This window comes from Myotis myotis, unplaced genomic scaffold (genome assembly GCF_014108235.1).
Source record: "Myotis myotis isolate mMyoMyo1 unplaced genomic scaffold, mMyoMyo1.p scaffold_m19_p_7, whole genome shotgun sequence".
NCBI classification, from domain to species: Eukaryota; Metazoa; Chordata; class Mammalia; order Chiroptera; family Vespertilionidae; genus Myotis; species Myotis myotis.
This window is the reverse complement of record NW_023416379.1, coordinates 515,518-637,413: the sequence shown is the minus strand read 5'-3', so window position 1 is coordinate 637,413 and position 121,896 is coordinate 515,518. Positions and strand designations below refer to the sequence as shown.

Here is a 121,896-nt window from a genome sequence, read left to right as displayed (position 1 = left end):
TCCGCCTTTGTCTCAGGGTGGGCCCCGGCTTTGCCGGCACGGCCCCTCCCCCACCCGGGGCTACAGCTTCGGATTAAACATCCGATTAAAGCCCAGATTTGGATGTTCTAGGTTTTGTGCCCCCTCCCCTGCCCCCCCCCCCCCCCCCCCCCCCCGGTCAATCGGTGCATTGTTCTTGCAAATCCTCGCTCCTGGTTGTCGGAGGAGCCAGGACTGGGCTTCTTCCTGTGAAGTCGTAGCCGGGGCTAAACTATTCCAGCAATGCCGTCTGCAATGGATCCCATCCAGCGTCTGCGTGCACACAGTTCTCCCGGATTCCACCGTCTCCACGCAGAGCCTGCGGCCTGTGCAGCCCCGTGGCCCCTGAAACACCCACAGCTTGACAGGGCGGCTCCACCCAGGCACTGCCCAGCCCCACCTGCGGGCCACCCACCGCGGCCTGCGGGGATGAACCTGTGCGAAGGCCATTTCTGGACGCTGTGGTGTCGCTGGCTGCCCCTGCCTGAGAGCCAGCAAGTTTGAGTGGCGACCTCTGGGCTGCACCAGGTGCAGTGAGAGTCCAGAGGTTGAAGAGGCGGGGTGGGGGGAGTAGGGGGCGTGGGGTGGGGGTGGGGAGGGGAAGGGAGGGGAGGGTGGCTGGGCTGACCTGGGTTTCTGGTTAATGCAGGTGGGAGACCCAGGCCGCAGGGGTGGGCCTGCAGGGACCAGGTCCAGGGAAGGGAGGAGGGTGCAGCGCACCTTGTGGTTGGGTCAGGGAGCTCTCCCAGACGTGCACGCGTGGTGTGTGCACGTGTGTGTAATGCGTGTGCGCACACATGTGTGCATCCATGCGTGTGCGTGTGCACCGCGCCGGGAAGGAGGCGCGCACACAGCACCCGGGGGTGGCCCCTGCGCCCCAGCGGCATCTGAGCAGAGCCGCGCGCTGCGGGCGCAGGAGGTGGGGCTCTGGGCTGGAGGGGAGGGCGGGGAGGGGCGGGAGGAGGGAGGAGGCAGGAGGCGCTGCAGTTATTTGACAGGAGCCAGGGCAGCCCTAAAGGACGCAGGACCTCTCCGTGCCGGGAGGGCAGCTGGTCGAGCCGGGCCGCCCAGAGCGGAGGGGAGACCGCCGCAGCCCAGCGCCAGGCTCCGGTCGCCGCCGCCGCGTGTCGCCGCTCCGGCCGCCCGCGCGCACCATGCTGCGGCCCCGGCTCTGCTGGCTGCCGCTGCTGCTCGCGGGGCTGCTGCCGCCGGCGCCCGCGCAGAAGTTCTCGGCGCTCACGGTGAGTCCCGGTCCCCGGAGCAGAGCAGGTGACCCCGGAGGCGGGGGGCCTCCTCCTGCCGGCGGGCTGGGCAGGTGGGACTTGGGCTGGCGGGTGCGCTCAGGGCGGGACTGCCGCCAGCTGCCAAGGGCGCCCTGGGGGCGGAAGGGGCGGGGGAGGGGGCGAGCTCCGGGGGACTGCGGGTCGGAGTGAGCTCCCCCACTTAGGGGTGTGCAGGGTCCCGCACGCCCGGCACAAGGTCTGGGATCGCCAGCGCCGCCCCACGGACTGTTCGAGGCGGACCCACCAGGGACGGGGTGCCCACTGGCCCCTGGAGCGCGCCTGTCCGCGGGCTCTGTGCATGGGTGCTGAGCTGGTTGGAGGGGCTGCGAGCCTTGGGCTCTCCTTGTCGCCCCCAAGGTTGGGGGGGCGCTTTCTGGAGACCCTCCTGTGTGGAGTTAGGAGAGCAGATGGCATGACAAATAGGGATCATTCGTCACTGGTGTAAACGGACAGAAGGGGGAGGGAGGAGTCCCTGCGCCCCTGGGGCCACTTCGCCCCACGGTCCTCCCCCCACTCCAGGCTGTGACCACGGCGTGTTTTTCTTTCTTAGCTGCAACTTCTAGGCCAAGGCCCTGGTCGACCCGCGCGGTGCCAAGTGCGGAGCTGTGTCCAGGGGCTGCGCCAAGCCACGGCCGCTGGCCCTGCTGAGCCTGCAGCCCCCAGCTCCGCAGACCTCGCGGCTGGCAGGGGCTGCGAGCCCATAATTAATGCAATCTGCAGCCGCGAAAACACGCCGCTTACATGTGTTCTGGAACAAGTGCTTGAGAAAACACGAAGGCAGGGAGCGCACCTCTGGTGGAGAGGGTGTACGCGGCCGGGACGTGCCCTCCGGCGTTCCCTGCATCAGAAATAGAGGCTGTGGTCCGTTCTGCTTTTCAGCAAAGGCGAGGCGCTCCTGCGAGCGTTCCCGGCAGCGGGAAGGCGTCAGCCGCTCCTGGTTCATACCTAAGATTCTTCTGGAGCCGCCTGGTCCCTGCCTGGTGTCTCCAGGGACTTGTCGACTGGAGGCTGTTCCGGAGGCTCGAAGGTTTTCACACACCAGCCTTCCCTGCAGATGCGTATCTCCCCGGAGGGGCCCACCCACCACCAGGCACTGCCTGTGTTCATGGGTATACACATGTGTACATACGTGTACACAAGATGCGCGCACACACATGAAAACAGACCCCCCATGGTGCATCCGAGGGTGAGACCAGTGCTCCACGAGACCCACGGTTCCGGCAGGGCCACGGCCGAGGGCGACCCGCCGTGGCCGCGGAGCTGGGAGCGGGCGAGGCAGCCTGTCACGGGCCCGCCGTGCTGGGGGGCCCGGCCGGGTGGTCCCGGAGGAGCAGCAGGACCCGTGCGGTTAGCTATTGGAACAATTTAAATCTCCGCAGATTTGCTTTCCTTCTCTCCCTCCCCTCTCCCGACTTAACCGTTTCCTCGCAGCCTCTGGTGCCTCGCCTGCGTCCGCGGCTCTCAGGGCCTCTGGCTGCAGCCACGCCAGCCACACGTGGGCTCCCGTTGCCAAGCCGACCTGGCGGGGTCCTGGGGCCTCCCTCACGGCACGGCCCAGAGGACGTGTGGCTTTAACACCACAACTTGCCAGTGAAAGCTGTGCTGCTCTTGCTCCAGGAGGGGAGTTTAAAGCCGTAAACTATTTGGCAGACGTTCCCCGCGCCCCCCCGCAGGACACCAGGAAGCCAGCGATGGGCTGGCGGAATGGGAGGTGCTGGTGTCTCTGTAGATGGCTTCCTGGGGTGCGGGGATCTCTTTGTTCCCGAGGAAGGCCCTCGCGCAGCCCTCACGTCTGGTCCTGCATAAATCAGAGGCCCGTCGGCTGCCCGAGGCTCCAGGAGGGGTGGCTGGGGTCCTCTCTCCGCTACCCTTACCTGAAGGGGACGCAGCAGCTCTGTCTGCTCAGCGCGCGTGAGGAGTAGAGATAGGGCTCTGATGTGCGTGGTACATAGTCCTTCTCCAGTTGACACGCATCCGACGCCCCCGGCCCTCGTCCCTCTGAGGTGTCATCCCCTCGCCCGCCGCCGGGTCGCGTGGGCCGGGAAGCAGCCGGGGCCTCCCCGCCGCACGTCCCCTGCGCCCGCGCTCTGCTCTCCTGTGTGGCCCCGTCGGGTGTCCGCTGTGGGGCTGGACGGCCCTCGCGTGCTCTGCCCCCGTTCGCCCGCTTCTTGCCTGGACACAGGCGCCTGCACGCGTGGCGTTTACAAGTTCCTGGGCCTGGCTGCTCAGGACACGCCTTCTCCCTGCTGCCCACTCGTGGGGGCAGGTGTGGCCAGAGGGCCACTGGGCTTTGTGCTCGAGACCAAGAGGATCTGCTTTGCTGGAGAACGGCCTTTTTTTATTCATTCTCCCTTTTGTGTGTTTCCTGATGACGTTCCGTGGCCTGGCCTGCGTCCTGTCCTCACAGACCTTGGCCTTGCCGCCCGCCAGCAGGTGGTGTGACGGAGTCCAGTCCGCCCTGACATGGGCCCCGCCGCCTCCCCTCCCTGAAGGGGGCCCCCGGCCAGGCTTCTCCGCTTCCCAGGGGAGGGCTGACGCTTCTCTTTAAATTTCTGTGCACGGCCGAGACCGGGAACACTTCCCAGTGTAAAGCATTGGCTGGGCAGACAGGCCACAGCTCTACACGGTCCCAGGTGCAGGCCTATGAGTTTGCCTAATGCCCTGCCGCTAGGCTCACACCTGAGTGAGTGTGTGTGTGTCCTGCCACTAGGCTCACACCTGAGTGAGTGTGTGTGTGTCCTGCCGCTAGGCTCACACCTGAGTGAGTGTGTCCTGTCGCTGGGCTCACACCTGAGTGTGCCCCGTGGGGTGGTGCCCAGAGGTGCTGGAGGGACCATGGCCGCGTGTGGAGCTGACCCTGCCTCTGTGCCCCACGTGAAGGCAGCGTTGGGGGAGCCCCCGGCTTTGCTCACAGCCCGTGAAGGCGGGCGCCCGGAGGGTTCCTGTGGGGACTGACGGGGCTCTGTCTGCTCATTGGCCCCCGCCCCCCCCACAGCGAGGCACGCGCTCTGGTGTGTCCACGTTCAAGGGAAGGGGAGCCGAGCCCCAGAGACCCCGCAGGAGCCCCGGCAGCAAGGTGGCCGGGTGCTTCCAGACCCCGGAAGCCGCTCTCCTTCCTGGGGGGGCGGGGGGGCATCCTGGCTCCACTCTCCTGTCACCTTTAGACTAGAACTGGGCACCCCTTTTCCATTCGGGACCCGTTGACCATGGTCGCCTTCCCACGTGGTCCCTCGGACGGGGAGGGCTCAGGACTGGCTGGTCTGGGGCGCGTGTGACAGGGGAGCAGCCCCCCTCCCCCCGTGTATTTGCCCTGAAAGAGCGGGAAGGAGGCGGGAAACAGCCCTGGCTCAGTTACAAGTTTCAGACGCTTCCCTGTCGGCGTGTCCGTGAGAAGACCTCCCGTGGACAAGCCGAGGACCAGCCCCGACCGCTCTCGCTCCGCCATCCTGGTGGGCGCTGCTCCCGCTCAGCGTGGGTCCCTCAGGAGCGACTGCGGCTTCTCCTCTCCCCTGCGCACACTGGGGGGGGGGCGTGGACGCCCCGGGAAGGCGGCTTTGTTCCCCAGCGCGAGATGGCCGGCCAGAGGGGCTACGGAGAAGGAACCCACGCCAATCAGGTTCCCCTTCCTGGCGGCTCGGGACCCCGACGTCTGGGCGGCCACTTTCCTTGTGACTTGAAGTCAAGACCCTCAATAAAACCTGAAGCCACTCCGGCCCGAACGAGGCTGCAGTCACGGCCGGATGGGCCCAAGGGTGCAGGGGCTGGGGCCACGGGGTCGGAGGGATCCTGTGCCCTCGCGAGCTTCCCTGCAGCCAGGGCTTCGGTGGGCCTGCTGTGGAGATGGGGTGTTGCCGTGTGGGCCAGGGCACATCTGTGTATTTTAGGATTGAAAGGTGCCCTGTCCACACGTACAGGACAGACGTGGATGTGGTTTCCAGGAGACGCTTGGAAGTAGGAAGGACTCAAGAGCAGGTTTTCTGCGTTCATGCAGGGGTGGGGCCTTGCCCTGCCAAGGGCCAGTGGATATCGATACCATCATTCGAGGGCCACACGAAAGGGTCAGCTTAATGACCAGCCTGCTCTACCTGGTCACTCACCCCTAATGCCTGGGCAGGGCCAGGCCCCAGGCTTCTGCGGGCCTTCTGCAGCTCACGGGCCGGATGTCCCCCACCCCGGGAATGTAAGAAATTAGACTGTCACCCAGATGCTTCCCCGAGCGACGGTGTGGGTTACGGGACAAGACTTCGTGGTGGACAGGCGTACGTCTTTGGAGGTTGAAGAGCAACCCATTGCACATTTTACCTGAAGCCCCCGGAGGAAAGATGTCAGGAAAGGAAGTTTAGTTTTACCCGGAGAAGGATTATTCTGAAAGTGAAAATAGCAGACATTCTCGTGTGATTTTGTAGCCCCAGGTTGGAGCGCCAAGAGCCAAGGTTTGTAATAAACCACAAACGGATAAAAGCAAAACGTCAGCTCGCATTTATTCTGTCCGGATGAAAAAGGAGGAATTGTACTTGGAAACTCGGATGCTGGAAGATCTGGCCAGATTTAGTTAGAACCCTCCACGCTGAGACCAGGATCACAGTCAGGCTGCGTGGCCTGGGACATCATGCAGCCGCCGCCCATGACGCTGGGAGGGGGGGCGGCCGAGGGAGCAGCCCTTCCTCCCTCCGGGATGGGTCTCCCTTCGTTAGTTTGGTCTTTCCCGGCGTCTCTTTCCGTCCTCTCTCGTTCTCTCTCCCACTTCTCCCGAATCGCATTCCTTCCGCGCTCCCGTGGTCCCCATGTGCTGACGCAGGGGCTCGCGACCTTCTCGCCCTTTAAATACAGCTCCTCATGTTGTGGTGACCCCCAACCATAAAATTATTTTCGTTGCTACTTCATCACTGTCATGTTGCTACTGTGATGAATCATCATGTAAATACCTGATATGCTGGATGGTCTTAGGCGACCCCTGTGAAAGGGTCGTTCGACCGCCAAAGGGGTCGCAACCCACAGGTTGAGAACCGCTGTGCTGACGGGTTCTGCATTGGCACCGGCGGCGGCCGTTCCAGAAGAGGTCTTTCAGTTTCTGTTCCTCCTCTGCTGCTTCCCCCTCTCCCTCCACTCCCACCCCGAGCGCCTTCGCCCGCCCCTCCGCCAGCTGCGCCCTGGTGGCCTGCGTTGCGGTGGGTGGGCCACACCGTCATTCGATCCCAGCGTCAGGTTACCGACCCCGTCCATTAGCCAGCCGTGCCCAGGGCAGATTTTATTCTGGGGGGACGAGTAAGCCAACTCGGAACGTTTGAGGTTGCTGGCAAGGAGTCCGCCAATAGTCATGATGCTTCGGAGAGCGTGAAGGGCTGCGGGTGAACATGAGCCGCGGTGGGTGTGATCGCGGGCCGAGCGCAGCGGTGGGCATCGTCGCGGGGCCCGCTCCTCTCTGGGTACCACAAGTTCGCTGAGTTTAGTGGCTTCTTAAAGAGCAAGCTCATCAGTTCGTTGGGGGGAAAGAAGCAGTAGTCTGTAGGTTGACCTTGTCTGAGTCGGGTGTCTATTTTTTAAGTATATTTTTGTTGATTTCAGAGAGGAGGGGAGAGAGAGAGAGAGAGAGAGAGAGAGAGAGAGAGAGAGAGAGAGAGACATCAATGATGAGAGAAAATCATGGATTGGCTGCCTCCTGCACGCCCCCCACTAGGGATCAAGCCTACAACCCGGGCAAGTGCCCTGACCGGGAATGGCACCGTGACCTCCTGGTTCACAGGTCGACGCTCAGCCCTGAGCCAGGCCAGCCGGGCTGTACCTGCTTCTCTAGCTCGTCCTCAGACGTGAGCGTGCACTCGCCTTTCTTCACCGCACTCGTCCGGTTTTCTGGTCACTAACCTTCGCTGCGGCAGGCTCACTCACCGAGTCCGCTTACTCTGCCCTGTGCTTTTATAACATGGAGGAAAGCGCGCCGATCAGAAGGGATCCACGGAGCCTGGGCGCCGCCCTGGCCGTGGCACAGTCACCCGCCCGCATGGCAGAGGCCGAACTGAAAGAAAGCGGCTTCCTGAGGTGCCGCCGGCCCTGGATGAGAACCACACCAGGTGCACGAGTCACAGGCCGCCGTCCGTGCCACGAGGAAGTGAACAAACCAGCACGTGTAAGATCAATCTCAAAACAGTGGCTTTTCCGGAGAAGCAGCTCTTCTCCTGCGTGCTGAGGGCTGGCAGGGCCCCGGCTGTGGATGGAGGCGATTGGAGGGCCGCCCGCAGCCGGTGCTGGGCTCAGGGTTCCGGCCGCGCTCCCTGCCCCTGGCGCCCTTTCTAGGAAACCCCGTGAACTCCAGGGCAGCCAGGTCACACGCTGAGCTTCCCCATCACACGTTCCTCCCCAAGAGCAGCCCCTTCATGTTAGTCGATCGTGGGAGGGACTGCCCTGCCTTCACGGCGAGGCCCCTGTCCAGCCCCATCTCCTCCTCTCAGGGCTCAGCACTGGGCGTGGCCCCAGCTTCCCTCCAGACACGAGCGTCCTCCATACACGGTCCTGGCTGCGCCCGTTAGAGGCTCATCGCGAGTGGGGGAGGGGTCCCTGGGGAAACACCTGAAGATGGGGTGTCACTCAAGACAGTAACCATCAGGTTTTGAGGATGGACAGAGACCACAGGCCACCGGCTGCCCCCCATTCACTGCCGGCAAAGGGGCGTGAGGAGGCCCCGCGGAGAGGCCATGAGCCGGGCGAGGCGGCTCCCATCAGGCCGAGGCTCCTACTCGGCTGCCCACAAGTCAAGGACTAGCTGTTCCTCGGCGTCTAGTGGGCACCTGAAGAGGAGCACCCTCGTCCGCAGGCAGGCCCTGTCCGGCCCCCTTCCCCACAGGCCGCTGTCCTCCGCCTGAGGGACTCTGGCCAAGAGCCTCCTTCCTCTCGGACACTCCCTGCCAGTGCTGCTGGGTCAGGGCGGCCCTCAGTCCTGGCCTCGGGCACCGGCGTGTGGCTGCCCCACGGCCCTGAGAGCTTCCTAAGCTGAGATCCAGGCGAGCCAGGCCAGATCCAGGCGAGCCAGGCCCCTGGGCAGCTGATCCGGACAAGCCAGGCCCCTGGGCAGCTGCTGCCTGAGGTCTCAGCCCAGCAGGGACGTGCGGTGCTGTTTCCAACCCCTTCACCCTGGGTGGGGCACCCCTTGAGGTGCGAACATCCTCGTCTTCTGCGACTGGGTGGCTGTAACACCCCTGAGGCCAGCCAGCCCCTCTCCCAGGAGAGGACACTCGGGTGAATCCACTCACTGCCCGACTGACCCTCCTGCCCCCACCTCCCCAGTCAGCAGCTTGGAAACCATCAATAAAATGCTGCATTGGGTCCGGCCGGCCTGGCTCAGGGGCTGAGCGTCCACCTGTGAACCAGGAGGTCAGGGTTCCATTCCTGGTCAGGGCACAGGCCCGGGTTGCAGGCTCCATCCCCAGTGTGGGGTGTGCAGGAGGCAGCCGGTTCATGATTCTCTCTCATCATTGATGTTTTTTTCTCTCTCTCTCCCTCTCCCTTCCTCTGAAATCAAAAAAATTATATTTAAAAAATAGACATAAATAAAATAAATGCTGCATTCAACTCCCAAGTACATGTTACTGTGAATCGCGGTTTAAAGGCTTTCCGCCAACCCAGTGATAGACATTTGGTGTTCCAGCCCCCTCCTGCCCTGGGGCGCAGGCCCTGCCGGGACACACACCTCCTCCCAAGGACAGGGCGCTGTGGCTGGGACGGGCTTGCCCTCCTCTCCCAAGCGGCGCGCCTGCGCCCTGTGCTCCCACGATGGTATCTCCCCTGCCCTCGCACCTGCCGGCGGCGGGTGGTGTCGTGGGCGGGTGTGGCTGGGGTTGCGGAGGCACCTGGGGGTAAGGAAGGTGAGCAAGGCTCCAACCTGAACCTACACGCCTGAGCCGTGCCGCTGCCCCCGGTCCTGACGTGCTCGTGCGATCAGCCTTCATTCTTACAAGATTGATCTCATCAGGGGGTTGCCAGGGACAGAGCCTGCCTCCCATTCAGAGATAGAATCTGGGTGGGGCCGCGGGTCCCGCTCTGCTCTCCTGGCGGCTCTCCCACCTGGACGCCCCTGAGCACAGGTGCGGAGGCCTAGCCAGGGGGGCGAGGGGGCGCCCCCTCCTGGGTGGGGACTGTGGGAGACCACCGGAGGGCGCCCGAGAGCGGCCGGCCCCTCCTTGGGGGACAGGGGCTCCAGGGAGGGGTTCAGGGTCAGGGCCCCAAGCCAGGCTCCTGCCACCTCGGAGACAAAAAGGGCCCCGCCTGTGCCACTCAGCGTGGGTTCGGCACCATACGGACTCCCGGCTTTAAAGACGTGACTCTGGCGCCAAGATGCTAAATTGGGAAGGGAAACTGGGGACACTCCACTCCCAGTGCCTCGATGTGGAAGCCCGGGGTGCAAGGGCCATCAGGGCTGGGGCTCAGCCGGGGAGAGAGCTGGGACCTGTGGAGTGACCGCGGCCAGCAGCTCTGCGGGAGGCGTGGCTTCCTGTGTGTCTGCGGAAGGCACCGTATTCCAGCCACTCCAGACGGAGGGCCGCCAACACGGCACGTCACGAGGCGTTTCACGGACGGAACGCGGCAGCCCCTCTTTCTGAGCCGTTCCCACATCCTCACCCCCCAGCACGGGAGGGGCCCGGGGGGGGGGGGTCACGGCCGGCTCCCAGGAAGTAGGTAAACAAAGTCACATCCTTCCCTCGGGCATCTGCACTGCTCACAGGGGCCAGGGGACATCAGGGGAGGGACATGGGATCTCTGGGTGCTGGGGCAGCTGGGGGGGTTCCGCCAGAGAGCATCTGGGGAGGGAGGAGTCTCCTGAGGGTGCTGGCGGGTGTGGGGGTGAAGGGCTAAGGGCAGGTAGGCGGGCATCCAGGGGGGCCTCCCAGGTGTCAGAACAGGGGACAGGCTCCTGGTGCAGCTGTGATGTGGGGGTACAGACAGGCTCCTGGTGCAGCCGTGATGTGGGGGTGCAGACAGGCTCCTGGTGCAGCTGTATGTGGGGGTACAGACAGGCTCCTGGTGCAGCTGTGATGTAGGGGTACAGACAGGCTCCTGGTGCAGCTGTGATGTGGGGGTACAGACAGGCCTGGTGCAACTGTGATGTGGGGGTGCAGACAGGCCTGGTGCAGCCATGATGTGGGGGTGCAGACAGGCTCCTGGTGCAGCTGTATATGGGGGTGCAGACAGGCCTGGTGCAGCCGTGATGTGGGGGTGCAGACAGGCACCGGTGCAGCCGTGATGGGGGCGTGCAGACAGGCCACTAGTGTAGGGACAGAGGGGCTGCTTTCCCTGGACCCGTGTGGGCTGCAGATGTTGGGCCTCGTCTGTGAGTTTCTTTGAAATCAGAGCATTAAATACAAACCTGGTAACAGACTCACGTCCTCCTCGTCTCCTGGTGTTTCTCTGAGAGTCAGGGCGGCGGAGCACAGGGGCGGCCGGACGGTCGCGCGGCAGCTGCGGTGTCGGCTGAGCCGGGGGTTTGCCCTTGTGGGCGGCTGGCCTGGCCCCCGCCTGGTCTCCGCCTGGGAGTGTCTGCGTCCCACTCCAAACACTCACTCCCTGCGACGGCTGCCGCCCGGCATCGCACGGAGCTACCGGGCAGAAGCAGGTGAAATTGTGCCGGTTTCCTGGTCACAGGGGTCGGCCCTCGGACTTGCTGGTGTCCCGGCTGGAGGGTGAGTGGCTAGTTGTGGGGTCAAAGGGTCCCTGGAGACAGCATCTGCAAAACCCCAACCCCCCGGGAAGACGCGGGAACAGGACGCAGCGGGCAGCTGGGAGGAGGCTCCTGTGGTGGCTGTACCGGAAGCGAGGTGGTGCTCGGGGACCCCAGCCAGTGCCTCGCGTCCCCCTCTGCGAGCTGAGCTGCGGGGTGCGGGGCCCTCCCAGCGGGGAGCACAGCCCGCGGGCGTGTCTGCTGGGACCCAGTCCAGCGCGGGGATGCGAATGCGGCCGCGTGGGCCATGCTGGGGGGTGTGGGGCCTGGGGCTGGATTCTGAGCGCTGAGTCACTGGACCCTTGGACAGCTGGTCCCACACGTGTCCCTCCTGCATGCGGTGGCTAGAGCCGCCCAGCTCATCACCGGGTGAAGCTGGCTCGTGCTCCACGTGAGCCCAGGAGGCGCGGGGGCAGCACGGAAGGGCCCCGGCAGTGGCTGTGGCCCGTCCAGGGCCAGTCCTCCCCACCAGCAGCCTGTCTGCGCCCCCACATCACAGCTGCACCAGGAGCCTGTCTGCACCCCCACATCACAGCTGCACCAGGAGCCTGTCTGCACCCCCACATCACAGCTGCACCAGGAGCCTGTCTGTACCCCCACATCACAGCTGCACCAGGAGCCTGTCTGCACCCCCACATCACAGCTGCACCAGGAGCCTGTCTGCACCCCCACATTACAGCTGCACCAGGAGCCTGTCTGCACCCCCACATCATGGCTGTACCAGACCTCTTGGCAGTGGCTGTGGCCGGTCCAGGGCCAGTCCTCCCTGATGCTGGACCTCCTTGGCAGTGGGCCCGTGTGGACAGGGCAGGTTGGGGTCCCTCCCACACCCATGCCCTTGGGCTGCGGCCTGGCTCCCTGCCAGCGCTGCTCCAGTTCACGGGGACTTTGGGAGGCGGGTCCCCTGGGCCCTGCACCGTGGCTTTAGTGCACTGCGCCCTTCACGGGGCGCACCAGGGAGCGCCCGGCTTTCAAAGGCTCCCAGCAGGGGACGTGGGGGAGGGGGACATGGAGGGAGGGACCGGGATGTGGGGGAAGGCTCGCTGGGTTTCAGGAGGGAGCCTTAGGATTTGGGGCGCTGCTACTGTCCACGGGGCGGGGGGGGGGGGAGGGTGTCTTCCGTCCAGGCAGGTGAGCCGCGTGGGGAGGCAGCTGCTCTCGGTGGGTGGGCCAGGGAGGGAGAGGGTGGGGGCTCGCGCCCACGTGGGGGAGGCCCGGCTTGAGCTGTGTGTGAGGCGGGGAGCAGGCCTGACCGTCCTATTTCTGCCGGTGAGATGCACAGGGAAGGAAAAATAAAGCCAGGGCAGCAGGAACCCCGGCAGGGCCAGGGGCAGTGCGCACACGTGGGAAACACTGTTCCCCGGCCTCACGCCGGTCTGCTCATCCCTGCTGGCAGCACGGAGCCCAGCAGGGCCCGGCCCGGGGTCCCGGTCCTCCCGAGACCTCCACGCTGCCGTCCGACCTGGCGGGCCCTGTCTCTGGCTCCCACAGGTGTCCAGATGTGTAAACACGAGCGAAAGCCCAGGGCAGCCTCGGGGTGCAGTCCCCCCTCTTCGCTCAGGAATCCCGGCTGCAGAGCACCCGGCACCCCTGGCCCCTGCGCAGCCACCGTCCGGGGCGGGTCCCGGAGCCGAGGGTGGGCGGCTGACGGTGGTGACAGGTGGCGCTCGCGTGGCGCTCGCTGAGCTGTAATGACTTAATCCGTGTTCTGCCTCTGGGCCGCCTGGTAATTACAGTGACCTGAGCGTCACGGCTAAACACGCGCGTGCCAGCTTCTAACCACACGCACGTGGCGGCGGTCCTTGGGGCCGGCAGAGGGGCGACGACACGCCTCAGCCACCGGCCCCAGCGCTGGGGGGGAGGGGGGGCGAGAGCCTCTCCGCGGGTCCTGCGCCTGCCGGGGCCGGACTGTCAGGGTGAGAGTCTGAGGCCGCCCAGGCCCCGTGCAAAGGGCCCTTTGCTGTTTGGGCAGCAGAGACCTGAGGGTCAGGTGTGCAAGGCAGCTCCTCTGGGCAGCAGCTTGGCTCTGTTAATTTTTTATTTTAAAAAATATATTTTTATTGATTTTTTTAGAGCGAGGAAGGGGGAGAGAGAGAGGTAGAAACATTTGTGATGAGAGAGAATCACTGATCGACCCGCTGCCTCCTGCACGCCCCCCACTGGGGATGGAGCCCACAACTGGGCCTGTGCCCTGACCGACTCGAACCCTGACCTCCTGGTTCATAGGTCGCCGCTCAACCACTGAGCCACGCGGGCTGGGCTCAGCTCCATTTAAAGTCAGCGTGGGTTTGCAAATGAGGAACTCAACCGCGACTCGAGCCTCAGGGACCCCGATGTCGAGCCAGAGGCCCCTGGATTCGTGGGCTGGGATTCCTCAGGGACAGGAAGGGCAGCCCGGGACAGCCTGGACCGGAACCACCGGCTGCATCTGGAGGGAACGTTCTGGAAACAGATACGATCTTCCAGTTAGTCACCCCTGGGAGGCGGCACTGTGAGCTCACCTCCGAGGAAGGAACACGGGACGTGCTGTCGCGGGCGCCCCAGGCGGGTGGAGGGCTGTGTTTCGTGGGGGAGGCCCGGGTGCTGGGCCCGGGTCAGGGCGGGGATGTTGGCTGATGTTTCTCCCTCGTCTCGTCTCTGAATCACATCCGCCCCGGGGCTGGCGTTTCTGTCATCTTGACTCACCCACGCTCCTCTCGCTGAAAACTTGAATGGGTTTAAATACATTTTGATTTATTGTCAATAAGGTGAAGTTCACTTTGATTGACTGATACTCCAGATTTCTCAGACTTACATGCACCCTCGCATGAAGGTTAACGTGTGAGGATGTGTACCCCTGGGAGTCGAGGGGTTTGCAGGGCTGCAGGGCCTCTCAGTCCATGGGAAGCCCGAGCCGGGCAGCAGGCAGCGGGCGCGCCGCCCACGTGGCCACCAGACTCCTGCCACCCTCCTCTGCTCACTCCATGTTTAAAGGGCATTTAAAAAATATTCCTGCCGAAACCGGTTTGGCTCGGTGGATAGAGCGTCGGCCTGCGGACTGAAAGGTCCCAGGTTCAATTCCGGTCAAGGGCATGTACCTGGGTTGCGGGCACATCCCCAGTAGGAGATGTGCAGGAGGCAGCTGATCGATGTTTCTCTCTCATCGATGTTTCTAACTCTCTATCTCTCTCCCTTCCTCTCTGTGAAAAATCAATAAAATATATTTTTTTAAAAAATAAATAAATAAAAAAATATATATATTCCTATATAATAAAGGGCAATATGCAAATCGACCGAACAGCGGAACAACCGATCGCTATGATGCGCACTGACCGCCAGGGGGCAGACGCTCAATGCAGGAGCTGCCCCCTGGTGGTCAGTGCGCTCCCATAGGGAGAGCGTCGCTCAGCCACAAGCCCAGCTGATGGCTGGCAAGCACAGCGGGGTCCTCCACAGCAGTGATAAGGCTGTCAGACTGCGGTTTAGGCCTGCTCCCCAGGCGGGCCTAAGCCATCAGTCGGACATCCCCTGAGGGCTCCCAGACTGCTAAAGGGTGCACTGGGGATCGAGCCCGCAACCCGGGCATGTGCCCTGACCGGGCAGTAAGTTGTGACCTCCTGGTTCACGAGTCGATGCTCAATCAGTGAGCCACACTGGCCGGGATTAAAGGGCATTTAATGCCCGATTTCAACAACACGATTTCCGCATCCAGCCCTCTGTGATGTCTCACATTTATTATTTTGGCTGGACCATGTTAGTAGACACCAGCATCCCTTTTTAAAATTAAAGATGCAAAATATGGCGAGTGTCGCTGTGGGCGTCCGTGGCTCAGACGCTGCTGATTGAGAACCGTGGTGGTGGGAGCCCTGCGGGTGCCGGCAGGAGACCCCGGGGCCCTGGCTGCCGACTCCGCCAGGCGGGGGGCCCGGGGGTCAGGCCTGGGTTGCTCAGGCTGTGTCCCTGGATTTCCCATCTCCTCCTCTGGTAACCGCTCGGGGCCGCCCCGTAGCGTCCCTTCTGCAGTGATGAGCTGTCATTGCCTCGCGGCCCAGATCTGCCGAGGCTGCGGTCCAGCGCCATTTCCGGCGAATTATTTCCGCCGTGGAGGGCGAGACGGGAAGGAGCAGGACCCTGTGGGATCATTAGCAGGTGATGGGCTCGGCAGGAATCCCCGTCATGAGTGTTCCGCTCGTTTCCCGTGTCCCTCACACGCCCTCTGCACGCGGTGCAGGAAGCGGGAGCCACGTGCGTCGGTCGTGATGCTCCCGCTCCTCCGGCCACGCCTTTAGGTGTTTAGTACTGAGCTTGTGGGCCATGACGCCCAGAGTGCCTGAGGGCTGTGCCGGCGACGCCACCCGCCCTCCCAGGAGCAGCGTCTGGGGCAGTCGTGTGCTAAAGAGGAACGAGAGCATCAAACACCAGAGCGGGGAATCCAAGTCAAGCCACGTGTGACCGGACGCCCGAGGGCACCTCGCCAGCCCCAGGTGAAATAAACGGCTGCGTGGGAGAACTAAGATGGCGGCATAGGTAAACACCGGGAAATTATTGCCTCACACAACAATTGAAAATTACCCCAAAGGACTGAGCAAACATCATCCAGAACAACAGGAAGGCTGGCTGAGTGTAAATTCCACAACTAGAAGGAAAGAAAAGCACGCTGAGAGCCAGAGGCGCTGCGGAGGTGAAGTGCAGAGGTACGGCGGCTCAGGCGCGAGGAAAGGGGGTGGCGCCTGAGGACGCGGCTGACTTTTTGAGTCACAAGCTCCTGACTGCTCTGAACTCCGGTTCCGGGAAGTCTCTGGGGACCCAGGACTCATACGGGGAGAGGCTGGTCTGTCCGGCAGCGGGCGAACTTGAAGGCGGCTTTCACTCAGAGGTGCTTGCAGCCGTTACCGGAACACTGAGACGCGCGACTCCGGGCGGAGAATCGGCCATGGCTGCTTTCTCCGCCCTCTGACTCCCTGAGACCCCGCCCCACCCAGGCTGCGGCAGAGGCTTTTGCATGTGAATGTACCTAACTGCAGCCGAACCAGGCAGACCTGGAACTTCCAAGAGAAGGCCCAAGGCCCCGCAGCGGCTTGCATTGCTTCACAGCTGAGCCTCTTCGTAGCTCCTGCTGTGTGGCCTCAGGCAGAGGCTGAATTAGCACCTCCTTAGATCCAGGAGCCACTGTACCCAGTGGTCAGAGGGGGTCCATCCAGACTGCAACTCCTCAGATCCATAAGGGACGCACTCAGGGAGCAGACTCAGTGAGCACCAAAGCCCCACTGAAGCAAGTCTTGCCCCAGAAGGGTGTCTTCAGCACAGAAGTTCTCCCACTTTAGACACAGCTGATTCTCACAGCCAATTGGCCTGGAGGTCAATTCCTCCCAGTGATTCTACAACAACCAAGGCACCAAGAGTGCACCAAGAGTGTCCACCCCAGGTAACTGGGGAGGCTGAGCTACTGGGCCCTACAGGACACCTGGCGCACAGGGCCACTCTATCAACACAGGGAAGCTGCCAAAATGCGGAGACAAAGAAACAGGTCACAAATGGCAGAAATAGAGGAAAGCAAACGATTGGATATAGAGTTTAAGGCCACGGTTATAAGGTTTTTCAAGAATTTTATGGAAACCGCCGATAAATTTAATGAATCCCTCAATAAGTATAGGGAGACCATGGAGGACATGAAAAAGGACCAACTAGAAATTAAGCATACACTGACTGAAATAAAGAATAATTTACAGAGATCCAGCAGCAGACAAGAGGATCCCAAGAATCAAGTCAAAGATTTGAAATACAAAGAAACAAAAAATACCCAACTGAAAAAGAAAAAAGAAAAGAGATTCCAAAAATATGAAGATAGTGTAAGGAACCTCTGGGACAACTTCAAGCGTACCAACATCAGAATTATAGGGGTACCAGAAGAAGAGAGAGGGCAAGATATTGAAAACCTTTTTGAAGAAATAATGACAGAAAACTTCCCCTACCTGGTGAAAGAAATGGACTTACAAGTCCAGGAAGCGCAGAGAACCCCAAACAAAAGGAATCCAAGGAGGACCACACCAAGACACATCATAATTAAAATGCCAAGAGCAAAAGATAAAGAGAGAATCTTAAAAGCAGCAAGAGAAAGACAGTCAGTTACCTACAAGGGAGTACCCATACGACTGTCAGCTGATTTCTCAACAGAAACCATGCAGGCCAGAAGAGACTGGCAAGAAATATTCAAAGTGATGAATAGCAAGAACCTGCAACCAAGATTACTTTATCCAGCAAAGCTATCATTCCAGAATAGAAGGTCAGATAAAGAGCTTCACGGATAAGAAAAAGCTAAAGGAGTTCATCACCACCAAACCAGCATTATATGAAATGCTGAAAGGTATTCTTTAAGAAGAGGAAGAAGAAAAAGGAACTCTTACCATTTGCCACAGCAGGGATGGAACTTGAGAGCGGATAAATACCACAGGATCTCACTCATTTGTGGAATATAATGAACAACATAAGCTGATGAACAAGGACTGATCCAGAGACCGAGAGGCATTGATTGGACTGTTGGGACTTGGAGGGAAGGTAGGGGAGGGTGGGGGTAAGGGGGAAATATCAACCAAAGGACTTATATGCAAGCATATAGGCCTAATCAATGGACATGGACAACGGGGGGGTGAGGGCATGAGCGGGGGTGGGGGGGGGTGGGGGGTAGAGGGTAACGTGGGGACAAGGACACATATGTAATATCTTAATCAATAAAAAAATATATTAAAAAAAAAAAAAAAGAAATAAACGGCTGCGTGTCCCCGGGACGCGTGGGCGTGGCCAGGACGGCGTCCCACCCAGGCCAGGGCAGCGTCGCCGCGGGCCGTGGGCCGGACAGATGACAGCAGACATGGCACATCCCTAAGCTGCATCTGCTCATGGAAAATACCTGATTTTAAATACATTCTGTTCCTCAAAAGTGGCCTTTCTCAGTGACCTGGGTCTGGTCGGTGCTGAATGTCTTGGGGGGAGGCAGCCAGCACCCATCAGAGCTGCCGCCGCGCTGGCCTCCCTCCGAACCCGGTCAGGACCCACAGATGGAGCCCAAATAGGCTCTTTTAAAGCCGGTTCTGCTCGGCCGATGTGGTTCAGTGACTGAGCGTCGACCGACCTACGAAGCAAGAAGTCACGGTTTGATTCCCCCAGGGCACAGGCCCGGGTTGCAGGCTCGATCCCCAGTGGGGGGCGTGCAGGAGGCAGCGATCCATGATTCTCTCTCCCTTTCTCTCTGAAATCAATAAAAACATATTTAAAAAAGGAAGGCTAAGCTGTCGGAGGTGGAGATGTGTTCCGAGGTGACCTCAGTGAAGGATCCTGACCTGAGTGCCGGTCTTTCTTGGTGTAAATCTCTTAGGTGCAGCGGCTCTCAACCTCTGGCCCTTAACACAGCTCCTCACGTGGTGACCCCCAACCATAAAACCATTTTCACTGCTACTTCATCACTGTCATGTTGCTACTGTGATGAATCGTCATGTAAATATCTGATCTGCAGATTGGTCTTAGGCGACCCCTGTGAAAGGGTCGTTCGACCGCCAAAGGGGTCGCGACCCACAGGTTGAGAACCGCTGCTCTAGAGGGAGGGACGATTCCCGGAGCCTCAGGGCAGCTCCTCAGAAATGAGGCTCCGAATGTGAAGACCGCGCCATCGCGGGGGACACGTCCCTGCAGCATCACCACTTACACGCATGTCAGTTTGACGTGTTAATACCAAATGTTTGGGATAGTGGTGATACCAGTCGGTTAAAATGAGCTTAGACGGGAGTTGGTCATGTGGGTATAATCCCCCAGGAAGGTGTGTGAGCCCTGAAGCCCTCCTTCCTGTGGGGTGGCAGGTGGGGTGGCAGGTGGGGTGACGGGTGGGGAACCGATTTCGCTGCCTGTTCCCTGGCTCTTTCCTGGTGTCCCCGTCCCCGTGGCCGCCGTGTCCGTTGGTTCTCGCCATTTGGGAGTTTTGACGTGAACCCCTAGAGTTGCTGCTCACAGCACGTACGTGCATCCTGTGCGTAGCCGTGATTTCTGCGTGTCAGAGCGTGGACTCCGTGAGTTTGGAATACCAGGTGGTGGGGTCGTTCTGACGCCTGGAACCGTCCAAACGGAAGTGCTGCCTGCGTTCCCATCCCCGCCCCCCGGCCTGGGCGGAGTCCTGGCGTGTGTGTGTGTGTGTGTGTGTGTGTGTGTGTGTGTGAAGTGGAGGTGCCGGATGTCATCACGGGTCCTGCCCCCCGATGCTGAGTGAGTTCTTTACGAAACAGCGCGGTCGGGGTGTGGAGCCGGGGGCCGGGTCCGTGGGCGGGGGCGTCGTGGGACCCGCCTCGCACTCCGATGGGGTTCAGGCTGCGGACGGGGTGCTAATCCACTGAGCAGAGGAGGAAAGGTGGGCCAGGTCCCCTCTTCCCGCGGCTGCTCCTCTGGACGCCAGGCCTCGCCGCCGTTTCTCAGCACCTCCTGCGGCTCTCCCGGGCCAGAGCCCACTGCCCTCTGGGTGACAAAGACCTGGACGTGGCCTCTGGTCCCCCATCGCTGTCAGGGACGGGGCACTGTGAGTCCCTGGGAGTGGCAGTGTCTTGTCTGCTTATGACTCACCTGGGTTTCTGGGCCGGGGAGTCCCAGACTGGAGCAGCCCGCTGGGTCCCAGAACCCAGCACCGAGTGGGCAGGGACCCCGGGGACAAACAGGACATTGGCTTGCCCCCCCGCCCCGAGGCTCTCTGGGAATTGAGGGAGAGTCGGCTCAGCCAGGATCTGGCACTGGCCTCAGGCTCCCCGAATCCTGGTGCCACTGGCCAGGTGTTTAGGGCCACACAGGACCCGTGCCCGCCACGCGGACTCACCCAGGCTGGGACTGTTTCTCCGCGTGATGCTTGGACCGGGGGTGTCTTGGGTCAGGGACGGGCTGCGCCCCCTGCTCCCCAAATCCGTTCTGGGCCGGGGCTCCCCGAGGGCTGCGGGTGCCCCTGGGGGGCCGACGGGGCCCGGTGACTCTCAGGGATTCTCGTCCCTGACGCTGACTGGTGGCCCTGGCGGAATGTCCCACTGAGCCGTGGGCGTGGAGGCGGGTCCAGCGCCGGCCTCTCCTCTGGGAAGGTGACCGCTCCCGGCCTCGCTGCAGCATCTCCTCTCGTGGACACGGAGGGCGTGCCCGGCGCCCTGAGCCCCGAGGAGCAGCGAGAACGGGCGCGGCGGGCACGCTGTCCGTGGTTCGCGGGGACACGGGAGTGTTTGGTGACACTGTGGTTTGGAGAAGCCCGTGGCGAGGGCGGGCGGGTCTGTGCCCCCACAGGGGCTGCGTGACTTACTGTGAGGCCCCCCACGCCCCCACCTGCACGCGCCCCTCCCCCTGTGCTGTCTCAGGTGCCCGCTCAGCTCTGCGGGCGGCTCTGCCCGGGGCAGCGGGCTCGGGCGTCTCCTCTCCTGCCCCCCGATCCCTCCGGCCCCTCCCCACCGCTTCTCTCTGGACTGTGGACCCCGCCGCCCGCAGTCCCCTGGGGGTCCCCCCAGTCCTCTTACTCCCTCTGCAGAAGCCGAGTGCCCTTCCCCTGTAATTAAGGGATTTCTCTTTTCTGTGTAATTAAAGGTGTGAGTTCCCAGGCGTTAAGGGGAAAGACGGTCTTTTCTCAGCGTTGTTTTGTCAGTGCTCTAGCCACGGATGGGCTCTCACGGTTCCTATGCAACTGTTCCTTTAAAACTCGGGGTTTAGGAGCTAGTTTAGGAGGTTCCCCCCAAATTCCAGCTCATAGATGGCAGAGCCGGGAGACCGGTGTGCCCCCACCCGCCCAGGCTCCACACAGGCGCCCGAGAGCCGAGATGCAGCCGGGACGCAGCAGCGGAGCGTGGCTCTCCCCGAGCTTCTAGGAATGGAAGCGCGAGCTCCTTGCCTGGCTGTGGTGTCTGCAGGGCGGGAGGGTCTATAGCCCTGTGTGCTCCCGGCCCCAGGGCCGGGTGAAGCTCCAGCACAGGTGCCCCAGCCGGCCTCCGCCTCCGCCCCTGCCTCCGCCTCCGCCTCCGCCTCCGCCTCGGCCTCTGCCTGAGACACCCGCAGGGAGACGCACAGACGGGGCCGCGGGCTCTGCCTGTCGCCTGGGAGGGCACAGACACCGGGGAGGTGTCGGTGACAGGGGCCAGGCGCCGGCAGGGAGTGCACCTCGGAGATTGCGCCTGCGGCTCGGGGTGATGTGACCTCGCGGTTGGGGGGTGGGTGGGCGGGGGGGGGGGGGGTGGTGGTGGGTGGGGAGGTTCTGTGCAGAGAGGCTGCCCCGGGGCCGCAGGCCTTGCTGTCTCGTCTCCTCGCATAACACGCTGTCAGGGAGCGTGAAGCATCTGTGTCCTGCGTCGCCCAAGGTGACAGGGTGGCCTTTGCACTTCAGGCGAAGCCGGAGGAGCCAGCAGGAGTCAAAGCTGGAGTGGAGCTGGGCCGGGAACAGAGGCTCTGAGCCCTGACGCCCAGCCCTCGTCCATGCCACTCCCCAGGCTTCCTACCCTAAGTGCTCCCGTGGGGGTCCTGGAGCAGGAAGACTCCCCGTGCAGGGCGGAGGGGGGAGTGGGACTGGGTCCCAGGTGCTGGTTGGGTGCCAGCTGCATCGCAGACAAGCTGGTGACTTCTGGGAGCCTGGTCTCTCAGTGGTCGCGTGAGGCAGCTGGGCTTGGGGTCCTCCAGGAACCTCTGTCTCCTCCTCGGTGCCTGTGAGCTGCTCCCACCTGACCTTGGGTTCCGACAGGTTCCTTCTGAAGGGCCAGCTCTGCATGGCCCAGGCCGTGATCCCGGGACCGTGGTTGCCTCTGTCACAGGGCGAGGGAGGCTGGCTTCCCTCCACAGGTGTCTCACTTTGGGGGACAATGTCGGTGTTTGGAGGACACGAGGGGGGAGCTGAGCGTCTCCCCTGGGCCCTCTGCGCTCGCCCTAGTCAGTGAGCGTGCACCCCGCAGTGGAGGGGAGAGCAGGGTTCTCGCTGCCTCCAGGATGTTCCATTGTACCTGGGTCCCTGCCCACCTGGGTCTCCTGCACGTGGGTCCCCTGCACCTGGGTCCCCTGCACGTGGGTCCCCTGAACGTGGGTCCCCTGCACCTGGGTTCCCTGAACTTTTGCTGTCCCTCCTGGCAGGGGTGGGGGGTGGTGGTGGGGGTGGGGGAGGGAGGACAAGGCCTGCAGTGGGAGCACGTACAAAGGTCTGGGAGTCGGGTGGGTGGGGAGCACCATCTGTTGGCCAGGAAGTGCCGTGTGGGAGCTGGCAGCCGGGCCCAGGCCTCTGTGGGGACACTTAGATCTGAGGAGTATGTGGGGGATAAGGAGGAGCCGGGCAAGGACAGGGAACCTTGGGTATTCTCAGGACTGGGGAGCATGGGAGGCTCTGGGCAGGGACTGTGGGGGACATAGGCCAGCCCAAGAGCCATCAGGCCTCCACAGTAACCGCTTCCCTGGGCCTGGGCGTTGATTCAGAAACTAGAGGCCTGGTGCACGAAATTTGTGCACTTGGGGAGGGGGGTCCCTCAGCCCAGCCTGCACCCTCTCACAGTCCGGGAGTCCCCAGGGGATGTCCGACTGACAGCTTAGGCCCGCTCTCTGCGGGGAGCGGGCCTAAGCCATCAGTCGGACATCCTTAGAGCTTCTGGGGAGGCGGGAGAGGCTCCTGCCACCGCTGCTGCGCTCGCCAGCTGTGGGCCCCGCTTCTGGCACACTGACCACCAGGGGGCAGCTCCTGCATTGAGCATCTGCCCCCAGGTGGTCAGTGCATGGCATAGCGACCGGCCGTTCTGCCATTCAGTTGATTTGCATATTAGCCTTTTATTATATAGGATAGGAACCTAGTTCAGGCGAGATGCACACAGGGGCCCAGGCCGCGGGCGCCCACCTCCCGATTTCCTCACCGACTCCTCACCTCCCAGATGAGGGCAGGGCGGGTGAGTGGGGAGTGACTGGCAATGAATTCACAGACTCCGAGGCAAGCCCCCCCCCCCCCCCCCCCCCCCCGGTTCAGACGGAAGGTAAAGGGCGCACTGGCCTCTGTGAGATGGGGTGGGTTCACTCGCCGCTCAGCCTCTGCGATTCAGCACCAAACGCGGGCGTAGAGAATGGTCGGTTCCTGAGACCTTAGAAAACAGGCAACGGCCAAGAATGCGCAGGTCTCCCTGGTGTGTCCGGCCGTGGCTCCCAGACATCAGCGGCCTCAGGTCGCCATCTGCTCTCCGCTGCTCTGCCGAAAGTATTTCTTTAAAAAATATGTGCATATTTATTGGTGTCAGAGAGGAAGGGAGGGAGAGGGAGAGAGACATCAGTGATGAGAGAGAATCATGGACCGGCTGCCTCCCGCACACCCCACACTAGGGATCGAGCCCACAACCCGGGCCTGTGCCCTGACCGGGAATCGCACCCTGACCTCCGGTTCACAGGTCGACGAGCAGCCACGGGCCCCGCCAGCCGGGCTGCAAGCGTTTCTTCAGGTCGATCTGCTTCTCTTCTCCTCCTGCAGTTTTTGCGAGTTGATCAAGATAAAGACAAGGACTGCAGCCTGGACTGCGGGGGCTCCCCCCAGAAGCCGGTCTGTGCGTCCGACGGGAGGACCTTCCTGTCCCGTTGCGAGTTCCAGCGCGCCAAGTGCAAGGACCCACAGCTGGAGATCGCGTACCGGGGCAACTGCAAAGGTAAGCCGTCGCGCACACACGCCTCGCAGCGCCGGTCGGTCCCATGGGAGTTGGTCCCATGGGAGTCAGTCCCACGGGAGTCAGTCCCACGGGAGTCAGTACCACGTGACCGCCACGCTGTGAGCTTTAGTCCCACTGCTGCTGCATTGTCGGGAGGGACTCGAGATGTAAGTCTGTGAACACTTCAGATCAGTGGGAAGAAGAGTGATTTCCATGACAGAGACAGAGCCCTTTGACGGGTTCGTGCTCGCTAACCGCTGGCCCATACCGGCTGGGGCGGGAAGTGGGTTTTAAGACCAGGAAGAGATTAGGTGCCGTGCGAGGTGGCCCATCACCAGCGGGGGAAGGAGGGCGGCTGGGACCAGCTGCTGTCACTGGATGGGAGCCTCGGGGAACGGCCACTGAACGGGAAGCCAGTGAGGCCCGGAGCCAACGGGAAGGGCACAGCCGGCGTTGAGAATCCAAAACCATCAGGGCCCAAGGCCACGGACACATGTGCACGGGTGACCCGAGGACTCGCGGGTGGAGGCGTCCAGGCACAGACGCCCACATGGCCCATGAGCCGCTCACAGGCCCTGAGCCCCGCAGGCAGCACAGGGAGGCGGGTGGGGCGGGGTTTCCTTGGAGTAATGACAGCGGTGGTTCCACGGCGTGGCGGACGCCCTGAGGCCACAAGTCCCACGCTCTCAGATGGTCACAACGACGGTTTGAGGTTTCGTGTCGTGGATCCAGGGAAAAAAGGGACGGGGCTTGTGTTGTGAGGATTTAATTTTCAAACCGTTAAAAACAAAGTGTCCAGAAAGAAAAACAAACAAAAATCCCACCAGGTGTCCAGGGTCCAGCCTCAGCCAGACCAGGAGCTGTGAGGGCCGGCTGCGTCCTCCCTCCGACCACAGCCCGGCGTGAGGGAGCTGGTCCGGGCGGCCCCCAGGGGAGGCGGGGAGCCATGAACTCTGTCCTGTTTGCAGAGAGCAGTGGGATGCAGTGGGATGATGCCATGGGAGGCTGTGCTGAATGCTGTGATTTCTGTAGGGAGGGCCGTTGGTTTAGTCTCGCGCAGGAGCAGGTCAGCCAGGCGCCCGTTTAAAGTGAAGGACAGGCCTGGCGGGTGGGGCTCAGTGGGTGAGCGTCGATCTATGAGCCGGGAGGTCACAGTGTGAATCCTGGTCCGGGCACAGGCCCGGCTTGCGGCTCAACCCCTAGTGTGGGGCGTGCAGGAGGCAGCTGATCGGTGATTCTCTCTCAACATTGACGTTTCTATCTCCCTCTCCCTTTCTCTCTGAAATCAATAAAAATATATTAAGGAAATAAAGCTAAGGAGAGGAGGGGGCTCTGCTGTGGGCCCCGCCGTGGGCTGCCCCGTGACCCAAGTGGATGGTGCACGGGCAAACTGGCCGAGCCTCTGGCCTCAGGTCACGTGTCCTGACCACGCCAGAGCGAGTAACACGACACAGCAGCACCGGGCGGCCTGAGGAAACCGCCCCGTGTTTTGCATGTTTCAGCAGAATCGCCGGGAGGGCCGTCCAGGCTCCTGGCCGCAGGCCGTGGCCGGTGCTGAGTCAGCACATCTGGAAGGGGGACCGCGGCAGGGGCGGGGCCGCCAGCTCCACCCGCAGGCCTGGACCTGGGGGCGGCGGACGGGCCGCAGTGCCTCATGGGCCTGGCTCCCCACCTGCATCATCGCCCGCAGCAGCCGGGAACCTGGGACTTCGCGCCCGGCACGTGGGGCTGCAGGTTCAAGAGCTCCCGCCCGCGGCAGAAGTGCCGGTGTCTTTAAAAGGTGGTGCTGTCCACACCCCACGCTGGGAACGGCCAGCCCCGAGCGGTTTGGAAAATGGATGCTTTCTGCTTGTTCCACGAGAGTTCAAACGCTGGGCACAATTTGTAACTCCATCCGCCACACGGGGCCCTGGCCAGTGGGGCCCGTATCACTTCTCTCTTTAGACAGTCAGACCGCAGGCTGCCCTAAAACAGGAGGACGGGGCCCAGCAAAGCAGTGATTTCCGCGGCTAAAACACAGAGCGCAGTAAAACCACACGTGCGAGGCGGCCGCCGGCCCAGCGTGGACCAGGAAGGAGGCCCGAGCCCTGCCTGGCGTTTCTGCAGCAGGAGGCCCCTAGGGACCAGCTTGTCGGGGTGTGGGGGGCGCAGCCGGGCTGCCCACCTCCGGCAGGGTCTGTGCGCAGCTCAGGGATGCCCGGAGCTACCAGAAGCCCCCCGACGGGGCTGCTGCTGGGATGGCACCTCCTCGCGGCCGGCAGCTTGACTGCCAGGCAGTGAGACGGTCACCACTGGAGCCGCTGGGCAGTGGCGCGTTGGAGAAGCAGGCCCAGACAACTGGTTATTTAAGTCTGGAAACACTTAAGACAACTTGGGAAAACCATTATTTTCAAGTTTTAAAATTCAAATGGGCTCCAGGGTCGGGGGGCCCAGGGAAGGAAACCAGTGCTTGTGAGGGTGCCCGCGGGCGCGAGGCGCGCGAGGACCGGGAGGCCGCGTGGGGACGTCTGGCCTCCCACTGGCCGGGCCGGGAAAGGAGGGGCCCTGGTTAGCGGCCGTCTCGCCCCTTGAATCCTCTCCTGGGGTCTGGCACCAGCACCAGGATGGCCCCCCTTCCCGCCTCAGGAGCGTAAGGCAGACACGCAGCCGTGGGCGAGGGGGGCCTCGTGGGGCCGCAGGCCTCCCTTACTGGGCACCCAGGACCCCCACGGTCCGTCCTGCTGACCCCCCCCTAAGCCGTGGGCAGAGCAGGGTTAGGGGGCTCAGATGTTTTCTTCTCTTTCCATGTCATTTTGCATTAGATTCCGGTGCCCGGCATCGCGGTTAGACAACCAGGTACTTTGCAGAGTCGCCGATGTTTCCAGGCTCCGCCAGGCACAGGCGTAGTTATGGCAACATCACGGTCTCTGTTCCGGGTGCTGTGCCCCTGACTAGGGTGTAACCAGTGACCTGTAGGCCTCCGTGGATGACACGGAGCCACCAACATCCGAGAGGAGACGCGGCTGGAGTCGCGGACGTTTCTCAGCAGCGCAGTTTCTGTTGGCACTTTTCGACTTTTCGTTTGCTGAGTCCCAGGGTTTCTTCCTGAGGAGCGCGGGCCCGCGCGGTGCCCCGGATCCTGTCTGAGCAGTATTTGTAAAAAGTATGTTTTCATTGATTTCAGAGAGGAAGGGAGAGGGAGAGTTAGAAGCATCAATGATGAGAGGGAATCACGGATCGGCTGCCTCCTGCACGCCCCACACTGGGATCCAGCCCACAGCCCGGCCTGTGCCTGACCTCCTGGTTCACAGGTCGACGCTCAACCACTGAGCCACCCGGCGTCGCGGCTTTGAGGCGGTGCCTGAGCGGCGGGGCAGGCTGGACGGAGGCGCTCACTGCCGGGCGGTGGGACGAGGCGGAGCTTGGCATCGCTCCGAGGTCCTAGGAAACGCAGACACAGAGCAGAGAGGCCCCTGGTGCCCCCAATGGTGTTTCCAGGGGGTGGCTTGGACCCCGCTGTTGGCCAGCACGTCCCAGCTCCCAGGGTCCCTGTGCCCCCTCCCTCCCGCTGGGCCTGTGGACTGGACCCCGTGGGCTCCGGTGGACACGCTGGGACCTGAAGAGACGCCGACTGGACCCGGGGGACCACAGCTGTGTTCCCTCGTTGGCCGTGAAGCAGGTCCCGACTCACCAGGACGAGCCAGTAACCCTCTCCCAGCCTCTGCCCCGGCTCCTTAGTGTCGAGAGGACCTGACTCGGAGCAGCCAGCCTCTCGCTGGTGACCTGCGGTGGCCACTCGCCCGCCCAGCGGAGGTGGCTGCCCCGCGCCGTCGCGCCCGTGTCTCCACGCGCCTGTCTCGGGTGTTGCCTCTTCCTGGTGTGTAACCGCACTGCTCTGCTCCTGCCTACAGACGTGTCCCGGTGTGTGGCCGAGCGGAAGTACACGCAGGAGCAGGCGAGGAAGGAGTTCCAGCAGGTGTTCATCCCGGAGTGCAGCGAGGACGGCACCTACAGCCAGGTACGCGCTCTACAGACGGTACACGCTCTACAGCAGGTACGCGCTCTACAGCAGGTACGCGCTCTACAGCCAGGTACACGCTCTACAGCCAGGTACACGCTCTACAGCCAGGTACACGCTCTACAGCCGGTACACGCTCTACAGCAGGTACACACTCTACAGGAGGTACCGGGGGGAGCGAGGATGGCACCTGCAGCCAGCCATGTGCTCTGCCCATGGTGGGGCAGCGCGGGCCGAGTGGGGACCCTCTCCATGTGGGCGCCTGTGACCGGGCTCACCTGCAGGAGTGGGTGGTGAGTGGGTCCCACTCCTTCCGGCCAGGTGCCCCGTGCCATTGCTCTGAGTCGCCATTCTGGTGTGAATGGGGCTGGGCCAGCCGTGGGCAAACTATGGCCTACGGGCCGGATCCACCCCGTTTGAAATGAATAAAACTATTGAAAAAAAAAGACCGTACCCTTTTATGTAATGATGTTTACTTTGAATTTATATTAGTTCACACAAACACTCCATCCATGCTTTTGTTCCGGCCCTCCGGTCCAGTTTAAGAACCCATTGTGGCCCTCGAGTCAGAAAGTTTGCCCGCCCCTGGGCTGGGCAGTTGGTGGCGAGGCTGGGGCACCCTCACCTGCCCGTTGCTCGAGGCTGCTCCGCGGGTCCTGACTCGCCGTGGCCGTCGTCACCCAGAGGCAGTGCCCGGAGCCCCGGTGCCTGCCCCGCAGTGCGGCCACGCCTATCGTCAGTGCTGCCGTCCTCCCCGAGGAGAGAGTCCGAGACAGAGGCAGCTCTCACGGGGTGACAGGAGCCCAGGGGCTGCTGGGCATTGGTACTCAGAGAACTCTGGGCAGTTTTATAGCCAGCATTTGACCTTTGAGAGGAGAGAGAGAGGAGAGAGAGGAGAGAGAGAGAGAGAGAGAGAGAGAGAGAGAGAAAGAGAGAGAACTAGAGAGGGCGGAGCTATGGGGAGGGACCCCTGGCTGGCTGGCCGGGAGGAAGACCGGGGCAGGATGGACGCCAGAGGGTCCCGGGCGGGGGTGGGGTTGATGGAAAGAGCCTCCTCTCCCTGCCTCTGCCCTGGGCACACGGAGTGAGCAGGTCTCTCGACACCTCGGTGCCTCAGTCTCCCCATGTGTAAGGTGAGGGCTTGGGCCTCCCTCCAGGCGGCAGGGATCGGATGCCCGCAGAGGGGCCGGCGCACACTGGCCTGCGGTCAGCGCCTCTGGTGGCGTGTGTACGCGGGATCCGGGTCGGGCCTCCCTCTCGCACTGGGGGTCAGGGGAGCGGCCTGTGTGGTGAGGCCCCGCCCTGACGCCGTGTTTGTCGCCTCCAGGTGCAGTGCCACAGCTACACGGGATACTGCTGGTGCGTCACGCCCAACGGGAGGCCCATCAGCGGCACCGCCGTGGCCCACAAGACGCCTCGGTGCCCGGGTAGGTCTGAGGTGCTGACAGGAGCCTTCTGACCCCGTTGGCTGCTTTCTGAGCCTTCGCCTGTGTTTGCTTATAATCCCAGGAAACTCAGTGCCGGGGCCTCGGGCGGAGCCCCGGAAGGGAGGTGTCACTGGGCAACCCCAAGGTATTCTGAGCCCCCTCTTCTTAAGACAGCTCCCGACGGAAGGCCGGCCCGCACCGCGCAGGCCCGGGGCCTGGGCTGCGGAGTGTTTAGGAATAACTGCGAGGACTGCAGTCCACGGTGGGAAGGACCAAATAGTTTCTTTGGCAAAAAAACAGACAAACAAGGCGTCCCTGGTTTGTGTATATTTTTGCAAAGGAAGTGCGGTCGCTGTCAGCCCCTGTCAGTGGCTCTTGGTTATGTCTGTTACTCACCGCAGGGCTCGCCTCTGAGCGTAGCAACACTGCCAGGGAGCGACCTATGCCGTCGTCTCTTTTCCGTTAATTTTGCCAAAAACCTTATCTGTGATGCGACCGCTTTCATGTGACAATGGCCTGCAGCCTCCCATGTCGATGAATGTTTGAGGACACTAGTCAGATCATCTGTTAAGTTTCATGGTGGCCCCCACTGGTGTGGCTCAGTGGATAGAGCATCAGCCTGCAGACCGAAGGGTCCCGGGTTCGATTCCGGTCACGGGCACAGACCTCGGTTGCAGGCTCCTCCCCGGCCTGGGCATGTGCAGGAGGCAACCAATTGATGTGTTTCTCTCACGTTGATGTTTCTCTCTGTCTCTCCCTCTCTCCCTAAAACCAATGGAAACATATCCCCGGGTGAGGATGAACAAAAGAGGGAAGTTTCATGGTCTGTGCCTCCAATCCAAGGTTAGGTTTCCTAAAACAGGCAAACACATCCCTATCCAGTCGTGGGCAAACTACGGCCCGCGGGCCGGATCCGGCCCGTTTGAAATGAATAAAACTAAAAAAAAAAAAAAAGACCGTACCCTGTTATGTAATGACGTTTACTTTGAATTTATATTAGTTCACACAAACACTCCATCCATGCTTTTGTTCCGGCCCTCCGGTCCAGTTTAAGAACCCATTGTGGCCCTCGAGTCAAAAAGTTTGCCCGCCCCTGTGTATAGACCAACAACATCTTCCTGCTGTTTCTCGTGAATTGTGGGAACATTTGTACGTGGAGTTTCCTTTTAGACGGATTTTCTATTTGGAGGGCGGGCGGTTACAGTTAGAAAGTCTGTCCGGTGCCGACATCCACAGGCGGAGGGGCCAGGGCCGGGCTGCCGGCTGCCGGGACGATGGCACCGTCATTAGCGGGAACTCGCAGCCTGACACCCGGCGGCTGTGGCCACTCGCAAGCCCCAGGGGTGCACCACGTGGAGGGAAAACAGAGCTATTTTTAAAAACTGTTTTGTCACCCAAGACCTAAAATTGGCTGAAAAAATATTTTTAGTGAGCGAACCCTGCACCGAATAACTCTTTTACGAACTCGGGAAGTAAGTGAGACAGAAAAAATGACACGCTAAGCCGGCCCGTGTGTTCCCCAGCCTGGAGACACCGTCACACGCGGGCCGCACGCCATCCGAGGGCCGGCCTCCTCACTCCCCTCGCGGAGGGGCCGTGGTGAGTCGGCTTCTGCGGTTTCAGTGACAGCGTTTGAGAGACTAGAGCAGTGACGGCGAACCTTCTGAGCTCGGCGTGTCAGCGTTTTGAAAAACCCTAACTTAACTCTGGTGCCGTGTCACATATAGGAATTTTTTGATATTTGCAACCATAGTAAAACAAAGATTCATATTTTTGATATTTATTTTATATATTTAAATGCCATTTAACAAAGAAAAATCAACCAAAAAAATGAGTTCGCGTGTCACCTCTGACACGCGTGTCACAGGTTCGCCATCGCTGGGCTAGAGTGTCCCAGAGACTCTCCCAGAGAACTGCGTGCGGGCTCGGCCGAGGTTCACGTTCCCCAGCCCCGGCTTTGCTCTGGAACCGGCCCTCGCCCTGTCCACTCGCCGTTTTTCTGGCGCCAGCAGCATCTTGCTGGATGGAAACGCCCCGTTTTCCACGGCCCGGGATGGTTTGGGTCCGGGTGACGGTGTTGGGAGAAAGAGTTCTGCCCCCTGGCTGCACAGTCTGGTCCGTCGAGTGGGAAAGGCTATTCCGAGGAGCCAGGGACCCAGGGGCCTCAGGTTCAAGGTTGGGTGCGGACCGGGCGCTCCCCTGACCCTGCCCTCCGTGTGTGTCCGTGTGCGTGTGTGTGCATGCGTGTGTGTGTGCGTGGCCGCGCTTCCATGGCACGGGTCCGTGGCTGTGACCCACTTATTGGCGTGGCAGGGTCAGCCCACACCTGCTGGTACTAACACACTCCGCGCCTCTCCCTCAGGATTGTGGGAAATTCCATACATCGGTGCCTTCACTCTGCGAGAACCTGCGCGTGGAGGGCAGGCGCGGCGTCAGGAGCCCCCGTGAGCCTGTGGCGTGGGGCGGTTGTGGAGGAAGCGCTGACGTTTCGGGGCGAGTGGGGAGGGTTAAGCACACACCTGCACAAGGAGTTTATGACAAACTGTCGTGTGCTTCACGGTTTCCCAGCCGTAGACACAGCCTCACACACAGCGTAGAGAAGCTGGCGATGGGACACCCTTTGGGGTGGTGGGCGTGGCAGGTGCCATCAGTCACAGCTGTGCAGGCTTTCATCTGCTGACCCTAGGGCTGCAGTGTCCGGGCCCCTCTGCACCCCCTCTGTGCACCCCTCCCTGCACCCTCCACACCCCTCCCTACACCCCACTCTGCAGCCCCTCCCTGCACCCCTCCCTGCACCCTCTGCACCCCCTCCCTGCACTCCCTCCCTGCACCCTCTCTCTGCACCCCCTCCTTGCACCCTCCACACCCCTCCCTACACCCCACTCTGCAGCCCCTCCCTGCACCCCTCCCTGCACCCTCTCTCGGCACCCCGTCCGTGCACTCCCTCCCTGCACCCCCTCCCTTCCCCGGTGAGTTAGCTGGTGCTTAGTATGGCTCAGTGGCACCACCCCCCTCTGCCCAGGATGGGGGTGGGTCCCAGGTCATTCACACGGAAACGTCGCTGCTCAATGGCTGCCTTTTGTCCTGGAGTTTATACCGAGCCGGCCTTGGAGGCCGGGGAAGGATGTGCTATAACAATTGAAAAATCAGGAAAAGAGATTTCAAATTTAGCCACAAGTCGTACCTGCCACTCAGGATGTGCACCTGTGTGTGTGTGAGCTCACAGGGACGCCGGAGGCAGGCCCCGCGGGAGGGCACAGAGGCCCCTTCTTGGCGGCCTGGGGGGATGGCCTGGGGGGATCCCTCTGCCTCCTCGCTTCTCCAGGAAGATCTTCCAGGGGGAGGGTCCGAGTGCACAGTTCAAACACCCCAGCTCCCACTCAGCACTAAGAACAACCAGCCGTGAGGTGGGGCTCAGTCCAGGGCGACCACGTCGAGGCTGGACCGTGTGGTTCTTGTGATGGTGAGACGCCCTCAGCGGAAACGTGGGGGGCACAGGCCTACGACCCAAGGCCTGGGAATTCCGTGGGCACCTGGGCCACACGTGAGGGGGTGGGCGAGAGCAGGGGCTGGGGCCGTTTCATTAGGGCCCAGGGTGGGGCCGCGCCCTGCAGCTCCCTCGTGACGGAGAGTGAGAGCGCTAACGGCGGGACCTTACAGCGCAGGAAGGAAACACGCCAGGGGCCTGGTGGCCAGTGACCGGTCAGCAGGGTCTCCAGGCACAGGAGGGCCGGCCCTCGGGGTGAGGCCGGGAACGTGTTCACCCAGACGCCGCGCGCAGAGGCTGCGGGAATGGGTCTGCTCGTCCCGTGGGCCTCGAGTTCCGTCCGGGCGCCTGGGTCAGAACGGACAAGTCCCGCCCCAGATCCATGAGCACGTGGCGGTTCTGTCTGGGCCTGGGGGGAGGGGGGCCTCCAGGACAAGGAGCTGTGAGCTCCCTGAGCGCGGCCTCCCTGCTTTAATAAGCTCTCACCGACTACATCCTGACGACCGTTGTGGGAAATGGGGAACCGTGAGCGCAGACGTTCACACCGGCCAGTGGGCTGCCGCCTGTCTGCGGCCACTGTGACCGGTGACCAGGGGGCCAGCCGTGGGGAGCAGAGAATGTCGGGGTGTCATCGGTCCCTGCGCCCCGTGTCACCTGTGTGCTAGCGCTGAGTTGTGCACAGGCAGTGGCTGCCCTAAGAATGTGACTGGAGCCCAGCCTGCAGGGTTCGATTCCCAGCGGCTGAGCGTTGACCTATGAACCAGGGGTTCAGGGTTCGATTCCCGGTCAGGGCACAGGCCCAGGTTGTGGGCTCCATCGCCAGTGTGGGGTGTGCAGGAGGCAGCTGATCCATGATTCTCTCTCTTCATTGATGCTTTTATCTCTCTCTCCCTCTCCCTTCCTCTCTCTAAAATCAATAACAATATTTTTTGAAACTATGAGTGATGCTCTGACTTTAACGACTGAAGGCTCCGCATCCCAGCGGCAGGAATGGGGAGGCCGTGGCCTGGCCTGGCTCTCGCTGCTCGTTCTCGTTCCCTTCCCGTTACCAACTCTGAGCTCGTCCATCTGTGAGCCTTGCATTTTCCTGCAGTGCCTCGCGCTCTAGCTCCCACCTGGAATTCTGGAACTCCGTGTCTCCATGAATCTCCAAGTGGTTTCTGAAAACGCTAACTTTGTGGAGAGCAGCTGTTTTTTATTTTATTTTTCACGGACAAATATTCCTGGCACCGAGTTAAGAGCCCGTGAAGCAGAGCAGCCAGAACAGTGGTCGGCAAACTCATCAGTCCACAGAGCCAGATATCAACAGGACAACGATTGAAATTTCTTTTGAGAGCCAAATTTTTTAAACGTAAACTATACAGGTAGGCACATTGTTATTAACTTCATTAGGGTGCTCCTAAGGCTCAGGAAGAGCCACACTCAAGGGGCCAAAGAGCCGCATGTGGCTCGAGAGCCGCAGTTGGCCGACCACGGAACTAGAACAACAGAGCTCCCAGATAGGAAACCAGCAACGCAGCGGCGGGTCTCTGATGAGATCGTTAAAATGCAAGTGGAGCCTTGTTTTGCTCAAGCTGGGCAGGTGGCCGATCAGAGGAGCTCCATTTCCACTCAGAACAGCCTTTGCTTTAGGCTTACCCGCCTCCTCCGAGCGGGAGCCGTGGAAATGGGCATCGGAGTGAATATTGTCAAGGAAAGTCAAAGGGGGAGAGAAAGGAGCCCCCTTGTCACAGGAACGGGAACCCGGGGGAGCGGTCAGCCGATCCGGGACCCAGGCCGCCTCATTCTTGGTCCCACTTGCTGCTGGCGGGTCCCTGCGGCCCAGCCCCAGCCCCAGCGACCACACGGGAAGCCAGGCCTTGTGACCGGAGGAGGCCACATCCACATAACGTTTATTCCCATCTGTTGCTGTAACTGTGCTGCTTTCTTATTACTTACTGTTAATCTCTTACTGCGCCTGGTTTATAAGTTGAACTGTGTCGTAGGCTTGTGTGTGTAGGAAAACAATATATACATTTGTATAGACGTACTGAGGTCTGGTGCTGAGGGAGGGGCTCTGGCATCTGGGACCGAGGCCACTGGCGTCGTGTGGGAAAGCGTTCCGACGTGAGCAGCACCGAGTTTGCAGCGAGAGAGAGTTTATCATGAGGCAGCGAGGCGGGGAGCGGCCCCTCCCCAGGAGAGCGGCCCCTTCAGCGGGATTGGCTTCCCTTATTGAGGCTCATTTAAAGGGAGGTCCGGTCGGGGGGGTACTCGGGGTCCCCCGGGAAAGGGGGAGGTTCCGCAGAGGAGCTCGCTGCACTGTGCTCACCTGGGCCTCCTGCTCCTGATCATAGCCGTGCGGCTGGTGTGTGTGTGCGGCTGGTGTGCGTGTGTGCATGTGTGTATGCACGTGTGTGAGTGTGTGTACGTGTATGTGGCTGGTCTGAGTGTGTGTGTATGTGAGTGTGTGTGGCTGGTGTGTGTGCATGTGTGTGAGTGAGTGTGTGTGCATGTGTAGCTGGTGTGCATGTGTGTATGCACGTGTGTGAGTGTATGTACGTGTATGTGGCTGGTCTGAGTGTGTGTGTATGTGAGTGTGTGTGTGGCCGGTGTGTGTACATGTGTGTGAGTGAGTGAGTGTGTGTGTATGTGTGGCTGGTGTGTATGTGTGTGTGTGTGTGTGTGTGTGTGGCTGTTGTGTGTCTTGTTTCAGATGCAAATGACTACTATCCTATATAATAAAAGGCTAATATGTAAGTTGTTCCCTTGGCTGGGAGTTCGACCAGGGGGTGGGGCTGGCCGGCCAACCACCCATGTCCATGAATTCGTGCATCGGGCCTCTAGGGAACATATAATGAGGCTGAAATCAGTGGCCATGTTGGGTGGAGCTGGACTCAGCTGGTTTTAAGCATAAATCCGGGTGGGGCGGGTCTCATCATCTCCCCTACGGCCCCTGCAGCTTCGTCCATCGCGCTGTCTCGCCAAGTCCCCTGTCTCAGCACTTCCTGCGATTCCGATGCCCATGAGGGTCTGACTGCGCACCCTCCTCGGGTAAGGGGAGGACTGTATGGACCAAACTAAGTACTTGATTTTTTTTAAAAAAATATTTTTTTATTGGTTTCAGAGAGGAAGGGAGAGGGAGAGAGAGAAAAATCCATGATGAGAGAGAATCATGGATCAGCTGCCTCCTGCACGCCCCACACTGGGGATCGAGCATACAACCCAGGCCTGTGCCCCGACCAGGAATCGAACCATCACCTCCTGGCTCATAGGTCGATGCTCAACCACTGAGCCACGTCGGCCGGGCAAGAAGTGATTTTTTAAAGGAAACTGTGCACCGTGTTACCCTCTAACACGGACTCTCATGGCCATTTCTGAGGCAGCGAAGAAATCCATTTGACACCCACGAGGAGATAAAATAGTAATTTGATTCAGCACAGGATGCGTGACGTTTCCAGGGAAAGTTCCAGCTTCTGGGAGTCTCCGCCGGCGCCGAATTCACTCTGCAAGTGAAGAAACCAGCCGACTCGTCCATGAGGAGACCACAGGGCGTGGTGACCACACGCAGCACGGCCCAGAGCCCGTGGGATCGAGCGAGGAGCCGTGAGTGACGAGCTCTGACAGGGAGGCAGGAGCCAGACCTGGTCACGTGGACGTGGCTCGGCTGGCGGGGCCGGGGGCGGGGGTGGCGCTGGGCGCATCTGTGTGGAGTCCACCCGGGGCCCGCCTTCTCTCTTTTTAATTTGGACTCGTTCTTGAACTACTCAGCAGCGTGGTGTTATATACAACATTCTGGTGTTATTGTTTTTCCTTTAGGAAAAACGCTTATTGCTTTTATTGCCACTTTTCAGGGAAAAAGCCCTTCCAGGTGTCCAGTTCTCGCCTTTTCATTACATCGCTCGGTCGCCGTGCTTCATGGGACATTTAATTTGGTGGCTAATTTGTAATTGAATTTTTCATCACTTCAGAAGTGTATGAAGCGTTCTTTTCCGTACCTCGCCGACAATGGCTTTTCCCTCCCGTTTTCTAATATTTAATAAAACCATAGAAGAAACCAAGAAGCCTTTCAGAAGCAGATGGTTCCAATTCACAGGGCCCGTCGGAGCGGCCTGCCTCCCGGGACGGCCTGTGCTCATGCGTTTTCCTCCCGGTCCGTCCCACCAGCAGCCTGTTCTCACAGCACTTTTTTATGTGCAACCGCGTCGGCCAGCGGGGGAGGCTTAGGACCGCGAGCGAGGCGATGCCGGTTCCCAAGGACAGTCGCGCACAGATGAATGCTCCCGCCTCGGAGTTTGCAGAAGCCAACATCCAAGGGGGGACTGGGAGCCCAGACGACAAAGACAGGGAGGTGGACGCTGTGGGAGGTGCCGGGAGCGCGCTCGTCCCCAAAGGAGACTCAGGAGCCAGCTCCTTCTGTGCCTTCCAGGAGGAGGACGGGCTCCGAGGGGGCAGAGGGTGGGCGACTGGCAGCGGTGCCCGAGCGCCCTCTGCGCGATGCTCCGCCCACCAGACCGGACCAGCTGCTCTGAGCTGCCCCTGGATGGGAACAGGCGAAAAGGGAGCCCAGCCACCGAGCCCGGGGACAGACCCGTCCCGCTCCAGCCCGAGCACTGGACGCTAATGGAGTGGAAAGGAGTCCACCTGCTGGGTTCTGTGCCCAGAAATAAACGCTAGCAAAGCACGGCCCGCGTGGCTGGGGCTCACGGGGGCTCGTCCTCCCAGAGCGGTCGCTGTGGTCGCCTGGCTGCTGTTCCCACCGTGTCCAGGCCCTGGAGAGGGTGCCCCTGCCTTGCTGCCTGCGGGTGGGGGTGGGCATAGAGCTGATGGGGTGTCACACAGCCCCAAGGGGCGTGCTGGTCCACCCGCATGGCTTCCCGTCCCCGTTGGGCTGGCTACTGGCTGAAGACTGGCACAGGGTCGGCTGGTTTTTCAGAACTCGGACTCCAGCCTCACCTACACCCGGGCCCTCAGCACCTGGCCCTCCCACCCACACTGCGCCCTGTCTCGGCCCCGAGCCTGTGCACAACCAGGCGTGTGTGCGTCGGAAATCAGACGGTGCCCCTGGAACTAGCGGAGTCTCTGACCTTCAGGAACGGTGCCCAGGCTCCCATCCGACTCGCACGCAGCGTCTGCCCCCTGCGCCCACCCCCCGTGCCCACCCTCTGCGCCCACCACGCCAGGGAGGCCGCGACGCCACAGTGAGGCAGGTCCTGCCCTGAGGCTGAGCCCAGAAAGGCCTGGCGGGGGCTTGCGGAGGACACACTGGCGCCCGGAGGGCCGAGTCCCCTCTGTTCTCCTGGCACGCAGTGTGAGGCTCACCCCTGCCATGGGCTCTGCCCAGTCGCCTGGTGTATGGGAGGGAAGTGGAGTGGTGACCGCACACAGTAGGAGCGCGTGTGCACAGCTGTGACCTCAGGCATCTCTGTAGTTTCTGTGTAACGCCCACCCCCAAAGCAGACAGGACTGTCCCGCGTGAAAGCCTTGTGTTGCTGGTCTATAGACACCGGAGACGCCTGGGTCAAATGAACAAATGAATGAGTGAATGAGTGAATGAGTGAGTGAATGAGTGAGTGAATGAATGAGTGAGTGAATGAATGGGTGAATGAATGAGTGAGTGAATGAATGGGTGAATGAATGAGTGAATGATTGAGTGAGTAAATGAGTGAGTGAATGAGTGAGTGAGCGAATGAATGAGTGAATGAATGAATGAATGAAGTCGTCCCAGAGAGAGGCTGAGGCCCTCTGTCCCACCGTGTCCCTCGTGGCTGCACGTGGCTGACCGGCTGCTCTGCCGGAGACAGTGTTGCTCTCTGTGGCGAGCGGGCTGCCACCCCCTGACATGTAAAATCCACGTGTGTGAAGAGAGGCTACACATGTACATGTGACCCACACTGAGTGTCCTGAGCATTTAGGGGCACATGTGTCGTGTGCCTTGTGCGCGTGCTGTCTGCTCCACGCCTCCCACAGCCCCGGCACGTGCTGCCTGCGACCCGTGCGCAGACGGGAGCTGAGCCTGCGGGCGAGGCTGCTCCGTCTACAGTCCGCCTTCCTCCGTGGTGCCACACCTCCCGGGACTCCGTCCCTCGTCACCTGCTCACCCTCCTGATCAGGGGCGAGTCAGAATCGGCCAGAAGGACATCCGTGCACAGAGGAATGGCCAGGAGGCGTGGAGGGACGATGACCACGGTCAGGGCTCGCTGGGCCGTGTGCCCCGAGAGGCCCCGTCCGGTGCCAGCAGTGCTCAGGGCGGCAGCTCCGGACGCTGGTCCCCAACAGGCAAGGGGACGGCCGACTGTCAAAATGGCGTTAAGATGGGAGGACGCTCCGTCAGGAAAGGAGTCAGGCCCTTAAATCCGGTGCGTCCTCGGGTCCCAGCACAGCCCACGCTTGCGTGGCGTCCACACCTGGCACATCTCTCCCTTTCTGCACCGACACCCGAACTTGCTGCTCCAAACGCTTCTGCAAAAACCTCAGGAAGCAGCCGCGAAGCCAGAGGCGAGCTTCTGGCTCAGGACCCGCTGGTTCCAGTTCCCATCTCCACTTTGCCGCGGGGACAGCGGTGTGGCACCGCGTCCGTGTCCTTGGGCTGGGGCGGGAGCGGTGCAGGAGGCCGGCAGGCAGCTTGGGGAGCCTGCTTGCCTAGCGGCCGGTGGAGCAGCTCCTCGGGACCCTTGGGCCTGGAGGGAGGTGACGCCTCGCCTGCGAGGACAGGATGGGTGATTGTGTAGATTTATCCCAGGAAATGCCAGTTGGGTTTAGGGCCATGGTTCGCAAACTGCAGCTCGCGAGCCACATGCGGCTCTTTGGCCCCTTGAGTGTGGCTCTTCCACAAAATACCACGTGCGGGCGCACACGTACAGTGCGATAGAAACTTCGTGGCCCATGCGCAGAAGTCGGTATTTTGTGGAAGAGCCACACTCAAGGGGCCAAAGAGCTGCATGTGGCTCGCGAGCCGCGGTTTGCCGACCGCTGGTTTAGGGGCTGGCGCACGCGCTGAAGTGTCGGCTGATGCAAAGAGGAGAGAACTTTTAAAAGTTGTCTTCGGGTCTGGGCCTCAGATCACATGGTGGACCAGCGGTTGGACTTTTCTGTCCTTAGATTATAAAATATTATCTTAATTCGACCGGGAAGCTCGGGGGGGGGGGGGGGAAGAATTATTATTTAGGGAGTTTGCATTTAGCTCAGAATAGCAAAGCCTGCATAGTCATATTCAGAAATATCACCAAACCATTATAATTTCCAGCCAAAAGTAGAAAACGTTATTTTTGACTCACGGCCGACACAGGATAAAAATAAACGGCGACTAGAAACCCCAGCGCGAGAGCTCTGGGTGGTACAGACGGCACAGAAGGATGAGCCGGCGGCGTGGGTCTGAGGGCTCCGTGGGGGCCACACAGGGGGGCCCGTTGCGGGCGCGGGGCGGGGACCTGGAGACCACGTACGTGGCACCGGTGGTAACAGTAACCCCGGGAAGGAGCTGGCGCGGCAGGCCCCTCGCGCCCGCCGTGCAGACCGAGCAGGAATCTGAGCTCAGAGGCACCCGCACCAGGAGGAGGGTGTCCGTCTCCTGCTGCGGTTTGGGGAGGAGGGGAGGCGTGTCTCAGGGCCGTGTGCTGTGTTCCTTTAAGGAAACCCGCCGCCTCGAGTTTGGGTGGGGATGGGGACCCCCTGGACGGGAGCCCCAGGTTCTGCGTCTTCTCTGTCCTTCGAGGCCCTGATGTCTCCTGTGAGGTGCAGCTGTGTGTCCCAGACACAGCGTAAGCCTCCTCCTCCTCAGGGTCCATGGCCTGTAGGAGTCGGTCTGTGTTTAATGCCAAACTCACGATTGGAAAAACAAGCAATGGCCCAGCCGGCTGGCTCCGCGGTTGGGCATCGACCTATGAACCAGGAGGTCCCGGTTCGATTCCCGGTCAGGGCCCAGGCCCGGGTTGCGGCTCCATCCCCAGTGAGGGGCACGCAGGAGGCAGCCGACGCGTGATTCTCTCTCGTCGTCGATGTTTCTCTCTCTCCCCCTCTCTCCCTTCCCCTCTGAAGTCAATACAAATATATTTTAAAATAAAATAAACAAGGAATTTCAAGTTCTAGTTCATGGGGTGCTGTTGCTGGCAAGGAGGACCTGGCATGTGACCGTGGGCACTCTCACCGAACCCGGGGCGGAATATTCCGGACCGAATCGGCAGATGCGCCCAAGTCCTTTGAGCAGATCAAAGCGAATCCGGGGAGGGTGCCTGTCCTGAGGGTGAGGAGGGGCGTTGGTGCCTGTCGAGTCTCAGCCTTTCGGGGGAAGAGCAGCCCCGTGGGGATGCCCGGGTCCCCGTGTCGTGTAAACACTGCGCCGGTCGCCGTCGGCCGCCGTGCAGTTCCGGTTCCGAGCCACGGGAGGCGGCTCCTTGGCTGGTTTGTTTTTCTGTAAATGGGAATCCAGCAGAGACCGAGGTCTAATGTATCTGTAGTTGCATCACTTCTCATTTAAAAACTTTGAAGTGTTAGCTCCCGTTCCTGCCCCAACGTGGTGGTGCAGGGCGAGGGGCGCTGACGCTCCCAGAGAAGGAGGTGCCGTGTGGGGCACCAGAGGCTCTCAGGGGCGCGGTGGGCGGGCAGCGGCGGGGGTAGGGCTCCTCTCACGCTTCCTGGTGTCGGCCTCGCGGTTTCGGGGGTGGGGGGCGGTGCGGGGGGCTCAGGGCCCAGAGAGCGTGTGCGATGTAACCGGAAAGCCACAAGCACTGTGACCGTGTCAGCGTGGGAGAACATACGTTTGTAACAATTACTGATGGTGGTTTTGGAGCCCAAATAATCTCATTCCTTGTTTCCCCTCGTAGGTTCCATAAACGAAAAGTTACCTCAACGGGAAGGCGCGGGGAAAACAGGTAACTGCTTTAAATTTAAAGTGAATTCCCATGACGATGTCTATTGTATCGGATCCAGCCTGTGCCTTAAACTAGCTTCTCAAGTTAACATGCAAATGTGAGCTCCTAACGAGAGCCAAGGCAGTCTGTTCAATATCCATCCACAGACGTGGAGGCTGGGCGTGTGATCTGCCCCCTGTGCCCACCCGTGCCCCCGGTGCCCACCTGTGCCCTCATGCCCACCTCGGGGCTTTCAGCCTGGCTGGTGCCGGGACCCCCGTCGATGGGGAGGCACCCCTCCCGCGGCCGTGCCGGGGAGAGGAGTCACGTTCGGTGTCTGGGCTGTGGCACATGCGATCCCAGTGCCTCCCTGGCAGGACGGGGGTCTGTTATGAAGGGAGATGTGCAGGTTGGCACAGGAGCAAGTGCCAACCTTGCGAGGGGCCCCTCTTCCTCTCGGTGACGCCCCTCGCTGTGCTGGGCTAGCTCACACCCACGGCCAGTCACTGGCCCAGGCGGGGACCTGCCCAGGCCTCAGCCACACCCGCGACCCTGATCGTCCATCGATTGTCCTCCTCCAAAGCCCTTGGATGAGCGAAGGCTGTTCTCAGTGGGTCCTTTTAAGGGTTTCATATAAAACCGAGATTATTGTACAGCAAAGCCACGTGGTGCACGCAGGGACACGCCGGCTGGCCCTCGGAGCACACACGTGCATGTGAGGTCCCTGGGCCTAGGGGCGCACTGCCCCCGGCTGTGTCTCAGAACCCAAACCTTACACCTGACCAGGAAGCCCAGAGTCTTTTCAACGAGTTAAATCAAGATGATTCATTTGGAATATGAGTCGTCAGTGAGATGACCCAGTTCATTCGTATTCCTGGTCCCTTTCCTCCAGTCTCTGCTCTGCCACTCTTGGCCCCGCCCCTATCCCCTCCCCCACACCGAAGGGGCCCCCCAGTGTCGTTCTGCTGCCTAGTGGGGGGGACAGCAGTTCAACCAGGAGATCTTCATCCCCGCCCGACCCCTCGGGGAAACGGGCACAGCCAGGGTGTCCACCTGCCCAGCCCCTGCCAGACCCCGCCCACAGCCCTGCCAGGCCCCGCCCACAGCCCTGCCAGGCCCCGCCCACAGCCCTGCCAGGCCTCCTCGGGACCTGTGGCCACCTGACCACCTGACCTTTCAGGCTGAGTTTTCCTGGCACTGGGTTCCTGGCTCACCCCCCCGCCCTGTCACCCCACGGGCAGCTCAGGGTGCAGAACCCCATCCGGCCTCGCGGGCCTGTGGCGGAGCCTTGCACACGCGTGTCGAGCGAGCCGCTCCCCAGCACGCGTGTCTCCCACTCGCCCCCTCGCGTGGCCCCTGCATGTCCCGGGTGGGGGTTCGCGTTCACCTGTGGGCGGTGTGCAGACCGTAGCCTCACCCGCACGCACACTCACTCGGCTTACTCTCATGCTTGTAGTCTCCTTGCAAATGTTTTCCGTTCTGAATTCAGATGATGCCTCAGCCCCCGCGCTGGACACCCAGCCTCAAGGCGACGAAGAAGGTGAGGGGGGAGGGGGGAGGGGGGAGGGGGGCAGGCCTAGGGGGGTCCGATGCGGGGGAGGGCGCTGCTGCGGGTGTCCACGCTGAGCGGCATTGGGGCCACCCCACGCCGTGAGCACCCACTGACCCCGTGGACCTGAGGGCTCCACGCGCTGTCCTACAGCAGAGCACGAGGTGTCGTCCTACTGAAAACCCGTGCGCCGAAGTTCTGAAACGTGGATGATATAAAACAGGTGTTTCGGAAGAGCAATGGCGTATGGCGGGGCCCCTGTTCACGTGTCACACCTCCCGCGTCGTGGTCACGCCCCGGGGGGCCCGGACACGCTCCGTGACGTCCCAGGAGGCGTCTCGGGGACACTGCACCTGTCGTCACGTGGAGCTGTGCTTCCCACTCTCGGCCGCTCCTGCGCTGTCTAGGGTGTTTGCCGTGCGCCCCAGATCTTCAGGTCAAAGGGTCAGGGTGTGAAGACAAAGGGTGTCCCAAAATTCATGCAAGAAGTAATTTTGATAGAAAACACAGGTTTATAATTTAAAATTGTAAATTTTTTATTGATTCATAAAGTATACAGTATAGGGTTATGTGTGGAATAGCATATCGGGTAAAAGGCCTCCACGGCTTTGCTGGCACATACGCACTCTTTTGTTGAAATTTTCCATGACCGTTTTGCATAAATGTGGCTGAATTTCGTTGATACATTTGTTTCTCAACAATCACTCGTGGATTTTCTGAACCCCAAATGTGACAATTTTGTCGATTAACCAAGCCATCAAGATGAAAATGAGCCTCATCGCTGAAGATGATTTTGTTCGAAAAATCAGCATCCCCTTGTTGTTCCATAATCCATTCAACGAACTCTATTTGCTGTGCGTGGTCAGTAGGCTTCAGTTCTTGAGTCAATTGAACTTTGTAAGCATAAAGATGCAAATCTTTCATGAGAATATACTGATATGCTATTCCATACATAACCCTATACTGTATACTTTGTGAATAAATAAAAAATTTACAATTTTTAATTATAAACCTGTGTTTTCTATCAAAATTACTTCTTGCGTGAATTTTGGGACACCCTTTCTAAGGGAACAGCATAAATGAATCTGAGCGTGAAGGTGGAATTACACTGTGCTTTGCAAACAATAGCTTAAATAAGTAATAATAACAACCAATGTGGGCATAGCCTATGGGCTCCCCGTGTGCCCTGCAGCATGGCCCCCTGGACCCCCAGAATCCCATGTCACAGGCAAGAACACAGGGGACTTGTCCGAGGTCATGAGGCCGGTGCCTGGCAAAGCGGGGCTGGACCTGGCCGGTCTGCTTCCGCGAGGTTCTCAGGCGGTGACGTGACTGACCAGCCTTTAAATACTCCTTTATGCTTGTTAACCAAGTGCCCACAACACGGGCTCCCAAAACGCTTGGCGCAGAAATCACGCCTCACTTGTGTTGGACCTTTCCGCTGAGTGCGACCCGCACGCCGTGCGCACGTCCGTCTGGGCCTCCCAGGACGGTTCGGGTAAGCCCACGTCGGCCACGTGAGGCCTGTCTGGATCCTTCCGACGTTTGTTTATACTTTTGGATGAAGAGAGAAGAAAATATTCTGAAAATATAAATGCACACGATTGTTTCTTGCTGTCGTGTGCACAGAGTTATCTCGTAACTCTTTTTAAAAACGTGCAACATGTACTCATTATATTGATGTTTTTGGCTCTTAGGCTACCTGCCGAGGTCTTTGAGGGACTGTATTTTCAAGATGAACTAAAAATGACGGCCCCTTCGTTTGCTTTGTTAGATATCGCCTCGCGTTACCCGACGCTGTGGACGGAGCAGGTCAAAAGCCGACAGAACAAAACCAACAAGCACTCAGGTACCAGGGCCGGGGCCCCAGGCGTTGTCTCCTCGGGGTGGAGTGTGGACGGCACGTGTGTCCTTGGTTACGGCGTGAGCACCGGACCCCATAGTTCAGATTTCGGTGTTTTTATTACGTGTTCTACAGTCTCTGCAGGGTTTCTCCGTAGGTGCCCAGCAAACAGCAGCTTCAGATAAAGATGGAATGTTTGCTAAGTGTGTGTTTTTGACTTAGTGCCAGGGATGTCGAAACACGTGACTAATTTAATTCATAATCCTCAAAACTGCGTGATGGCTTTGCTACAAATCGACAGACTTTACCTTTTTTAAAAATACATATTTTATTATTGATTTCAGAGAGGAAGGGAGAGGGAGAGGGAGAGGGAGAGAGAGATAGAAACATCAGTGATGAGAGAGAATCATGGATCAGCTGCCTCCTGCAACGCCCCCCACTGGGGATCAAGCCCACAACCCAGGCCTGTGCCCTGACCGGGAATCGAACCCTGACCTCCTGATTCATAAGTCGATGCTCAACCGCTGAGCCACGCCGGTCGGGCCAGACTTCACCTTTGAACCTGACATTGGACATTGCAGACAGGCGCGGGCTGCCGCGTGTCTGGTCCGTGACCCGCTGTCCGTGAGAACCAGCCGTGTCTGCGTGTCCCCGGGCTGCCCGAGCCTGCATGCACTCCCTCGCCTTCCCGACGAGCCTCCCCCGATGCGCCCTGAGAGAACGCCGCGTCCAGGGCTCAGTGTCCGCAGCCTGAACTCCCGTGGTCGATTTCGAGGGGCGTATCGCAGACCTGCACACGCAGCCTTCGCGTCCGGACCTCGTCACCTGGGGCCCAAAGCGTGTTTTAACGCCCTTGTACGTAAGACGTTCACAAGTCTATCGACGTTTGGGACACTGAGTAGTTCAATCGCCATGTGGACCCGGACACACTGTGGTTGCTCAGTGACTGTGAGGAGGGCAGGTCGCCTCCGTGCTGGGGGCTCCTCCACAGGCCCGGGGCGTGGGGGGAGGGGTGTGGGGGCAGGAGACAGCATGGCGTTGGCGGGGTGGAGAGGGAGCGTGGCGAGCTCTGCACAGATGGCGCCCGCCTGTCCATCTTCTGAGTCAGGCAATACCTGAGGGGAGTCTGCCGCCCATTAGCTTGGCCCCCACTCCTCAGGTGAGTCCTGCACCCCGACACGCAGACGCTGATGTATTCCCAGGCGTGCGCTGCTGCCACGGAGGGAGGTGGGCAGCGTGGGGTCCTCACCAGGCGTCCTCTGTCCTGCTCTGGGTAAACTGAGGCACTGGCTTTTCTGTGTGGAGGACAACATGTTGGTGCTCCCCCTGCTGCCTCCGTCACTTCAATTCTGATCTCTGGGGGATGGGGGGGGGGTGTCTGACGGTCTGGGGGTCGGTCTGAGGGTCGCTGTGTGACGTCCCCCCTGGAGTCCTGGCGGCTGACAGCTATGCACAGAGCAGCCTCCCCTGCCAGCTCCCGGTCGCCCAGGCTGCCGTGCCCGGGCCAGCCGAGAGGGCGCTGACAGGGGCGGCGCCCAGCCCTGGGGGCCGGCGTGTGTGGCCATAGGCGCTGCCCGCCCCCCCTGCCCCCCCTACCCCCCCCCCCCCCCCCCCGGCTTATCCAGGGCTCCGGGGGAGGCACAGCTCGCAGACACGCTGAGTCTGGGCCACTGGCCATTGGTCTCGCTATTTATTTCAAATCGGAGGTTGGTGATCCTAGCGCGTCTGCTTTCTGTCTCGGCCCGTGGCTCTCCCACATCCTGCGCGGGAGACCCACGGGCGTGGGGCTGGGCCACGGACGCTGGGCTCACAAGGCCCCACCCCAGGCAGAGCCGCCTCCAGCTCGCCAGCCTTTTCATTTACGGGCTCTGCGGGCTCTGCATGAGCGGAGACCAGGCCCGAGTGCTCACCCCTGTGATGCACCTCCCTTCCTTGGGATAAAAGGATTCCACCCCCCCACCCCCACACCCCCCCACCCCCACCCCCCCACCCCCCCACCCCCCCACCCCCCCACCCCCCGACCCAGAGAGCAGCCCGCCGCCCGCCTCCTCCTGCTCGCGATGTTCCCGGCGAGGAGGGCTGTGGTTTTATTGCACATTAAGCTCAGTGCCAAGAGATAGTCATCTTCTGATTCTGCTCTAAGTCCTGGCAAATCGCATTCCCTGGGGAAGAGTCAGGCCCATTCTGTGTTCTTTGTTGGTTTCTCAGTTTTAAAATATTCTTCCCCCCATTCTCTCATTTCATCGTTTAAACGCAAGCTTGCAAAAACATCAAGTACCAACGAGACCTTAAGTGAGGAAGTTTTTGGTCATTTGAAGAGATTAAAATATGGAAAAAAGAACGCAAATAGCTCCTCTTTTATTGTTTAAAGTATTACAAAGAGTAATAATCTCCGTTTTTCCTAACTGTAAAAGGGGGTTGTCCTCAGATCAGATGGAATCCTTAGATTTCAGTGTCCAAACTGTGGTTCTATAACTGGGCTGCCGCCTACTTCCCTCTATTTTTTTAAATGTTTTTATTGATCTCAGAGAGGAAGGGAGAGATAGAAACATCAATGATGGAGAGAATCAGATCCGCTGCCTCCTGCACATGCACCCCCCCCCCCCCACACACACACACACTGGGGATCCAGCCCACGACCCGGGCATGTGCCCTGACCAGGAACCCAACCTGGGCCTGCAGTCTGCAGGCTGATGCTCTACCCACTAAGCCACACCAGCCAGGCCTCTTCCTGGTCTTTCATGACACGTTGGCCCGTTTCTTTCCATTGCCGAGTCCTTTTCCATGGCCTGACGGACTTCTGTCCATTTGTCCGTCCCCTGAGGGGCCTCCTGGTTGCTTCCAAGTCCGGCGGTTGTGGCTAGCGCTGCTGTAAACGTCCGTGTGCAGGTTTCGCTTGGACCTCGGCTTTCACCGTTTCGGGGACACCACGGAGGCCACTGCAGGACCTGAGCCTGTGCAGCTTCGTCAGGACGGCCACACTGCCGTCCAAGTGGCCGCCCCATCTGCTCGCCCACCAGCCAGGGGATGACTCCGTCCGTGGGGCCGGGGAAGTGGGCAGGGGTGCGGGGCGGGGGAAGTGGGCAGGGGGCGCGGGGCCGGGGAAGTGGGCAGGGGCGCGGGGCCGGGGAAGTGGGCAGGGGTGCGGGGCCCGGACACTCAGGAAGGAGCGAGGTTTCAGGGCAGCTCCTGCCCAGCTCCGCTGGGGAGGGTGGGGGGCTCTCGCTCAGGGTCGCCCCTGAGCCCTGCGTTTCAGGGGGTGATCTGCGTGTGGGGCCACGTGACAGGAGGCAGGGGACCCTCCTCACCCATCCCGGATCTGCCCTGACCTCCGTGCGGTCACACAGCCCCCGTCCCTGGCTCCGGCGGCCGGGGTGGGGGGTGGCGGCTCCTGCTCCCCGTCACATGGCCCCAGCTCCTCAGGGTGTCTGGGCGCACAGGACGGGCCGCCGCACAGACTGGACCCGGCGCTGCCTTATTAGGCGACGCGCTTGGTGCCAGACTCGCCGTGTCCTGAGCCCTGGGAGCTGCACAAGTTAAATATTTAGAATCTGTCTATTTGCCCATTTCTGCCAGACACGTCTGCAGCTTCCTCCCGACAGGAGGAGGGGCTTGGCCGCTCAGGTCGGCAGGAGGTGACCGGCCTGGGCAGCGGGCTGAGCGGGCTGTGGCACGCTGGCCTCCTGGGGGCCCGCTGACCGCAGGGCCGACCGCAGGGCTCGGTCTGCAGCTCCCTGTTTAAACCCAGTTATTCTGTGATTTAACTTTTACAGCAGATTGTACCATGGGCATTAGACATGTGTTTTTGATGTGGGACGGGGTCCCCTCAGCAGGACGGGGTCCCCCCAGCAGCCACCAAGGCCCGCAGGATGCAGGCCACCACCTTCTCCCCGAGGAGGAGGACGAGGACTGTGTCCCAGGTTTGGGTGTCTTTGCAACGGAAGGCAGGCCAAGCAGGGGGTCGGGCCTAACTGAGGAAGCAAACCAGCTGTAAACATGGGGGTCACCAGCTCGGAGAGCAGCAGGCTGGCGGGGGCTGGTCGCTGGGATGGCCCCAGCTGGGGCTCCATCAGACACACATGGCTGGCCAGTGGGCGGCTCCCCTGGAACCCTGGAGGCCTCCCTGCCTCTGTGATTAGGGCACTGCTGCTCTCGGGGTCACTCGGTCACGGTCAGGGCTCCCCCCTCTGTGATTAGGGCACCACTGTCCTCGGGGTCACTCGGTCACGGTCAGGGCTCCCCCCTCTGTGATTAGGATGCCACTGTCCTCGGGGCCACTTGGTCACGGTCAGGGCTCCCCCCTCGGGCTTGGAGGGGCGGCTGTCATTCCCCGATGGTGACACCCTCGCAACAGCTGAGCAAACCCAGCGTCCGTCCGCCTGTTGGCAGCACACGGCCGCCGACCAGCCGTCAGCAGGTCAGCACGCGGCGGTGCATGGCCTCGACCTCGGGCCTGGGTCCCGACACGGCCCCCGCGGCTCTGAGTCCAGCCCAGGCCGGGGCTCCCAGACTTGGCTCCTCAGGGACCAGCGTCTCGGAGCCGAGGGAGGGAGGGAGGCCGAGGTTAGTGTGGAGCGGCCTGGCCGCCCGGGAGGGTGGACGCGTATCAGCTCTGGGTGACACCGGCCGTGCGACTCTGGAAAGGACCTCACCTCCCACCCCGCGCCCTCAGGCGGCCAGCGTGGCCACACCCCGCATGGGTCAGGGGTGAGGGTCGCTGGAGCCGGGCAGCTCAGGAGCGAGGGCAGGCAGTGGGGTGAGCGCAGCCACCTGTGGGCGGGAGTCTGAGCTCCCGGGAGTGGTCGGCCCCATGCCCGGCTGGACAGGACCCTCGGAGGCTGTGGCGACTCTGCAAGTGAGAGCACGTGTGCTGAGATGCTGGAAGGTGCGCAGAAACGTTTTCTGTAAAGTCTGTCCCGTCAGAGGCCAGCCTGGCCCCTGAGCCCTTCCTGCTGCTTTAGTTGGTCCGTCCGTCCGTCCGTCCGTCTCCAAACACCTACTTGCAGACCCGGCACCGCCTTCCCTTCACGTTCGCAGCAAGTGGCACGTGCGTCTCAGCGACCACAGGCGGCTGCACGCGGCCCCCAGGGGAGCAGGTGCGGGCGCTCAGCATGGACTAGGCTTCGGGGGTCGTGAGCCGTGCCAGGAGGGCCCGGGAGGGGGCTTGCTGGGTGCGAGCTGCCCAGATATGGTGAAGGGACTGGGGTCGCCGGGGCGGGTGGGGGGGCTCGTGGCGCCCAGGCCCTGGTTGGGGACCGTGACTGCGGAGGGGGGAGCGGAAGGGGTTTTGGAGGCGCCGTGGAGAACTGGGCTCCGTGTGGAGGCTGAAAACGGAATCACTTTTCCCATTAGACGTCATGGAAGCGGAATTAACCGCCCCAGACCCCGAAGGACCCCGTGTTACCCTTCCTCATGCACAGCGCTTGTCTATTGCACCGTCTCGTCTATGAATAAAAACTCTAAAGACAAAGGAGCATGACGTTTAACAAGAGGAACGGAGACGCCCAGCAGAACATGAGGATGGGATGGTATCAGCAGCAACAAAAGCAAGAAACACGGACGCACCCCCCGCGGTCTCCGGGGTCATCGACGCGAGTTAGCGGGGGACTGGCTCACCTGCGCTCTGCTCTCCCTGTTGCCGGGGGGGGGGGGGGGGGGGGGGGCGGGACGGGCTGATCGCCAGGCTCAGCGGGGAGGGGCTGTTGGGTGAAGGGAACCGTTCGGATGGGAGACGGCCGAGCCGTGAGCGCGACTGGATCGCAGGGCCCTGAGAAGCCGGAGTTCCCACGGGAGCGGGTTTACCGGACCCAGCGGCAGAGGTCACCGCCCCTCTGCCAGATGTTTACAGGAACAACACGGCTCCTCCCGTGCGCAGCACCACCTCGCGAGCTCACCCCCGGCAGAGTCTGAGAGCCGGGGGGCCAGTCGGTGGTGGGCCTTCCTACGTGGAGCTTTCACGTGCGACCGACCGTCCTCAGGGATGGGCCACGGCTGTCCCAGGGGATGTCTGTGGCCGCAGCGTGTCCTTGGATACGCGGGGCAGCGCCTGTGCCCAGAGGGTCACCCCACAAGTCCTGCCACTGGCAAAGCTTCGCGAAAGGGCCAGGTGAGCGGTGAGGTCAGCGATGCGTTTCCCAGGCAGCCGAAGGGAGCGTGTCGCCGCCATCGCCGCGGGCACAGCTGCATCTGCAAACACTCAGCTCAGCCCCTGGGCTTCCTCACAGGGTCCAACATCCTTGGTGGCCGTTTGGAGAGAAATGTGGCCATCGTCGCTGGCGGGCCACGCCGTTCCCAGTCACCGTGGGAGCGAGAGCCTCTCCTTTACGACACCGAGTGACACAGGGCCAGGCTGTGTGTGTGTCTGCTTTTAAAATTTTGTTTTTATTGAGTTTTGAGGGAGAGAGGAAGGGAGAAGGATAGAGGGATAGAAACATCGATGAGAGAATCACTGATCAGCTGCCTCCTGCATGTTCCCCGCTGGGGTCAAGCCCACAACCGGCAGGTGCCCTGACCGGGAATTGAACCAGCAACCTTTTGGTTCATGGGCTGATGCTCAACCTCTGAGCCATGCGGCCGGGCTGCTCATGGATCTGTTTGCTGAACAAGATCGTGAGCTGCTGAGGGACTTGGGGGAGGCAGTTGGTGTGAGCTCAGCGCACACCGGGGCGGTGGTGTTCCCAGGAGTGAGCGGGGAGCCGCGTGCAGGAACCCGGCACCGCCAGCCCTTCCTCCCGTGTCTGTCCAGAGCACGCGTCAGCTGAGTATCAGTGTCATGAAGACCAAGTGCCCAGGCCTGTGTCAGACTCTGCTAGAGCCAGAACTCTGTTACTTAAAGTTCTTAACTTACAGACAAAAAAGGAAATCCGCTTCTGGGTAGCGAAAGCCACAGGGGCTGTGGGGGAGCCACAGGCCTCAGACCGCGGCTCCCAGGGTCCCGGAGCGGCCCCCGGTCCGGACACTCTCAGAGGTCAGCGCCTGCGCGCCCCGGGGCGAGAGCGTGCACGTGGCTGTGCCCACGGGCCCTCTGCAGCCTGAGCTGGGCTCCCCCGCAGCCTGAGCGCCCCTGGAGGAGCGGACGCCTGCCCACCGGGTCCTCCCGCACCTGTCGTTCAGGCAGCGCTGTGAGGACCTGCTGTGAGACGTTGCTGCCCGACATGTCGGCCTGGAGGACGGGATCTCGCTCCCCGGTGCTGGTGCCCCTCCGGGGGCTGCGGTCAGCTGGGGAGCCGCCGCCAGGCCGTCTGAGAACCCGAGGGGTCCCACGGATTCCTGTTTCTTCCAGGACGCCCACAGTAAACACGCTTGGACAGGCGCTAGCAGCCACGGTGACGGGCAGAGCTGGCCCCGCGCACACACGTGCAGGGAGCGGAGGGTGACCCATGGCAGGTGTGACTAGGCAACGCCCACCTGTCCTGAGAGCCAGGCTTTCGCTGTGCCCTCCGGCCCGTGGTCCGTCTGTGCGATCCCACACGCAGCCCCACTCGGCGCCCTGTGCCCTGCTGCCTCCCAGTGCCGGCCGGGGCTGAGCATTGAGTCCAAAGGCAAACGCAGACCCAAGAGCGAAACCTTTCCCACCGACTTCAACAGTATTTTTAAAGACTTTTACTTCATTTGTCTTTGATTTTTCAGATTTTGAGCTTAGAGTTTCTTTTTTTATTTGTGTGTTTTCAGCAGTAAACAACTATGCCCTCAGCTCATGTGCAGAGGAACCTGCAGTGTGTGTATAAGTGTGTGCATGTGTGTAGGTGTGTGACTGTGTGTGCATGTGCGTAGGTGTGTGGCTGTGTGTGTGTGTGTTGGTGTGCGACTGTGTGTGTGTGTATGTGACTGTGTGTGCATGTGTGTAGGTGTGCGACTGTGTGTGTGTGTGAGTGAGTGTGTGTGCACATGTGCACAGTGCAGGGCCTTTTATACAAGCTGTGCTCACCAGCAGAAGGTAACATGTTACCTTCTGTGTATTAAGCATGTTACACTATGTGACCATGTAGAGGGGAGTCTGTGTGAGGGCCCTGCTCCAGGAGGGTCTCTGTGGACTTGAGTTTCCTGACTCAGAGTTTTCACAGGTGCCCCAGCTGTCCACATCTGTGTGCGGGCCTGTGTGGGGCATGTGCAGAGCTGTGTGTGGGGCGTGTGTAGGCCTGTGTGGGGTGTGTGTGGGGCGTGTGCACACATGTGTGCGGGGCCGTGTGCTGTGTGTACGGGGCGTGCGCGGGCTGTGTGCCTGTCCTGGGGCACTCACCCCGCCGCCCCTCGCCCTAGCGTCCTCGTGCGACCAGGAGCAGCAGTCGGCACTGGAGGAGGCCCGGCAGCCGCGCAACGACAACGTGGTGATCCCCGAGTGCGCGCACGGCGGCCTCTACAAGCCGGTGCAGTGCCACCCGAGCACGGGCTACTGCTGGTGCGTGCTGGTGGACACGGGGCGCCCCATCCCCGGCACCTCCACCAGGTGAGCCCTAGGGCGGGGCGGGGGGCAGGGGACCCCCACAGTTCCCCCGTACCTGCCCTGCCCAATGCTCTGTGCTTCGCATCCATGGAAACAGTGGCCTTGGCCATGGGGACGAGGAAACTGTCCCCTGAAGGTGACCAGGAGCTGACGGAGTGACCACAGCTGGTGGGCAGCGTGGCCTTGTGCGGGCGAGTGTGGAAAGCCCTCTGCCATCTGGGGTGGCGGGGGAACCTGAGTGTGTGGGAGTGTGGGGGAGAGTGGGAGAGAGTGGAGGAGGGTGGGGGAGGGTAGTGTGTGGGATGGTAGTGTGGGGGAGGGTGGGGGAGAGTGGGGGAAGGTGGGGGAGGAGGGGGGAGGGGGGAGGGGGGGAGGGGGGGAAGGTAGTGTGGGGGAGGGGGGAGGGGGAGGGGGGAGTGTCCCAGTGTCGGCCAAGGAGCCAGCATTTCACACGCTGAGGGCGCCGCTCCCCGAGGGCTTTCTGTGCCATGAAACACGTGCCCCCGCGGTTCCCACTCGGAAGAACGGCTCAGGGCCAGGTGAGCGGCGGCCTTTCCCAGGCCCAGACACAGGCCCTGTGAGCTGGGGTGTCAGCCAGCACTTCCTGCCGCCCGGGGTCACGGCCCATGGGACATGGCCTCAGGGGACACGGCCTGGGGGACACGGCCTGGGGGCCAGCCTGGGGGCCACAGCCTGGGGGCCACGGCCTGGGGGACACAGCCTCGGGGACATGGCCTGGGGGACAGCCTGGGGGACAGCCTGGGGGACGTGGCCTGGGGGCCACGGTCTGGGGGACACAGCCTCGGGGACATGGCCTGGGGGACATGGTCTGGGGGAGTGGCCTGGGGCCCACGGTCTGGGGGACAGCTTGGGGGACACAGCCTGGGAGACACTGCCTGGGGGCCACGGCCTTGCTCACGGAAGCTCATTGTGGGTAAAGCTTTCTGTGCCTTGAGCTCCAGTTCCCCACGTTTGTGCACACGAAGCTGACGAACGTGTCGGACGGCACCAGGTGTTGCCCCTCAGCCACGCGCCCTCGGGGCTGGCGAGCACACCCACCTTCCCGCGGGACGTCCCGACTGTCCCCGCGTCGCCTGGGCACCACGAGGAGGACACACAGGGCCCTCCCGCAGCCAGGGCTGGGGGACCGCTGACGAGATGCCGTCTGCCTGGCCTGCTGTCCGTGTCTGTCCGTCCCTCTGTGGAACTATCTCCCGGGCGCTCAGCTTTGGGACTCAGAGGAGCTGCGACTCGTTCAGGCCAGGCCGTGGTGGCCAGTGCGTCCCCACCCACCCCCCAGCCACGCGGACAATGGAGACCCCCCTCGCCGCCTCCCCACCACACACACACACACACTGGCTCACGGCGCCCAGCACAGCAGCGCCCGCCAGAGCTCGGCCGGCCAGGGCCCCGGCCAGATCAGCACAGGGGCCTTTTCGAGGGTTTGCTGTGAGATGTTTTGTTCCTGTCACATGCTGTCCCCTAAGGATCCTGGGAAGCAGCGTTTCTGCACAGTTAACAGCGGCCTGTGCCTGTGTTTAAGTCGGGCGTTGGTTCCCGGCCCGGCTGCCCTCGCAGAGGGAGTGTGGCTGGCAGGCGTGGTCCAGGCACCAGCCAAGAGACAGCCTCTCGCCCCGGCCCGCCAGCCCGGTCTCTAGGGAGGGAGGGCAGCGTCCACAGCGGCGCGCCTCAGCCCGCTCGGCCTGCAGGCGCCCCCTCCCCCCGAGTTCCAGGGGACACATCAAGTCAGGGAGCCCCTGCCGCCTGCCGTTCTGCAGCGCCCGGTCACCTGTCCACTCGCTGTCACGACGCTGATGGTCAGCGCCATCCCACACCCTCCCAGGCTCCGAGGAAACCGCCCTGAGCTCGCAGAGGTGCCTCCTCTCTGGGGCTGGACCTCCTGCTGGGAAGGTCGGGGAGGGGGGGACGGCCCGGGGGCTGCCTTCCGGGCGCAGTCAGACACCAAGCTGCCTCCAGGCTGACCAGCTGACACGGAGGTTCAGGTTGATTCAGCATCCAGTCCAAGGACATGATTTTTTATTGATTTCAGAGAGAAAGGGAGATGGAGAGAGAAACACCAATGATGAGAGAGAACCATGGATCGCTGCCTCCTGCACCCTCCTCCCCAGGGGATCGAGCCTGCAACCCAGGCTTGTGCCCTGAATGGGAATCGAACCCTGACCCCCTGGTTCACAGGTCGATGAGCCATGCCGGCCGCGCAGGACGTGATTTAATAAGCCGATTGCTCTCTGCTCTGCCGGCTTCCGCTTCCCAGCTGCTCCGTGGCTTGTGCGTCACCGGCAGCCATGACGACGCTGTGAGCCCTCCCACAGCAAGCAGAGCCTCCTCAGCCCCTCCCCCAACCCGGACTCCCTCACCCTAACTGGCCGGCAAGGGTCCTGCTTTGGGACCAGCGCGAAAGGGAAGAACCCCGTCAGAGCCCTGACCCCACTGACCTCCCTTCCCCCCTCGTAGGTACGAGCAGCCGAAATGCGACAACACGGCCAGGGCGCACCCCACCAAAGCGCGGGACCTCTACAAGGGCCGCCAGCTGCAGGGTAAGTGGGCGCAGGGCCGGGGGCGGGGGGGCGGGGGGCAGGGAAGGACCGACACTCAGAGCTTCTTGGAGGCTGGGAAGAGAAAGAATGTCAGGGCGGGGTCTCCATCATCCCCATGGAGGGGCCTGCGGGGGCAGGGTGAGCGGAGACGCTGCAAGGAGACGCCCGATGCAGGACCCGGCACCGCGGGGCAGCCGCGTCCGACTCGCCATGCGCCGCGGCGAGACCCACACCCGAGCTTCAGGGCGCTTTTCCCTGAGAGAGAGCGGGACTTCAATGCCGTTTTCTGAGATTCCTTTAAAAAATCTCTGCTGTTGAGCTGTCCCCCTCCTCCCCCCGTGGCCCCCTCCACCGGTGCCCGCCCGCCCAGGCCTTCACCACCCTGTTGTCCGGGTCCGTAGGCCACGCACACGCACGCGAGGTCTGTGGCTAGTCTCCTCCCGCCCCCGGCCTCTGAGAGCCGTCCGGCCGTCCCATGTGTCCAGGCCTCTGGCTCTAGTTCAGTTTATTTTGCTCTTTCGATTCTTTGTTCATTTATTTTGATTTTTAGATTCAATTGTGGATGGATACGCATTTATTGCCATTTCATTGTCCATTTTTAAAAATCTTTTCTTTCCTTCTCCTTCTCCTTCTCCTTCATCTTCAAAAAGACCCTTCAACATTTCGCGTGATTCTGGTTTGGTGGCGATGAACTCCTTGAGCTTTTCTTGTCTGTGAAGCTCTTTGTCTCGCCTTCTGTTCTGAATGAGCTTTGCTGGGCAGGGAAGGGCGAGGCAAGAAATATTCAGGGTGACGAAGAGCGAGGACGGCAGCCAGGGTGACCTTCCCTTTGAAAGGACGCGGCTGCCCGGGCCGAGGGCTCGGCCTCCGTGAAACCGGGTCGGTCTTTGCATCGGGCGCGCGGGATCGCGGAGGCCTGCGGGAGCGTCGCTGAGGCTGGGAGCGTGACCTCAGAACAGTTAAAGGCACGTTCGCGAAGGGGTGCGTGGGCTCTCTCTCTTAAAAAGCCCCGCGTGCCTGGGCTACGCCAGCAGGGTTCTTTAACACCGAGCCTCCGCCCGCAAGCCCACCGCCTCCAGGAGCTGGCGGGAGGTTGGACGTGGCCACGCAGGTGAGGCCGGCGCCTGGCGACCCTCAGGTGTCAGCGGCTCGGCCGTCCGGGCCCTGGGAGTGGGACACAGGCTCTGACGTCACCACCGCACGGAGGACTTGAGGGCACCGGCAGAGCTTGTTGCTGTTCTGTTTTATTTTCATCTCCTTTTCCCTTTAAACCTCTCCAGGCTGCATGTGCTCCAGAGCGGAGCAGCCTCCGCAGCCTCCTGGGCGGAGAGCGCGCCTGCGATCTGGGCTCACACGCAGCCGGATGGAGGCCTGTCTAGAAACACGTGTGGGTCTTGCACGGGTTGTGCTGTGACCGATACAGAGGGTTTTAGATTCTGCACGTAAATGTGTTTCCTGCTTATCCACGAGGGCAGGAGGCCGAGCGCAGCCACGGGCACAGCCACGGGCACAGCCACGGGCACAGCCACGGGCCTCCACTCACTCACAGGCTCCGTCCACGGCCGTGATGCAGGTGCTTTGCACACGGAGGGGGCCGGGGACCAGGGTCAGGCGGCAAACGCGGGACCGTGGCCGTCCCAGGCCCGGCTTTCCCAGCCCTCCTGTCTCAGTCGGATCTTCCCGCTCCGTGTCTGTAGCGTCTTCCTCTTGGGGCGGATCAGGCGTCTGTGGGACGTGATGTCTGTCACCCGCTGCTCCTCCGTGTGGGTGGTCAGCGCGGGCTTCGTGACCAGGCTTCCTCGGGGGAGGGGGCAGCATGAAGGTGCAAACACCACCGCGCAGACGCCTCGCTGAGCACCTTCTGTGCACCTGGCAGGCGTCTCCCCCTCCCCCGGGGGCTCCCCGTGTCCGCGACCAGCAGCCGGGGGGGCTCTCTGCCGCCATCGCCGGGGAAATCCCTCCTCCGCCAGGTGTCGGATTTGGTGGAGGACAGTTTTCTCTACAGGAAACAGCGGCTCCGGCCTGTGCTCGGTGCCCGGGGAGCCCGCGGCGAGCGCTTGCTGGCCTCACTCGCGTCTCAGGGCCTGTGGTCTGTCCCTACGGGGCCGAGAGTCTTCATGTTTCTGATCAAACAAGACCGCACTGTTCCTGCATCGACCTGCCTACTCGTGAGTGTCCCCTGCACGTCACCAGCATCGGTGCGGCCGCGGTGCTGGTGTCTGCGGCAGGCGGTGGGGAGCTGTCCCCACGGAACCCAGCACTGACACGACGCCGATCCTGACTAAAGGCCGGGGTGGGGTTCATCTTGTGGAACAGCTGGTCGTAGGAGGGGGTCCTGCCAGTGTCGCTTGTCTGGGTGTCAGATGTGCCTTTGGAGAGAGATCGTCTAGGGAGAGTGCTGGGAAGAGGTCTTGTCCCAGCCGTGGGAACCCCACCCCTCCCCTGCCCTGGAACCCCACCCCACCGCTCCCCCTAGGAGGAGACGGGGCGCTGTCACCCGGACGCCGCCTCCCGCCTCCCAGGCCTCAGACACTAACCAGAGGCCGGGCACAGACTCAGATGGCTCAGCCTGCCCGCTGCCGCGGAGGTTTGGGAGTGGGAGCGCCTTCGTCCTGTGACTCTTTGGAGACAGGATCCTTATTAGGGAAAAGCAAGTGGCCTTCAAACAACTCCGTGGAGGCTGCTCTTGGGGCAGAGCAGGCTGTTCCCAGAACAGCAGGCCCGCGGCGTGGGCAGCTCCTTCCAGCTGCGGCCGGTCCTTCCTCCTGAAGGCACCGCTTTCGTTTCCGGCTGGGACAGTGGGTGGGATGCGGGTCTGGCTGAAGCAGACACCCTCAGAGCACCCCAGGGTTTCACATCCTATTTTAGCACTTCCGGGGGGCGTGGCACGATCCCCCCTCCCCACGGGTAGCTGAGGCCGCTCACCAGCAGGCGGTGCCAGCTGACCCCGTGCCTGTGCCGTGGGCCGCCCGGCCCTGCAGATGCCCGTTCCCTTTCCTCCACTGGACTCGACCTTCGAGGCTGTCACAGGCAGAAGGAGGAGCCGATGTCTCACCCATGAAACATGTCAACTTCGGTGATTTCCCGTCAGATCAAATACGTTTCATAGACGCGAGGCTGCGGAATGGTGGCTGAGCCGGGAGGGGAGTCTTAGGTTCAGGCAGGTAGCCCCCTAGTCCTGTGGATGCAGAGAGTGGGTGCCATGCTGTGCCCAGGGCTTCCAGCCACACCTGGAGGGCTTCCTGGTGCCTGCCTCCCTGGTGCCTGACTCCCTGGTACCTGCCTCCCTGGTACCGGCCTCCCTGGTACTGTTCAGGGAGGACAGGTGTGCAGGTGAGGTGAGGTGTGCAGGTGAGGACAGGTGTGCAGGTGAGGACAGGTGTGCAGGTGAAGTGAGGTGTGCAGGTGAGGTGAGGTGTGCAGGTGAGGTGAGGTGTGCGGGTGAGGACAGGTGTGCAGGTGAGGACAGGTGTGCAGGTGAGGTGAGGTGTGCAGGTGAGGAGAGGTGTGCAGGTGAGGACAGGTGTGCAGGTGAGGACAGGTGTGCAGGTGAGGTCAGGTGTGCAGGTGAGGCCAGGTGTGCAGGTGAGGTGAGGTGTGCAGGTGAGGCCAGGTGTGCAGGTGAGGTGAGGTGTGCAGGTGAGGCCAGGTGTGCAGGTGAGGTGAGGTGTGCAGGTGAGGACAGGTGTGCAGGTGAGGACAGGTGTGCAGGTGAAGTGAGGTGTGCAGGTGAGGACAGGTGTGCAGGTGAGGTGAGGTGTGCAGGTGAGGACAGGTGTGCAGGTGAGGACAGGTGTGCAGGTGAGGTCAGGTGTGCAGGTGAGGACAGGTGTGCAGGTGAGGTGAGGTGTGCAGGTGAGGCCAGGTGTGCAGGTGAGGCCAGGTGTGCAGGTGAGGTGAGGTGTGCAGGTGAGGCCAGGTGTGCAGGTGAGGACAGGTGTGCAGGTGAGGTGAGGTGTGCAGGTGAGGACAGGTGTGCAGGTGAGGACAGGTGTGCAGGTGAGGTGAGGTGTGCAGGTGAGGACAGGTGTGCAGGTGAAGACAGGTGTGCAGGTGAGGTGAGGTGTGCAGGTGAGGACAGGTGTGCAGGTGAGGACAGGTGTGCAGGTGAGGACAGGTGTGCAGGTGAGGACAGGTGCGCCATGGGTGAGAGCGGATGTGAAATGCCTGTTTGCTGTTGCTTGTGTCCAAGTCTGCGCCCGGCCCTGCGGGGAGGGGCCAATTCTCGAGAGCAAAGCTTGGGGAGAAAGAGTGACATTGTTCACGTCTTAGGCCTGCGTGGGCGATTAAATATTCGGTTAGGTTTGTAGAATGACTAGCCCTTCAGAAGAAAATTGCCTTTTATGGGAAAAATGGTGAATAAATAGACCATTACAACCAGTGTTACCGAGGAAAGGATGCTGCGGATAAAACGCAAACCCACACAGACGCTCTGGCTAAAGACCTCGTGACGGAACCGGGGCACCCTGAGGGGGTCCCAGCTGGGGGGTGTAGAACCGGGGCTCCCTGGGGGGGTCCCAGCTGGCGGGGGTGGAACCGGGGCTCCCTGGGGGGGGGTCCCAGCTGGCGGGTGTGGAACCGGGGCTCCCTGGCGGGGGGTCCCAGCTCACGGGTGTGGAACCGGGGCTCCCTGGCGGGGGTTCCCAGCTGGGGGGTGTGGAACTGGGGCTCCCTGAGGGGGTCCCAGCTTGGGGGTGTAGAACCGGGGCTCCCTGGGGGGGTCCCAGCTGGCGGGTGTGGAACCGGGGCTCCCTGGGGGGGGTCCCAGCTGGCGGGTGTGGAACCGGGGCTCCCTGGGGGGTCCCAGCTGGCGGGGGTGGAACCGGGGCTCCCTGGGGGGCCCCAGCTGGCGGGGTGCGTCAGGGGCTCCTCTGGGCGGGAAAAGCCCTGCAGCTCCCAGGAGACAGTCCTTCCTGTGGGACGTCCTGCTTCTTCAAAGCAAAGTCGCCGGGAGGCTGAGCGGCCGCAGGAGGCACAGGAAAGGCGAGAACTGGGCTCGGAGCTGCCCTGCACGGGGCAGAGGCTAGTGAGGCTTCTATTAGAGTATTTAGTTCAGGTAATTATTTCCTGATTTTTAAGAAAATGAGAAGTTGGGGAAAGCTTGGGCGGAAATGGTGGAAATTGCTCGTTCACAGTCAAATAGGAACAAAGGACCACGAGTTGCGGAGGCAGGAAAGGCAACAGGTGCCCGCTGAAGACGCCGTTACAGAGGCGCCGGCCCGTCCCGCTTCCTGCGCGGCCGCGGAGAGCGCGCGTGTCGGCCGCTGCTGGCGGGGGGCCGGATGGCGGCGCTTCCTCCGAGGCCAGGGCCGCCCTGGACCGGCGGCGAGTCCCATTCACGCCGAGCTCGGACCTGGGGAAGGCGGCTTACCAGCGGCAGGAGCGGGAGGGCCACCGCGTCCTTTTCAGTGGCCGCCTGACGCTCCTCCGTGAGCGGCCCCTTCCTCGTGCACGCGGGCTCTCGGGGGCTCTCGGGGGCTCTCGGGGGGCTCTCGGGGGCTCTCGGGGGCTCTCGGGGGGCTCTCGGGGGCTCTCGGGGGCTCTCGGGGGGCTCTCGGGGGCTCTCGGGGGGCTCTCGGGGGCTCTCGGGGGCTCTCGGGGGCTCTCGGGGGGCTCTCGGGGGCTCTCGGGGGGCTCTCGGGGGGCTCTCGGGGGCTCTCGGGGGGCTCTCGGGGGCTCTCGGGGGCCTCTCGGGGGGCTCTCGGGGGCTCTCGGGGGCTCTCGGGGGCTCTCGGGGGGCTCTCGGGGGCTCTCGGGGGCCTCTCGGGGGGCTCTCGGGGGCTCTCGGGGGCTCTCGGGGGGCTCTCGGGGGCCTCTCGGGGGGCTCTCGGGGGCTCTCGGGGGCTCTCGGGGGGCTCTCGGGGGCCTCTCGGGGGCCTCTCGGGGGGCTCTCGGGGGGCTCTCGGGGGGCTCTCGGGGCTCTCGGGGGCTCTCGGGGGGCTCTCGGGGGCTCTCGGGGGCTCTCGCGGCCCCCGCTGTGCTGCGCCCTCCCGAGGCCGTGGGCGGTCCGGCTCGCTGTCTGTCTGTCCGTGCTGACACCGTCCTGTGCGCGGAAGTCGGGGAAGCCGGGCTGGTTCCTAACCCCAGCCGTCCTGGGGGATCGCAGGGGGCGTCCGCTCTTCTGAGGGGCTGAGGGAGCGGCCTCGGGCAGGTCCCTCCCTGCACAGCGGCCCAGCCCCCCTCGAGGGTGGTCACCCCTACCTCTCATCCCTGTCATCAGACCGCACTGTTCTCCGTGGGTGCCTGGTGGGTCCCCGGAAACTTGAGGGGGGCCCTAAGCTCACGAGATCGGTTTTTTAAATTTTATTTTTGTTAATCTTCACCTGAGGATATGTTTCCATTGATTTGTAGAGAGGGGGGGAGAAGCATCGATGTGAGAGAAACACACCGATTGGCTGCCTCCTGCTCACATCCCACCCAGGGCCCCGGCCGGTGGGGAGCCCGCAACCGAGGTCCGTGCCCTTGACCGGAATCGAACCCGGGACCCTTCAGTCCACAGGACGGCACTCTATCCACTGAGCCACATGGCTAGGGTATGGGATGGCTTTTCTTTTCTTTTTTTTAATAAGGTAATGAGTTTATTATTTTTTTGTTTTTTGTTTTGTTAATCCTCACCCGAGGATATGTTTCCATTGGTTTTTAGGGCGAGTGGGAGAGAGAGGGAGAGACAGAGAGAAGCATCGATGTGAGAGAAACACACCGATTGGTTGCCTCCTCACGTGCCTGGGCTGGGGGAGAGCGGGGGAGCCTGAAACCGAGGTCCGTGCCCTTGACCGGAATCGAACCCGGGACCCTTGGGTCTGGAGGCTGACGCTCTATCCACTGAGCCACCCGGCCAGGGCGGGATGGCTTTTCTTAGAGAGAGACTTGCTCTCTCCTTGTCACCACCTGAGGCCGCGTTAGTTTCTCGCTCTTATTGTGGGCTGCTGTTCTGTGATGTTGGTGTGTCGGGTCCTTGAGACCCGGATCTCTGACTCACGTTGGTGAGATTGGGGTCACCGGTCACCCTGGTGCGACCCCACCTCTGTGACTCGAATTCATTGCCAGTGGGGCCCCCTCTCTGGGGAGGATCTTGGCGCCTTCTCCATGCGGGTTTCCTAGTGAGGGGAGGTCTGACCAGCCGTGGGCGGAGGGGTGCGAGCGGGGGTCCCCGGGGCAGCCTGGTGGCTCCCGGCCCCCCGTGTCTCGTGGGAACTGCAGTGGCTTGGAGGCGAGAGAAGCCTGCTCGTCTCAGAGGTGAGGAGCGTAGTGAACGGTGAGTTGACACGAAAGAACCGGGGTCGCTGCGCTGCAGAGCGTGGTTGCCGAGCCCGCGGAGGCTGGCGGCTGGCCCTGCGCGATGGCGGGCTTACAGGTTTGCGGTGTTCAGCCCTGGGTGGCTGCCTCCGTCCCCGCACAGGGCAAGACGGGGGCCGCGCGCACCGCCGACGCCCGGGCGGACGTGGGGAACGGCCAGGAGTTTGGAAAGAAAGGTGTCTCCATTTGAATGGAGAGCGTCCCTTAAAGTACAAGTTACTTTTGAAAAAGTAAAAGCAGCAGGGTGGCACCTGGGCACCGGGGAGAGCCTGCCTCTCTGGGCTGTTTGTGGGGCGCGTGGGGGGCTGGGGCTGGCTGTGAGGCGTGGGGGCTGCGTGGTGGGGGTTCATGCCGAGCCCTGCTTTGGGGTTTCCCTGAGGCAGCAGCAGCCTGAGCGTGTTTCCCTTTGTATTGAAAGAAAATGGGAAAAGAAGAAACTGTATGAGTAGATTTTCTGAGACCAGTACTTTCTGTACAAAAAGCCTCTGTTTTTTTAAACCTTCTGCTTCACAGGAAGTGCGGAGCACACTCATTGTATACCAAGCGCAACACCTCCTGCTGGAGGCATCACGGCGCCAGGTCCAGGCCCTGGTGCAGGCGGGCGAGGCATCACGGCGCCAGGTCCAGGCCCTGGTGCAGGCGGGCGAGGCAGGCGTCAGGCAGCATGAGCCTCCTCACTGGGAGGGACAGGGGCCGGGGCCGGGGCCGGGCAGCGCGCCTCCTGTGGGGGCAACCAGGACTGGAGCCCAGGTGTTTGCAGGGAATCAGAGACGATGCCAGTGTTCCTGGGGGTCCCGCAGAGAAGGGGGTTGAGCGAGCGTCTCCAGGCTGAGCCGGGAGCTTTATTTTGCGCGGGTTTGAAAACAAACTGCTGTGGTGGCTGCTCTGCTTTAGCGAGGGCAGCGGTGTCCTCTCTCTACAAGTGGCACTTCCATCGGCTGCGAGATCCCCATCGACAGGCCAGGCGCCCACCCGCCCTGGGCCCCTGGGGCGGGGCTGTCCCCTGCGGTCCCTTCTCTGAGCTGAGACTTCTGGGCTGTGCTCTGTACTCTGCTGAAGAAAAGATCATGCCTACAACTGGTCCCTGGGCGGCCTGGCTGGGGACACACCTGCCCCGGGACACACCTGCCCTGAGACACACCTGCCCCGGGACACACCTGCCCTGGGACACACCTGCCCCGGGACACACCTGCCCTGAGACACACCTGCCCCAGGACACACCTGCCCTGGAACACACCTGCCCCGGGACACACCTGCCCCAGGACACACCTGCCCCGGGACACACCTGCGCCGGAACACACCTGCCCCGAGACACACCTGCCCTCGGCCTGGAGAAGTTATCCTGGGGTCAGCCGGCCACTTGGTGCTTCCTGCCACAGGGACTGGACTTGGAGCTTGGCCTGTCCTGTCCCCCGGGTCAGGGTGCTGCTCGGGACAGGAGCTGTCCTGACAAAGGCCCGTCCTCGCTGAGAGGGGAGCTGGGGCAGCCGCAGGAGGTCCCCAAGGCCCAGTCATGGAGATACACCTCCGCCTCCCGTCTCCTACCTCCCGCCGGGGGAGAGTTAACGAAAACCGTTTTCCTGCAAAAGTCACACTGCCCGGGGCTGTGGGCTCCCTGACGATGACCTCCGTCCTTCTCCGGCACCGGAGATGCTCTCTCCACGGCCCCCCGCCCCCCCCCCCCCCCCCCCCCGTGCCCGTCTGTTTCCCGAGGGGCATTTAGTGACATGGAAGCCGGTGGGACACGGTCCGGCATCCGCAGCCCCGGGTGCTCGAGTGATGATAACAGGAAACCCAGTGCCCGCGGGTGCCTGAGCGTCAGTGTGGGCCCCTCCCGAGTGAGCCCATGAGCCCAGCTCGCTCTCCGCCGATTAACGCGACGCCTCTCTCCTCACAGGAAAGGCCCGGTGCTCTGAGTTCTGTGAATGAAAAAACGTGCATCCTCCTTGTTTCAGGTTGTCCTGGTGCCAAAAAGAATGAGTTTCTAACGAGCGTTCTGGACGCACTGTCCACCGACATGGTCCACGCCGTCTCCGACCCGTCCTCCCCCGGCAGGTACGTCGCCGTGACACGGAGCCGGGTGTGGGAGGGAGCCCGTAACCGGAGGAAACTGACCCGCTAGCCAAGTCCAGCCCCGGCTCTGAGAGCCGGCCGCTCACCTGGGAGCCGCAGGGCGGGCAAGAGAGGGGGCCTCCTGCCCCCCGAATGGGAAGGGGCTTTGAGGGGTTGGAGGTGACTCCTTTAGTGTCTTTGTCATGTGATTAAGCCACTGAGGAGGTTGTCCTGTTGGGGAGCGGCCAGACCTGCGGGATTTTCCGTGATCCCCTCGGGCGGTGGGCGGGAGGGGAGGAGGGAGAGGGAGGGGCAGGTCCAGTTTAGCGGCTTTATGCTTTGGAGTTGCATCTCACAGCAGTGGACTGGATGTCAAACACTGTGTGTGAAAACGTGCACTTTAAAGGTCTCAAAATATTATGGATTTATTGTGGGAACCACATACATCATGTACAATGTACCATCTGAGCTGTTTTCAAGCGCACGATTCCGTGGTTCGCTCCCTGACACAGTGTGAACCCTGACTGTGGAGCTGTATGCATCCTCTCCGTGCCCGGGAGGCACCCCGGCTTCTCGCGTCCTGAAGGTCCTGCTTCCTCCCCCTCCTTCTCATCCTCCTCCTCTTCCTCCTCCTCTGGCCCCAACAGCCAGTGTGAGGGTGGCTCCCAGTGCCTCCTGGGTGTGGCCTTTCAAGCCTCAGACCCCCTAGGAATCTGCAGTAACCTCTTCATTTTAAGGGACATTCTTTTTAAATATATTTTTATTTTTATTGATTTCAGAGAGGAAGGGAGAGGGAGAAGGAGGGAGAGAAACATCAATGAGCAGAGAGGATGAAACCAGGACCCTTCAGTCCAATGCTCTATCCACTGGGCCACACCAGGCAGGGCCACACCGGACAGGGCCACACCAGGCAGGGCCACACCGGACAGGGCCACACCGGGCAGGGCCACACCAGGCAGGGCCACACCGGGCAGGGCCGCACCAGACAGGGCCGCACCTGGCAGGGCCGCACCGGGCAGGGCCGCACCGGGCAAGGCCACACCGGGCAGGGCCGCACCGGGCAGGGCCGCACCAGACAGGGCCGCACCGGGCAGGGCCACACCAGACACGGCCACAAGGCATCTTTCACATCTGGTACCATGTCCAGCCCTGACTCAAATCCAGGCCTCCCAGAGGAGCTGCGTGTAGCCACATCTTCAAATACAGAATCTTTAATTCAAGGGAGAACATCCAGTTACCACTTTAAGTTACGTTTTGGTTTGCACCTTTCATTGTCCCTGTGACGTAGCTGATATGACAATGAGCCACATCGAACGGCGGAGGGACCTCGGGTCCCAGGGTTTGCAGCGGGTCCTTCACGTGTGGCCTGACCTGCCACGTCCACGGAGCACAGAACCGGGGACAGGGCGCTCTGTCCTCCAGGACTTGGCCAACGCCGGGTGCATAGTTGGCACGCACACATTCAGTGTCATTTGCAATTTCGAAACCAACTTGAAAAATTTTTGCTAAGTCCCTTTCTCTAAATTATTATTATTATTTTTGAGAGAGAGAGGAAGGGAGAGGGAGAGAGAGAGAGAGAGAAACATAGATCAGAGAGAAACATCCATGGGCTGCCTCCTGCATGCCCCCTACTCGTGATCGAACCTGCAACCTGGGCATGTGCTGTGACCGGGAATCGAACTGGCGACCTTTTGGTGCACGGAATGATGCCCACCCAACTGAGCCACACGGTCCAGGGCTCCCTAAATTATTTTTAAATCCAAGTCCCATCGAGTGGCACTTCCAGGCGGGCTTGGCATCAGGGCCTGGATGGTACAGGGAGGGGGGCGAGGGCGGAGGGGGGCGCGGCGGGCGCCCCGACCTCCCTCCCTCCCGTGTGCTCCTCCAGGCTCTCCGAGCCCGACCCCAGCCACACGCTAGAGGAGCGAGTGGTCCACTGGTATTTCAAGCTGCTGGACAAGAACTCCAGCGGGGACGTCGGCAAGAAGGAGCTGAAGCCCTTCAAGAGGTTCCTTCGGAAGAAGTCCAAGCCCAAGAAGTGTGTGAAGAAGTTCGTGGAGTACTGTGACGGGAACAACGACAAGGCCCTCTCCCTGCTCGAGCTGATGGGCTGCCTGGGCGTGACCAAGGAGGAGCGCAAGGCCGGCAGCAGGAAGCGGCACAGTAAGCCCACCCGCCCCCACCCGCCCGCCGGGCCAGGCAGAGCAGGGACACACCCTCGGGAACGGCAGGGCCCAGGGGAGGAGGGGTCTGAGGGCAAGTTCTTCATCCTCCCTCTGTGGCGGCCGACGGTCCCAAGGTGTGGGCCGCGATGTGTGGGGTCAGATCTCAGAACCATTCGCCAGAACCGGGGAGCCCGGCAGGGGTGCAGGCATGTCCTCTCGCTTCAGGGGTGCATCCTGACACCCCGAGGGGCCCTCAGGGTGGGAGTGCCAACCCTGATTGGGAAGAGGGGTGCAAGCGGAGGACAGCAGGGTCACTCACGAGAAACGTCAGTCCCTGCGGGGTCCCCAGGGCCCGGGGCTGAGCTGCTGTGTCCGAGTTTTACTCTCTTGTTGGGAACGGAGAGGACCCGCTAGGACCCTCTGCGCCCAAACAAGCTGAAGTGGGTATTTTGTCGAAAAGGAGCACCGGGCCCTGGGATGCATCGTTCGTTGCTTCTGGAACCCGTGTATGTTCCCTGTAGCATTTTTCTGTCTTTTTCCTACTTTATTTTTTTTCAGTTTGATGATCAGGTATTTTTCCCACCCTGTGCTACTTGAATCTGAGAAAAGTCAGAAAAACCTAAATGTTCAGGGGAGGAGTACTTGGGATTTCCTAAATATCCAAACTGTTAGCGATCTCTTTCGTTCCCTTTACTACGTAAGAATGCAGTTTTTATTCTAAAATATGAGGCATCAAATGAAGAACATCAACAACATGTGAACTATTTCTTCTCAGACATTATCAGCCCTGGATCCGTACTCATCACCAAACACTCCTATGCTGGCTCGTCACTGCAAAAGGGCTCCGCACATACACTTTCTAATCACATGTATTTTTTGTTCGTTTCTTTAATTCTCACCCAAGGATATATTTTCCCCAGTGATTTTCAGAGAGAGGGGAAAGAAGGAGGCGGGGGGGCGGGAGAGAGAAACATTGATGTGAGAGAGACACATTGATTGGTTGCCTCCCGCACGATGGGATCAAACCTACAACCCAGGTCCGGGCCTTGACTGGGAAGCGAACCTGGACTCTTCGGGGTGTGGGCAGACGCTCCAGCCCCTGAGCCAGGCCGGCGAGGGCTCTCTAATCAGAGCCCTCTAATCACACGCGTTTTAAGCAACGACACAAGATTTTGCATTTCAATTATTGCAACAGAGATAAATTATTGGAAAGTTTGATTTAATCTTTCACTATGACAAAAAATGCAAAAGCGAAAAAAATTATAAACTATTAGGAAATGAGACCGCCAAAAAAGAACATATTTCTGAGGAATTCAGGGAAAAAGTCACAAAAGATTACATCATGCCCTTGTGATTCCCCAAAGTGACCATTACAGAGAAACACAGCACTTAGGAATTATCCAGTTTAGACCAAATTGTCTTTTTCCACCAAATTGCCATGCTCGCTGCATCGCTTCCAGGCAAGCTGCCTCGCGGGGTGTCGCCGCCAGGTCACCTGGAAGCGATCAGGGTCATTCGATCCCGATGACATCAGCTCTCCCGACTGGGCTGTTCCAGGCTGGGGGGCAGGGGGCGGGGGGCGGAGGGTTGAGGATGGGGGAGCGGGGGGCAGGGGGCTGGGAACAGCCTTCTCTCTCAGGGGAAGTGCCTTGCTTCAGGCCGACTGTGATCATGTACATTTTGTTTCATTGAAAGACCTCACGGACAGCTTTATTTCCCTGCTCTTTGTACGTTTTATTTTATTTTAATTTTTTTAAAAATAATATTTTTATTGATTTCGGAGAGAGGGAGATGAGAGAGAATTATTGATCACCTGCCTCCTGCACGCCCCCGACAGGAATAGAATCTAGGACCCTTTAGTCCGCAAGCCGACGCTCTATCCACTGAGCCAAACCGGCTAGGGCTGTACATTTTAAATGGTGATTTTCACTGCTCTGCCTTGAATGAGATATTGCACCAGGTGTCTTTTTTTTTTTTTTAAATCATGAACCATTAAACTTTACCTAAGACTCTTTTTAAATATATTGTTACTTATTTCAGAGAGGAAGGGAGAGGAAGAAAGGGGTAGAAACACCAATGATGAGAGACAATCATGGATCAGCTGCCTCCTGCACGCCCCACACTGGGGAGCCAGCCTGCAACCGGGCCTGTGCCCCGACCAGGAATCAAACTGTGACCCAACCCCTGAGCCACACCGGCCTGGCTGCACCAGGTGTCTTGAATGAAATTTACCTTTTTCATCTACACGGCAAGGTGTTCTTTTTCTTCTCAACACTTAAGGAGATTAACTTTGACTGTTGTTACTTACCTTTAACGCAGAGCTACCTCCAGTCACCAGGGACACGGGTACTTGTCATAAAAGAAACCAAGAGAAGGGCGGCAACTGTTGAACAGCCAAACTGGCTTGAACCGGACCCCAAGATCACTAACGTTCTTTAAATTGGAACCCGTGGGCCCGCGTGTTTCAGTAAAGCAGTCATCCCAGAGGAAGCCACGTGGTGACAATTACCCTCGGACTTGAATCATTCAAACCTACAATTGAAAAAAATAGTCCATTTACCGACTAAGTGTGTAGTCGACATTTTTGCAATGGACTCCGTACCTCTGTGCTCCGACCCTGCATGTGGCGGTGCCTCTTCGAGTCGCGGGAGGCTTGCAGATGGAACGGCTTTGCTTCTTTCTCGGTGCTTTTTTTATCTCGCAGCCAGAAGGCAACCGTCAATCAAGGCCTTTGGGGTGAAAACGCTGCCCTCTGTCTACTGAGTGGCTGAGTGCTCCCTGCTCTAAAAATTGGCAAAACGACAGGAAATAGGCAAAACCCAGGCAGGGGAGGGAAGGCCTGGGAAACGGGAGGAAGGCCCGGCCTTCGCGGACTGGGCGTGGGGAAGGTTCGGCGAAATGAACGGCCCTGAGGTTGGGGACCGCTCGCGTCCTGTGAGGAGACGTTCACAGCAGGGTCCGCTGGGCTCAGCGTTGCCATGGAAACACGTTCGCTGTTGCTGGCGTCATCCTAAGGCGACGTGGTCCCTCCCTGAAGCGGGCCTTGAACCCTTCCCGAAGGGAGGGTATGCAGCAGTTAATACCGTCTTTGTGTTTTCTCCCCAACAGCCCCCAAAGGTACTGCGGAGAGCACTTCTAATAGACAGGTGAGTGTGTCTCGACTTTAACCTTCATAACCTGCTGGTTCACTTATAGGCAATAAACATTAGGGTTCTGCAGATTTGGGAAGTAAAGCACCTTCCAAGAAAAAAACCCCAAAACGCACAATCCAGACGAGGCACATGCCTGTCTGCCATGATCAGATTCTGTCAGAAATCAGCAAGCTCGCCCTCGCTGGTGTGGCTCAGTGGATAGAGCGTTGGCCTGCAGACTGTAGGGTCCTGGATTTGATTCCGATCAAGGGCACAGGCCCGGGTTGCAGGCTCCATCCCCGGTGTGGCACGTGCAGGAGGCAGTTGATCCATGATTCTCTCTCATCATTGATGTTTCTCTCTCTCCCTCTTCGTTCCTCTGAAATCAATAAAAATATATTAAAACAGAACAACAACAAAAAGAAATCAGCAGGTTAAGTCAATGGGAAGATTCTGCCTTAATTTTCCTTTTTACTATTTGAAATTTCAATTACTTCATTATTATTATTTGTGAGTCGAGTCCTCTTGTTTTGTGGACATAAATGCTTGCTTTGAAACAATCCTCCGAGGTTCGGTCTGTATTGCTGACATGTTAGGAAGGAGATGAGGGACAGGGCACGCCCTGGGGGCCAGGGGCACCTCCCTTTCCATCGAGGGGCCCTGCGGGGTGTCAGCTTTCTGCTCGGTGTTGTGAACACTCTGTGTCTGTGAGTCTGTCTCCGCGCTCAGTTGGAGGCCATCGCGGTGTCCCTGCCACAACCACCCCGGGCCCAGGACACCGTCCAGACAAACAGGAGCGGCCCGTGTCCCCCGAAGCCAGGCCGAGCCTCCGTTCCCAGGACCACGCGCCGGAGCGTCCTGTCTCCCCCGTTTGGTGCGGCCGCATTCCCTCGGTGAGCCCCGCATCGGTTGTGGGTTCTGAGCGGAGGCCTCCAGCGCACACCTTGGGTGTAACGTAAAACCGGTTCATCAGACAGATGTGTGATACGGTTTTCGTTGTTTAGCAAATGTGTACGGCTTTAACTTTTAAAAATCCCACCGCAGATCACTTGCACGTGGGAGCAGGGCCGGCTGAAAGCCATTATGCCGGCGCACGCCCAGCTGTGCGGGGGTTATGCCGTCAGAGAGGGCGGGGTGGGCCCGCGCCAGCCCCCTCGACCCGAGGAGCCCCATTCGGAACAGGAGCCTCGCCCCCAGCCTTTCCCGGAGAAAGAGACTGGAGCAGGGAACTCTCCAGCTGGCATGCTGCCCAAGGGGCCGCAGGGCTCCGTGCCGTCGTCCAGGGCTGTTCGCCTGAGAGCTCGAGGCGGCTTGGCTGGCATCGGCCCAGTGATCCAAGCCCACCGATATTTCCCCAAAGAACACAGTAGCTCCAGGCGCCTCCGTCCCTCCTCATCTGAATAACGGGGACGAGAGGATTGCACGGGGAGAGCAAGTACTCCATCAGAAAGTGAGCGTCTCTCTTGGTCCCGTCTCCAGTTTCCATGGGGATTCAGAAGTGGGCGGCACCCTCAGGCGGTGGGTGGGGTGATGCTGGAGCCACTGCCTGCAGCACGTGGGCCCGGCCCAGGGACTGGGAAGCACCTAGAGAAAGGGCTCCTCCCTCACGGCGGGACATTCCCTCCACATCCCACTCGAATCTCCATCCCGAGCGTCGCCCACCTGAAACCCCCTCAATACCCAAGACCATTCTGAACGATGAGGCAGACGCGGATTGCTTTCAATTGGCAGTCAGGATGCAGAGCTTGAGTAGCTTAAACTTTTAACATATATTTTTTATTGATTTTTAGAGAGGGAGGAAGGGAGAGGGAGAGAGAGAGAGAAACGTTGATGAGAGAGAATCATGGATCGGCTGCCTCCTGCACGCCCCACGCTGGGGATGGAGCCACAACCCAGGCATGTGCCCTGACGGGCAATCGAACCCTGACCTCCTGGTTCACAGGTCGATGCTCAACCACTGAGCCACGCTGGCCGGGCAGAACTTGAGTAATTTAAACAAACTTTGCTCAATGTATTTCTTCTGAGAGGTAGTGACTAAAAAGAGCAAAAAGAAAAGAAACCAAGGATGTCTTCATCGAATTGGAAGCACAATTAGATTATTGAAATGATTTGTATATTGATCCAAGGGAACTTCTGCAGGGTGTTTGATATGTGGAGCCCACTTACAACATTAGGAGCAAAGGCTCATTTTCTCACCCAGCATGTTCCCCCAACATTTCTGATCCTTGAGGGGAGGACGGTGGTAGAAGGTGAGTTGTGTTTTATGTATTAACTAGAGGCCCAGTGCATGAAATTCGTGCACCAGAGGGCAGGGTCCCTTAGCCTGGCTGGCACCCTCTCACAGTCCGGGATTCCTCAGGGGATGTCTGCCTGCCAGCTTAGGCCCGATCCCTGAGGCCTAAGCCGACAGTCAGATATCCCTCTTGTAGTCCGGGACCCCTCGCTCCTTACCACCCGCCTGCTCGCTGCTCCTCAGCACTTCCCTGGAGACGGGAGAGGCTCCCACCACTGCTGCTGCGCTTGCCAGCTGTGAGCCTGGCTTCTGGCTGAGTGGCGCTCCCCCGTGGGAGCATACTGCCACCAGGGGACAGCTCCTGTGTTGAGCATCTGCCCCCTGGTGGTCAGTGCACATCATAGCGACCGGTCATTCTGCTGTTTGGTCAATTTGCATATTAGGGTTTTATTATATAGGGTCATCGCAGCCAAAATCACCCTGTTTAAAAGAGCACTTTCCCCTGGTTGTCAGCAGACAGGATTATTTCCTTCCCGGAAGGCAGGCCTTCGTCACGGACGGGGATGAGAAGGTCTCACACTATCTTTCTCGTCTCCTTTCCAGCCCAGGAACCGAGGATAAGAGATGGCGGCCAAGGCGCCTGAGACGTGTGGGAGGCTCCCTCACCAAACGCAATTAAAAAACAGAAACAAAACCCATAGTATTTGCACTTTGTACTTTAAATGTAAATCCACTTTGTAGAAAGGAGATATTTAAACGGACTGCTTTAATCTGTGAAAAGGGAGGGGCTGGCTTCGGCAGGTTAATCACATACAATGTATGTGTCCCTGTGACCGTGGACATCTCTGCTGTTTGGGGTGGGCTTCCACTTGCTCTCTGGGTCCCATGGGTGTCCGCGTGGAGGACAGCGGCTCGGGCACAGCGGCTGCAGCTGTGGCTCCTCCCTGGCGCAGGATGGGGCCCCACAGGCATTCAGCTTCCTCCGGCCGCTGCTCTGAGACCCACCGTGTTGGCAGCTTCGGGTCGCTGTGGGAGCTCACACTTTGGTCTGTAAGGTTTGCCGTCAGCCGCCGGCCTGGCATGCAGGTGGCGCGTGCCGGGCTGCGTCTCTCTGGGACCTGGTCCCTTTGCTCTGCTTTCTCGGGGTCTCGCTCCCGTCACGTTGGCAAGCACACAGTGGCAATGATGGGGTCTGGGGGACAGTTCCCAACACCTTCGTGCGCCTGCTCTGCCACCTCAAGGTTGGCCGCAGGCAGTGAAATCAACGCTGGGGGACTCCCTCCCCCCTGCGCTGGCTCCAGGCAGCGGGCAGGGTTCAAGGTCAGAGAGGAGTTGGCATCAGGCCACAACTGCCATCTGCCCACCTCTTCCCTTCCACCTGGCCTTGCCCTCCCGGGGCCCTGGAAGGTGAACTGTGCCCTGACAGTCTCCTTAAAGGAGGCGCTGGGACAGCTGGGCGCTGGGTGGCGTGCCCTCGGCAGGCAGGGGGCTGGGCCTGGGTTCTGTCTCCTCCTCATTCTTTCCTGAAGGCCCTGAGGGCACAAGAACTTGTCACTGGGCCAGTCCTCTGGGGGGCACTGGGGAGGGACGGGCCAGGACCAGATGCTCACACCGAGAGCCACAGAACCGGCCCCTGTACAGCCAGGGGCCACTGTCCGGCTGGACCCCGCACTGAGCGGCCACGGCTCTGCGGCCCCCGGGAGGTCGGCGGGGGCCGCGTGTGAGCAGCCGTGAGGCTGGCTTGGCTCCGACGTGTGGTCGGAAAATCACCTCCGTGCGCCTCACTCCCCAGCACGTTTTGGACACCGGTCCCTGCGAATAGGCGTGAAGACGGCGTCTTCTCCTTGTTTAATGTGCAGAGTGAAAGCTGAACCTGGAGCCGCTAAACCCTCACCGTTGCTAAGGACACAATTACGCTCCTAAACTTATTGGATAACCTTTTCTATTTCTGAACTTTGGACTTAATCGTTTTTCTTAGATTGAAATAAAAGACGCTATCAAGACCGTCCCTCTTCTTTTCCTTCCGGCTGAATGCACAGGGTTGCACTTGCTTGACTTTGGGGGTGCCCCCTGGGGGAGGCACGGAGGAGGCTGGGCCCGATGCTTTGGAGCCTGGCTCCGCCCCATGGGGGTGTGACAAAGGGCGGTTGCTGAACCTTTTCCTGCTTCGGTTCCCTGTGGACGGTGGGACGCACCTGGGCGAAGGCGTTCTGGGTCCGTGTGTGACGCGCCCTGACTGTGTGGAACAGCCCTGCGCTTGCTTGGTGAGTCCCAGCCCGCGAGACTCTCCCCTGCTGCCTGCTGCTGCAGGGACCATCGAGGAAGCAGAAGAGGCTCTGATTTTGATGGAAGCGGGTGCTGTTCCCTGCGTCACACGCTCCAAGCCTAGGCCTGCCCCTTCTCTTCTCCGGCCCGGGCCCTGTCCTGGCCAGACCCCCTCATGTTCCACTGGCCGTGGCTGTGGCTCTTGCCTTCTTCCCGTCCCAGTGGTGCTGAGACATGACTGACGCCCTGCACGGCCTGAGTGTACGGTGCACAGCGTGGCGCCTGCCTCATGTTGTGAAACGACTCCCGGAAGTCTAGATCCGTCCATCCTCACAGGGACAGACAGCAGTTGCTTCCTGGTGCAGAGAACGTTCGGGTTTCCTTTCTGTGGTGCCACGTGCGGTGTCAGCGACGGCCGCCACGCTGTGCCTCATGCTGATGCTCCTGGTGCCAGGCTCTGCAGGCCCTCACGCTGTGCTGCTCCCGGAAGAGGGGTCCCTGTGAAACCATCTCAGCATGTCGTGTGCAATAAGGATGATCCCCGAAGCGGGTTAGGAGAAAGGCAGCTGTCAGGACACCTCGGGGAGGTGGGGCTGGGACTGGTCGGAGCGGGTGGAGGGGATAACGTGTCCGTGTCCGGGAGGCTGCGAGCCTGCGGGAGGGGTGGGCGGCGGGGTCTGGGGCGGGCGGGGAGCCAGTGCGCCGGGCTGCGCAGATGGTTCTCATTGCCCAGCATTAAGATTCAAATCTAAAGCAGAATGCTGGTTCCCCCAGGTACCGGCGCAGCTGGCTTCAGTGACAGAGGCCTCCCTCCCGGGTCCTCCCTCTCCCTCCTCCTCCTGCTTAAAAGGCAGCCTGCATCCTTGTCAGAAATCCCAACATCAGACATTATTTACAAGTGCCCGACCAGCTCATAAATCATGCCAGGATCCCACACCGGCCTTTGTGAAGTCATCCAGGTGACAGGAGTCAGCATGTTTGTAATCATGTGTAGGAAGGGCTGACATAGTCATAGACTGCCAAGTGGGCACGCAGATTGTGCAGCACAAAGCTGCTCCAGAGAGGAAGTAAGGATGTGTGCGGCGCTACATGCGGCTGAGATGGCAGTGGTAGTGATGACGGAAATGGTGATGATGATGATGAAGGGGATGGTGATGGTGACAGGGATGGTGATGATCATGGTGATGATGATGTGATGATGGTGGTGATGATGATGATGGTGACGATGGTGGTGATGGTGACTATGGTGGTGATGGCGATGATGGTGATGGTGATGATGGTGATGATGGTGATGGTGATGATGGTGATGATGGCGGTGATGATGATGGTGATGATGATGGTGATGGTGATGATGGTGATGATGATGGTGATGGTGATGATGATGGTGATGATGGTGATGATGGTGGTGATGGTGGTGATGGTGGTGATGGTGATGATGGTGATGGTGATAATGGTGGTGATGGTGATGATGATGGTGATGGTGATGATGATGTGATGATGGTGATATCTATATTTTTTTTCTCTAACAACACACACTCTACATAGATCAAAATTTATAAAACATTTTGATTGATTAGATATTTAGCTATTTTTGGTATTTCTTCATTCTAAAAAGTGGGATTAGCTATCTTTTACTATAGTGCTGTGAACAAGCCTCCCCACACTCCATGGCTTAAAATCATGCTTATTCCTGTCCGTGCCTGTGTGCTGATGTGGTTGGTCGGTCTGGTCTGGGCTTGGCTGGGCACAGGTCTGCTTCTGTCCCCGTCCTCTAAGGTGAATGGGTCATCTGGGCGTGGTCTCTGCACTGGCTGTGCCTGAAGCACGGGTGACACGCCCAACAGCACAGGCACATCTCAAGCCTCAGCGTGTGACCGGTGTGGTCAGAGCTCGCCACCTGGTTCAGAGCCAGTTGTGGGCAGGAAGTGCGTGCCCACAGGAGGCCCTGGCGGCTGTGGGTTCAGAGTGCTGCTCACTGACTCCTCACTCAGATGCAGCTCAGCACATGCATGTGTCCCGAGTGTCTTGGTCACAGAGCCATGTGCAGAGTGTGGCTGAAAGGCAGACAAGGGGATGCGTGTGCGGGAGCCGTCTCAGACATAGAGAAAGCAGGGCACGCTCCCTGCATGTGCACATATATTCCACCAGGTGCTTGAAGCAGCGCCTGTGGCTTAAACAACATCTCTTACCCAAAGCCCGTGATAAAGCCTGGGCGAGGCATGGACACTGTGTTTGGTGGTGGCTGGAGATCCCGTGACTCGAGGAGCAGCTAAGTGATAATGGGGTTCAGCGTAAGAACATATTACATAGATGGTATATGTATGTATATATACACACACATATATGTAAACATGTGTGTGTGTGTGTGTGTGTGTGTGTGTGTGTTTGATTGATTTCAGAGAGGGAGGGAGAAGGAGAGAGAGATGGAAATATCAATGATGAGACAGAATCACTGGTCGGCTGCCTCCTGCACGCCCCACGCTGGGGATCAAGCCCACAACTCGGGCATGTGCCCTGACTGGGAATTGAACCCTGACCTCCTGGTTCATAGGTCGATGCTCAACCAACCATGTAGCCCCGCCGGCTGGACTAGATTATATTTTTAATAAACAACAGTTATGTCATTAAGTTAAGTCATGTTGGCTACCTTTCCAACAGCTCAGATCCCCAGAGAATGGTCTGTATTTCACAGTTCCCATCAAGTTAAGACCTTTCTGTGGTTAAATTTACATATTTTCCTCTCACAGGTTTTTCCCTTTAGTTGTGTCTTAGTTAACAGAAGTCCTTTCCTTTTGACTTTTCCGTTTTTCATACTCTCACTGTGACACAGATATGCCACTTCATGCCTTTGAAGCGGACACGCTCTGTTTCGTGTCCTTCGGTCTTTCATGCCCGAACGAGACGCAGGAGAATGTGTCTTTCCGCTCAGCGCCGAGCACACGTGTTTTGCAGAGCCGCGTTTGTGGAGCGTGGGGTGTGGCGGCCGCGCCCCGTCTTGTGATGAAACGCACGTTGACGATGAAAGGGAAGTTCATGTAAATAAACTTGGAAGGGAAGACGCTTGAACAAACCCAGCTGGTTACCCCGAGGGCGCTGGCAGTCCCCGCGCACTCACAAGCCCTGGCCCAGGGCCACCGGGCTCTGACTCGATTCGAGACGGGATGCACTTTCAGTGATGGCGTGTTCGGTCGGGGGTGGTCTCCCCTGCGGCAGGCTCAGCTGCCGAGAGCAGTCGCGTTGCTCCCGGGGCCACGCGTGGACTCTGTGGTCGGACACGGGAAGACCCCAGGCTGCTGTGTTTGTACATCGGTTTCAGGGCCGACCCACGCGTCCTTGGCGCTGCACCCGCGGGTGAGAGGGTTAAGCGCCGATTTTACAGTCGCTCAGCGGGACCTCAGAAAGCGAGAGCTCCGCTCCGACCGGCCCTGCAGACGCTGACTCGGTGTATCTGAGAGGCCCTCTCAAAGCCCCATTGATGCCGGGGCCCTGGGGAGCTGAAAGAGAGCCGTGTAAGTGCTTTGTAAACACGGCCGCGCGCCAGCTGCGCAGTCTCCTGTTTCACCGGGACAGCCCCGGGCTGCTCCGGGACCGCCAGGCCTCGCCCGCCAGGTGTGCCCGGCCCCTGCCGCTCGTTCCTGCAGAAGAACTTTAATTGTCACTTGGAAATGAAACTGTATCTGCAACGTCAGACGTCGGTACTGCATTGAAGTCGCTACTTCTTCGAGAAGGCGGCCGGGCTGGGAGACTGTCTTGATGGAAACTTCTGGTCGACCTTGCGATGCACCGTCTCCTGCGAGCTCCTCCCATCCCACGGCTGCTGTCGGAAAGTTCCGGCAGGCATGTCCCGCGTGGCGTTGCCTCGTGACTCCGCTGGGGAAGGACACCCAGGTGTCTCCGGGAGGTACTGGCTGTGTGGCTGGGAACACTAATTTCCTGCTCCGAAGCCCAGGTAACCCTGAGAAGTCTAGTTTAAGGGCAACTGCAGAGCAAGGCTTTCACGTGGCTCCTGCTCCTGAGCTGGCTTCTCGTTCTTGCATTTGGGCGGAGAACACACCCTGCTTGGCATTTCAGCGCCTTTGTCCAGCCCAAGCTCCCACTTCCAGGAAAACAGCATTTCTGCTTCAAACACAGTGCGAAGAGCATCTGACACAGCCCACGTCTGGAGCTGCGGCAGGGAGGGGCCGGGCACGTCTGGCCTCGTTGCTGCTCATGCAAACTCTGTCCGAGGCTTTTTTTTTTTTTTAATGTTTTTATTGATTTTTAGAGGGGGGGATAGAAACATCAATGAGAAACATCATCTATCGGCTGCCCCCTGCACGCCCCCTACTGGGGATCGAGTCTGCAACCCAGGCATGTGCCCTGACCGGGAATGGAACCGTGACCTCCTGGTTCCTGGGTGCCATCCCAGTCTTAACACAAAAGTTGGGACACCTCCCCCTTCCTCCAGCCTCCTGCTTCTTACCCACCCCCCACACCCCCCGGGAAACACGAGCCCAAGGACTTAATCCCCAGCCGTTTGCAGACAATAACATTTGGGCGTGTATAAAAGTCATTTCAAACCTCATGAGTTCAGACTTGAAATATGGAGGGTTTTGAGCTAATTGTTTTTCCAAACATAAGGTCCTGACTTTGAGAAAACAGTTAACAGTTCAAAAAACGTTTGGACATCAGATAAGAATTACAAAGCGACGTTCAGATACGTTTCAGTAAGAACAGAGGAATTAGAAACATATGAGCCATGGTTTCCTTTAAAACCCGCTTGCACTTAAAGATTAAGGGGCCGAGAGATTCTGATTAACCAAATGTGTTCAAGGACTTACTAAATCCAAAACATTTAAATCACAGTGAAGACATTTAGGGAGAAAAATGGCTGCGACGTGTACTCAGTCCACCCCGGCCGGGCGGGCAGCGGTGTCGGGAGCTCGCAGCGTGATTCATGGTCAGCGATGCTGAACTCGGGCCACGCGAGCCATGAGGGTTTCATTTGCGGACACACGTGCCACCTTCGCACCGCTTTCTGCGTCCCCGAGAGAAGCCTTATGGGGTCCGCAGCGGGAGCAGTGATGGGCGCTGGGAGGCGAAGATTGAAACGCCCCTGGCCGGCTCTCCATCATTTCCCGACACACGAGTTGGCGGGTTCAGATTTAATAAATATTTATGAGCTACGTTCCCTTCTATCCAAGGCACAGTTTTTCCCCTCGGTCAATGGCAGCCCCACATACAACAGCTCCAGAGCTCACAAACCTGTCTCATACGGGAGGATAGTCAGTGAAGGGGACCATGCATCATAAAGAGAGAAAATAAAAGCTAAGGTGACGTTGGTGACCAGAGCCCACACAGGCGGGCCCGCGCCAGGGAGAGTGGGGGATGAACACATGGGCTTCCCGGTGGCTGAGGCAAAGGGACAGACATGATGAAGTCGGGGGACAGACATGATGAAGTTGGGGTGTCTGGAGGGACCTGCCGGGAGCCGAGGCCTGGGGATCGCAGGGGCTCCGTGAGTGCATCCCCAGCAGAGGGACGAGGTGACATGCTCAGCCCCTCCTGTCCTCTCGGGATGCCTGTGAGAAGTCAACCAGTCCATCCACGGACGGGGTCTGTCCCCCCTAGTGAGACAGACACTCAGCTCCTTCGTGGCCCATCTCCCGAAGGCCACGGTGTCCTGGCCTCTCGTGGGTCTGGAGCCCACAGGGACAATGTCTAGCTCTCTGCATCACTTCTCCCTTCACCAACGATGAACTCAGAAGTGTGCCCGGTGTTCAGTGTCCGGACACTGGATGCTGTCGTGTAGCATCCCTTTCTGCAAACGCGCGCACAGCCGCGGGAGGCGGTGGGCGCTCCTCGCCTGCGGACCCGCCTTTGTTGACAGAATGTAAAGTCACATTAACTGCTTTTGTCCCCTGGTTATAGAAACGGTCTTTTCTGACTTTTCATAAATCAAGGAAAACAGAGGGAGATGTCCACCATCTTCTCCAGGAGATGATACCCGTCGTATTACCTATCTTCATGGATTAAAGACACAGCCTGCTGCGGGGGCGGGGCAGGCAGGCTGTCCTCACGGAGGGTGAGGGAGCGCGCCCCTCGCCGGCCACCATCGTGACATGATGCTGCTTCCTTTCTCATTGGTAAAAAGGTTACTGAAAAGGAGTGATTCGATAGACACCTTGTTCATACTGGTTACGCATCTCCCAAGAGGTTTCTATGCAGGCATTTTCTTTCTGACTTTGCTTTCCTTCATTTCTCAAGACTTCTGTACTCTCGCAGATTTATAGAGCAGGCTTGTAAAACACGTCGAAAGTACCGAAAAATGGGAGCCATTGATGGGTTGAGGGTTGACAATACAGTGTTAGCTAAGCACCTGGCAGATTTCACAATGTTTGTCTTCACGCCAAGTGTCTGAATGTCAGAAAGAGGCACAAATCCCCAAGCTCCCTCTTCCTGGGGGTGCGTCTGTGTCCAGGTGGCTGGTGTATGGAATGGGAATTGGGTGGCGTGTGCCCTCGGGTGACACACTGCGTCTGCACATCTTGTAGGAACTGACCCGTCCGTGACAGGGCCTTCTCAATGGCCCCACTGTCCTGGGACGGGCCTGTGGCAGGTGTAACCGTGAGCCAGGCCTAACCGATGGCCACCTGGGCTGACAGGAATCTGCCTTCTCTCCAGATAGTGTTTCTCGGAGCCCTGGAATGTGCCCGCCTGGCTCGGGGGCCACAGGCGGCCGAGTTCTTATCTCAGAGCCGCTGGCTCCGCTCCGCATTCCATCCCTCCCTTAGCTTTTTCCCTCCCACGTCTCTCCTGCACTGCCCCCCCCCCCACCATATATCCATGAAAAGGGTAAAGAAATAGGGTTTAAACATAGAATTAAAATGAACTTCATGACAGGGGCTTTAAAAGCGACTGTAGGGACTCCATTGGTTAATATGACATTTCATAAAAAACTGCATATTTTTTGGTCAAATTCTTTATCGTTCTCAAGATGTTTTCATTTCATGGGCCGGCAAAAAAAAATTTCTTAAAATATGTTTCTTCTCTGTGTTTTCATTTAAGCTCCGTAGTTACCCCCAGGCCGTATGCAGGGAGCAGTCTGCGGCGGCCGGCCCGTGAGGCTGCCTCGCGGGAGGCTCCGGGGGGACAGCCCCTGCGATCAGGAGCTGGTTCCCGTGCCCACCAGGGGCTGGCAGCTCGGGATCCGCACTCCAGAACCACAGCCACATCCGCCCTCGGCCTTTTGTTTTGGAGGAGCCGCCACACTCCTCAGCCTGTGAGGGATAAAGTGCCGTCTGATGCCCACCAGGTGGCCCTTCTCTGCCAGGGAACATGGGGTCAGACCCAGGAGATGACTCCATGGGCTGGTGACCGGGGCTGTGGGGCCGGCAGGGAGGAGAGTTTAATCCTTGGTGCGTCCCCCGCGCTCACTCACAGGTAACCAGGCAGGCTCCCCTCCTCGTCTGAGCCCCCCCCCCCCGCCCCCACTGACACGAGGAGCCAGAGGGGGTGAATGCCGCTTACCCCGGGCATCCCGACATCCACGGGGCAGACCAACTGACACTAAGAAACAAGCAAATCTCATAGACGTCTCTGTTTCTGTTCTATTCAGAGACAGGAGACTTGACTTTGGGTGGTGAACACGCAACACAATACACGGACGATACATCATAGAACGGGACACTTGAAACCTGTGTAATGTTTTTAGCCAATGTCACCCCCAATAAATTCAGTTAGAAATCAGAACGCTAGCAGAGTATTCCCAAATGCCGTCATCTCAGGAAAATGGCAAAGGACAAAAAAGACTCAGCCGAGAGCCAGTGCAGGCTCAGTGTTGGTCACCTCCCCACTTTTTCTTTTTAATTTTAAAAATATCTTTATTGAGTTTTAGAGCGAGAGGAATAGAGGGAGAGGTGGAGAAATTTCCGTGTAAGTGGCACATGGATCGGCTGCCTGCTGCACACGCCCTGCTGGAGACCCAGCCTTTGGTGCACAGAAGGATGCCCGAGGTCAGGGCATCGCCTCCCACTTGTAACACCGGACAGTGGTTCCGACGGCCGCCTTAGGTCATCCCCTGCGGCCATCGGTGTGGATGCACGGGGCAGGCACCGGTTTAGGCAGCTACTGGGATACTTGGCTTGATTAACACGTCGCGACTCCCCCAGAATTTGGGTGCCCTGACCCGGGAGGCCTCGTGGGACGGAGGTGGCCGAGCGGTTCTGAGCAGAGCGGGGCCGCGTCGGCCGAGCTGCGCTGAATGAAAGCATCGTTTTGTTCGCCGGGAGCCCAGGGCTCCTGAGGACACGGCCTCGCGCTGAGCCCCTCGGTTTCCAGGGCGGGGCCTCCCCGGGGCCGCGGCGAGAACACTGTGGCCTCTCAGCCTTGGCCAATGAGAACCACATGCTGGACCGGACCGGCCGGACCGCGGCTGTCCCTGCGCCCTCACCCGCTGCCCGCTCGGCCGGACGCAGCAGGCGCTGGGGGAGAGGCCGCTGACCCTCCCTGAGCAAGCGGGACACTGGGCTTCTTCTTCATGGCTATTTTGGAAATTTTCTGAAAGTATTTTTAAAATTCATATGAAGTATGAAATGAAAATTCCATCCTTTGCAGTTTTTCGCGGTAACCAGTTCTAACCTCTGATGAGGTAAAGCAAACAGTTCATAAAACGGCGACTGGACGAGGTTGCCATCTAACTTGGTCCCTCGCTACTTGGTTCTGCGCGGACGAGACCTGCGATGTCGGGGCCCTGGGGGACTGACGTGTACGTGCTGCACCGAGGGCTGCTGTGGCCAGGGGTCAGGGAGGGGACAGGAGGCAGGAGGTCAGGGGGCAGGAGGTCAGAAGGTCAGGGGGCAGGAAAGGGCCATCCTCCATGTGCAGAAATGCAACCCGAGGCCCAAGTGGCTGAGGGGGGGACGAGGGCAGGAAGGAAAGAGGAACACATTTCCTTGTTTTTTTGTGGATTGTGGAGGCTAAAGTACAGCCGGTAGTGATTCTTATTTTTAAACAAATATGTATTTTTATTTCGGAGAGGGAGCTAGAACGTCAACGAGAGAATTGACTGGCTGCCTCCTGCACGCCCTGAGCCGCTACCTCCGGGCTCACAGGTCAAGGGCAACCTCTGGGGCGTCCGCTTCGGCTTTCCGATGATGATTCTGGGAAAGCCGGTCCCACGGACAGACCGGTACCGCCCCAGCTGCTCCCGGGCACGCGGTGCTCAAGCTCTCGCGGGACCTCAAGCTCTCGCGGGACCTCAAGCCCTCGCGGGACAGCCAGGCGCACAGTGAGTGGCAAACTCCTGACCCGCACGGTCCTGAGCGCGCGGCGGGGTTGGAGGCCACCTCGCGGCAGGACCAGGGCCTCGGGGCGCTCGCCCCCCGCGCCCCCCCGCCCCCCGCCTGCCGCGTGGCCGGGTCACCCCGCCCTTCGCGGAGCTGCTGGGCCCTTTCCTCCGGGAGAGTTGTCTCCTGCGGCCCTGCCCCTGCACCCGCGACCTTCCGCCGGAACCGGAAGTGGCGGCCGCCGGCCAAGGTGAGTCCTGGAGCGGTTTGTGGGCCTTGGGGCGGCGGGGGCGGGCATCGTGGGCGGGACCGGGCGGCGCTGTGAACCGGGTCGTGGTCGCAGCCGCTCCCTGGCCGCCGGGTGACGACCTGGGTCATGAAGGGCCTTTACTAGCGCCGGTGACCTGCTCGTTTGCTGCCGCTGCACGTGCGCGCGGGGTGTCCTCCGCGATGGAGGGACCGTGTCCGTCAGTGCGGAAACCCGGCCGCCGACCGGAGGGGGTGAGAGTCGGGGCGCGGGCGCTGTCGGTGCCGCCACCGGGGGCTCACGTGTTCTCTGGAGGAGTCGGGGTTCTCCGCCACCGAGGCTTCCAGAACCTTCGGGCTCCCGCAGAGCCGCAGCGCCGTGCAGGGCAGGCAGGGGCGACGGGGGCTCCGTCGCGGGAACCACGGGCTCGGGGAGCCCGGGCTCTGCAGCGGCCCAGCCGGACCGGACGGGCACCTCCCGCAGCGGGAGTCCCGGAGCCGGCGCAGCCTTCACCCTCCCTCCCCTCGAGGCCCCGCGTTTGGAAACCAGAGGAGGCGGTTGGCTCTGCCTGCGGGGGACAGGCCCCATGGAGGCCCCAGGAGACAAGGTCGCGGGAGAGAGGCAGGTGCGGGAGGCGCTCAGACGCCGCCCTTCTTCGTGCAAAGGCGCATTGTGTCCCCCAAGCGAGTCCTCCGCGGGGCGGCGGGAGGTGGGCGGGTTTCCCAGGCCCCGCAGTCCGGCCCCGCTGCCTGGGCCGAGCAGCTGGAAGGCGCTGTGTCTCGGCTTCTCTCCCCGGTCGGGTCGGGAGGGCCGGTTCCGTCCTGTTCATAGCGATGGCGGCGGCGTCGTGATGGTTTTACAAAACCAAGGGAGTGACTTAAGGAGAAGCCTGCTGTGCCCTGCGCTGTTCTGGAACTTTCTGTTTGGCTGCCGACCCTGCGGCCCAGTGACAAGACGCTGGAAGGCCTGGGTGTCGCGGGGACCCGCCCCTCTGTGCTGAGTGTCCTGCTAGGGACGCTGCAGTGACGGGGCCCAAGAACACACACAAGCAGGTTTCCAGGGAAAACGGGTTCGCGTGTTAGAACGGGGCCCGCCTCGGAGGCTGCTGGGAAGGTTCAGTGGTCAGCGAGGGAAGTTAAAACTTCAGTAAGATGGAATCGTTTACACCCAGAGCGCCCTGGCACAGTCAGCACGTGTTCATCGCTGTAGTGACTATGGTGGTGGTTCCTGAAGAACTGACTCATGGAAGTTGGACTACAGCTCGGTACGCTCTCTGACTTTTCCTGTTTTGATGTCCACGGTGTTAACACGCTCCGGGGGACACTTTTAGCGAGAACACGGGCCCCGCCCGTCGTCTGCGCTCAGTCACCGAGAGCCCCTCTGGGCTCCCGTTGGGGCCTTTCTGTTTCCTGTCGCAGGCGGCTCGAAAGTTACACCTACGACCTGATGTTTTCGTTTCGGGAAGAAGCCAGATGGTCAGTGCAGGGCAGGCAGGAGGCTCTGAAAACGGCAGGAGGGGCACCTAGTTTTGGACCAGCGCTTTTGCAGTCCTGCTGTGACTTTACCACGTGTCTTGTTCTTTGCTCTTTCTTTTTGACATTTATTAGGACAGGGGATATGTGCCTGACATTTTTTTTGAAAGCCTTAGGCTATAAATACATATAATGGCTATTTCAAGAAAAAAAAAAATGCAGTCCAGAATGAGAAAGTAAATGAAGGCTCCCCAGAGCACAGGTGAAATCTTGTGATCATGTGAAGTTTGGGAAGAAAGGGTAGAATGACAGGGAGAGATGCGTGTGAGGAGCAGGCAGATGGATCGCTGTCATCGCAGACAGCGCGGCTGCAGTTCTGGCGGGGACGTGCAGGTGTCAGGATGCTTGTGTCCCACACATTTCTCTGTTCAACCCTACCCTCCAGTGATGGTGAGGAGGTGAGGTATTGGGAGGTGATTAGGGCAGGAGGGTGGAGCCCAGAGAGCTGTCCCTTCTGCCAGGTGAGCACACAGTGAAGAGACGGCCACTAGAAGCAGGAAGTGGGGTCTCAGCACACCTGAGTCTGTTGGACCAGCAGCCTCTGGGCTGGGAGAGCCCCCAGACTGTGGCGTCCGGTGCAGTAGCCTCACCTAAAACCGAAGGCTCAGCGAGGGGCTGGGCAGGTGAGTGGTCAACTATTGGGACCACGTTTTCATGGAAAACAGCGAAGTAGAGACATTTGAGGAGGAGACATGTGACCCAGGGGACAGATGCAGGATTGGGGACCGTCTGGGGCTGAGCAGTGGCTGTGCATGCCTGTGCGTGGCCTGCGACCTGTGACGATTTTCCCATCTGTGAACACGGACCCGTCATCTCGCCATGTTATTGGAAGGATAGCAGGTGCTCACGAGGTCTGGTCTGTTGCACATTCTCAATAAACAGTAGGCACTATTCCAGAAAGACCGCCAGTGTTGGATGCCTCACAGATGCTCGAGGTGACAGCTGAGAAATACGGTGAGAGTATTTCTTAATTGGAGGCCGACCACTGATAACCCTTAAAGAGAAGAGCGTTACCAGGTGGTGATGGGGCGGCCGAGGCTGCCTTCCAGCACTGCTCCAGGTGTGGATGCTGAGAAAGAGGCCTCCCAGGAAGGGCTCCTCCCAGCAAGGGCTCCTCCCAGGAAGGGCTCCTCCCAGCGAGGGCTCCTCCCAGCGAGGGCTCCTCCCAGGAAGGGCTCCTCCCAGCGAGGGCTCCTCCCAGGAAGGGCTCCTCCCAGCGAGGGCTCCTCCCAGGAAGGGCTCCTCCCAGCGAGGGCTCCTCCCAGGGAGGGCTCCTCCCAGGGAGGGCTCCTCCCAGGGAGGGCTCCTCCCAGGGAGGGCTCCTCCCAGGAAGGGCTCCTGGTGGCTTAACTGGGCTGATATTAAACACAAAACCAAGCCAGGGTCCGCAGAGAAGCTCCTGGGTCAGGCCCTCCCTGCATCAGCAGAGAATCTTGTCCTCATCACGCACTAGGTGAGCATTTGCTAACTAACGGAAATCGCCAGGATGCGTCTGAACCCGCCCTCCTCGCTGGCAGTCCCAGTGAAGGCTGAGCCAAGCTTTCTCGGAGTCGGCGGGCTCGCACACGGTTGTCCGCCCTGTTCTTAGCAGCCTTGCGCTGGGCTCTGAGGCCATGTGCACAGATACCCGCTGGCTGACGTTGGCAGATTTCCACCCAAGTCCATTTCCTCGCGGGGATGGGCACAGGTTTTCCTAAGGAAAGGCGACCTTTTAATGAAGCTGCTGCAGCGGACAGTCCCCGAGGATGTGGGGCACAGGGCTGGGTGTTGTGTCTTGCTGGCTCCGTGGCAGCGGGTCAGGCCAGTGCCCATCCCCTTCCGAGGGAGCCGGGCTAGCAGAGTGTCCTCTGGTCAGGGGTCCAGGGGACGGCTGTGCAGAGGCCACCCCAGCCACTCCACGGGGGCTGTGGGGATACTGCTTGCTGGCTTCTCAGGACGTTTATGAAACCATTGTTTTCTGTAGTCTCTGTGCACAGCAGGGTCCTCGTGGTCCCGGTGGTGCCGCTGGGTGACCCCACGCTTCACATGGTGTGGTCTCCAAACCCTTCATTTGTTCTCCACTTCAGCATTTGTCTCAATTTGCATGGTTTTGACTGAAATCATATGGCAATATTGAAGCCTCGGACAAAATCAGCAAATTTCATCTGACATTATTGCATATAGGTTCATGAGGTTTTGTGGTTTCTTCATCAAACGTGTAGCTAAACATTACAAAATGAAACCATAAAAACCTCGTCTAGGAAAAATCCACGTTTCTCCCGAGGCGCCGAATGGGCTTGTGCACCACAGCGTTGGGGCTGGAAGAGGTTAGTCTGAAACTTGGTAAACTCGCTTGGATGAGACATGAAATCCAGCAATTAAATTGGTTTTAATAATGTTCAATTTTGAAGTAAAAATAAACTAAAAAGAGGGCTAGTCCAAGAAAAGCATTGTCCTGAGTATTCTGGCCACTGTGAAGATCAGACGTTGAATTGACACTTTGACCAGTGTCCATAGGTCAACTCGGCGTTGGAGAAATGTCACCCTTTCCTCCCAGGTGGGGCGGTGGGGACACATGTCGGCCTGGCCCGGCCCAGCTTCTGAGCTCGGCCACTGTGGCTGCTGTCCCTGCAGAAGGTGTCCTATCACTCACATCCCCGCAGCCTCGCTCTGCTCGTGGAACGTTTAAAACGGAAACATCCGTGGTTTGAGGCGGCCGAGTCCAGTTTCCTTTGACTCCCCTGCGCTCTGCCCCGGCTCCCCTGCCCGGAGTTGCACCCTGTCCCTGCGGAGCCTCCGAGCCTCACCGTGTGCTGAGTGGGCCCGATTTTTGTGGCTGTCAGAAATAACCTGTATTTATTCTGAAATAATGCTTCCCGCCATTGGTTCTATATAAATATAATTTCTATTTACTGTAGAGGATTAAGAAAATACAGGAGAGTATACGGAAGAAATTTAAATAACTTACATTTCCGCCACCCAGAGAGAACTATTGCTCATGCTTCCTCGCAGGCTTTTATGCATAAATTTATATAATTGAGATTATTCTATATCTAGTTTTTTACTCAGTATCACATTGGGCGTAATTTGGTTCGACCTTTGGGGACCCCACAGTAGAGCGGCCCTGTTTGCTTGCCGAGTTTGAGAATAATTCCTCTTTGCTAATGCTGTAAATACTGCGACAGTTAGCTACGCCTTTGCTTGAATTGATGATTATGTTTTGAGCCCTGGAAGTTTTATGGGGTAAAAGGTCACACATGTTAGGTTTTGCATAAAAGTTTGGGCTCATGATGACACCCCGCACAGAATGCTGCTGGATTAACATTTTAGCTACTTTGCATAATTCTTCAGATTTTTTGGGTAAAATGATACAGAGAAGTATACTTCCTCCTGTGGTACTTTCCTCTGTTGAACGTTGGGTTGCGGGACAGAGGGAGCGGGACAGAGGGAGCTGTGGGATGACAGGTGCTCCCAGGACTGTCCCGGGAGGACTGTCTGTGTGGGTTACAGGTGTCTCCCAGGAAGTGATGTCGTAGTCCTCACCCCCAGAAATTGGAGATGTGGCCTGTTTGGAAATAGGCTCTTTGCCAAAGCGTCAAGTGCAGGTGGGGCGACACTGGGGGTGTGGCCCCGGCCCAATACAGCTGGTGTCCATGTGAATGGGGCATGGGACATGCCACCCACCATGTGGGCAAGCTGGAAACAGAATGGTCCCGCCACGGACACGATGAGCCACAAAGCAGAGGCCCCAAGGATGCACCCTGAGGAGCTGGTGCTCCCACAGAGGACGGGAGCGGGTGTGTTGGGGCCACAGGAGGTCGCAGTTGGAAGGACGACAGCCTCCTGCTGGACCTGCCCCAACGTGTCCCAACCACTGAGCCGACCAAAAGGAGAGGAAGCTCCCCTGGGACGTGTGCCCTGGTGGGGTCCTAACATCGAAAGCAGGAGTGTCCCAGGTCGTACCTGCCTCCGGCCTGAGAACCAGCAGTCGCCACCGTGGACTGAGCAAAGAGCGTGTCTCAAACGTAGTTGTTCTGTTACAAATTCTTTTCTTAACCAAACCAGGGCAGAGTTCTGGTATCTTCTCCTGAAGAGTCTCCTGCTTTGAGAGGCTGAGCAGCAGAGATACACCTCCCCCCACCCCCCACCCCCCGTTGTGAGCGGTGGGGTGGCCAGCTGCTGACATGGCTCAGGAAGAGCAAGCACCCCTCCAAGGACACAGCTGAGGGACCAGCCCCGCTCCCCCCCCCCCCCCCCCCCGCAGGTGCCAACGTTGCATTTGGATAACTTGGGGCCCCAGCTCCGAGGCCATTTTCTGATATTGTATTGTCATCATTGTCATGACTGGGCAGAGGTAGGTCACTGCCTCTGTTCTGCCCATCCAAAGGCTCTGTAGAAAGAATCTCCTTCCTAAGAGTTACACACAAGAGTCACCTTCCAGAGTTGTTGGCAGCCTTCCCTCCAGAGGCAGGAGGCCAGCGCCCATCTGACAGCATCACCTGTGGCAAAAGCAAGGGAAGTGTCCCCTTCGCCAGTCAGCGGGGACGTCGGGACCAGGCTGGTGGGCTCCCCACTCAGGTGTGTTTGGGAACTGACACGATAGGACCCCCTGCTCCCGCAGACGGGGTCTCCCTAGAGTTTAGACATAACTCTCACCTTTACCTGTGAGGACAGCATCTCCAGCTCCTTTCGTGGGTCATCAGTGGAGTTCAGATGGGCTCGGGCTCCAGGCGGGTTATCGGCCACAGCGTGCTGCCCGGGGCAGATGGGGACAAAGCGCCCGCTGGCATCCAGGCACCACCTGGAGCCCCATGTGAGGAGGACTGGCTGCCCTGCCTGCGGGGCCTGTGTGTGAACAGGTGGGGGACCCACATAGGTGTGGGTTCCTACAGGAGCCTGTGCCCACCCCAGGTCACTAGCGTCCCCCACGGCAGGGACCACGGTGGCCACAGGGCAATCCCTGCCCAGCAGAGAGGCTGCTTGCCAGTCGGGGCCCTGGGAAGGGACCCCAGCCCCCATCTGACTCGGCCAGCTCATCATCAGAGCAGCTCCTTGCTCACACAGGACAGCATTCCCGCTGCCTGATTAAAGGCATTTTCTTTTGTGAATTAAACCACACTGCACAAACCCCAAATTGTCCTGGGACCAGCCACACAGGCAGCCGCTTTCTGAATGCTGGGGGCCCCGGCTGGGCCCAGACCACCCGGGACTTTAGCAGCTTTGGTGCCCGTGGGGCCGCCGGTTCCTATGTGTGGGGTGGGAGCCGGTCAGCGAGTCATAAGAACAGTTACAAGAAAAGCTCGCTTCCCCGCTGTTTCCCATAATTGCCCTTTCTCAACCCAATATGATTTCAGCGGAAAAAAGCAAACATTCATTGGCTCACCCTTTTCTCCCTCTTTCTCAATATTCCTTCTTTTGTTTATAGTCAGTACAGGCTGACTGTGGGTGCTGACTGGGAAGTGGACGTCCTGCACCTGGGGTCCCAGCGTGAGGCCGGGTGGGCGTGGGGTGGCCAGGCAGAGAGACTCTCAGAAATGAAGCGTGGCTGCCACCAAGTGTGGGCTCCAGACTTCTGTCTCCTCTGTGGACACCACACTGCACCATCGCCCTTGAAACAAACCGCCCGTCGAGGAGCATTGCTCGGACTATGAAAAACACCATGCAAAGCCAAGTTTCTTTGCAGATGGTGTTTGTAGAACTGTACACTTCAAACCTGTATAATTGTATTAACCAGTGTCACCCCAACAAATCCAATAAAATGAAAATAAACAGCAGAAGGAGACAAAGTGCTGGCCTTTCAGCCTACACCATGCTCTGCCCTCCTCCCTGAGGCCCTGGCCTAAGTGGCTCAAGGTGACCTTGTGAAGGTCGTGAGGACTTGCTCCCCTGTTCCAGGGAAACGGAAGCCTGGGAGGAGAATAGCCATCAGGTGTCGGGAGAGGAGACCAGCCCCAGGAGAGGGAATATTAGGTAACTGCAGGCTGTGCTGAGAAACTGCCTTCTCATTGCACCCGAAGTGGCTGCAGGGCATGGAGCCACCGCTGGTCACGCTGTTAGCCGGGCTGAGATACCCCCGGAGTGAAAGCTGTGGGATGTTGGAAACAACCTCGGGAACGGCTCAGTACTAAAGACAGTTTACAGTGATCTGCAAAATGATTGAAGAAAAGTCATACCAACAATCTCTGTCCCCTAAGGAAGTAAGGGCCTCCCAGCAGAGACGATGAGAGGGAAATGATGAGAGGTCAGAGGTGACGGGAGCAGGCAGAGCGGCCTCTCTGGAGGAGCCGAAACAACTTTTTTTCAGAAGACACGCAGACACTCCTAGCAAGAAGCCCAGAAGAGGCTGCTCTGGGGAGACAGGACCCACGTGTCCTCAGGGATCCCAGTAGTTCCCTTGGAAGGTGAGGGTGCGCCTGGCAATCTCCTCCTGGCACCATGTCCGGGGAGGCTTGCAGGGGGGCAGAGAAAGGAACGCCGCCCCCCTCTGCCCCCCAGCTCTGGCAGGAGGAGCTCTCCGTTGCTGTCAACCTCCAAGAAGTGCTCTCACCACGTCCCCTCGAGGACCATCCCCACTGGTCCTGCAGGTTCTCCAGAGCCGCTCCAGGCCATCGGCTGGGACCACGCAGCACTTTCTGTGACATGGGTCTCGGGGCGCCTAAGCCAGCGCCTGGGTCCATCCAGCGACCACCGCTGAGCCTCTGCTCTGTCCTTGCTGTGGGCATGGCGCTCACGGCGATCCCAGAGGGGCTTAGATTAATGGGAGTGTGAACTCACATCCGTGTTTACAGATTCCTGAGGTGAGGAGGGAGAGGCCTTGTGGTTACTGTCTGATAGACTGAAAGCAGGTCGGGAGCATCTGCCTGCCCATCGCTGTCCGATAGGAAATCGGGTCTCCAGCCACCCCTGCCGACAGGACGTTCCCACTCCCTCCAGCAAAACACCCCAGCGCTGAGATCTGCATCGTGCAACTGGACACAAATACTGAGGAACGAGAAACATGTGCCCGGACTCCACTCCTGTCCCTTAGGGGGGAACAGGCCCCAGTAACCAGGCTCAAGTGTGCAGGCGGGTCTGAGGGCACTGAAACCTCAGCACCATCTACCCTCCGGGCCAGGCAGTGTGAAGGGCTGAACCTGTGACGAGAACTTCCACGTGCGAGAGACTCCGCTGCTCAGTAACCTTTCCTGGTGGTTTGTGAAAACGATCCTTTAGCTCAGGGGCCCTCAGACTACGGCCCGCGGGCCACATGCAAATACAAATATTGTGTTTGTTCCCGTTTTGTTTTTTTACTTCACAATAAGATATGTGCAGTGTGCATAGGAATTTGCTCATAGTTTTTTTTTTAAACTATAGTCCGGCCCTCCAACGGTCTGAGGGACAGTGAACTGGCCCCCTGTTTAAAAAGTTTGAGGACCCCTGCTTTAGCTGACCATGCCCAACCCTCAGAAATGGAGGTGTTAGAAGAGCCGTTTCCAGCCATCTGGACTGCTCCCTGGGAGAACATATCTCACTCCATCGGGTGAGGAGAAACCCACATGCTTTTTACGCAACTAAAAGTAACGATGAATGGATGTACAGCAAACTCCGCGTGACTTCTGAATTTACTCCCCGACGTGCCCCAAACAGCCCTGGGGTTCAGACCTGCCACCCAAGCATGTGCCCCTGACGGGGAACCGGACCCTTCCGTGCTCAGGCTGACGCTCAAACCCAGTGATCGCGAACCTATGACACGCGTGTCAGAGGTGACACGTGAACTCATTTTTTTGATTTTTCTTTGTTAAGTGGCCTTTAAATATATAAAATAAATATCAAAAATATAAGCCCTTGTTTTACTATGGTTGCAGATATCAAAAAATTTCTATATGTGACGGCACCAGAGTTAAGTTAGGGTTTTTCAAAATGCTGACACGCCAAGCTCAAAAGGTTCGCCATCACTGCTCTAACCATTGAGCACATCGGCCAGGGCTAAACCAGTGACGATTCTTGTCACGCTGTACACAGGCGTGAGAGACCCCCATATGGAGAAAAACAACTCAGCCAGCGTGTTCCTCAGGGTCATCTGTGGATCTCACAGTCTAATAACGAGCAAGTTTCTAGCTAGCAGTGGTTCTCAACCTGTGGGTCTCGAACAATGAAAATACATCCTGCATATCAGATATTTACATTACGATTTATAACAGTAGCAACATTACAGTTATGAAGTAGCAACGAAAATAATTCTATGGTTGGGGGTCACCACAGTATGAGGAACTGTATTAAAAGGGTCGCGGCCTTAGGAAGGTTGAGAACCACTGGTAGAGGAAGAGAGAAACTGTGAGGTTTGAGGCGCACTCCTCATTCCGGGATGACGTGGGCGAGCAGGGCGGAGGAGGAAAGGGTACAGCTCAGGCAGGTAAGCCCCGGGTCCAGACAGTTACAGTTTAGAGCATTCCCGACGAACTGTTTGTTTATTATCCCAATAAAGTCACATTTGTCGTAACCACAAATATTTTCCAGTTCAACCTACATTCCATAGAAGACCAAAGGCAAAAGGGATGTGGCTGAATGAAAATGAGTAAGTTTTGGAAAAACATAAAAATTTAAATTCATTTTTCCATTTTTAAACCGAAGAGCTGTGTGAGTGTATCCTTTAAAAACGCAAAGGCCTTGGGATAGGTGAAATTCAGTCCTTGACGAGTTTCAAAGACGCAAGTCAAGGCCTCGGTGATGAGAGCAAGCCAGCTGCCAGGGCCTCAAGAGCCCAGGCCGTGAAAGGGGTGCTTCATGCAGCACATGCTCCCCAGAATGGCCCGAAGTCAGCACTCCCCACCCTGTTCTGACATGAAACCAGGCTTGCATAACCATTCTAGAAACTGGCTTCACTGCAGATTGCCAACTTTCCTTGGTGACAAGATTAGTTTTTTTCCTGGGTTTAAAAAGTAGCAACACAGGCCCTGGACAGTTTGGCTCATTGGGTAGAGGTTGGCCTATAGACTGAAGGGTCTCAGGTTCAACTCCTGGTCAAGGACATATACCTGGGTTGCAGACTTAATACCTGCTCTGGGTCGGGGCCCATGCAGGAGGCAATTAATCATGTGTCTCTCTCACATTGATATTTTCTCTCTCTCTCCCCTACCCTTCTCCCTTCAACTCTCTCTCTCAAAAAAAAAAAAAAAAAAATTAAATGGGAAAACTATCCTTGAGTGAAATTCAAAAAAATAGCAACACGGTTCATGCAAAGTCTGGTGGAGCCCGTGACCCTGCGCTGGGCTGAGCACACGCTTGGGGATGACCCAGCAGGGCCACCGCACAGCCACAGAGCCAGGCAGCCTCTCCTGCTGCTGTGAAGAAAGACTGTCCAGTGTTTTCTTAGTTTCGAGAAATAGGGGAATGTCAAGAGTAAGAAGCCAGTAATGTTCTGTTTCAAGGACTTTTCAAAATTGTTTTTAAGAAACAGATCTAGGTCATTGGAAAAAAACATTGTAATGAATCACTAATCTTGTCAGAAATCAGGAAATGTATTTAATGTTTGATCTTTTGATCGGCATCGTCAGTGGTGGTTTGGCATTTTGGCGAAGGTGGTTCTAGCAAGGAGGGAGTTGTTCTCTTTTCCAGCTAAAAATATTTTTCTGGAAAATACAACCGTGGCTCTAAGCCAGGAAAGTGTTATTCTCTTTCTCTAGAGAGTTCTGGGAATTATTTCGTGAACCAGGATGGTAAGGAGGGTGCACTCTTAAAGCCCTGACCACAGTGCAGAGTAGGTACGATGGTCTCCCTTTCTTCTTACTCACAGACTCCAGAGGGAATAATAATATTTGCACCCTGATAACTAAAACGACAGATTGTCCATTGAGATAGATCTTCATTTGAAATAGGTGATAGCATGAGAGTCCAAGAGATATAGATAGTAAGGTCCCTTCAAGTTGCGATTTCATGGCTTCAGAATTGTCTGATCGATTGAAAGACCAACATATGGTTGCTAATTGCATGTTTTTACTTACTTGCCAAGTAAATGTTACAAATTGAATCTACAGTCATTATTTTATTTGAGAAAAAAGAAGGAAGACTACATTCTAAATATTCTTTCTGAAATGATAATGTAACTCAGTGCCAAAACCAGTAGTGATGATCACTTGCTACTCTGGGGTAGGATGTTTGGCAAAGATTTGTCTTCCTTGTTGTCTTTGGTATTTGTTTGTTTATTTGTTTCAGTAGGTCCAGTGACAGGCATTTCTGGCCCCTTTCAGGGTGGAATTGGGAGGCTATAAGCCACAGACAGGAAAGTAAACCCTGAGATTATAAATTTAAAAAATATCAAAAGTCTAATATTGACATCGTTGGAGTGCTGGAATGGGAGGAGAAAGAATATGATGCTTGAAGAAAATTACTTGAAGAAAATTACTAAAAGCTTCCCAAATATGGTTAAAGACAAAAATTCACAGATTCAAAAATTTGGTGAACCGCAAACAGGATAAACTCAAAGAAAACCATGCTTAGGTGCATATTAACTTGGAATACTGAAAACTAAGCATAAAGACAAATATTTGAAGAGGTGAGGAAAATAAAGCTTTTTCAGTAGGCACAAATGAGTGACACTGTTCTCATTTTTTAAAAAAATTTATCTGTTCTTGTTTCTTAAGACATTTAAATCAACAAATAAAGCAGAGGAAAGGGCATTTTGGCTCTGCTAAAGGATGTGCAAAACATGAAGTAAAATAAAAATTAGTGGGCAGATTATCTAAATATTTGGAACCTTGAACAAATATTTGGTTTCACTTCGAGGCAAATAAACAACTTGTTGCTTTTTTTTTTTTAATCCCCTGTGGCTCCTCTGTGGCAGTGGCCATCAAATGAAAACACTGTAAGGTGAGGGATGAAAGGCAGGCGGGGGGGGGGGGGGGGGAGAGGCTGAAGACAGTGCTCGCTACCTCTGCAAACCAACTGCTTTGTTCTCTCTTTTTTTAAAAGATATATTTTATTGATTTTTTACAGAGAGGAAGGGAGAGGGATAGAGAGAAACATCAATGAGAGAGAGATATCGATCAGCTGCCTCCTGCACACCCCCTGCTGGGGATGTGCCCGCAACCAAGGTACATGCCCTTGACCGGAATCGAACATGGGACCCTTGAGTCCGCAGGCCGACGCTCTATCCACTGAGCCAAACCAGTTAGGGCAACTGCTTCATTCTCTAACTTATTCCATAATCATGGTGTTTCCCTGTGAGAGATGCCGTGGCCTCCTGGGAGGGATTGTGGCTCCCGCTTTTCCAACCTGGAAAGTTTGTGACCTGGGATCTGAGGGGTCCCCAAGCCAATCTCCTTCTGTTACACAGGTGGTTCTAGACCAGGGGTGGGGAACTTTTTTCTGGCAAGGTCCATTGGGGTATTTATAACATCAATCACAGGACATATAAAACTATCAACTTAAAAATTAGCTGCTACATTTGGTCAAACATTTAATTAGCTCGCCCCTCTGGCTTGGCAGGGCCAGATTTTGCAGATCTTATATGGTCCTTGGCTGGACATACCCCACCCCTTCCAGACAGAGACCTTTGTCTCCTCACGTCACAAACAGTGCTTGTGGTTTCCCACATGACTTAGAAGTGTGGCCCAAATGTACCTGAAATCCACAAACCCTCCAGTGGGCAAAATAGAACTATTAACTATATGAAGTGAGGTTCCCCCTCTCACGGAAGACGTTTTATTAGCATATATTCTTCATGTTTTTGTGAAACTCCAGCTGCCAATCTCCTAAAAAGTTACTAGAAAAGAGGCAAACATTATAGAGATGAAGTGAGCATAGAAACTTAAAGAAAAATTAGATGAAAGCCTTTGATTATTGACACGCAGGTGAAATAGAGTTTGTGTCTTCTCCCCAGTGGAGTCCACTGAGAATCTGCATGACTCAGTGTCCCTGCCTGCCCCCGGCCCTCGGCGAGGGGGGGAGGGCAGAGAGGTAGCTGGATTCTGAGATGCTTCCTCATGGCCGGTGGGGCCCGAGGCCGTGCTTACAGGGACCCATGGGCATTTTGCAGGCTGGTGACTGGAGGCCAGACTGAGTGAATTTCCCTCCGCAGCTGGGGGCTGCCGGGCGGCAGCAGACCAGACATTTCCTCCCACTGCAGACTCAGAGGCTCTGCCAGCCCCTGGGAACCCAGACCCCCCGCCCGGGAGGAAACGGGAGCAGCTCTGAGTCAGTTCAAGTCCAAGCTGGAAACTACTCGGGGTCCAGTGACTCGGCAGTTTCACTTGGAAGCAAGTGGGTTGGATTTTCTGCCACAGCTTTTGTGACTGAACTGAAAATTAAACTCAGGTTTAAAAGAAAATAAAGTTATTACAAAAACAACCTGGGGTTGTGGCCCCTGGAATCCTGTTCTGTGGCCTCCCGCACCCACATTCAGAGGGACGGGTCCTCAAGGCCTCTCCTGAATGGGAGCTCGGAAACCCCAGTGACCCGCCGAAACCCAGTGGCCATTCTGTTTATGACTTTTTTAAAACTATGCCATATTTTTATTAATTTCAGAGAGGAATGAAGAGGGATAGAGAGATAGAAACATCAATGATGAGAGAATCATTGATTGGCTGCCTCCTGCACGCCCTCTACTGGGGACTGAGCCCACAACCCGTACATGTGACCTGTTGGGATTCGAATCCTGACCCCCTGGTGCCTGGGACGAAGCCCAACCACTGAGCACATGGGCCAGGGCTAAGCTTTTTCTTGTGGGAAGAGGGTTGTTACCCAGTTACTTTCCTACTCCATGTCTAACAAAACCCCCAGTTTGTTTGGGGAACAGTGTGTCCTGATAAAATATTCCTTGCAGCTTATGGTGGGCATGTAGTCCCGTTTGTTACATGCGACCTGATGCCTCTCAGAACGCTCTGTAAGCAGGAAGACGCGGCTGGCCAGTGACATGCATAGGCTGGAGCGGAAGCAGCCATCTTGTGTGCAGGAGGCAAGTGTTCCATCCTAGTTAGTGTAGGTAATGACAGCTGCACTAGTGAAACTTTGGCGCGAAAAGAGGGTGGTAATGACGTATGAACGTTCAGTGAAAGTGTTCCCAATCCACTGGTAGCTTTTCTTGATGTGGTGATTGATTACTCCAGCCCTCGGGCTGCCGAGTGCCTGCACCTGGCCAGCAGAGAGTGGGGAAGACTCACCTGCTTCTTAAGGTGTTGCTCTACCAAATAAAGCTTAAACTCCAAAATGCAGAATTCACGGTTTTCCGAGCTGAAGGTACTTCCCATCTGGACACATTTATTTCTCTTTCTGCTTTACTGCCGGAAGGGATTCTCCTGGGTCTGCCTTCTTCCACACAATGTGTTTTAGATATTCAGACACGATCCTACGTGAATCGGTTCATCCTTCCGGCTGCTGACTCATGCTCCAGTGTGTAATCCCCCACAGCTGGCTTACCCATGCCGCTGAGGTTTCAGTTGTTTCTAGTTTGGGGTTAGAATGAAAAACATTTTGTGTAAGTCCTTTTATGGATGGATATTTTTATTTCACTTGGGTAAAAACATAAGTGTGATATTTCTGCCAGTTTTCCAAAGCAGTTCAACCATTTTATACTTCCACCAGCAACACATAAAAATTCCAGTTGCTCCACAATCTTGCCAGCTTTTGGTATTAACAGCCTTTTCAACTTTAGCCATTTTGAAGTTAGTGAAATAGTACCTCGTGGTTTTATTTGGTGTTTCTCTGATGATTAATGATGGTGAATACTTTTCAGATGTTTATTGGCAATTTCTGTATCTTTGTGAAATGTTCAAGATTTTTGTTCATTTTAAACAGGGTGGTTTGTCTCATTTATTTTTGGAAGCTCATTATATTCTGAATATGAGACTTCTGTCAGATAGATGCCTTGCAAATATTTTCTACCGGTTTGTGGCTTGCTTTTATATTATGTCATTTAATTCACAGAAGTTTTTCATTTTGATGAGGTCCAATCTCTCAAATTTCCTGTTATAGTTAGTGCTTTCTGTGTCTACTCTAAGAAACCTTTGCCAGTTTAGACAATAAAAAAGATATTTCTCTGTTTTCTTCTGGAAACTTTATATTTTAGCTTTTATGACATATCTTGAATTTATGTTGGTAGGGTGCTAAGGAAAGGGTTGTGGTTAAACTTTTCCTGTATTTATCAAGGTGGTCAAATACAAGTGGTTGAAAAGGTCCCTTTCTCCTTTGAGCTACTTTAGTCTTTGTCTCAAATATAGCAGCTTTGTAGTGAGTCAGGAAATCACATAGTATGATTCTTCCAACTTTGTTCTTTTTGAAGTTTGCTTTGCCTGTTTTGTGTCTTTTGAATTTCAAAATAAATTTGAAAATCAACTCATCGATTTCTGTAAAAAGCTGAATAGGAATTAACTGGGATTGTGTTAAATCTATGAACAGTTGCAGACAATTGAGATCTTAACAATACTGAGTCTTCAAATCTATGAACATGGTATACCTGTCTATTTATTTAGTTCTCTTCTAATTTCTTTTAGCAGTATTTTAAAATTCCCAATATAAAGGATTTGCATGTACTTTACATACTTGATACTCAATTATTTATTTTTACTGATATTGTACATGGAATTAATTTTATTTCATATTATATAGTTTCACCAAGTTAATACATAAAAACAATTGTATCTAGCCACCTAGAAGTTGTTTTATTCTAGTAGCTTGTTGATTTTTTTATATTTTCTACATAAACGGTATTGTCTTCTTTAAATAAACAAATTTTTTCTTCTTTGTTTTGAATAGTTTTGCTTTAATTTCTTCACTGCCCTATTTTAATAGAAAGGGCTTTCAGAACAATGTTGAATAAACACAATGAGAAAGGAGATCTTTGTCTTCCTGATCTTAGAACACTTACTATTTCACCATTGTTTGTGATGGTGCATGTAATGAACCCATCATAGAAAATAATAGTGAGAGCTGTAGGCTTTCTGTTTATTCTCTATGTCACATTGAGGGTGTGTTCTTGTATTTCAAGTTTGTATTTTCTGAGATTCTTTTTTTTTTATATATGAATGTTGAAATTTGTTAAGTGGCCTAGCCGGCTTGGCTCAGTGGTTGGGCGTCGACCTATGAACCAGGAGGTCATGGTTCAATTCCCGGTCAGGTCATATGCCCGGGTTGCGGGCTCAATCCCCCGTGTGGGGTGTGCAGGAGGCAGCCAGTCAATGATTTTCTCTCATTATTGATGTTTCTTTCCTCTCTGAAATCAATAAAAATATATTTTAAAAAAAGAAAAATTCGTTAAGAGTTTTTCTTGGCACATGATAATATATATTTTGCTTCGCTAATCAGTTATTATAGTACACTATGCTGATTAAATGATAATCTATACTAATAAAAGGGTAATATGCTAATTAGACCAGACATCCATCTGGACATCCTTCCGGAGAAAGCCACGGTGGTGGGGGCCGAGGCAGAGGTGGTTAGGAGCGACCAGGCTGGCACGGGAGGGCAGTTAGGGGCAACCTGGCCAGGAGGGGAGGGCATTAGGGGCAACCCGGCCAGCAGGGGAGAGCAGTTAGGGGCGATCAGGCCAGCAGGCAGAGGTGGTTAGGGGCAATCAGGCAGGCAGGCAGATTGGTTAGGGGTGATCAGGCAGGCAGGCAGGTGAGCGATTAGGAACTAGCAGTCCCAGATTGTGAGAGGGTGCAGGCCAGGCATCTAGTGTTATATAAAGCATAACAATCATTACTTATAAATAATAAATTGATTTTACTTAACTTATAATCATGAATTTCTGGTGCTGAACGGGGGTGCTAGAACTGTTAAAGGTCTTGATTGTGCTGGTGGTGAAACAGCCACAAACATTTACCAAAACACAGAATGATATACCAAAGGATTCATATTACTGCATATAAATTACTTGATGATGATGATGATGATGTTAGCTTATAGGATTTTCATAGATGCCTTTTATCTCATGAATGGATTGAATTTTCTCAATTGCTTCCTCTGAATCTATTGAGATGATCATATATTTGATCAAAAGACTCCACACACAAAAGAGTATATTCTGAACCCATAGGAAGCTCAAGAACAGACCTAACTAATGTATGACACGGAAATCATAATACTTGTTGCCACTGGAGATGGAATTGACTGGAACTGGCACAAGGAAACTTGTCGTCTAACAGAAATGTTCATACACGGATGTTGGTGATGATCACACAGGTGTGCGCACCTGCACACATTTCACTGGAATGAATGCTACTTGGTCATGATGTGTTGGACATTACACATTTTTTATTTATTTTTGTTAATTCTCATCCAAGAATATTTTCCCATTGATTTTTAGAGAGAGTGGAAGGGAGGGGGAGAGACACAGAGAGAGAGAAACATCGATGTGAGAGAGACACATCGATTGGTTGCCTCCTGCTCGAGGCCCAGGTCAGGACTTGGGGATTGAGCCTGCAACCGAGTTATGTGCCCTTGACCGGAATCGAACCCAGGACCATTCTGTCCAATGGCCAACACTCTATCTACTGAGTCAAACCAGTTAGGGCTACACATTTTAATTGTGTGATATTAAAAGTTCCTCATTTATATTTCTGAATAAAATTGATCAGCAATTTTTTTTTTGTAATAACTTCAACTAGTTTTGATATCAGGTAATGCTAACCTCATAAAAAAAAAGTTGAGAAGTGTTCTCGCCCACTCCGTTTCCTGAAATAGTTTTTGTTTTAAGATTAGTAGTATTACTAGGCGAATCTCAGCCAAGGTTGAGTAACAGGGTATTTATATTTTTGCCTAAAATAGCCATAAAATTCCAACAAAAATATATAAAACATGATTTTCAAAACACTGGGCCTCAGACAGAGACAGATAGTGATGAATGAGAAAGGGGAAACACTGAGCTGCCTCAGTTCCCAGCCGGTGTTTTTAAGCTGTGTCCCAGGGAGGAAGAACTAGGCAACCTGCATTGATCCGATCTCCCGAGTCGAGAGAGGAGAGAGTTTGGTGAAGCCGAGGCGACTGAAGTTCTCCAGATACAGTGCTGGAGAGGAGGTCAACACACTTAGGGGCCCCGAGGTCAGAGAGGGTCTCTCTACAGAGAGCCAGTTAGTGCTGAGCAAGGGGCTGGGATGACCCATTTCCACGGATCGGAGGGTGGCTGGCACTCACACATGACAAGAAATTCTGCCTTTTCCCACCAGCCACCCTGGAAAAACTCATAATTCACAGGGCATTGGTTAGAGCAGTCACAGAAGTCTTGCTTCAATAGTGGCAAATAATTATTCTTAGAATAAACACTGCTCCACACTCACTTAATGAATCATAGAAGCGAGACTAGAAAGGATCAAGTTGCCTGCAAGTAAATTAACCTCAACCCGAGCAAAGCCCAAGAATATTTATAAGAATTCAAAAATATCCAGCTCCCAATAAGGTCAAATACACAATTCCGGGTTTTCAATCAAAGACTACTAAGCTTATTAAGAATCAGAAAGACATGATTCATGATGAATAAAATTGTCAAACAACTATGACTAACCCAGAATGGACACAGATGGTAGAATTATCAGAGAAGGGCATTGAAGCAGTTATTGCAATGGAATCCAAATGTTCAAGAATTTAATAAGAGACATGAAAGATGAAAAAGACAAAAGTCCAGAGAAACCAAGATGGCGGCATAGGCTAACACCGGAGATTGCTGCCTCGAACAACCACTTCAAAAAACAACTAAAAGACGGAATGGACATCATCCAGAACCACAGGAAGGCTGGCTGAGTGGAAATTCTACAATTAGGAGAAGAGAATATCATACCCAGACTCAGAGGAGGCGCAGTGCTGAAGTGAAATACTCAGGTGCGGAGTGTGCGCAGAGCGGGCTGGCGGCAGAGGGCGTGGTTGTTGTTTTCAATCGGGAGGGAGTTTCAGACTCTGAGCTCCAGATCCGGGCGAGTCTCTAGGGACCCAGACTCAAACAGGAGAAGCGGGACTGTCTGGCTTTGGTCGGAACTCGAAGGCAGCTTTCTCTCCGAGGTTTGCAGTGGTTGCTGGGACTCTGTGAGGCAGAGCCCCTAGGGACGGAACTGAGAGCAGCCATAACTGCTCGCTCCGGCCCGCCCTGTAGATCCCCGGGGACCTGCCCCGCCCAAGCCCTGTGCAGAGCCATTTGCCGGATAGCCTCAGGCAAATGCTAGATTAGCACCGCCCTAGAGATCCAGCACAGAAGCTCTCCCACTGCAGACACAGCGGACTCTCATAGCCAGTTAGCCTGGAGGTCAAATCACCCCCGGTATTGCCGACAACAATCAAGGCTTAACTACAACAAGACTGCGCACAAAGACCACTAGGGTGTGCATCAAGAAAGCATAAAAAATACGGAGACAAAGAAACAGGACAAAACTGTCAATGGAGGATATTGAGTTCAGAACCACACTTTTAAGGTCTCTTAAGAACTGTCTAGAAGCTGCCGATAAATGTAGTGAGATCCTTAAGAAATCTAATGAGACCCTCGATGTTATGATAAAGAACCAACTAGAAGTTAAGCATACACGGACTGAAATAACGAATACTATACAGACTCCCAACAGCAGACCAGAGGAGCGCAAGAATCAAGGCAAAGATTTGAAATGCGAAGAAGCAAAAAACACCCAACCAGAAAAGCAAAATGAAAAAAGAATCCGAAAATACGAAGATAGTGTAAGGAGCCTCTGGGACAGCTTCAAGCGTACCAACATCAGAATTATAGGGGTGCCAGAAGATGAGAGAGAGCAAGATATTGAAAACCTATTTGAAGAAATAATGACAGAAAACTTCCCCCACCTGGTGAAAGAAATAGACTTACAGGTCCAGGAAGCGCAGAGAACCCCAAACAAAAGGAATCCAAAGAGGACCACACCAAGACACATCATAATTAAAATGCCAAGAGCAAAAGACAAAGAGAGAATCTTAAAAGCAGCAAGAGAAAGAAACTCAGTTACCTACAAGGGAATACCCATACGACTGTCAGCTGATTTCTCAACAGAAACTTTGCAGGCCAGAAGGGAATGGCAAGAAATATTCAAAGTGATGAATACCAAGAACCTACAACCAAGATTACTTTATACAGCAAAGCTATCATTCAGAACTGAAGGTCAGATAAAGAGCTTCACAGATAAGGAAAAGCTAAAGGAGTTCATCACCACCAAGCCAGTATTATATGAAATGCTGAAAGGTATCCTTTAAGAAGAGGAAGAAGAAGAAAAAGGTAAAGATACAAATTATGAACAACAAACATGCATCTATCAACAAGTGAATTACAAAACAACAAACGACAAGTGCTGGAGAGGATGTGGAGAAAAAGGAACACTTGTGCACTGCTGGTGGGAATGCAGACTGGTGCAGCCACTATGGAAGACAGTATGGAGTTTCCTTAAAAAACTGAAAATGGAACTCCCATTTGACCCTGTGATCCCACTTCTAGGAATATATCCCAAGAAACCAGAAACACCAATCAGAAAGGATATATGCACCCCTATGTTCATAGCAGCACAATTCACCATAGCTAAGATCTGGAAACAGCCTAAGTGCCCATCAGTAGATGAATGGATTAGAAAACTGTGGTACATCTACACGATGGAATACTATGCTGCTCTAAAAAGGAAGGAACTCTTACCATTTGCAACGTCATGGATGGAACTGGAGAGCATTATGCTAAGTGAAATAAGCCAGTCAATGAAGGAAAAATACCACATGATCTCACTCATTCATGGATAATAGAGACCATTATAAACTTTTGAACAATAATAGATACAGAGGCAGAGCTGCCTCAAACAGATTGTCAAACTGCAGCAGGAAGGCCGGGGAGGGTTGCGGGGCAGGAGGTAGGGGGGTAAGAGATCAACTAAAGGACTTGTATGCATGCATATAAGCATAACCAATGGACATAAGACACTGGGGGATAGGGGAGGCTAGGGGACTGTCTAGGGCGGGGGGATAAAATGGACACATATGTAATACCCTTTGTAATACTTTAAGTAATTAAAAACAAAAACAAAAACAAAAAACCAACAACAAGTGAATCTAAGAATCAAGTGAATGAATAATCTGGTGATCATAATAGAATCAGGGACATAGAAAGGGAATGGACTGACTATTCTTGGGGGGGAAAGGGGCGTGGGAGATGCGGGAAGAGACTGGACAAAAATCGTGCACCTATGGATGAGGACAGTGGGTGGGGAGTGAGGGGGGAGGGTGGGGCGGGAACTGGGAGGAGGGGAGTTATGGGGGGAAAAAGAGGAACAAATGTAATAATCTGAACAATAAAGATTTAATTTAAAAAAAAAAGACAAAAGTCAAACTTTAGGCATTGGTAAATACAGTGTCTGAAGTAAAAATACAATAGATCAGATCAGTGACAAACTTTACATTGAAACTATACAAAATTATATTAGTGAACTTGAAAGCTTGGAAATAGAAACTACCCAAAGGAAACCTAGAGAGAGAAAAAAAATGGGAAGAGATGGGAGCTGTGGGGCGGTTTTAAGCACCAACACAAATGTGATGGGAATCATCAAAAGACGAGATGGTGGGGGACAAGAAAAAGCATTTCAGAAAATACTAACTGAAAAAAATTCAAATTTAATGGGAACTATATACACCCACAGATCCCAAAGATTGACAAATCCCCAAGCATGAATAAAATGACACCAAGGCATAGCACAGTCACATTGTGAAAGGACAGAGCCTCCACTGCAGCCAGGGAGTGGCTGCAGAGGACGGAGGTGATGCTGGCGGCCAGAGGTCTGGGGCAGGTGATGGGGACAGACTGGGGGCCACTAGGGCCTCTGGTGAAGGTGTGTCTGGCCAGTCCTCATGGAAGGAGGCCCTTTGCATCTTAAAGAACCTGGTCCTGATCTAATATCCCTGATTTAACTGGACAGATAATTTACACATGTGACGTGTTTGGCAAACGTTACAAAAGTTATAACAAGTGATGCTTTAATTAAACCTGGAGTTCAGACTGAATGACAGTGTCCCTTTTGAAAGTCCCCCTGTTCCCGGGGTGCCCACAGGCAGGACCCCTGCTCTGGTTCCCTTTATAGAGCTGCCGAGTATGGCGCCTGACTCGGATACCCATCAGCTGAGAGACGTTTTCAAGACCAAGGTCTTGCTCCCTAAGAAGCGGAGATGCACTTCGGAGAGATAATTAGCAGGGAAGAGAGAAAAGTCTATCTTTCTTGCCTCCACAGTTCTGAGTCTGTAGGGCTTGTGAGGAGTTAAATCCCCCAGGATACGGCTGCCTGAGAAAGGCCTGGCTCTCGGGGGGAAAAGGGGATGTGGTTTTCGTTGACCTAACTGCCTTTTCCTAAGACACTGAGGAGTTAAACCCAGGGGACAGCCTTTGGCAGGAGCCTTCCCTGCCCTGGGCCCCTGGGGACAGAGCCAGCCACATCGGGGAACCCGAACCTGAGCCACAGCACGAGGCCAGCAGCCAAAGCCTCCTTCATCTGGAAACATCCTTCTGTCGGTGCCAGGTGTCACGCAGGGTTTCTCGGTGTGGCACGGGGAAGCAGGACCCGTCTCTGCCCGGGATGCTCACAGCAGGGACTAGAACCGCTGTGTCCCTGTGCTGGCTACTTTGCCAGATGGCCAAGCGCGGGGTGGCTGGCCTCCTGGGCGCTCTGCAGGGTCCCGTGGTCTATTTGGGCAGTTTTCCAGAAGGCATTGAAAACTGTGTGAAAACACGGTGGAGGCGACCGCCAGGCCCCTCAACCCCCGTGCAGAGCAAGTTGACTTTGTGCTGAATTTGCTCACATGTTGGCCTTAGAAAAATGTAAGTGTTTTTGTTGTAATGTTTTAAAGAATTGAATGTGTTGGGGTGACATCGGTTCTCTATGCATCATCTGTCCACTGCACTGTGTGTCCCCACCCCAGGTCCAGTCCTCGTCCATCACCATTGATCCCCTTTTATGCTCTTCCACCTTCCCCCTCCCGCTTTCCCTTCTGGTAATCACCGTGCTGTTGCCTGTGTCGATGAGGTGTGTGTTTTTCGATGTAACTTTTGGAAAATTTTACACCTAAATCCTGGTAGACAAAAACTCAGGTTAGTGCTGAGCCGGAGATGGACAGACTGGAGCGTTTCCGTGACTCGGTGCAGCTGCTTTCTTCTGCGTATGTTTTTACAATTTCATCTCTTAATATCCACCAAGATATTTCTCATGTTTTTTTGATTTCTGAAAACTTTGATATTTTGTGTGTTTACACTTTAAAACATTCTTTAATACAGTTTGCGATTTAGTTTGAATAAACTACCCAATGTGAGGGTGCGCTTGATTAAACAAAATGCTTCTCACACATGGTTTCCTCACCCTTTCTTAAAACTGGACACACAGATTTCCAATATCCAGAGGAAAGATTTTTTCCTTTTGGATTTGCATCTACTCAATGCCATGTGGTTTCCAACAGGAGGATCAGGAGTGGGGTCCTTTGTTACTGCTGTGTCGGGGAGAGGGGCTGAGAAAAGGCTGAAAGGCCTTCTCTGATGCTTAGCAGTCCTAATAAAATAATGTTGATGCTAGATGCATGTCTGGGACACGTGGGTTGCATTTGTCGTCCGGCCCACGAGGTTGGCTCTGGGCACGCCGGGCAGGGCCTGCGCTCAGTGCTGGAGGGAGGTGCTGAAAGGTTAGTGAGAGGCGCTTGGGCCCAGGTCCCCTCGCTGAGTTCCTGAGGCCTCGTTGGAAGGACTCGTCCAACACTCTTGCAGGGGAATGAGCTGCTCCAGAAAGGAAGGTTAGCTGGTATGAGACGTGTGAGAGCAGCCGGGCCTCCACAGAGAGGAGCAGGGTACCTGGCACCAGGTGAGGCGGGGAAGGGCTTCCTGTCCTTCGTGGGCTCAGCCTGGGCCGGCCCTTTCCTGCCAGCTGCCTGATAAGGTAGCAAATGGATGGTATTTCAGGTATCCATGAGTTACTGGAATAAACACAGAATTATTAACTGTACAGTTCACTTGCCCATTGATTTGTGCCAGTGGATCGCCTGCTTGAGCTACCCTTGGGTGGTTTCTGAGAAGTAGCTTACTGGTTGCTCGGCAATGCCTTCTACAGATGGATTAAAGGTACTGACCAGGTGATGCTCCAGCATCCTCTGCCCTGGTCCCCTCGTCAAGGTGAATGACACCAGCCCAGCCAGTGTGGCTCAGTGGTTGAGCATTGGCCTATAAACCAGAAGCTCACGGTTCGATTCCTGGTCAGGGCACATGCCCGAGTTGCAGGCTCAATCCCCAGTAGGGGGGTGCAGGAGGCAGCCAATTAATGATTCTCAGTAATCATTGATATCTCTCTCTCCCCCTCTCCCTTCCTCTCTGAAATCAATAAAAATATCTATTATTTTTTAAAAAGGTGAAGGACCCCATTCAGATTGATTGGGAGCCTGGCAAAGTTACAGATTCTATCAAGTTTGACTCTGGTAACCAGTGCGTGTGGCTTGATGATAGAGTATAGCTGGGCCCGTAAGTACCTTCTGAGGTTGCAAGTGGGATAGGCAACCCAAGACTCCCCGGAACAGCCACACCTGCCTTCCGAAGGCCAGGCGGTCCGGAGTAACTGAGAGCTCTGAGAAGCTGGGAGGTCAGCAAATACAAGCCCCACGAGGCGAATAGCAACTGCTCTTCCCACACAATGTTTCTGTGGAGCTGAGAGCAAAGGCAGAGGCAGTGCGGCCCCCAGGGTCCCGCTCAGATGGAGAGGCCAGACCTGCAGGGACGGAATGCCCAGGGACCTGCCTCTGTGCTCTCACTTCCTCCTCTCACGTTTCTGTCTGCGGACGCGGTGCCAACCTGTGCAGGCGGTGCTGGTCCTGCCTGGGCCTGCGAGCCCGGACACAGTGCCCTCACCGGGCCTTCCAGCCCCACCTGGGTGAGCTGTTTCCCAGGGCCCACCCTGCTGCCCAGGTCAGACCCAACACCCTAACTGGAGAACCCTGGGCACCATGTCTATGCCAACTTCCCCTGTGCCCACGTTTCCAACCCTCAACTCACATGCGTGCTCTTTCAGGGCCCACAGACAAGAAGTGAGAATGATTATTCTATGGGCGGGAGGGTTTCAGCTCGGGCCAAGCCTGTGGAAATGCTGTGGTGGAAACAGAGGCCTCACAGTTACGCCTCTGCTCACATCCGGGTCTCAGAATCCATGCTTGCTCGCTCACACACGAGAGGGATGAGGTGCGCAATGCCAGCCTCTGCCCAGCCTCAGCCCTGCTTCGTCTCCTTCCGTCCGTGGGCGTTCCTTTGTCTCAGCCTCACTCAGAGGAGCACAGGGCTTTTCTCTGGACCAAACTCAGAAATATTTTCTGGATTTATGGTACAATAAGAAAGCCATCATGGTATGCATTAACTTAGATTTAGTATCCACCATTTCATAGTTTATTGGAAATCTTCCCTATCTTTAAAATGTAGGTCCCACTAAATCACTTTAGACCAGAAAATGTTTCTTCGGAACTTAATGCTGAGATGACGTGGTCTCAATTATTACAACCTGCGTCCATTCCGTATGTCCTGCTTTCCTGTTTCACCTGAACCTGGTGCACGCATTTTACATGTCGCTTTAATAACAACCACGTGTCACAGCTGCGCGCGGCTGTCACAGCTGAGTGCGTCTGGGAGCAAGCAACTCTTCTCGGGGCGTGCGCTTTGTGTCGCTATTGTAGTGGTGGGTCCATGAATCTCCGCATGTGTTGAAGGTTAGAGCCCCACACTGAAGGGAAAAAATGTGGTGTTTGAACAAATGTCTATTAACTAATATTAATGAGTCTGCAAATAAAACTAGATCTTTTATATGATTGTGTAAACTCTAAAAATGCAGAGTTAATAAACAGTTATGAAACGATGAAGAGTTTATGGAGTGCTAAATAAATATCGACTCTATTTAATGTGTCTTGGGTTACAGTGTCAGAGCAGGTGTTTTTAGGAGTAATGAAGTGATGTGTCAAAACACAGTCTCTAAAACAAACAGAAAAAGACCCAGGATTGCAGGGGGAAAGGTTCTCCTGATGTCTGGCCTCAGAGTCAAGACGTTCCCAACCATGGCTCCTGTTCCAGACCTGTGTCCCCAAAACTGTCATCAGCATGGTGCTGCCGTTAGGGTGCCAGAGCTCACCTGTCTGCTTCCTCCCGGGCCTGGATGCTCACCTACCACCGGCCTCCTGGGCTCTTCAGGCCGTGGGTGTCATGGAGTTGCAGCTCTGCAGTGACCCTGCCCGGTCTTCTGCCCTGGGGGTGGATTGAACCTGGTGCCTCCCTCCCATGAACAGAATATGGGGAACGAGATGGAATGCCACTTCGTGGTGAGGTGACTTCCCCCTGAGACTTGTCTTGCTTTCGTAGCTCTTCTCACCTGCCCCCTCGATCAAACCAGCAGCTTTGCTGGGACATATCCCAGGGACAGGCTCAAGCATGAGATGGATGGCAGCTCTGGCCAGTGGTCCTGCAAGAGCAAGAGCGAATCCTGAGAACAGACCCTGCCCAAGTCATAGCCTCGGGCCAAGAACAGACCCAGCTTAGTTTGATTGGAGCCTAGGAGCCCGCGCCTGGGTCCCTGGCCCATAGGAGCTGTGAGGACACAGCTGTTGTTTTTCTGATGCAGAAATTTAGATGCATCTTAACCCTCAGGTGTCAGTGTAGGTGAGGCCCCGAGGCCCCATGAGGACTCACCGATGGCTTCCCTCCTTCCCACAGGCCTGTATTCATTCACTCATTTATTTATTTTTAATTTTTTTTATTGATTTCAGAGAGGAAGGGAGAGGAAGAGAGAGAGAGAAACATCAAAATGAAAGAGAACCATGGATTGGCTGCCTCCTGCACACCCCCTACTGGAGATCGAGCCTGCAACCTGGGCATGTGCCCTTGGAATCGAATCAGGGATCCTTCAGTCTGCAGGCCATTGCTCTATCCGCTGAGCCAAACCAGCTAGGGCTATATTCATTTTTAATTACACATCTCCGTGTGCTATCATTTTATTGATGCATTTGTTTACTTGTCTGTTGTTTGTATTTAATCTTCACTGTCAATATCAGTGACTAGCAGGCCTCTGCATTCAATAAATACTAATCCTGTGAGTGAATGCATGGAAGACCCACAGACTTACAGTCTCTTACAAACGTAACTGTTTTGAGAAGGTAGATCCTTAACTAAAATGATCACCCAGAGAAATGTATATTAATACTGGGTTTGGAAATTTGGCAGAATTTTTGGTACCAAACTAGCAACAGCCAAGTCTTTGCTTTTGATTCAATAAGATCTTTTCCCCACTTTTGTTTCCCTCAACATTTACATTTTAAAAATAAAATATTGTATCAAGAAAAGTTTCTACTTGCTGGTGACTGCAGACTGCTGACCCCCAAAGGCCATCGAGAAGTTTCTGCCTTTTGTGACTTAGGTTTCAGCCGGGAAGGCTCCTGTGTCTCCGGGCGTCACCCAGCAAGGCCCATCCTGCTCAGCCCTGCCAAGTCAGAACAAAGGGAGAGAAACGAAAGGTGATCCAGAAAGTAAAATGAAGGAATTAACGTTTCTGTGTGGATTAGTTATAATCTTAGTTTATGAGCCTTTCCCAGAAAATTGAATGTGGTGAAAGAGCGAGAAAAATACCACCACACATAGAGTTCCAGGGTCTTAAATTACCCAGGGAAGGGGCTTCACTGGAGCCAAGAGAGCGGGCAGTGAGCTGCAGCTGAATTGAAGGATTGAGGCCGCAGGGCAGCGGCCAAGCCCAAGTCTGTGCAAACAAGCAGCCTGCCAGCCGCCAGGGTCGGGACAGTGGACAGCGGGCCTGTGTTCCCTGCTGGCAGCCACCTGCTGCAGAGCCGGCCGTGGGGCTCTGACCCCAGGTACCCTGCGCTGCAGCGGTCACTGCCATCCGAGGATGGTGTCCCATCTGAATTGCTCTCTCTCCCAGGGACGTATTTGTGGCAGAGCCAGGGAGGCCCAGATGGAAAGCTGAGCACCCGGGACTGTCAGTCCTGCACTCATCGGCACAAACAGCCTCCTGTGAGAGGCTTGAGAGTGCCAGCCTGGGTCCCAGCGCCCTTCTCCTCCATTTTCTTGGAAGAAGTTGGGAGATTTGGAAGCAGTGGCTGGGCTCCCATGGAGCTGCCCGAGGCAGAATAAATGCTGCTCCAAAAGAATCTATTAAGGGTAATTAATTTATCTGAGGGGGGCTTTGGAAGAGCCACAGGAGGCATTTCTAAACACCTAGTGGAGGCACCATAGTTTTTTTTTTTAAAAAAAGGCAATTTAACAAGGACTGTTTCTGCAGAAGTCGTTTTCTATCTAAATGCACTCATGGCGGGGCCTCGAGAAATGATTAAGTGTTTTTCTGGAAAACAAGGCAGGTATTCTGCGGTGACTGCTCCAGCGAGAACACTGCCCTCTCTGTGCGTCTGTCCTGATGCTTGCAGAGATTTTAAAAGAAAATATTTGGGCTGCGGCTTAGGAATCAAACAGCCCTAAGTATGTAAATAACAGGCGGGCTGGTAGTCTTTCTAAAAAACATATACTAACCGTAAACACGTGGCCACGTTCTGGCAGCCAGAAGGCGCTGTGAGGGGCGCCCGGATCCCACTTCTGTGCCGATGGCTGCAGGACCACATGGGCTGCTCGCAGGGGCGCCTGCCTCGGCCACCTCCGTGGGGTCCCCGGAAGCCCTTTTGCTGTTTGAGAGTCCTCTCAAGTTTATTGGGTTAGGACACTTCATTACTCGAGAGGGGGGTGTGTTCCTGCTCCGAGGGCGGTGCCCACAGTGGCCCTTCTTGCTGGGAGCAGCAGCACTTGTCCCCAGGGGGCACTTGTGGGGGCAGAGACACACCCATGCGGGATGCACCCAGGCCGCTGCCCTGCTCCCAGTGCTGATCTGCGCACCAACCGCAGGGCTCCACCCACTTTCTCCCCGCACTCGTTTTGTGTGTGTGTGTGTGTGTGTGTGTGTGTGTGTGTGTGTATATATATATATATATATATATATATATATATATATGTGTGTTTTTTGTTTTTTCGTGTGTGTGGTTTTTTTTTGTTTTTGTTTTTGTTTTTGCAGATTCATTTACACACCCATCCATCCTAGCTCTTACCTTCTGGGTTTGGGGAAGGCAGGCCCTAGGATTTTTAAATCTGAAATCTCTTCTATTTAATAAGCACATTGTGATTTGGAGGTACCTACACAGACTTAAAATAAAGATTGTGTCACCAATGGGAATAGGAGTCTTGCTGTGGCCCTCCCAGGTGTGGTCCAGGGAGGAAACTGTTTATTGCATGTCTCTGAGCTCAGGCACCCAGAAACCTGTGCTGGGCTGTGTCCCCAAGGTCACACTCTCAGGCAGCATCTGGAACCCCATATTTAAATCCAAAATGCCAGGCGTGGCTCAGTGGTTGAGCATTGACCTGTGAACCAGGAGGTCACGGCTCGATTCCAGGTCAGGGTACATGCCCGGGTTTCGGGCTCCATCCCCAGGCGGGTGCAGGAGGCAACCAATTCATGCGTCTGTCTCACGTCCATTTTCTTTCTCTTTCTCTCCCCCTACCTTCCACTCTCTCAAAAAATCAATGGAAAAAATATCCTTGGTGAGGATTAACAAACAATAACAACAAAAGCTGGTCCACAAACGCAGGCACTCCATTAGTATCTGCTAAACCTGTGGAGCTGGGAGGCCTGTGGTCTGCCTGCCACTGGCAGTGACTTCATCCACTTTGTTTCCAGAAATGTCTGCTTTAGTCATGTGACTAATGAAAATAACCACCTACACTGTGAAGAGTACATCCGGTTTATCATGAAAACAGATACACAAAATAACTAAACAAGAAATGACAGAGTCTTAGTGACGATTATAGAAATAGATCGAAATCTGGCTTCAAGTCTCTCCAAATTCCAAAACTGTGATAATAGTTATGATAATAACTTTGAGATGTATATGGTTCAGAGCATAAATAAATAGAAAAAGGAATAGCTAGCTCTCCATGTACAAAGATGCTTTTCCTACGTAACAGTGCAATTATATTTCACTCGGAAGAACCAGGGAAGGATTACAAGAAATCATGCTGAGGAAACAATGGCTGTTTATACAAAGATAAAGTTAAATATTTACTCAAGACCATTCTTCAAAATAAATTCCAAACCAAGATTGAAAGGAAAACCTTTGAAGAACTGAACTCACACATGTGTGGGGAATAATAATCTTAAGTCAAGATGGAGAAGAACTTGCAGAGTATAAACCTAAGAAATAGTAAAATACTGATCGATTTAATTTTATAAACAAAAAGACATATTTTAACATACTTAGGACAAAGTAGGTTGCAAACAATAACTCCAAATGCGGTTCACTAATACTTAAGTAACATATAGCAACCCATAAAAATAGCAAAATTGCATTAAAAGTTGACAAATAACATGAATAAAATATTCATAGAAAAGAACATGAATAAAAAACTCAAATGGCTAATAATGTAAATTTATATCAGATGTGTGGGGAAATGTAATTTAATACTGTTTTTACCTATAAACTCATAAAATAATTGGAAAATTTTATTTATCTACTAGAGGCCCGGTGCACAAAATTCATGCACAGGTAGGGTCCCTAGGCCTGGCTGGCCTTCAGGGCCAATCTGTGGGGTGACTGGCAGGGCAATTGAGGGCCTCTGCTGGCACCAGCCTTGGCTGGCCTGGGGCCTGTGGGCTGGGGGCAGCTCCTGCGTTGAGCATCTGCCCCCTGGTGGTCAGTGCACGTCGTAGTGACTGGTCCTTCCACTAGCCATTCGGTCGATTTGCATATTAGGCTTTTACTATATAGGATGTGGTTAGGACACAGACACACAAACAAGGACAACCATGAGAGGCCCCGGGGAGAAGGTAGCTGTGGAGAGAGTCCCCCGAAATAGCCCTGCTGAGACCCTGATCTCAGACATGCAGCCTCCAGGGCATGGGCAAGCCCATCTCTGCTGTGTGGCTGCCTGGTTGGTGGTGGTGGCCGAAGTAGAGGAAGAGGAGTGGTCCCTGTGAGGAAGGAGCAGAGCTGACCTGTGGCCTCTGTCACATGAACCACGGGGCACAGACAGTGAATGTGTGAGCCACGTGTACTATCTGCAAAGCAGCGTTCTTTAGGAGGGTGGCATTCTAAATGCAACTATACGTTAGCGCCAGTGGGTATTGCTAAAGAGTTCCATAAACTTTCACCAGTCTCGGTTGAAGAAGCCAGCGAGATGAGTTGGATAAATTACAAATACTGAAGTGACATTTGTGGAGTATTTGTTTCAAACTTGAGAAAAAGTGGAAAATGCCGAGAAATATGTGAGAGAAAATGCCCGAGGGCAAAGCTGTGATGGAGATTCCTGTCTGAGAAGTTAGCAGACCCACAGAGGGGAGACCCATGGACAGGTAACGGAGCAGTCACCTGCCATAGATCTCCCAGCACCGAATGCCAGGGAGGGGGAGGGAAGGGTGGGAAGAGATTAACCAAAGAACATAGATGTACAATGCTTGGCCATGGGTGCAGACAGCAGTGTGGGGAAGGCCTGGGCTGGGGCGAAGGGGGTGGAGGACATCTGTAATACTGTCAACAATAAATAAAATAATTTTTTCCTTACAGATGTTATTGACATGCACTGTGAAATAGTCTCAAAGGATTCTAATACACATTTTTTTTCTCATACAACAGAATATTGAACTTAATGAATAAAGTGCAACCATTTATGTAGCTAGTTGTCATGATTTCTTTAAGTGGTGACCTTGAGTCATTATTGAGCGAGTTGGGGTGGAGCCTCAGTGGCAGCCTCCGCTTTACATGAAACTGCGCGACTGGTGCCGCAAGACCCCACACTGAGAACTCAGGGGACTTAATGAAAAGCAGGGCAGTTAAAATAAGGACAGGAAACCCCACTGTTGCTTAGGGAGGAAAAAGTCTTCAAATGTTGTTGCTTGAATAATGAAAGTCTTAAGGCAGTGGATACTTTACAGCCGTGACACCATCCTATTTATTCTTTTGTGAGTGACATGTTTATGGTTTCTTATGAAATAAAAACCTCTAAAATTAGATGGCCTACCCAAGTTTGGAGCCAACCAAGAAGTCATAGCCTTCTTTTGAAATCACTAGTTCTATACAGGTTTGGGAAATTGTAGAAAATATTTGTGTTTCTATCATTTTTTAAATATATTTTTATTGATTTCAGAGAGGAAGGGAGAGAGAGAGAGAAACATCAATGATGAGAGAAAAATATTGATCAGTTGCCTCCTGCACGCCAGCTACTTGGAATGGAACCTGCAACCCGGGCATGTGCCCTGACCCAGAATCAAACCGGCAACCTCGTGGTGCATGGGACGATGCCCAACCAACTGAGCCACCCCGGCCGGGCTCTGTGTCTTACTACGGAGCTTTGGTGAACACCTCGGATCAAACACGGCTCGCCATAGTGTCTGTGCGGGGCACTGCCCTCTGGAGCTCTCCCCTCTGGGTGGTAGTAGCCCGTCTTCGTGTGCCTTTCATGCAGTATCGGGACCCACGGCAGACCTGCAGGATGGTCTTGGATTGAGACTGAAATGCAGATGGTCCCTTTGGTCGGTTTCATATCCTCCTCCTGCTGCTGCCTCTTCAGCCTCAGACCTTTTAGGGACTGAGTGTCATCCGCTTATACTCAATCACACCTCATCTTGGGCCTCCAGCAAAGCTTGTGTGTGTTGAACTTCTGTACGTTCTCTCCCAACTACACCGTGAGCACTTCAAGGACAAAGTGAATCTTATCCTTCCAGAAATAGTTTCATGCTGGCTATCACTTTGCCTTTCAAGCAGGAGGACATCGACATTTATTTGACTAAGCAAAGCCTGTGCAAAGTTCTAAGTAATACCATCTTCTTAAAAATAACAAGGTTAATTCGCAGTCCCTGAAGGTGGGGAAAGGAGAATAAACTTACTCTGTGAAAGCTCAGCTGACTGTTTTACCAAGAATTACTGCTGACTTAGACTGTTTGGGGGTTTTGGGTGGAGGTGGTGTCTTCTCCCTCTAAGACGTCAGTATTACTTGTTTTATCGCATTTCAATATGTAACTGACTTTGTATAATGAAGATGTGTGTTTAAATTCCTATGCTAAAACTTAATTATGAGTCTGTTGTTACCTAAACAGTGACTTTCTATGCTTCATCTTCTGATTCAGCTAAATGTTCAGGGTTTCTTTCTCATTGTTTAGGCTTTTCTTTATGTCAGGGTTTAATAGTTATTCATGTGCAACACACACAGCATGGGCCAGACCAGCAGTAAATTAACAACAAGGAATCAGAAAGTGCAATCCGGGAAAATTAGCTTACGGGCACAAAGGTAGACATTTCCAGATGAAACATGTTTTAGGTCTCTTTTTATTGAATTTTAAAATGGAAAACATAATTTGATTTATTCTCCTTTTTACATGCACAGAATATTAGATTCTTAAGTAACGTATTTGTAACAAACATGTTACTTAATAGTCTCAGAATTTAGGAATGTGGCAAATACAAGTGTATTTTGAGTTTGGGTTTTCTCTAGTCATTTTCTTGTGCTGAGTCAGTTGCTGTAGGAAAATGCTGGCTCATGTGTAAGCATCCTGCACTTGTCAGTTCCCGGCTGTAGAACAGTGACAGTAGAGTGTGAGGACTTTGATCACAAACTAATCCAACCTCTGCAGGCTGTGTAATGGCACAATCACAATGGGAATGGCTGCATTTTCAAAGACCCATGAAGTGCTTGGTGTTTGGCATACATTATTTTTCATATGAACCCAAGAATACCTATTTTATAAAAGAAGATATTAAGATGCAGAAACGTTGATTTCTCAGGCAAGAGTTGATGGCATAGCTTGCACACTAGGTTACTCTAATTCTTCCGCATCTTCCCCAAACCCTCTCCATACCCCATTGCTTTCTTTTGAATTTAGAGTTTTTATTCTTGGTTTCTTGCCCCAAAGTGTTTTCCCACTGTACCACTGTCTCAGGTAACCACAAAGTGAGCTGGAAATATATCGCCTTATTGTTTCTATTGTCTATTCTGAAATAATATTAATTCTCTTTCCCATTTTTAAAATAATTTTTAGGCTGCTAATTCCTAACTTTCCACTATTTTCCTCTGTCTGATACAGTAGAAATATGAAAATCTTATATTCAAAAGTAGACAAGGAACACAATTCAAGAATATGAAGGCAAATCAACCAATGTAAAAAGGGAACAGATGTAAACAATCACTGCAGGAAAGCCTTGGTTTTCTCTTTCTACTAACAGACTGAGACCTGCCCCGTCCAATCACAACTACACAAATTGTATCCTCATTTGCATCTATAGTGATCAATCAGAACTGCATAATTTGGATGCCTCATTTACATAAAATTTACATAATTGGGAACTTGGGTGGAAAATTTCCTATAAAAGGTGGCCTTCTCTTTGTCTCCGTGGAACAGTACCTGGATCTGTGTCTCCTGGGCTGCAGCCCTTTTTGCTCAAATAAATGCTTTTTATTCTTTATTAAAGCCTAAAATTAATTTTGGTTTACACTATAAGTTACCATATCACAGATCTTTTTTTTTCATTTTTATTGAAATTATTACAGATGTCCCTCTTTTTCCCCCCCCTCCCCCCTGATTGTCTTCCTCCACCCAGTTCCCACCCCGCCCCAGGCTTTCACCATTCTATTGTCTGTCCATAGGTAATGCATACATGCATATAAGATCTTTATTTAATCTCTTGCCACTCCCCTCACCCCCCTTCCCTCTGAGAATCATCAGTCTGTTCCATTTTCATGCCTCTGATTCTAGTTTATTCACCAGTTTATTCTGTTCATTAGATTTCTTATTTATTTATTTTGATTTTTAGATTCACTTGTTGATAGGTATGTATTTGTTGCCATTTTGTTGTTCATATTTTTTCTCTTTTTCTTCTTCTTCCTCTTCTTAATGAATACCCTTCAACATATAATATTGGTTTGATGGTAATGAACTCCTTCAGCTTTTTCTTGTCTGTGAAGCTCTTTATCTGACTTCAATTTTAAATGATCACTTCAATTTTAAATGATAGCTTTGCTGGTTAAAGTAATCTTGTTTGTAGGTCCTTGCTATTCATCACTTTGAATATTTCTTACTTCTGGCCTGCAAAGTTACTGTTGAGAAAAAAGCTGACAGTCGTATGGGTACTCCCTTGTAGGTAACTAACTGCTTTCCTCTTGCTGCTTTTAAGATTCTCTCTTTGTCTTTAGCCCTTGGCATTTTAATTATGATGTGTCTTGGTGTGGTCCTCTTTGGGTTCCTCTTATTTGGGACTCACTGTGCTTCCTGGACTTGTAAGTCTATTTCTTTCCTCAGGTAGGGAAGTTTTCTGTTATTATCTCTTAAAATAGGTTTTCAATATCTTGCTCTCTCTCTTCTTCTTGCACCCCCATAATACAATTGCAGTTGTCCCAAAGGCTCCTTACACTATCTTCATATTTTTGGGTTCTTTTTTCTTTTTGCTCTTCTGGTTGGGTGTTTTTTTGCTTCCTCATATTTCAAATCATTGATTTGATTCTCAGAATATTCTATTCCACTGAGCCCCAATCCACACTGGCTTTTACAGCTGTAGTTCTCACTGCCCATAGGGACCTCTTTTCTCAGCTCTGGAACTCTGGGCTGGGAGTCTGTGTGGACCCCTTGCTCCTCTGGGTGGCCTCTGCAGAGGCGATCCCTCTCCCGATTCAAAAGCGGCCCACATGGGTGCGGACCAGCCCGTTCTGCGCCTCCAACCTCCTACCAGTCTCAGTGTGCTTTCCTCTTTACTTCTCTGGTTGTGGGACTCCCATTCAGCCAGCTTTCCCATGGTTCTGCATGATGGTTGTTCTGTATTTTAGTTGTAATTTTGATGTGGTTGTGGGAGGCGGTGAGTATAGGTGTTTACCTACACCGCCATCTTTAAGTCTCCTCAAAGTCCATATCACAGAGCTTGGGCAGCATTAGCTGCCTCACGGGGTTTGGTTCACTGTGATGCAATCCCACTGAACATGAAAGATTGGGCTTTGCCTTCCAACCCACCACCTACCTGTATGTGAGATCCTCCCCTCTCCGTGGGCAGAGGGCACTAGTATTGTAAGATGTTTAAAACATTGGATAATCAGATGAAGCTCTGCAAAATATTTTTGTAATATCCACAGGAAATAATACTTGGAATAAATTGTTCAAGACATTGTTACTGACATGGCTGAAGCTTTAACTACATTAAACATACTAGTAATTTGTTAGACTTAATTGTATATTCATGAAATTTGCATTTTTTTTCTATGCACATGTTCTCTAACTTGATGGTTTCCTTACAAGCTCTATTTTAAAAGTATTTTAAAGTTTATTAAGCTCTTTGACAAATACTATGTTTTGATATAATCATCCCATTGCCATATTTCAGATGACTGCTTCTCTCTTATTCCATTTATTTGTTTCTTTGTCTAGTTTACTGGCATTGTCTCCCTTCATTAGTCTTTTTATAATGTCTTCTGTAATGAAATAACAGGAGCATGGACCAATTGTCATTTATCATGACATTTTACCACGTGGAAAACTGGCTTTCAATTTTATTTGCTACTTTCAAAAGCTGAACACTGCATTTTTTTATGAAATAAAAAAGAACATTTTGACAGGTATTATACAAAAATCTATAATCTTTCTATCTAATGGCTATTTCTCATCTGGCAATTAGATCAAATCTATTGATTTTACACAGAAAAAGGCTATGCTTGTTTCTCTCTCTCTCTCTCTCTCTCTCTCTCTTTCTCTCTCTCTCGTAGATAACCTGCCTGTGGGTAACAGTCCCCATTGGTCCAGGGAGGGAACAGTGACCTCGCTGGTCACTGAAGAGCTAACTCCATGCATCATACATGGCTGCTAGGCGCAAGCGTTGCAGTCCTTTTGCACCAATGTCTCTGGGATAGCTTACAGGTATTAAGGTATTCCTGTTACATTTCAAAAATGGCCACATAAGCCCTGGCCTGCTTGGCTCAGTGGATAGAGATTGCCCTGCGGACTAAGGGGTCCCA

General features: G+C 56.3%; 1 protein-coding gene across 4 annotated transcripts; it reads left to right on the top strand.

The window, feature by feature from the left end:
* Positions 1 to 1,002: 1,002 nt before the first annotated feature.
* On the top strand, positions 1,003 to 74,652 carry SMOC2 (SPARC related modular calcium binding 2). Of its 4 annotated transcripts, none has more exons than XM_036317510.1 (13): positions 1,004 to 1,259; positions 23,468 to 23,639; positions 27,530 to 27,636; positions 28,964 to 29,063; positions 41,352 to 41,399; positions 42,835 to 42,918; positions 44,702 to 44,776; positions 53,030 to 53,216; positions 55,689 to 55,771; positions 65,023 to 65,122; positions 67,008 to 67,282; positions 70,393 to 70,430; positions 73,252 to 74,652. In XM_036317510.1, the coding sequence occupies exons 1-13, from the start codon at positions 1,173 to 1,175 to the stop codon at positions 73,267 to 73,269; spliced, it is 1,374 nt and encodes a 457-aa protein (XP_036173403.1). In that variant the 5' UTR covers positions 1,004 to 1,172; the 3' UTR covers positions 73,270 to 74,652. The 4 variants fall into 4 exon arrangements, with proteins under 4 accessions (XP_036173406.1, XP_036173403.1, XP_036173405.1 ...); XM_036317511.1 differs by having other exon boundaries at positions 1,005 to 1,259; positions 42,868 to 42,918; XM_036317512.1 differs by lacking the exon at positions 42,835 to 42,918.
* The last annotated feature ends 47,244 nt before the right edge of the window (positions 74,653 to 121,896 follow it).

What these genes read in the sequence shown, in the direction of transcription:
- SMOC2 (XM_036317510.1), top strand. Translation starts at nt 1,173, where the DNA reads ATGCTGCGGCCCCGGCTCTGCTGGCTGCCGCTGCTGCTCGCGGGGCTG. An exon ending in ATCCCCGGCACCTCCACCAG is followed by an intron (nt 53,217 to 55,688) that starts GTGAGCCCTAGG and finishes CCCCCCTCGTAG; the next exon opens with GTACGAGCAGCCGAAATGCG. An exon ending in CAAGGGCCGCCAGCTGCAGG is followed by an intron (nt 55,772 to 65,022) that starts GTAAGTGGGCGC and finishes TCCTTGTTTCAG; the next exon opens with GTTGTCCTGGTGCCAAAAAG.